Source organism: Ovis canadensis, chromosome 1 (genome assembly GCF_042477335.2).
Source record: "Ovis canadensis isolate MfBH-ARS-UI-01 breed Bighorn chromosome 1, ARS-UI_OviCan_v2, whole genome shotgun sequence".
Classification (NCBI taxonomy): Eukaryota; Metazoa; Chordata; class Mammalia; order Artiodactyla; family Bovidae; genus Ovis; species Ovis canadensis.
Genome location: NC_091245.1, coordinates 68,954,856 through 69,099,034, shown reverse-complemented (window position 1 = coordinate 69,099,034; position 144,179 = coordinate 68,954,856). Strand labels below are relative to the sequence as shown.

Here is a 144,179-nt window from a genome sequence, read left to right as displayed (position 1 = left end):
TAGACCATTCTAGAGGGGGAAGTGGCAATCCTCTTTGGTATTTTTGCCTGGCAAATTCCATGGACAGAGGAGCCTATAGGGCTATAGTCCATGAGGCTGCAAAGAGTTGGACAACTGAGCGTGCATACACCACATATTTTTTGCCCATTTTTCAGTAGGGCTATGTGTCTTTTGTTTATTGATTGGCTAGAGTTCTTTTTTTTTTTTTTTTTTTCAATATAATGGCTGCTGCTGCTGCTAAATCGCTTCAGTTGTGTCCGACTCTGTGTGACCCCACAGATGGCAGCCCATCAGGCTCCCCTGTCCCTGGGATTCTCCAGGCAAGAACACTGGAGTGGGTTGCCATTTCCTTCTCCAATGCAGGAAAGTGAAAAACGAAAGTGAAGTCACTCAGTTGCGCCTGACTCTTTGCGACCCAATGGACTGCAGCCCACCAGGCTCCTCCATCCATGGGATTTTCCAGGCAAGAGTACTGGAGTGGGGTGTCATTGCCTTCTCTGATATAATGGCTAGAGTTCTTTATATTCTATAGATATAATTGCATAGTGGTGGTAGTGATAGTGGTGTATGTGTGTATGTGTGTGTAGACAGAATAATTTCTTCTATGACTAGCTATTTAACTTTCATTTAGTTACTCTTTTCCTTTATAGCTTCTGAATTTTGTTTCTTATTTAAGAAGTTCATTCTGTCCCCATACTTTTTAGATTTTATATTTTCTTATAATACTTTTTAGTTTTGTTAAAATATATTTAGATATTTAAGTCAAATGGAATTGATTTTTCTATGAAATGTAAGTGAAAAATCTACTTTGCCAAAAGAACAATTTACCTAGCACCATTTATCAAACAGTTTATTTGATTTTTAAGAATTAAGTTCTTTTTAAAGGTTTGTATATGTATATCTAATTTATTCAATGGGATGATATACTAACAGTTTTTGATTATGTTCTAATTTTTTTGTGAGATATCCTCTAATGTTAGTACTAAGTACTTTCAACCATTTAACTAAATGTATTTTGGAAAGATAATGGCTCTGGGTTATTCTGTCTCTGATAGTTACATCTGTGTACCTGGGGTAAGTTACTTCCCCTTTTCTTCTACCTCTGATTAGCTCCAAATATACCTCTTTGGGGCACTTATTCTCAGTTGTTAGTTATTGTGTAATTAGTCTGTCTCCTCCCATTAAACCATAAGTCCCATGACTAGGTACTTCTTTGATTTTGGTTTATTCTTGAATTCCCAGTTCTTAGCTGAGGGCTCAGCACATAGTAGATGCTCAAAAATAATTTTTTTGGTAAATATATACAGGCATACATTAATGAATAACTGAATGTCATTTAACCTCTTTGGACCACTAATCTGTCCATCTATAAAATGAAGAAATCATAGCAGATGAATTCATTCATCCATTCAAAAACTTTCTATGTGACCACTGAAAAATCTGTAGTTCCCTTCAGAGAGGCAAAATACAATGGAAAAATATACCTAGAACATGTATTATATTTGTTTATATCTATCCATTTATCTCTATCCTTTCTATATGTAAAATTTCTTTTTACTATAAATGTTAATTATCATTGGGCTATTATTAAATTCTCTTTAATGTTGAATAAATTATTAAATATGAAAAATAATTTAATCCTAATAAATTCTACTCTAAGTAGCATTATCATAGTTGATTTTTTTGAAATGTGTCCATTTATATTTTAAGAAGTGTTATAGATTTATGAATGTAGTTGGGTTAGCTTTATATCTTTTTCTTTTTATTTACAGTGAACTCTTCATGTTTTCTTTGTAAATGAAGCTGATAACATGAATATAACAGATATAAAGTGTTTATATTTGTTGTGTCTCATTTATTTCTTTCTCATTCTGCAGTTCTGTAATTGGAGCTGCAGAGTGTTACATTTTATTTTCTGCAGGCTGCTGCTTGCTCTTTTTCTTTAGTGTACCTTAGTGAAAATGGGTTTTGCTTCCTCAAATAGAAAAATTTTAAAGAAAAACTGTTTTTCACTCTTCATAAGGAAGATTCACTGTTGTTGCTGTTTCATTTATTAAAGCTGCCTTTTCCATCCAGTATTTTTCAATATATTAACAGACAGCAGTATTTCTTAAAATCTTCCAGTATTTGGTATTTGAGTGACATTCATTAATTTATGTAAACTATCTGGTTTGGATAATTATATTCATTTCATGATAATTTACTTTAGCAATAAAATTCAGCAAGAAAAGACTTAAACAATGATCTATAAAAACAGCAAATGTTCACCTGTTATTCTTCATGTATTAAAATGCTATCATAAATAATTTTTCCAGAATTTTCTAATGATCTTTCAATAACTAAAACTATTCAGCACTTGAGCACTTATTTTCTGTAAGATTATATATGTAGTACTGATGATGATGGACAAATTAAATGACCCTTTCTTATAAGTATCCTAAACAAGCAGAAAAGGACAGCTGAGAATGATTTTGACCCATTCACCTCTGCAACCTACTCACAGCACTCTCTCTGAATCTCTTTCTCCCGTAGTAAACTACCAGTGTCAGCACATTCTGAATAGCTCAGAGCATTTCCTTGAGAGCAGCCCCTCACCTGCCTATGACAGCTTTATTCACCTGTAACTAGTAGCTATAGGAGAAATCCATTTTCCTTTAAGATTATAGTACTAATAAATAGTACACTATTTGAGAAAAGGGGGAAAGTGTTGATTATTTTTTGATAATAAAAATGGTGTTCATAGATATCTAAATACTATGTTCAAGAATTGGAAGACTAAATATTGTTGAGATGGCAATTCTCTCCAAACTGATCTATAGATTCAATGCAAAGCAATCCTTAACAAAATCTCAGGAGGCATTTCTTTTTTAGTAGAAATTGAAGCTGACCCTAAATTTATGTGAAAATGCAAAGAAACTAGAATAGCTAAAACAATTTTGAAAAATAAAAAACACAGACCTTCACACCTTATTTCAGGATGATACTATTGAAGCTATAGTAATCATAACAATATGGTTTCAGCATAAGGATAGTCATACAGATCAATGCAACAAAATAGAAAGTCACAATTAGACATAGGTTAACTATTTTTTACAAAGGTGCTGAACTAAATCATTAGGAAAGAAAAAAATTTTTTTTCAAATAATGGTTCTAGTATAATTGGACATCTTTATGCAAATAAAACAAAATTTTGATTCTTACCTCACTCATACACAAAACTTAACTCAAAATATATCAGTCTATAATATATAATAGACCTAAATATAAGAGCTAAAACTTTGAAATTTTTAGAAGAAAACGTGGGAAAAAATTTGTAACCTTGGGTAAGCAATAATTTCTTAGATATGACACAAAAAGCACAAATAATAAAATTTTAAAATGGATAAATTTCAAGTAATCCAAGTTAAACATTTTTGCTTTTCTCAGGGCACCATTTAAAAATTAAAAAGACAAGCCATAGACTGAGAGAAATTATTTGTAAGACATATGTTTCATAAAGGAGTTGTATCCAAAATACATAAAGAACTCTTATAACTCGACAGCAAAGATAATTCAAAAAAACATGGGCAAAAGATTTGAATAATCACTTCACTCAAGATGTACAGACTGAATAAACATATGAAAAGATGCCCAGAACCATTAGTCATATTGCTGCTGCTGCTGCTAAGTCGCTTCAGTTGTGTCTGACTCTGTGCGACCCCACAGACGGCAGCCCAACAGGCTCTTCCGTCCCTGGGATTCTCCAGGCAAGAACACTGGAGTGGGTTGCCATTTCCTTCTCCAATGCATGAAAGTGAAAATTGAAAGTGAAGTCGTTCAGTTGTGTCTGACGTTTAGCGACCCCATGGACTGCAACCCACCAGACTCCTCGGTCCATGGGATTTTCCAGGCAAGAGTACTGGAGTGGGGTGCCATTTCCTTCTCTGATTAGTCATATTAGATAAGTGCAAATTAATATCACAGTGATACACTGCTACACACTCACTAGAATGGCTAAAGTAGAAAACTGACAATACCAACTGTTGAAAAGGATTTGAAAAAATTGGAGCCATCACACACTACTTTGGAACAATTTAGCAGTTTCTTTAAAGTTACCATATAGTTGGTCTCTGGGCCACAAGTGCAGAGGAAGCACTTGAGAAGGAGCAGCCAAGGATGTCGTCTGTGTGGATCACAGCAGCGGTGGGACTTACCCTCCCTTGGCAGACCGAGTTGGTAAAAAATGCTCTGGGATGATCCTTCTTTGTTGCAAGGAGCCTTCATGCCTCTCATTCTCATCTTCAGATGACTGGCACTGCTGAGGTGTCCTCTCTTCTTGAAGAGCATATTCTTGCAGCTGATGCCTCTGCTGATCTTGAAGAGACTGGGCATATCTTACATATTTGTGATGATACTGCCCATGTACATGGACTAAGAAATGTTCAAGCAAAAGAAATGGTAGGGTTTTATTCAGGTTAAAGGGTATGTCTCTGAACTTGGAAGCTGATAATATTGGTGTTGTTGTGTTTGGAAATGATAAGCTAATTAAGGAAGGAGATACTGTGATGAGAACTGGAGCTACTGTAGATGTTCCAGTTGGTGAGAAGCTGTTGGATCCTGCAGTAGATGCCCTTGGTAATGCCACTGATGGAAGGGGTCCAGTGGGTTCCAAGGTCCAAAGGCAAATTGGCCTGAAAGCCCCTAGGATCATTCCTTAGGTCTCTGTGTAGGAACCAATGCAAACTGGCATTAAGGCTGTGGACAGCTTGGTGCTGAATGGTTGCTGTCAGCATGACCTGATTATTGGTGACCGACAGACTGGCAAAACGTTATTGCTATTGACACAATCATTAACTAGAAATGATTCAACAATGGAAATAATGACAAGAAGAAGCTATACTGCATCTACATTGCCATTGGTCAAAAGAGATCCACTGTTGCCCAATTAATAAAGACACTTACAGATGCATATACCATGAAGTACACCATTGTGGTGTCAGCTACTGCTGCAGATGCTGCCCACTTCAGTACCTGGTTTCTTATTTTGGATGTCTCATGGGAGAATATTTTAGCGATCATGGCAAACATGCTTTGATCACTTATGATGACTTATCCAAACAGGCTGTTGCTTATCATCGATGTCTCTGCTGTTCTCCTGACCCACTGTAAGCCTGGTGATGTCTTCTACCTGTACTCCAGTCTGCTAGAGAGCAGCTGAAATGAATGATGCTTTTGGTGGCTGCTCCTTGACCGCTTTACCAGTCACAGAAACACAAACTGGTGATGCGTCTGCTTACATTCCAAGGAATATCATTTTCATCCCTGATGGACAGATCTTCTTGGAAACAGACTGATTCTAGAAAGGTATCCATCCTGCCATTAATGCTGGTTTGTCTATATCCTGCATCAGATCTGCTGCCCAAACCAGGGCCTTGAAATAGGTGGCAGGTACTGTGAAACTGGATTCATCTTCCTCAAACTCACTATAATAGTGATCTTCTTGCTGATGGCTCTCAAATGTCTATCTCCAGCCCAGGCTGTATCCTTGAGCCCCAGATCTGTATGTACAACTGTCGACTTGACATTTCCATATCTCTTCTTAAAGATATCTCAAACTTTGCTCCCTCCAGATTCTGAATGTGTGAGTTCTTACTGCCCCATCTGAAAAAGGAGAAAAACAGAAGGAAGGAAAGAATAACACTATAACCCATGCAGTTGTATAACCTGGAAATCTAATAATCTGGTTCACTCTCCTCCAACTCCCATCTGAGCTCGGAATAAATTAAGAAATAAGAGTGAGGAAAATAGAATTCAATGTGTCAGCTTCCCTACTGATGAAGGCCAGACTGAAGAATGTGGTGTAAGCGTGTGGCAAAAATGAGTTTCCAAACCCCAGCTTTAGGAAGATTTACCAATCCTGTCCCTGATAGCACCAGACCCCTGGAGCCTTCCCCTTAGAAGGACAGGTTCTTTATTAAAAAAACTTGCCCCTCTCCAGACCAAGAGCCCGTGCTCCCTGCAGGCAGTCCAGGCTTAAAGAAAAAAGAGGAAAGGCTGAAACTTGCAAGCCCAGTTACTCATCCAAGCTCATCAATCATGTGAAAGGAGTATGAGATAAGGCAAGAAGAAGCCAGGAAATTTTAAGGAAAATACCTCTTCGTGGAAACCAGAGGAGTAGGGAGGCATCACTCTCCTCAGACATCACTCTCCTCATAGGCTTTGCAATATCAAAGCCTATTGATTTCATGTCCAAAATATCTCTGACAGCATTACCTTCTCTCCATTCCTATTACCACCTCCCTGATTCAAGCTAATATCTCTCAGCTAGATCTCTGCAATAGCCTTCTTACCATTTTAACTACTGGAAACAACTGTTCTCACCTCTTTCCTGTCTGTTCTCCACACATCACCCAAAGTTATTTTCACGAGGCAAATCTGATCATATTTTTTTCTTCCCATCCTTTCTCCTTTCCCTCTTATCCATGGTTTTTGGACCTAGAGTAGGGGGTTGAGAAAGATTTCAATGAGGATGTGACTTCTAAATGAGACCATAAGAATGACTGAGTATAGTTAGATGAAAAAAACAGGGAGCAAAGCACTGCAGGCCCACGGAACAACAAATAGGAAAATGTGAAAGGTAAGCAATAGCCTGGATAGAGTGCACTGGCAAAAGAAAGTTTCAGAATGACTGGAAATAGGAGAGTGATAAGCAGACAGCTTGGTAAAGAGTTTGGAATTTTTCCCAAGGGCAGTGGGAAGGCTTTGAAGGGCTTTAAATAAGGTAATGACATAGGTGGATTTGCATTTTCTGGCTGCTGTGTGGATACTGGATTAGGTGGGAAAGCAATAGATGAAATGTGGGGAGACACTATGAAAGTCATGCTTTATGGTGGTGTCGATGAGGACAGTGAAACAAACAGCCGTCTATCTATATCCAAGAGGCAGAGAGAACAGACTTGGTGATGCGATGATTGAGGGAGAGGGTAGAGTCAGGAATGACGGCCAGGTTTTTCACTTGTAGAGCACTTGAGAGGATGAGAGTACATTTACTGGGAAAGGGAGCACTGGAAGGGGCTTTGGAAAGGAGACAAGCTGGTTTTGGACATTCTAATTTTGAGGTGTTCTTAAGACAACCAAGTGAAGATATTCACTAAATAACTGCAAATATGAAGAAGTTGGAAATGAGAGGAGTGTGTAAGAGAGAGCTGACATGGATATAAAAATTGAGGAGCTATAATTTAGATAGCAATTTAAACCTCAATAAAATTATTGATGATGAATGAGATGCTTAAGGGGAGCAGATGAATTAAAAGCATCTTAGACAATCTTGAGGAACTCCAGCAAACAGTGGTAAAGGAGAAAGACCCCACAAAGGACACTGAGATGGACCTATCAGAGACACTGCAGAAAAACCAGAAGTGTGCAGTGCCACAGAAGTCAAGGGAACTCTGTTTTTAAGATGAAGTACCCTCTTATACTAATGGTCCAATTTCTACCATCTACATCTCAGTTTCTAGAAAGAAACAGATCTAAAATATTTTCATACACTGAGGCTTTTTTGTTCCATCTTCCTAGAATGTTCTTTTTCTGCTTTTAGAAAAAGAAAAAAAAGTTGTGTGTTTTTTTAAACTTTTTTTTTCTTATTATTTCTTAGGGTACCTTTCACAATTTACTAGTCAATTCCTTCTTTGTTTCATCATGACCAGCACAATACCTGGCACACAGTGGGAGTTCAGTGAATGTTAGTTGAATGAATGAATGACTGAATCAATCATATAGATAATATTAAGGATTTCTATCACTTATTGAATATTTACTATTTCTGGACACTTGTGCTATTGCTTGATTTATAATAACTATTTTAAGCCTTACAAAAACCCCATGAAGGTGCATGATTATCCCCATTTCGTAGATGACAAAACTGAGGGTAAGAGAGAGAAGTAACTTCTTCAAAGTCACATAGTTCTTAAGTTGCCAAGCTGCAATTCACAAACAAGCCTGCCTGATTCCAAAGTCCATTCTTTTAACTGCCATCTCTCCCTAGAGAAGTAAACATTCACATTTTACAGACATCTGTGGAGGAGACATTTTCAACTGGCAGCTTTCCCAGTTCATCTCAAATCATAGCACATAATCAACAGCCTGCTCTTGTTCCAAGAATGCTTTATTTTGAGCCCCTACTGAGTCGCCCTCCCTACCTGAAAACCAGTAAGATTTTCTTTCATTCCCTCACCTAAGGCTGCCTGCTTGATTAAACCCTGGCTTCCTAAGCAGGAGGTCTCTCTTGGGATCAATACCCTACTTCTTTTTTCCCCTTCCTTACAGTTCTTATTCTACTTGATTCATAGGAATATCTAAGAATCCTTAGCTTGAAGTGCCCAGAGTGGTTTCCTACATAGCAACTCCTAGTTTTGGACTGTAGTCAACATACTGGAATGTGAGCTTTATGAGGGCAGGGACCTTGTCAATCTTGTTCATAGAATTGTGCCCAGTGTCATGAACAAGTGTGATTTCCAGCATCCAGTGGGAACATGATAGATAAAAGTTGGCTGAATCAGTCTGATGGTGGTGTAGTCCCAAACTTGGCTTTCACAGCAAGATAGACATGCTGTGGTCTGGTGCTTTACAGAGGGTAAAATCACAAACTCATGGATGCCAAGTAACTATCAAAAGCTCAACTGAGAAAAACCGTTTTCATGAAGATCTGCCTGAAGGCTCTGCTGGTCAATGCTTTTAGATACAAAAGGAATCCGTGAGGGGAGACAGAGTGAGTTGGCTTTGGGAGGAGGGGAAATTCTTCACAAGTCACCACAGAAAATTCACAAAGAAATCTGTTTTAAGAATGAATTAAAGTTATTTATATAAGTATTCTCTGATTATTTATCTAAATAATCATGAGGGAGAGCACACATAGTAAGTAATAAGCTCTAAGAATTTCCTGTCTTAACTGTTAGGACTCCAAAAAGCTGGGGGAAATTATGAATTCCAAAACAAATCTTCTTCATTGCAGGGAAGGGGCTTGATCAAATTACAATAAATTCATGGGTCTTCTCTTATTTTCAGTGCGCATTTCAGCAGTTTCTTCTGGCAAGATGCTTGCAGGCAAAATATTAATAATTAGCTAGATGTTACCTTTACCCTTCATTATGAAGACTGACCATTCTGGAATCGCCAGTCAGATTCTTTATCACAGATGACTGCTTGGAGAATAAAATGCATTGACCTGTGATTTGTGGAAATATATTGCACATAATTAGTTTTCCTATAAAAAAATCCATTATTTCCCATGGAATAGAGAGATTAATACTTTATCTCTTGATGGATCTTGCAGGCAGAGTCCCCTTTTTCCATTATGTTACTTTCAAAAATTTCATTGTCACAAGAAATCTTCCCTCGGGGGCTATTACGAGACCATTTTGTTTTTCTGCACAATTCAAAATTTGTTGCTTTTTTGGTACTAGTGCTTATTTGCAACATTTTTTTCTTATTAGTCAGGTTGGCTATCACTGCTCTTTTCCAAAGCCTACTGCCAAGCTCATCAATTTCAATTCCCAACCCTTAGGGATATGTTTTTCCTCTTTTCACTAAAAGAAACATCCATTATGCATTTGTGCATATTTTTTATTTCAAATTTTTGGATCACAACAACAGTAGAGGAAAGAACACACATATATCTTTTTTATACCCTTTTCTCCCCCTTACTATTACTGTTTAGCTGTCTCTCCTGGTAGTGTCCTCACTGACTGAATACTGACAATCATCTTTTGACAGTGTATACTGGCTTCTGGCCCCAAATTGTAATCTCATATGGAATTTCTTACTATTCAAAACAGACTTACAAAAGTAGGAAAAAAACCTCTTACTTTTCTGTCTCCCCTTAAAGCATACATTATGTGATTCCTAACTCAACACTCCTTACATATAAATACACACATGTGTATTTAACTGTTTTGCATCTGGTAGCTCTCTTTTAAGAGGTTAAATAAACGTTACTTCCATTTGATGCAGTAGTGCTACATTCTTTAATACGTAAAGATTTCTTGTGTGTGTTAGTCACTCAGTCACGTTTGACTCTTTGTAACTCCATGGACTGGAGCCCACCAGGCTCTTCTATCCATGGAATTCTCCAGGGAAGAATACTGGAGTGGGTTGCCATTCCCTTCTCCAGAGGATCTTCCCAACCCAGGGATCAAACCTGAGTCTCCTGCATTGCAGGCAGATTCGTTACCACCAGGGAAAAGAATAATAGGTGTGAACATAAATATCTCATGCTGCTGCTGCTAAATCACTTCAGTCTGTGAGCCATAGCCCACCAGGCTCTGCTGTCCATGGGATTCTCCAGGCAAGAATGCTGGAGTGGATTGCCATGCCCGCCTCCTGGGGATCTTTCCAACCCAGGGATTGAACCTGCATCTCTTCTATCTCCTGCATTGGCAGGCAGTTTCCTTACCACAGGTGCCACCTGGGAAGCCAAGTACTAGGTGCTGTGTGCATTTCCTTGGGTTTGGCCCTTGGGTCTCTAGTTATAGATCCTAGAAATTCAGTGTTGGCTTTAACAGCCCACAATACATTCTCAAAAGGAGGAACATAGCATGGGTCCTATAGATCCTAGTTATAAATCCTAGGAATTCAGTGAGTTTTCTCAGCTCACAATACATTCTCAAAAGGAGGAACATAGCGTGTGTCCAGTATGAAAATGAAACATTCAGTGGAGCCATCTTGATGATAGGTGGCCAAATGATCTGTATAAGTTCCAGGAGTGATCTATAATTAGGAAGAGTCTGGTGCCCTGATGTCTACAGGGTGGAGTTTGGAAGAACAAGTTGCTTATTTAGGCATGGAAGCCTGAAAACAAGGACCATATATATTTAGACTACTGTGTGTTCAGTGTCTTAGCATCTCACACCTGAGTCAAAGGGGCTCAAGAGATATTTATTGGATGAATGAATGAATAAATTAAAAAAAAGTCTTGGCGTGTATGGCAAAATGGTGAAGCAGATGCTGTAGAAATCTGAGTGCTCAAAAGATTAAAGAAGCTTCTGGAACATAAGACGTGTTCAAAGAAGTGAGAGGACTGACTCTTCCTTCATTTGTACTGCTGACATGTGCTGGAGAAAATTACATAATGATACAGAAGTGGTGTCACTACAGAGTCTTGGTTTCCAATATCAAGAAAAAACCCCAATACTGCCCAAATGCAAAGGGTCTGGATGATCCACCTTTCACAGCAGCTGCTTCATAATTGCTCCACTATCCGCAAGCCTTCTGTTTACTTCGTTCAGATCAATTTGTACAGAAAGAATGCTGCCAGTTTTAGAGAGAAAATGGATAGCACCTAAGCAAAAGAAATAATTTCATCTGCTTGACTTCACAAGTAGAAACGTGTCAGATAGAAATTTTATTTCTCCCTGTCCAAGCCTAATTCGAGTACACTCCATTCTACCCCTTCAAGGGGCTCACTATTTCCATTATTGTTCTCTTTTAAAAATTTTAAAATGAGTCTTATTGAAACCCTTTTTTTGGAACCATAAACTGTGTGTATTGGGTTGGCCAAAAAGTTTCTTTGGAAAACTTCCCTGATGGTCCAGTGCTTGGGAGTCTGCCTGTCAATGCAGAGGACGCAGGTTCAATCCTTAGTCAGGGAACTGACATCCTGCAGGCCGCAGAGCAGCTGGGCCCTTGCACTGCAGCTAGAAAGTCTGCATGCCACAATTAAGTCCTGATGCAGCCAGATAATTAATTAACTAAAAACAAGCAAGAAAAATCCTTCCATTTTTAAAGTAAAAATAAAAGACACGTTTTTTGTTTTTTAGAAAAAATGTTATTGAACAATTTCATTTGTTCAACATTATTGAACAAAACAATTCACTGTTTTGGTCCACTACTTTCTGCCATTTTTCAGTCAAATTCATAAGTTCATCTTCCCAAAACTTTTTATCTTTTTGAGCAAAGAACAGTTCCAAAGTACCTTTTACAGTTTTCCAGGGAATCGAAATTTTCTCTATTAAGAGAATTTTATAAAGACTAAAATAAATGGACACTTGAAGGTACAATGTCTGGTGAATGGTGGGTCAACCAGAACTTCCCAGCCAAGCTGTTTTTGCCTGGTCATCAGAGAACCATGCGATCTTAAATTCTACTGGTGGAAGATAATGCACTTTCTGTTGACTAATTCCAGATGCTTTTCATCTAGTGATGCCTTTAGCTGATCTAACTGGGAGCAGTACTTGTTGGAGTTAATCATTCGATTTTCCAGAAGGAGCTTCCAATCCCACCACATATCCTTCTTTGGATGAAGACTGGCCTTTGGTGTGATTGCTGGTGGTTCATTTAGCTTGCCCCAAGATCTCTTCTATTCCATACTATTATACAGTATCCACTTTTCATCACCTGGCATGATTTGTTTTAAACACAGCACATTTTCTTTACATTTAAGTAGAGAATCACATGAGGAAATATAGCCAAAAAGGTTTTTTGCTCAATTTACGTGGAATGAAAACATCCAAATGATTAACATAACCAAGCTGGTGCAAATACAGTGCTAGATTTAGATATTTTGAGCGTGTTGGCTATCTCCTGCATGGTATAACATTTTTTCAGTTAATATCTCGATTTGATCACTATCAGTCTCAGCTTGTCTACCCGACTGTGGAGCATCATCCAGCAAGAAGTCTCCAGCATGAAACTTCACAAACTACTTCTGACACATTCAATCAGTCACAGCACCTTCTCAATGCATAAATCCTTTTTTTTTTTTTTGCATTTCAGTTTCACTTTTATCTTTCTTAAAATAATAAAGCATAATATGCCAAAATGTTACTTTATTCTTCCATCTTCAATGTTAAAATGGCTACACAAAAATTCACCAGTTTTGATAAGTACTTTTAAAATGCACACTGATATGACAGCTGTCACAATACAATCTAACAGAATTGTTTCAAATGAAGTCATCTTATGGAGCCATCTTATGGAAAAACTGAATGAACCTTTTGGACAACTCAATATTTAAAGTGTACAGTTTGAGGAGTTTTAACCTATATCTATGACTTTGAAGACATCATTTCAAGATAATGAATATATCCATCACCCCAAACATATCTGTGTGCCCCTCTCTAATCCCCACCTCCACGCCTGTTTTCTTTTTCCTCCACAACAGGCAACCACCAAACTAATCTGTTTGGTTATTTGCCACTGTAGATTAATTTGTATTTTCTAGAGTTTCATATAAAAAGAGTCATACAGTAAATATTCCTCTTGGGGGTTGGCCTTATATATTCACTTACTGATGGATGGTTTTTCCAGTAGTCGTGTATGGATGTGAGAGTTGGACTATAAGGAAAGCTGAGCCCCGAAGAATTGATGCTTTTAAACTGTGGTGTTGGAGAAGACTCTTGAGAGTCCCTTGGACTGCAAGGAGATCCAACCAGTCCATCCTAAAGGAAATCAGTCCGGAATATTCATTGGAAGGACTAATGCTGAAGCTGAAACTCCAATATTTTGACCATCTAATCCAAAGAACTGACTCATTGGAGAAGACCTTGATGCTGGGAAAGGTTGAAGGTGGGAGGAGAAGGGGACAACAGAGGATGAGATGGTTGGATGGCATCACTGACTCAATGGACATGAGTTTGAGTAAACTCCAGGAGTTGGTGATGGACAGGGAGCTGACGTGCTGCAGTCCACGGGATGGCAAAGAGTTGGACATGACTGAGTGACTGAACTGAACTGAACTGATGGATATTTGGATTGTTTCCAGTTTTAGGCTTTTATAAATAAAGCTACTATAAACATTTTTGTACAAGTCTTTGTGTGGGTGTATATTTTTTATCTTGGGTAAATACCCGGAAGTGAAAGGGATAAATCATATTCTTTAACATTTTAAAGAAATGGCCAAGTTTTTTTCAAGGTTGTTGTATCATTTTACACTTCCATAAGCAGTGTATTAGAGTTTCAATTTCTATACAACCTGGCCAGTACTTGGCATGGTCAGTCTTGTTAATTTTAGCCATTCTTACAGGTGTGTATTGATAGCTCACTGTGGTTTTAATTTGCATTTCCCTGGTGGCTAATGATATTTTCTGGTGCTTATTTGACATCGGTGTATCTTCTTTAGGCCTCCCTGGTGGCTCAGATGGTAAAGAATCTGCCTACTATGCATGAGACCTGGGTTTGATCCAGGGATTAGGAAGATCCCCTGGAGAACGGAATGGCAACCCACTCCAGTAATCTTGCCTGGAGAATCCCCATGGACAGAGCAGCCTGATAGGCTAGAGTCCATGAAATCACAAAGAGTTGAACACAACTGAGTGACTAATACTTTCACTTTATCTGCAGTGAATTACCTGTTAATTATTTTGCCCAATTTTCACTAGGTCATTTGTTTAATGGTTGAATTTTGATCATTCTTTATATATTACAGATATAAGTTCTTTATCAATTAAATTATTTTCAAGTAGTTTATCCCAGTCTGTGGGTTGTCTTTTCATTCTCTTAACGGTCTTTTGAAGAATGAAAAAGAATTCTAATTTTGATAAAGTCTATTTTATCAGATTTTTTCTTTTATGAATCATGCTTTTGGTGTCATATTCCAGAAAACTTTGCCTAACTGTAGCTCGTATGTTTTTCTCCTAAAAGTTTTTCAGTTTATATTTTATAATATTTTTGTGATTCATTTTGAGTTAATTTTTATATACTGATCAAAGTTTGATTTTTGCTTATGGATAATCATTTCTTCAGTATCAGTTGTTGAAAATAATATTCTTTCTCTGCTGAATTGTCTTTCACCTTTGCCAAAATTCAACTGACCATACATTCACGGATGTATATCTTGGGTCCTCTATTCTTTTCCATTAATCTATTTGTCTATCATAATGCCACAGTGTCTTGAGTATTATTTTCCATGACAGTTATGTCATAGACTACTTGCCAGCTTACAAATTTGTTTTCTTTGTATCAGGTTCCCATCCATGATCCAGTCAGCTACAGTTGAATGTTAGAGGGAGTTGGCTTGCAAAGTACAAAGCAGGGCTGCTAAGGACCACCTCTCCACATAGCCGAGAGCAGGAAAGTTTTCTTTAACATATGTCATGCTTATACAGGCACCAGAGTCTATCCTGCAAACATTCCATTCTCTCTCTACATCCAGTTTTACTCCTTTTAATAAATTTCTAATACTGTAGATCTTTCTAAAATATAAATCTGATCATACGATTTGATTTGAAAAATCCATCGATGGTTTCCCATTGTCTTTAGGATAAAGTCCAAGTGCTTGTCCCTTGCAATCCAACTCTGCTTCCCTTCCCAGTTTCAATACTTACTACTTTCCACTTTACACTTGTGTGCTATGTGCTTGCCATGTGAATTACTTACAGGTCTTCAGATATGCCATACTCTCTTACTCTTAGACTTTTTTCATGTTGCTTCCTCCGCATAGTATACTTTCTCTCAAGTCTTTCTCCCCAGCTAGCTTTTATAAGTCTTTTAGATCTCAGTTTAGATATAGCATCAATTTAGTTCAATAAATATTTATTAAGTAACTTATATGAGTTAAGAACTCTGTTATGAATAAGGAATATAATATGAACATCTAATACACCCTCATATTGTACATAGTCTAAAGAAGGAGGTGACATTAAGCAATAATTATAGTTGAATCTAACTCTATAGTGATGAGGAAAATAGCATGTAGTAAAATCATATTCCTGATAATGCAAAACCACTATCATAATTCTGGCCATTCATCCTGTCCTCTGCCCCATGTCCATTTTCCAATGTGGTGGGCTAAAGTTCTTGCCTTGGGATGGAAAGAGGCAAGGTAAAAGGGAAGAAGTACAATGCTGCATTCCCAGAATAATTCTTCATTATTCTCCCAACCCAATCTTCCTAGATTAGTCAGCTCAAGTGGCTGCCAAGTAACTGGAATCAGTGGTGTGATCCTAGAATTCCCAGCTTGTCACTGAACCTGGAATCATTCCCAGTATATTTAAACTGAAACAGTTAAGCATCAGTAGTTTGCTCCAAACTCTGAGACCAGGATAGATATTGACCACACAGCCAGACACCTGGAATTCTAGCCAGCAACTAGATAGGCTTACTTCTGTCATTTCATTAACCTCATAATAATATGACCTTATAATCTGTGAAATTGAATTTTGGGGCCCTATTTGCTTAGTTTTAGTGGGTTTTACTATACACATAAGACTAGCATAACAAAAGGAGAGCATGTGTGCTAGATGTGGTGTGAGGTAAGGGAGTGAGGGAAAGCCTCTCAGAGGGATATTTAACTGAAACTTGAAGAATGAGTAGGAGTTAACCCAGGTGGAGTAGGAAGATGGCCCTCAGCAGAGAAAGACTTGTCCAGGAAGCCTTCCTATGTCCTCTACACTAACTTAGATGCTCCTCCTCCGTGTTTCTAAGGCCCTCCTGGTGCTTCTACTACCTAACACTTATCAAACATATAACAATGTCTTTTTCTTTCAGTTCAGTTCAGTTGCTCAGTCATGTCTGACTCTTTGCAACCCCAAGGACTGAAGCACGCCAGGCTTCCCTATCCATTACCAACTCTTGGAGCTTACTTAAAAACTCATGTCTATCAAGTCGGTCATGACATCCAACCATCTCATCCTCTGTCGTCCCTTTCTCCTGCCCTCAACTTTTCCCACCATCAGGGTCTTTTCCAATGAGTCAGTTCTTTGCATCAGGTGGCCAAAGTATTGGAGTTTCAGCTTCAGCATCAGTTCTTCCAACGAATAGTCAGGACTGATTTCCTTAAGGATGGACTGGTTGGATCTCCTTGCAGTCAAAGGGACTCTCAAGAGTATTCTCCAACACCACAGTTCAAAAGCATCAGTTCTTTGGGGCTCAGCTTTCTTTATAGTCCAACTCTCACATCTATATATGACTACTGGAAAAACCATAGTTTTGATTAGATGGACATTTGTTGGCAAAGTAATGTCTCTGTTTTTAAATATGCTGTCTAGGTTTGTCATAGCTTTTTGTCCAAGGAGTAAGCATCTTTTAATTTCATGGCTGCAGTCACCATCTGCAGTGATTTTGGAGCTCCCCAAAATAAAGTCAGCTGCTGTTAGCACTGTTTCCCCATCTATTGGCCATGAAGTGATGGGACCGGATGCCATGATCTTCGTTTTCTGAATGTTGAGCTTTAAGCCAACTTTTTCACTCTCCTCTTTCACTTTCATCAAGAAGCTCTTTAGTTCTTCTTCACTTTCTGCCATAAGGGTGGTGTTATCTGCATATCTGAGGTTATTGATATTTCTCCCAGCAATCTTGATTCCAGCTTGTGCTTCCTCCAGCCCAGCATTTCTCATGATGTACTCTGCATAGAAGTTAAATAAGCAGGGTGACAATATACAGCCTTGATGGACTCCTTTTCCTATTTGGAACCAGTCTGTTGTTCCATGTCCAGTTCTAACTGTTGCTTCCTGACCTGCATATAGGTTTCTCAAGAGACAGGTCAGGTGGTCTGGTATTCCCATCTCTTTCAGAATTTTCCACAGTTTCTTGTGATCCACACAGTCAAAGGCTTTGGCATAGTCAATAAAACAGAAATAGATGTTTTTCTGGAACCCTCTTGCTTTTTCCATGATGCAGCAGATGTTGGCAATTTGATCTCTGGTTCCTCTGCCTTTTCTAAAACCAGCTTGAACATCTGGAAGTTCACGGTCCTCGTATTGCTGAAGCCTGGCTTGGAGAATTTTAAGCCTTTACTAGCGTGTGAGATGAGTGCAATTGTGCTGTAGTTTGAGCATTCTTTGGCATTGCCTTTCTTTGGGATTGGAGCGAAGACTGACCTTTCTTTTCCAGTCTTGTGGCCACTGCTGAGTTTTACAGATTTGCTGGGATATTGAGTGTCAGCACTTGCACAGCACCATCTTTTATGATTTGAAATAGCTCAACTGGTGCTTCCTAAGGCCCTCTTGACTTCATATTCCAGGATATCTGGCTCTACGTGAGTGATCACATCATCATGATTATCTGGGTCGTGAAGATCTTTTTTGTACAGTTCTTCTGTGTATTCTTGCCACCTCTTCTTAATATTTTCTGCTTCTGTTAGGTCTATACCATTTCGTCCTTTACTGAGCCCGTCTTTGCATGAAATGTTCTCTTGGTATCTCTAATTTTCTTGAAGAGATCTCTAGTGTTTCCCATTCTGCTGTTTTCCTCTATTTTTTTTGCATTGATCACTAAGGAAGGCTTTCTTATCTCTCCACGCTATTACTTGGTGCTCTGCATTCAAATGGGTATATCTTTCCTTTTCTCCCATGCTTTTCACTTCTCTTCTTTTCATAGCTATTTGTAAGGCCTCCTCAGACAGCCATTTTGCTTTTTTGCATTTCTTTTTTTGGGGGGATGGTCTTGATCCTTGCCTCCTGTACAACGTCATGAACCTCTGTCCATGGTTCATCAGGCACTCTGTCTATCAGATCTAGTCCCTTAAATCCATTTCTCACTTCTACTGTATAATCGTAAGGGATTTGATTTAGGTCATACCTGAATGGTCTAGTGTTTTTCCCCATTTTCTTCAATTTAAGTCCGAATTTGGCAGTAAGGAGTTCATGATCTGAGCCACAGTTTTCTCCTGGTCTTGTTTTTGCTGACTGTATAGAGCTTCTCCATCTTTGGCTGCAAAGAATATAATCAATCTGATTTTGGTGTTGGCCATCTGGTGATGTCCATGTGTAGAGTCTTCTCTTGTGTTGTTGGAAGAGGGTGTTTACTATGACCAGTGCATTCTCTTGGCAAAACTGCCCTGCTTCATTCTGTACTCAGAGGCCAAATTTGCCTGTTACTCCAGGTGTTTCTTGACTTCCTACTTTTGCATTCCAGTCCCCTATAATGAAAAGGACATCTTTTTTGGTGTTAGTTCTAAAAGGTCTTGTAGGTCTTCATAGAACCATTCAACTTCAGCTTCTTCAGCATTACTGGTCTGGGCATAGACTTGGATTTTTGTGATATTGAATGGTTTGCCTTGGAAACAAATGGAGATCATTCTGTTGTTTTTGAGATTGCATCCAAGTACTGCATTTCTGACTCTCTTGTTGACTATGATGGCTACTCCATTTCTTCTAAGGGATTCTTGCCCACAGTAGTAGATATAATGGTTATCTGAGTTAAATTCACACATTCCAGTCCTTTTTAATTCGCTGATTCCTAGAATGTTGATGTTCACTCTTGCCATCTCCTGTTTGACCACTTCCAATTTGCCTTGATTCATGGACCTACCATTCCAGATTCTTATGCAATATTGCTCTTTATAGCATCGGACTTTGCTTCTATCACCAGTCATATCCACAACTGGGTGTTGTTTTTGCTTTGGCTCCATCCCTTCATTCTTTCTGGAGTTATTTTTCCACTGATCTCCAGTAGCATATTGGGCACCTACTGACCTGGGGAGTTCATCTTTCAGTGTCCTACCTTTTTGTCTTTTCATACTGTTCATGGGGTTCTCAAGGCACTAGGACCTAGTTGCTTATAAATTCCCCTTGTATGAAATAGGAAAGAGCGGTTCAACAAAGATCTTATCTGAGCAAAGGGATCGGAAAAGTTAATACTCTGTGCAGAAGAATTAGGCATAGGCTGATGCAGGCCCACATGTGTAAGAATTGCTTCACAAGGAAAGGCCCTTCGTGGGAAGAAAATGGCATCCTTTCCTGAAGAGCAATTTAGCCCTGTTCTAAGGGACAAGAACTGGTGAGTGGAGAACAGGCTGGAATTTAGCTTCTATGCACCTTGGCTAAGAATTTTTGTGCAGGGCGGAAACTCCACAACTGCACACAGTGACCATGGATTTTTTCACTACATTCTCAGCAATGACTGGTAAAGGGCGTGACACACAACAGGTAAATATTAAAAAGCAGCCCATAAGAATAAAAGCTTAGATTAGGGCCCCTAGTACTGCCTTAGTACCATTGTCTATTCCAGATGTGTATTATCAGCTAATGACTATGGCAAAAAATGGCTGTGTTACATGGGAGGCAGTCATGTCCAGCAGAAGGCTCACCAGTAGCCGCTGAAGATGGTTTGTCATATCAAGGAGTAATGAAGTAGATGGTAGGACCTGTTCCTAGTTTACATGAGAAATTTTCAAGAAAATTTGCAGAGGTTTTAGGGTCCTGCAGTAAAAAGTGTGACAAGGCCAGTGAAGGTTTCTTCTGGGTTACTTTAGAAGGATAGAATGCAATTGTGTATAAACTGTCCTCCAAATGTTCTATATCTCTTGGGAACTTAGCTCAATTATAACAGCCTGTTCAGAGAGTGAATTGAGGAGACTAAACTTTGATACAGATTTGAACTTAGACAGTAAGCTAGTAAGCTAGTAAGCTAGTAAGCTAGTAAGCTAGTAAGCTATACTGCAACAACAACTAAATTTGTGAAAGTTGATTTACCAAAAAAGACAGGGGAATTTCTAGAAAAAAGTCAGGTAATTGTTCTAAGATATCACTCACTGAAAAGTGTGCCATTATTTTTAAGCAAGGAAAAAATGCCAATACAAACTATGATTTTTAAAACATATCTTGATTTCAGAAATGTTATAATAATTTTAAAAAAACGTTACAAACTGATGAAATATAGATTATAAAAGCACATTTTTGTGCTTCTAATACACTGCTATATATCTTTAAGGAAAACATAAATTATTTCCCTGCGAGAGCAAAGTAATGGTTCAAGTTCCCTTGACAGGTACATCTTCATAGCAGAGTACAGTTTGCTATCAAAGTTTCATGATACCATCTGTTAAGATCATTTTCATATGCTCATTGAACAAGTAATTTGGCATTCCTGGAACCCTTCTCTACCGGGGAAAGACTATGTTGACCAATCTGCCGGAGTATTCCATTACACTTGGCAGTCACAACTTTTACTGTAAATTAATATATCACCATGTGATTTATACATTAGTTTTCATAAGTTTCATGCATCTGAGCTCAGTCAATTCTATTCTAGCTGATTCTCAACCTGCAAAGCTAAGAGCTAAACTCTAGAGAAAATGACTCCACAGCATTATCACCATGTGAGGCACTAGTTGAAGCTCTTTCTTTGTCAACTTTAAAACACAAATAGCTCTTTGAGCATATGACTTCTGATTTATTTGACCAGAAGATATTTGAGAGCTGAGTGTGTTCTATTTACCTTCACATCTTCCACAAGGCCCAGTATAATGCCCAGAAACTGAAGGTACCACATGGATATTAGAAGAGAGATGGCTCTACATTTCAGGGCATCTCTCAGGTATGCCTGGAGGCCGGCCACAGTCATTCTACATTGACGGTGATGTATGGCATTCAGAAATGAACCTGAATATGAAATTACAAGAGGTTTTAATGTCTTGGAATAAAAAAGTGAAGAAAAAAATGAAGATGACATTATCATGTTATGGGGACTTTGCAGGAGGCTCAGCGGTAAAGAATCTGCTTGTACTGCAGGTGATACAAGTTTGATCTCTGGGTTGGTAAGATCCCCTGGAGAAGGAAATGGCAACCCACTCCAGTATTCTTGGGAAATCTCATGAACAGAGGAGCCTGGCAGAATCCAGCTCACGAAGTTGCAAAAAGTTGGACATGACTGAGCGACTGAGCACAGCACTATCATGTTCTATTTTCAGACCTGCATTTCTAATTTGAACTTTCAGTTCAGTTTAGTCGCTCAGTTGTGTCTGACTCTTTGCGACCCCATGAATCGCAGCACGCCAGGCCTCCCTGTCCATCACCAACTCCCGGAATTCACTCACTCACGTCCATCGAGTCAGTGATACCATCCAGCCATCTCATCCTCTGTCGTCCCTTTCTCCTCCTGCCCCCAATCCGTCCCAGCATCAGGGTCTTTTCCAATGAGTCAACTCTTCACATGAGGTGGCCAAAGTACTGCAGTTTCAGCTTTAGCATCATTCCTTCCAAAGAAATCCCAGGGCTGATCTCCTTCAGAATGGACTGGTTGGATCTCCTTGCAGTCCAAGGGACTCTCAAGAGTCTTCTCCAACACCACAGTTCAAAAGCATCAATTCTTCAGCGCTCTGCTTTCTTCACAGTCCAACTCTCACATCCATACATGACCACAGGAAAAACCATAGCCTTGACTAGATGGACCTTAGTCAGCAAAGTAATGTCTCTGCTTTTGAATATACTATCTAGGTTGGTCATAACTTTTCTCCCAAGGAGTAAGTGTCTTTTAATTTCATGGCTGTAATCACCATCTGCAGTGATTTTGGAGCCCCCCAAAATAAAGTCTGACACTGTTTGCACTGTTTTCCCATCTATTTCCCATGAAGTGATGGGACCGGATGCCATGATCTTCGTTTTCTGAATGTTGAGCTTTAGGCCAACTTTTTCACTCTCCATTTTCACTTTCATCAAGAGGCTTTTTAGTTTCTCTTCACTTTTTGCCATAAGGGTGGTGTCATCTGCATATCTGAGGTTATTGATATTCCTCCCGGCAATCTTGATTCCAGCTTGTTTTTTCCGTTCCAGCATTTCTCATGATGTACTCTGCATAGAAGTTAAATAAGCAGGGTGACAATATACAGTCTTGACGTACTCCTTTTCCTATTTGGAACCAGTCTGTTGTTCCATGTCCAGTTCTAACTGTTGCTTCCTGACCTGCATACAGATTTCTCAAGAGGCAGGTCAGGTGGTCTGGTATTCCCATATCTCTCAGAATTTTCCAGTTTATTGTGATCCACACAGTCAAAGGCTTTTGTTTCATAAATCTATTTTGTAAAGGTTGCAACGATCATTCTTTTCCTTCTTACATGTTTAGAAAATTTAAGTAAATGATACATGACAGAGATTATAATGTTCATTTACCCGGGTTTGATCCCTCGGTTGGGAAGATCCCCTGGAGAAGAAATGGCAATCCACTCCTGTACTATTGCCTGGAAAATCCCAGGGACAGAGGAGCCTGCTAGGCTACAGTCCATGGGGTCACAAAGAGTCGGACACGACTGAGCGACTTCACTTTCACTTTCACAGTTGACTAGCAATATCAAAGCCCAATTTCTATTTATTACCGTGTAGCTAAAGAAACACATTTGTATAATTACATCTCCCAGTTATTGATTACAAAGGAAATCAACACATAAAACACAATAGTTTGTGTTATTTTATGTTCATTTTCTTTAGTAAAACACATGAGATGTCTGAAATTATGGATGCCCTTTCTGCTTGGATGGATCTCAACCAAATATTCTGAAACATCTGGAATCTCTCACTCTAGAAAAAATAAACAATAAAAGCATTTCTCAATGCTTAATGTGTGTGAAAGTTCGATGTAGAGAGAGCCTTCTTACCAGGAGAACTCTGGCAAGTTAGTTGTCAAGAATCCTTAAGTGGTGGTATCTATAGCTTGAGATTAGTCTAATCACTTCATCTTGTCAGGTTTCCAGAGCTGATCAGACTTGCTATTTCCTCTTTTTCCTTTTCATTTGTTCCTGAGCCCACTACAGTGGACTGAGCCACTCCACCGACCTTGCTTTTACCAAGGTCACCAACGATCTTGGACACCCAATAAATTCCGCTTACTTATGTAACGTCTCTGCTGCATTTACTCAGGACGTGCAGACCCTGCTTTGTGCTTACCAGTCTCATTTCCTCCAGGGCATACAGCTCAACTACACTTCTCAGCCGCTGCCTGCAGTTAAGTGGGGCCACGTGACTAGATGCTGACTAGTGGAAAGTGAGAAGTGATGTGTGCCAATTCTGGGCTTGGCCCTTCAACTTTCTACACTCATTGTTCTCCATGTGTGTTCTCTATCTTTCCAGGGGATCTGGTAGAAGATGCTAAGACCTTAGAGGAGGGCAAAGCCAGATGACAGAATGAACCTAGGTATTTAAATAGCTGCTTTGAGGCTTGCCCTCCCCTTCCTAATAACTTTAGTGGAGTGTGATGAAAATAAGAAATGAAACTTTACTGTGTTAAGCCATTGAGATTTGAGATTATCATAGTAGTAAGCTGTTACCAATACTTCCTTGGCTTCTGTGAAGCTTCTTTAGGCTTCTTGCCTAAATCTCATATCCCTTTATCCCTTCATTTCTTATTTTCTTGGACTGCTCTACTCATTCTTTAAATATTTTTTTAATCTGCATTTCCGTAGCCCACTGTTTTCTTCCTCTACATATGTTCTGTGAACAAGTCCACATACTTTTCTGGTTCACTTCTGATATGCTAGTGAGTTAGAGTAGTAAACATGTTCCCAAATATTAGATATAATTTTTACTAAATATGTGTATACTAAATCTATTTTGTATCATTTTATGAAGTTTTGTTTTAATGATTTTGAAATCTTTATTATCTATTTCCTCATCTCCCCCATTATGTGATAAATTGAAAGTTTATCATATCTTTTTTCTAGTTCTTTTATTGGACTATAAAAGCTCTTAATCTACTTAACTCTTATTTATTGAGTATATGCAAGGAACTGTCTTATTCCTCTCTTGCTGACAGCACCTAGTACAGTGCCTTGCATGGTGCAGGCAATTGGTGAATGTTGACTGAATTGAATAAAATTATTTATTGCATGGGCTTCCTTCGTGGCTCAGACGGAAAGAATCTGCTGGCAATGAGGAAGACCTGGGTTCGATCCCTGGGTTTGCAAAAATACCCTGGAGAAGGACATGGCAACCCACTCCAGTACTCTTGCTTGGAGAATCCGCATGAATTACTGGCGAGCTACAGTCCATGAGGGTCACAAAGAGTCGGACACAACTGAGCAGCTAAGTATGCACACACATTTATTGCATACTTGCTATGTAAAATCTCTTTGCTGGGGCTAGTGTGAGACAAAAATAAATAGATGGCTTGATCTCTGTTTACTCTCTTCATCTCTCTCTATGTCAAACATCCTCCTACTTCCACCCCAATTAGCAAATGTTTCCTAACATTTGCAGTTCCAGAAATGAGACTGCCTCACAATTTTGGTACTAAGAGGTAGGTTCTCTTAGAGTGAGGCCCTAAGATAAATCCAAACTTTGACTTGATTTTATTACTAGGATACTTTTTTTATATTAAAGTAAGTTGGTTTACAATGTTGTGTTAATTTCTGCTATAAATAGTAGACTAATTGATGTTTCATTCTTTTTTCTTTCTGCCTACATTTCAGAAGTATTGGAATGTGGAGAATTAACTGTTTTTATCTACCATGAAACTGCATTTTCTTTTTGCTTAGGTCATTTGAGACCATATGTATCTTTACTTTGTATCTTTTATTGGGTAATTCCATTCACTGGAATAATACATTCATATATTGTGCTGATACTGTCAGGTTTTAACACTAATTACCAATAGCCAATTTTGCTTTTCCTTTCTTCCTTGTTTTCAAGGATTCTGCACCAGGTGTATTCATCTGTGCTTTGTGAATTTTCTCCCGAGATGTTTTCCACATCTTGATTTCATTCTTGACTGCAATTTTTTTAAATGTCTTTTAATATTTTGGCTTAGAGCCACATAACTGATCCTTGGATTTTTCAACTTGCAATTTTCTTTTCTTTTTTGCAATACCTTATTCAAAATGTTTGCCCTTTTCAAGGTTTCTCTAATAGAAAGTTTTTTGACATCTATTTTGTTTATTAAGAATTTCATCAACCATTACTACTTTTACTATTACAATTATTATTATTACTTATGCTACTAATATTATTTCTATAGTATTACAGTTTAGTTGCTTAATTCTAGTATAAACAAAAAGTTTCATTAGTGAGACAAGTTTCTGATCATGGTTGAGTTCTAAGTGACTCTATTTGCTGGTAGTGTGATCTGATGCCCATCAGTCAGTCAGGGGTGTACATTCACAACAGAGTTTTATTGTTGTTGTTGGTAACTGCTTTGGTAGTGATAAATGTCATAAGAATTTCCATAGTACATTATAATTTTATTTATTGTAAGTCCAATAGTAAACTGAGAATGGCCAATTTTAATGGATTCTGCAAATAAAATAACTCACAAGGAAACTCCCCCAAATTGGTCAAAAATACACATTTCATTGCTTACCTATTTGTGTAAATGAAGAATAAAAATTTGTATTTTGAAAGAGTCCAGTCCAAGACTGTGTGACGCTGAGAAAATTACCTAACATCTCTTTGCTTCATTAGGTTTTAATGAAATTAAATGAGTTAGAACAATGCTTGGTCAACAGTAAGCACTCCAAAGTATTAGCTATTATTATTAACTAATTCAGCAAGTATAAATACCTGTTATTTGGAATCTGTTTGCTGATAATGATGATGAAGTCACCATCCTATAGGAAAGAGCATGTTTCTCATTCTCGTCAAATATTTGCAATTACAGTGTATTCCTCTGAATGCCAGTAACATCTAATGAAAGCTTTTTTTTCTTTTTTTTTTTTTTCAAGTGAGAACCCAGAGATTCGGAACAGCCAAAGAACTTAGTAAGGCAGGACTAGTAGATTCCTCAGGGACTTTTGATTCGTGTCAAACATGTTAGCAACTTTTTGTTGGCTCAGTTTAAAAGCAGAGACTAACTCCTCATCAGTGTTTCTCAAAGTGTGGTTTATGAGGCTGTCCTCAAACTCTTGAGGTGGCTACTTGTTTAAAGCTTTTTAGAACTCCCTAGGCTACTAATTGTTTGAAGGGTAACCAGTGTATCAGGTGTTTCTTATGTAACTTTAATTTGGAGACTCACAGCACGTTCAGTAATGCAGGGAGAAAGGATCCTCACAGAATCAAATTGGACCAAAGCCAGGGCACCTTTTAGGGCAGGCCTTCCTACCCTAACTGTGATGCTACGTTTGATGGTCTGCTTGTTCATCAAGCATCTCCCAACAATTGGCCCCCTTAAGATCTAGAAAACTTCTGCCATGACTCTACGGTTGTGACCGGCAATCTTGGGATCTTTAGCTGTTTTCCTCAACAGGAGGAAGAGAAAAGGAATTGTGCCACTCTCGTGATCGTGGAACTCAAACATGGGTCTGTTCCACCTTAAAGGGCCTAGGCTTGCCTAAGTGTTTGGGTCTTGCAGAGTTTGGGCACCACCATATTTGGAGCGTGCCTACTTTGGGGCGGGAACCTCCTTGAGAGTGATTAGGTCAGCGCTGGGGGAGGTGACCTTGTTGGGTTTCTGGCACCCGAGAACAGTAGTGCACTGTTTCTGCTGCCCGCGTTGGTGTAATTGGCCCAGACGCTCCACCAGCGCGAGGCCGCCCAGGAGCTCCTCGCTGGCCGCCCCCGCGGCCCGTAGGTCGGTAAGAGGCGGGAAAGCAGCGCGCCTGCGCCGTGGGAACCGGGGCCCCAGGCGAAAAGCGGGGAGCGGAGGGGGGCCGTTGGAGCCGAGTAGCGTACAGAGCGGCGTGTGACGCGGGGACGCCGCGCGCTCCCAACGTCGCCCCGGTTTGACGCACACGGCACCAAACTGTGAGTTTCAGGGGTTATTTGGTCGGAATCGCCCGGACCCGTGTGGGTTTGGGGCCTCTGGGCTGTGGCGGCGCGGGACTGGGGGTGGCGGAAGAACTTGGGGGACCCGGCCTTCGGCGCTCGGGCCCGGGGAGCTACGCCCTAGGCTGGGTCCCAACCATCCAAAAGGACGCATTTTGCCGCACAGGCTAAGATGGCGGCGGCGGCCGAGGAGGCGGAGTTGGTGCTACACAAGGAGCCCGGGCCCCGGGTTCGGGGAGGCGGCGGCCGCGGGGGGCGGCGGAACCTGAGGTGAGCGGCGGTCGCCGCCGCGGGGCGGGACTCGGTGGAGGTGGGGAGGGGGCACTTTACCACGGCGGCGTCGGAGGATCCGGTAGCGGACACAAAGGGGTTGAGCTGGGCACTAGACTTGGGGGTTTTGTTTAGTCACATGAAGCCGAGCAGCCAGTGAGCAGTAGGGGGAAGGGGGCCGAGATCAGGCGGCTTGGGGAGCCTGGCGGTCGCCATTGCAATGCACTGAGTAACGGGGCGGTCCGAGAGCAGTCACCAACCCCCTCTCCTCGGGGCTGCCCCGTCTCGGCCAGAAGCGTAGGCTCTGGCGTTAACTGTACACACCCCTCCCCTAACGTGGGACCAGGACCGCATAGCCCTCCCCTCCCCGTGTTCTGCAAGATCTTATGCCGCTAGGTGCCTGGGAAGTAACAGCAAGAGGTAAATCGCTCAAAGTGGGTTGCCAGGGGCTTGGTGGGTGTCCAGCTAAAGCTTTTTGCTTCTCCAGGTCTGATTCCCTGGCCTTTGTGTCCCTGGGAGCTTAATCTCTGCCAGAGGAAAGCAGGTGTGCTCCACTTCTCCCGTGAACCTGAAGATGAGTTGTCCCAGACCCTTCTCAGTGATTGGAAACTTAGGTGGTGGAACTAACGGTTTCTTGTTACGAGACTTCCACAGACGACTCTCGTGTTGGGATCCATCCATGGTTTAGCAACATTAGTGGAAAACTTTTCTTGAACTGTTTAAGTAACATTGATACAAATTTAGTTGTTACAGAACTTTCATGTCTAGAGTTAAGATTTTGTGTGGTCCTTGAGAAGTACTCAACGAGAGAAACACAGTTGAGGTCCATGATGGTCCTGTTTCTTATACAAGTTAATAATATCGTCGGCAGAAATAACCAAAACACCATCATCTATTCTGGCCAGTCCTAACTAATGCCAGGCTTGTTGCATCCGGATGATAGATTAGATTTGCCTTAATAGTATATTGCCTCTCTGCAGTAGTTTAGTTACATAGTTTTGGTCCCACAAGAAAAAGAGAATTTCAAAAAATAGACAACTCAAATTTCTCAAAGAAAGGAAACGTGCTGTTTGCCTTCATTCATATATGTAAGTATCCAGGAAACTTGATGGCACCAATATTTACATCCATAGATATTTGTAAGGAAAAATTAGTGTTTATAAAGAAGTTACAGTTTAGTTTAGATATTTAAATAGGTAAAGCATGAAGCCTTGACTAGTATTAATGTACATTGCTAGTATATATTTACATTGCTTTCACAATCGTGGTGGTGGTGAGTTTTTAATTTCTAACAATTTAAAATTATACAGCACCTACATCTACAGCATACTTTGTATATTTGTAATATTCTAAATACAAAATTTGGAAACAACTAATGTTTTGGCCAGGTCACATTAACAAGTTAAATTACTTTATTGAAGGGATAGTTAAACATACTTATATAACTAACTTTAGATCTGTTTGAATTGAAATTTGAACTTTTCAGCATTTCTTAAAACTTTGATTTTCCTTGTTTTATGTTGCCCCCTCTTTTAACTTTTCTCCTAATAGAGAACAATCTTGTATTAATGAGAGATACATTATTATCAGCAAAATTATTATTGAATTATATAGTTTTAGCTTAGAAGGAATCTTAGAGAACAACTAATATTACCCTCACGATATTTTGAGGGCCAAAGATGATTGCATTAAGGGCATAATGGAAAACTGTCTCTCGACTTCCAACTTACTGGTCTTTTCATTGGTCACATTGCTGGGATAAGGAGGTGACCATCTGCAACTAATCATGGTTATAAAACAAAACAAGGGAGTATGTTTGAGAGCACTTGTTATTTAGATACTGTTATACTGATGAGAAATTCTGTGATGGTAATTGAAAATGTGTATTTAAGTCGATATGGTGACGTTTTAAAGTGACTTCCAAACTGAAACAAATTCAGATACAAAATTACAGGCATATCAGATAATTTCAAAGCAATGTTGCTTTTGAATTTTGAGGTTTTCAAAATAATCTTGACTTAGAAACTTAACAAAACAGGTAACTTGATAAACTTCTGGAAAGTTTGAAGTAATTGCAGTTACTACCAGTTATTACATAAGAAATGAGGTAGATGCTAATGCCCTTCATTTTCTAATAGCATTTTAGTTGGATAAATGGACATGCCACTTTGACCACGTTAAAAGCAGCTTAAGACTAACTAGTGTACTGTTGAATAGTGAATCTGTAAGATCTGTTAGGAAATTCAACAAGTAGTAAAATCATTTATGATGGGGTCCCACAGTTACCTTTAACATCTTTGGATATCATGTTTAACAACAACAGGTACATTGTCTTTAGGTTTTAAAGCTTTTATGGATCATTTAAGGCTCATTTAAATTATTGATTCTTCTAGGAAATGATATATTAATTTGCAACACTATGTAAGTGGATTTAAATATACTTTGGTCTTGTGATAATTAGGGATACTTCTGGATTATTTGTAATTATGAAGTGAGTCTGTTGCCCACAAACATCAAACTTTTTGCAGGTTTAATTTGTCATTTGAGTTATAAGAAAGGGAGACTTTTATTGTAGTTGAGTTGAGACTGTACTGGGTAACAGGAGGGGAAAATACAGACTCAAGGACAATTACTTGAAGTGGTGGAGTTACTTGTCATTTAAACAGTTTAAAGAAATTTGTCGTTAGAAGAGATCAGGTTCATCTTTCTTTTACCCCAAATGCATTGCTAGTATATAGGGTGACTTATTTAGGCTCTTCTCAGAATGGGATTCTAAGGGAAAGCAGGGGATCTCATTCTTGTGGAGGTGCTTTCCTCATGACTGCTTTTCAGGCGTATTTTAAGGCAGCTAGCTGTAGCAAGCTGAATCCAGAAATTGGAATGTTGAATTACCTAGCCCTAATTTTATAGAACACTAGTTTTAGCAGTTTTTTTTTAAGTTTTTAATTTGTAGTTTATAAAACATAATAATAAAGGATGGATACTATAATATTTTAGATATTCAAATAAGCTCTTTCTTAACTTTTGTTATTAATCTCTCTGGTATAGTCTGCTTTGTAAATATTAAAATTATGTAGCACTGACTGAAGCAGTTCTAGAAGTAATTAGGTTTATTAGGTTTATTAGGTGGGAATAGCTGCTTTTGGTAGTGCCATTTGCACCATTGAATTTTGAGAGAACTGAGAGTAATCAAATTGAGAATAATCTGATTCTAGCACTAGCTCACCCTGCTGGTTGACTAAAGTATTTCTCTTCTTCCCCCTCGTAAAACAAAATGAAATACCAAGATAAAGATCCCTTGAAATCTCAAAGCCAGAGCACTAAATTCAATTCGTGGTCTTCAGATAGATGGAGTCTACATGAAGAAAGTGTATTCTTCTCTCTAGGGCCTCACTTGCTGTACTGTTTAATTTTTTTCTTAGATCTGCTGAAGCTAAACTGCTAAGTTACTATTTTCTTTGAATTTACTAGGAACTCTTATGTGATTAGAAGGAGTTAGTGTGTTTTTGTTCCGTTCAGTTAAAAATAAAAGGTAGACTACTGAGAAATGTTAGCAGTCCTGTGAGATAACTTTCCAGGAGAAAAGTCCAGGAGGAATTTCCAAGAGGATTTCAAGAGGAAGAGAAGAAGAATTCTAGGCAGCAGCAGCAGTGCATACTTCTCTTAGATGAGGGAAGGTGAGACTATTGAGATTACTGTTTCAAAGCAATTGCCCTTGCATTCTTCCTCTGCCAGTCTTTAGCCCTACCTGTCTGTAAGCTGTAACCTTCCCATTTCATTTGGAATTCTTGGAACTCTGATTTTGTGAGTAACTTTGTGAAAAGTATAGATGAGTGATTTTTTCCTTGAAATTTGATTCCTATTGTGGTATAAGTGAAGTTGGTTAGAGTAATGAATATAAGGTTTTAGATACTAGCCTTTTTAGTATGTATGTCATTCATTGAGGTTGAAAATACAGTTTTATTTATTTTTTTAAATTGAAATGTAGTTGATGTACCATATTATTTTAGTTTCAGGTATACAACATAGTGGTCAACATTTATGGAATGATCACCACAATAAGTCTAGTAACTATCAGACTGCATACAAAGTTATTATAATATTATTGACCACATTTCTTATGCTGTATACTACTTCCCTATGACTTACTTATTTTATAACTAGAAGCTTATGCCTTTTAATTTCCTTCACCTGTTTTGCCCTTGCGCTTCCCCACTCTGACAATCATTCTATTCTCTGTATCTATGAGAAAGTACAGCTTTTAAAAGACTTTGTACAAAGTCAGGAAACTAAATATGTTACGAGTCAAAAGGATAATTTAAAATTTTAAAGTGCCTAATAAAGTGTTGTGATTAAAGCACCGTTTTTAAAGTGTGTTTACCTGTTTTATATCAATTATTTTTCTAATATTTATAAAAGATGAAAAATTTTACCCTTTTTTTTCCAGAGTATTTACCCTTTTACTTGAAAGCATAATTTTTTTTCATCAGTTTCTTGAGGAAGATGTTAAACATAACTAGTACTTTCAAAACACCACAATTATTGGAGAGGGAGATGAATCCTAATTATTGTTGAATAGTTTGTGCAGGATGGCAGGATAAGGTTTAAAAAGAGAAAGTATTGGTGTAAAACTGGTGGGGTTAAGATCTAGCTCTGTGAGCACTAGGCGAGTAGATTGAATAATAATATCTTCATAGAGGTTTGGGTTTATGTTACATATTCATGTAGTAAAGCCCTTAGCTTTCTGGTATGCAATGAATGCTAAATATTAATTATTGAAATAATAATAGTTATTATTACCATTGTTTAATTGTTTTCGCTACAGTAACTTGACTGGAGAAGGAAATGGCAACCCACTCCAGTATTCTTGCCTAGCAAATCCCTTGGACAGAGGAACCTGGCGGGCTGCAGTCCATAGAGTGGTAAAAGAGTTGGACACAACTTAGCGACTAAACAATAGTATCTTCACATTTTCACCTGTCAGTGATCTGAAGCTATATACTTTTCTTAGTGTTCCATTTTGAGGCTTATGTCCTCAAAGGAATATAGTCACCAAAGTGTGGCATCGTCAGTTCTAGCAGCTAAAGCTATAACCAGCGTTAATATTTCAGGAAATTGTTTTCTTTTATGACTATCAAGTGATGAAAAAAATAATAATGCATTTGGGAATGAGTGCATTTTAGTTCTTCCCAGCCAGTGTGTTGGTTTACTTTGTTACAGCATCCTCAGTTTCTTCACTCCCCTTTAAATTTTGACCATGAGGATGGTGTTGAGTATTAGTAGAGAGAAGGGCGAGAGTGGCTATGTATATTTGTATGTAAAGTACGTATAAACCCCAGATGAGAGTGAGGAGTGGCTTAAGCAGAAGCAGCATTAAGAAGAATGTTACCTTCTCACTGCTTAGTCTGGCTTAGTCAGGGGAATTTCCTCAAATAGCATTTCCTTTTGCTGTTTTCCTCTCCACACTTTTTGTTTTATACGTGTCTGTGCTGGTTTAGTCTTAAACTTGTTTCCTAATCTTTAAGTTTTTCTTATACCACCTGCTTCCCCTGCTACCAATACAAATTTTAAACTTTAAAGAAAATTGTAAAAGGCAGCTAGTAAAAGTACTTTTTAAGTTCACATGAGGAGAGGTGTGAGTATGAAATATTAGAAATTTAGTATTTAAAAAATACTTTCAACAGTTTGGAAAAGGAAGACAGGGGAAGTCACCCATAATCTTGTCACCACTACATAATCATTTGTATTAAAGGAAAGGAAGATGAGACTGACATTAGTTAAGCATCTATTATTATTCCTTGTAATAATGCTACTTTATGATATATATATTTATATTATATATTCCCATTTCATATGCAGGGAAACAAACTCAGATTTAGGTCATATAGACAGTAAACAGTGGAGCAGCCAAGTTTGAATGTAGGTATATTTTGGCTACAAATGAGACCTTTCTGTTCTGCCTTCCTATCCTTTCATTCTGTATATCTGCCATTTTACCTTATTATATAATTTGTAAGTTTTGTTTCCTACTTATGAAACTTAACATTATGAAAGCATTTTTCTGCCTACCCTCATTTCAGTTGGTGTCTTATTGCTCACATTGTTTATTCATACCCCCAAATAAAGATTCTTTGTCTTGGGTGCTGGACGTTGATACAATGATATCGGTCAAAATGGAAGCTGCTTTTTTCTTTAGTGAGTGACTAAGATGAAAAATAATCTAGCTTAATTAGAACTAATACTCTGGGATTAGAAATTCTATGAGTTTAATAGTACTGTCTGTCTGGTGAGACATTTAACACAAAATGGATATGTATAAAATGTAAGTAACATTTTAACAGTTTATAGCCAAATGAAAACAGAACTTTTAAATTATTTTTATACTCTGAAGTGTCTTAAGCTTCCTTGTTAAAAATCTTTAAAATTGATATTAAAATTAAATAGGCACTTAAATCAACACAATGCTAGTTGATTTTAGTATATAATATGTATATAATATTTAGTATATATAATCTTTAGTATATAAAAAGAGAATGGGCTTAATATTGAATTCTTGCACTCACTGGGTGGATGCCAAATAAATCTATAATCTATAAATAGGTTGTATAGGTCAGTACTGGCAGTTAGAAATATGTTGAGCCACAGTGTGATTTAAATTTTTTATAGCCACATTAAAAGATTAAAAAATAAGTAAAATTAACATTTTGGACTCATTTTATTTAACCCCATATATCCAAATACTGTCATTTCAACATGTACACATTATTGAGATACTTTACATTCTTTTTTTTCACACCAAGTCTTCAAAATCCAGTGTGTTACCTACTAAAAGGACGTCCCAGTTCAGACCAACCAGAATCAAGTGCTCATTAGTCGTGTTTTGGACAGTGCAGATATAGATAGTAAGTTCTATACAAGTACCGAGAAAGGATAAAGTACAAACTGAACTGTGTATTACGGATAGTTGAGAAAAGAGTATGTTGGGGAAAGAACATTCCTGTAAAGAAGTGATGGGAATTAAAAGAGGAGACATTATTAGAAACCAGATAATAGGGTGGCTTGAATCCAGCTTAGGGAATTTGGTTTCTCTGTGTGTTAGATAAATGTTGGAGGTTGCCTAATCCCATGTTTTGCACAGGAGCAGTTAATGAATATTGAATTATTATTTAAGTGAATTAATATGAAGCAGAGTTTAAGAAAAGTGCTGGCAGAATACTAACAAAGCCTTGTGGGTCTTATAGTGGGAAAGAGTTGCGTTTAGGGACTATTTGTGTTCTGCAATTAGAAATATGGAGAAAAGATGAGAATTGAGAAAAGGTTTTTAGATTTTACCATTACTGGTGACTTGTTTTTAAATGTTTTACTTATATACAATTTACATATATTTAAGTGCACAAATCTTATGAATACAAGTAAATGAAATTCCACAAATAAATACACCCAGTAACTTCAACCTAGATCAAGGTACAGAACGTTTTCTGCACTGAAAAAGGTGCCTTGTGCCCTTCCTATTAATTCTCCCTCGAAGAAGTAACTACTTTTCTGACCGCCATCATCAGAAATAGGTTTGGCTTGTTTTCAAACTTGCTAATGGCATATTCGTCCTTTCCCAGTGTAGTGAGAGTTGATGCCTGAATCTGTTTCTTTACTATTATTGGCATTGTTGGATGAATTTGGAGATAAATTAGATGATAGGTAGTTTGTACTGTAGGCCTTTTTTTTCCCAGTGTGATATATATCAACATCAGAGATGTTTTTTAGTTTTCATTAATAGTAACCCTTGAGAGGTTTTATAACAAAATTTGTTTAGAATGCAGAGATTTGAATTACCTCCATAGGTAACATAGTTGTCTGGCTTGCGTTCATTACAGTAGCCTCTAGGCATACAGCCAAGAAGTAGGTAGAAGAGGTCTTGGATTGCCTCCTTATATAGCTGTTTTTTGGAACCTCTTTATTAGTAGCTTCTAGGCATTACGTAAGTTAGCTTTCAGGCATTTCAGGTTGCTTAATAAGATATTTCTGATTGTGATTATAGGGGTAGAAATAAATTTTTGTACTTTCATTTACAGGCAAGTATCCAATCTCAACCAGAAAGATTTTGCCATTTAAGTGTAAAGAATGAGAATGCTACCTTAAGAGAGTTGCACAAAAGTTTGAATGTTAAAATCTATGAAGGACACTTTGTAAATTGATCTGCAATGGAATTATTGATCATGGTTTTTATTTGTGCTTCAATAATTTTTTTGAATGGGATTAATGGTTACAGCATTGATTTTCATGACTGTTGAGCACTGTAAACCTTATTGTAGTGTAACAATTGGTGCTTTTGGGAGAAAGATTTTTTTCTGAAACATGTATTCTTATAATAAAGTTATAAAAAGTACATAACAATGAAAATATGTATCTTCACATTCTAGTATGCTGAGTTTTGAGGAATAGATGTATTTTGTAAATTGTGCAGATGTGGACATGAAAATACTTCCTCATTAATGTTTGGATTATGATTGTTTTTGAGGTTATGAATGAAAGTATTTCTATGAAGTTTTGTTGTTTGGAATTTGTACCAAGTTTGCTTAATAATTTCTTGCTCGAAGAATTTTGTTATCTTGAAGAAATAAAACTCATCTGTGAACTTTTATTATGTAGGTTTTGTATTTGTGAAGTACAGAGGTCAAAATTGATTAGACATTGAAAAATATATTATCTTTAAAATACTAAGAATTTATATAATAGCTTTTGGGGGCTAGATTTAGAATATTACAAACAAAATAATTAGCATGCTATTATAGCTTTAAAACCTGACTTTCTGTGTGTAGAAAAACAATATTTAAGGAAAAGTTCTGTGTTTGTGTTTTGAAAAAATGAATATTATATTTGAATTTGGTTTTGGGAGATGTAATTTTTTTGTGTTCAGAAAAACATTTTAACTGTGGTTGTATTTCTCCCAGCCTTCTCTTGTTTTAACTGGGTTAATTATTGTATAAAATTCATTTAGTATCACGCTAGGATAAGAATGCAGATATATAAAGCAAATGATGTGGTTCCTGCTCCAGAGAGGTCATTATCTAAGATACAACTTGAAGAGTGCTTAATAATGAAATATTTGAATTACTGGATTTACACATGCTGATATCAACACTTTGTAGTAAGACTGTGAAAGCTTCCTGGGAAAAGTACTTTTTAACCTAGATTTTGAATAAGTGATATTTATAGATTGGTGGAGAAGGAAGGGAGTATCAGCTAGGGTGAAGATTTGTTAAAAAGCACAGAGATGGGAATTGTGGAATGCAAGTATTTTCCTTGTTTGACGTAGAGACTGTTTTAAATGAATGTGATAAAAAGTAAAGCTTATAAGGTATAAGCTTATAAGCTATAAGATAAAATTCGCCTTATATTAAAAAACTTAGGAGTTTTTTTTTTTTTAACTTACGAGCTTTGAAAAAAAAACTTTGACAACTAAGACCAAGATAGTTATGCTATAGTGGTATTTTTTTTTAATTGTTAGTACTGTCAACTGTAGAAATATTTGAGATGAATAGTAAGAGATTGTAATTGTATTGTTGAGTTTTGAGTTATAATAGTACCTTTAAGGCATGCCTTAAGAGATATTCTAATTGGAATAGGAGTTGGTGTGAAAACAGAAGATAATAAAAATTAATAATCTGGACTACCAATGTTTACATTTTTTAGAAATAGATATTGTTTTAAAATTTGGAAGCAGTTGTGAATGCACTGCTCCTATTGGGGGAATCCTTAAAATGTAGTTCCCGCTGGGCAATAGTAGTTTCTGGTATTTAAGATGTGAGATGTTTGTCTTTGCTGGAGTTTTTAAGAGTTCTTGAATTGAACGTATACTGTTGTTTTAGAAGGGGCATCCCCAGTGGCTCAGTGGTAAAGTATCCGCCTGCCAGTGTAGGAGATGCAAGAGACGTGGGTTTGATCCCTAGGTGGGAAAGATCTTCTGGAGGAGGGCATGGCAACCCACTCCAGTATTATTGCCTAGAAAATTCCATTGTCAGAGAAGTCTGGCGGGCTACTGTCCAGGGGGTTGGAAAGAGTTGGACACAATTGAACATGCTTGCATTGTCTTACAATGAGTATGATTATTAGAAAATATGAATTAGAAAATATGAAAAATAGAATTAGAAAATATGAAAAATATAAAATAATATAGTTTAAAAAGTATATTTCTGCCTCTTTTAGAGTTAGTAAATAGAACAGAGTTTATAGAGTTAATAGAGTCTTGGAGTTTTAAGATAGTATGTTAGTCTTATAACAAGTTTATATTTTAACCATTCTCATAGTTAATATAAGCTTAACTTTAGTTAGTAAAGAAGTTACTGTGGTTTCTGGCACCATGGTAAAGTAGGGAGGTACATTTGACTTCATCCAAGTTACCTGTTGAGACAAATCAGCTAAAGCAAAGGACAATAGTTTGTCCCCTACTGTCAGTGCGAGAAAGCATTTTTATCTGTATCGCTGAGATTGGAGTTTCTGTGTAGACAGAGTGGTAAAGGATGACAGCAGAACTGTCTACTGTTCCATGAATATTGGATGATCTAGTGGTTTGGGAATAGGAAACTTGCCTGAAAACCTTGCCCTGAACCTCATTCTTGAATAGTTCCCTATTTATACTCTTTGTGGCTGCAAACTTACTGGAAATAGACCCATCCTTACCTGTGTTCTCTGCCATAGGCCTCTGCATGCTCATAAGCAGTGAAAAATTACAACATAAACAAGGAGAGCCAGCAGTTTAAACAGGATGGAAACTAGGAAACCAAATTGATTATTCCATATATATTGATCCTACTGAAACAGCTCATACAGGAGGGAGGTAGAAATGGAGATAGAGGTATCTGTCTGGCTGTGGTGGAATCACAGACTTACACTACGGCAGTTAATGTCTTAATGGTGGCATTGCCATTAGAGTGATACAAATGGTATCCTAAGTAGATGTCCTTTGGTGTGATATTGCTTGCCTGACTATCTCCTGGCTTATCTCCTTTTCCACACCTTATTTCCCAGCTTTCTGTTAAGTTTGGTTACCCAGTACCCTTCTAACAGCTTTTTCTTAATTTAATTGGAATAGATTTCTTTCCCACTCTCCTCCCCTTTATAAATTGAATTAAAAATATTTATGTGGTTTTATAAGAGTTTTATCTAAGTAAAAATAGCAAATGTTTGAAATAAATGGCAAAAATAATACTAGACATTCGTATCAAGCAAAGGCTAAAACTTTTCTAGTCCATAACCTTTGAATGAGAAAAAGAGAATTTTTTTTAATTAATTAAAAATTAGACCACTAAACAATAGTAGGCTTGAGCATTTGTGTGATAAACTCAAATAGCATTGAAACATGAAGTGTTTTTAGAGAAATTGGTAACATCAGTCTTTTTCAGGAGATTTTAATTTACCTCTCAGAATTTAATAGATCAAGTAAACAAAAATTAAGGCTATGAAGATTTGGATAGCAATATGCTTTATCTAACAGGTATATGTCAAACTTTGTTCCCAGTAAATACACATTTTTTCCAATTTATGTGAATTAAATTTTTTTTTTAATGTATTGGGCTTCAAAGAGAATTTGAAATTTTAAATAAGAGAAATTGTATAAGTCAATATATTTTGACTACATTATAGAAAAGCTAGTTGTTAAAGCTAAAATGATTTCAACTATTTGGGTGATTAAAACTGTATCCTATTCAAACTTGAGCCTAAATTTCATACTATTTAAAAAGGAGCAACAGTGAAGAAGACATGCCACATCAAAACTGGTGAGATGAATCTTTTAAAACATGGTGGATTAAACATTTATTTTGAAATCAACCCCCTTGTAGAATTATAATAATTTTTTTTTAAAGCATAGGGTATCAAGGAAAAAACTGGAAAGTTGGTCACAGAAGTAAAACTCTGGAAGCTGGAAAGCAGCAACTTTGTACCACTAACAAAACTCAACTTTCTACTTCTGGTGGGAAAGGCCTAGAATGGTCTAGAATAGTGCTGTTGAACCCTGTGGTGCTTCAGGAATTAGTAGCTGCAGGTACCTTAAAAGAATTGTCTAAGAGTTAATAACAAATTAACAACCCTCATGGTGCCAAGAAGATATTTCTTACCTTTATCAAAGTTTCCTCTCTGATACTCCGTTCTTGAACAGTAGGCAAGCTCAGGTTAAGAGTGTCATACTCAGAAACAGAATTGAGAAGAATTTTACATGTTAAACTAGGAATCATCGAGCTTCTTTCCTCCTGGTTCTGAAAATACTAGACATCAAGCTTCTGCCCCCAAAGGTAAGATTGGAAGAGTCATTCTACTATAGCAAACTGATGAGGAAAAGAGACCAACAGATAATAACAGATGGGGATCCACCAGGGAAATCATCAGACTGATCATCTCACATTGACACTACCTATTAACAGAGAATTTCAAGGCAACTTAAAAAAAAAAAACCTTTTGCATTCTAGTTTACCACAGGATATTGGCTATAGTTCTGTGTGCTACATAGTATATAGGACCCTATTGATGTACTCCATACATAGTAGCCTGCCTCTGCCAACCCCAAACTCAACCTATTCCTCCTTTCCCTGCTGCAACCTGTAAATTTTTTTTTCTTTTAATGTTTCTGGGACTGTTTCTATTTTATAAGCGAGTTCATTTGTATCGTATTTTAGATTCCACATATAAGTGATGGTATCAATCTTTCTGTGTCAGACTTCATTTATAATAGTATGATAATCTCTGGGTTCATTGACTAGACAACTTTTAGGTTTTTTATTTTAGACCTTTTTTCATTTTAAAATATGAGATTAAGGATGACTAAAAAGAGGAAGTAGGTAGAAACTTTATTATAATAGTTTTAAAACTTAAGTTTTAAAAGAAAATGTCTTTAAAAAGTTACTGATAATTTTGAAAATAAGGGGATAATTATATCTTTGAAATGAGAAACGATATTATGAAGAGTCAATCCTTAGAAAACAAGCTTTTAGACATTTAGAATATGAAATACTTAACAGAAGAGTTAGAAATTTAGGATGTTAAATTTCTAGTAGAAGGTTGGAAGGTAAAATTGAGAAGAGCTTTCACAAAGCAGGACAAAAGAGTTGCGAGTTGTAAGAGAAAATAAAGCTAGAGGATCACTCTTGGCAAGTTCAACGTATGAAAAATCAGAATTATAGAATGGGAGGAAATGGATGGAGGAAGTTATTTAAGAATAATTCCACAAAAGTCTTGAGTTTCCACATTAAAAGGATTCATAGCATGCACAGCATAGTGACTTGGGGAAAAAAAAAAAAAACCATGATAGAATTTCAGGCATCAGAAACAAAGGGAAATTCCTAAAAGCTTTTGTTTATGGACAATATAAAAGAGATTAGGACTCAGTATCTTTGGAAAAATAATAATGAAATAATGCCTCAGAGTTGTAAAGGAAAAGTTATTTCCAAACTACTAATACTGTACCTTCCCAAAGCTGTCAAATGTGGGAGTAAATACATAGAACATATGAGGTTGTTAGAATATTTACTTCAAATGCATCTCTCTCTCAGTAATTTACTAGAGGACCCGGGCTCTATCAGAATGATTCGGTGAATCAAAAAGAGGAGGGATCCAGGAAATAAGATTTAGCACAGGAAAATGATGATAGTGCAGGGAGATGCAAGGAAGGTGGCTGTGCAGCAGGTCTGAAGAAGAATTAGTTCATCAGGAGGACAAAAGGATCTAGATGATATATCTTCAAGAAACACACACAAGAAAAAAGATTTTTGTGAGTTTATTTGTAAGGGATATTTATTTGTAATTTTGTTTTCCTGTGTTTGAGAAGGATCGGTGTCAATTCTTTGAATGTTTGGTTTAAAGGTAGCTGTCACCAGAGAAGCCATCTGGTCCTTGCTTTCTTAGTGGGAAGTTTTTTCATCACTTAATCCCTTGTTATTTGGGATGTCCAGTGTCTTCTTGAATCAGTTCTGGCAGTTAGCTTTTTTTACCCCCAGAAATTCATCCATTTCATGTGGGTTACTTTATGCCTTCCCATTCAGTTCTTTGTACCCTTCCCTTACAATCCTTTGTATTTCTTGTTATAAAGCCAGTATTAAAACTGGCCTTTCATTCTTTATTGTAATACAGGCATACTTTGAGATGGTTAGGTTTGGTTCCAGATCACCACAATAAAGCAAGTAACATGAATTTTTTGGTTTCACAGTGCATATACAAGTTATGTTTATACTGAAGTGAATTAAGTGTGTGACAGCATTATATCTTAGAAACAGTATGCTGCCGCCGGCTGCTAAGTCGCTTCAGTCATGTCCGACTCTGTGTGACCCCATAGATGGCAGCCCACCAGGCTCCCCTGTCCCTGGGATTCTCCAGACAAGAACACTGGAGTGGGTTGCCGTTTCCTTCTCCAATGCATGAAAGTGAAAAGTGAAAGTGAAGTCACTCAGTCATGTCCGACTCTTAGTGACCCAATGGACTGCAGCCTACCAGGTTCCTCCGTCCATGGGATTTCCCAGGCAAGAGTACAGGAGTGGGGTGCCATTGCCTTCTCCATAGAAACAGTATACATACTTTAAAAAACTTTACTATTAACCATTATCATTCATCAAGTCGCAGCCTTTCTGCCAGTTGAGTGTCTTGCCTCAGTGTTGATGGTCTTGCTTCAGTTTGATCAGGGAGGTTGGTTGCTGAAGGCTGGAGTGGTTGTGGAAGTTCTTAAAATAACAGTGAAGCTTGCCGCATTGATTGACTCTTCCTTTCACTTAAACACTTAGAGGCCATTTTAGGATTATTAACTGACCTAATTTCAATATTGTTGTGTCTCAGGGAATGGGAAGACCTGAGGGGAGAGAGATACGAGAACAGTCAGTGGAGCCACCAGAATACACAGTATTAAGTTCACCGTCTTACATGAGCATGGTTTCTGGTGCCCCCAGACAATTATGATAGTAACATTAAAGATGACTGATCAAAGATAGCAAAAAATAATAGTGGAAAAAGTTTGAAATATTGCAAGAATTACAAAGTGTGACACAGAGACACAGTAAGCAAACGCTGTTGGAAAAATGGTGCTGATAGACTTGTTTCATGCAGGGTCACTATAAACCTTCAGCTTGTTAAAAAAAAAAAAGGCAGTAGCTGTGAAGCGCAATAAAATAGGGTGTGGTGATGGGTGGTTTAGCTTGTTTAATTTGTCTTTTTTTTTTTTTTTTTGATCAAGCCCTACCTGAAGGTTTGTCAATTTCGTTGGTATTTTTAAAAATCCAACTTTTGATTTCATTGTTTTTATTTTTAAAAATTCTCTTTCATTTCTGCTGTAATCTTTATTATTTCCTTTCTTCTGTTTGCTTTGGGTTTAATTTGCTCTTTTTCTGGTTTCTTCAGAAGGATGGTTAGATTATTGATATCTCCTTTTAAAGTAGATGTATATAGCTATAAATTTCCCTTTAATCACTGCTGCTACTTCGTCTCATCAGTTTTAGTGTGTTGTGTTTTTGTTTTCATCTCAACATATTTTATAGTTTCTCATGTGATTTCTTTGATCTAAGGAATATTTAGGAATCTGTTGCTTAATTTCCATGTATTTGTTAATTTTCCAAATTTTCTTCTGTTACTGATGTCTAGTTTCATTCCGTTGTGGTTGGAGAATATACTATGTATGATCTGATTCCTTTTAAATGTGTTGTTTTATGGCTTAACATACGGTCTGTATACTGGAGAATGTTCCATGTACGCTTGAGAAAAAAGTGTTTTCTGCTTTCTTTGAGTATTCTGTAGTTACCTGTTAGATCTGGTTAGTTTATAGTGTTTAAGTCCCGTTTTCTTATTGGTCTCCTATCTGGTTCTTTCTGTTGCTGAAAGTGAGGCACAGAAGTCTCTCTGTTTTTGTTTTAGTCTGTTGTCTAGTTCTCCTTTCAATTCTGTAAGTTTCTTCTTCATATATTTTGTGGCTTTGTTAGGAGTATATATATATTACAGTATATATATATATATACATATACAGTATATATATATATATATTACATTTTATATATATATTACAGTATATATATACATATACAGCATATATATATATTACAGTTTATCCATAATTTTTGATGAATTGAACCTTTTTTCTTATAAAATGTTCTTTGTCTTTAGTAATGATTTTTTCCCCTTCCTGTCTTGTGTCTGAAAAGAATATAACTACTAGAGTAGCTGTCTTTTGGTTACTGTTTGCACTGGATATCTTTTTCTGTCCTTTCACTTTTAAATTCTTTGAATCTTGTCTCCTTTTAAAAATTAATTTACTTTTGGCTTTACTGGGTCTTCCTTCTTTTGTGTGGGCTTTCTTTATTTGTGGTGAGTGGGGACTGCTCTTTGTTGTGTTGCAAGGGCTTCTCATTGTGGTGGCTTCTCTTGTGGAACACAGGCTCTCGGCTCACGGGCTTCAGTAGTTGCTGCATATGGGCTCAATAGTTGTGGTATGCAGGCTCAGGGCACAGGGGCTTCAGTAGTTGTGGTGTGCAGGCTTGGTAGTTGCAGCTGCCGGGCTCTATTAGTTGTGGCACTGGGCTTAGTTGCTCCACAACATATGGAATCTTCCTGGCCCAGGGATTGAACTGTGCGGTCTGCATTGGCAGGTGGATTCTTATCCACTGTACCACCAAGGAAGTTCCTAAAATATGTCCCTTGTAAGCAGCATATAGTTGGATTGTGTTCTTTTACCCATTCTACCAAATGTCTGCTTTTTGATTGGAATACCCAATTAATTTGCATTTAATTCCAATAATGTAGAATTTATATCTTCCATTTTGCTATTTGTTTTCTATATGTCTTAAAATTTTCTCCTGGCTTTCTTCTATTGTTGCTTTTCATTGTGCCATGCAAATTGTTTTTCCATGGCTTTTAACTCCAACAGGAGAAAAAAGTCACAATTTTTAAAATTAGACTTTTATATTATCAAGTTATCTTTACCATGCTTTTTTTAAAATTTGTTTTTATTTGAAGGATAATTGCTTTACAATATTGTGTTGGTTTCTGTCATACATCAACATGAATCAGCCATAGGTATCATATGTCCCCTCTCTTGTGAACTTCTCTCCTACCTGCCACCCCATCCCACCCCTCTAAGTTGTCACAGAGCCTTGGTTTGAGTTCCCTGAGTCATATAGCAAATTCCCACTGGTTATCTATTTTACATATGGTAGTATATATATTTCCATGCTACTCTCTCCATTTGTCCCATTCTCTCCTTCCCTGCCCCCCATGTCCATAAGTCTGTTCTCTATGTCTGGATCTCCATTGCTGCGCTGTAAATAGGTTCATCAGTACCATCTTTCTAGGTTCCATATATATGTATTAGTATATGATACTTGTTTTTCTCTTTCTGACTTACTTAACTCTGTATAATAGGCTCTAAGTTTATCCACCTCATTAGCACTGACTCAGATGCATTCCTTTTTATGGGTGAGTTATAGTCCATTGGCACCCCACTCCAGTACTCTTGCCTGGAAAATCCCATGGACGGAGGAGCCTGGTAGGCTGCACTCCATGGAGTTGCTAAGAGTCGGACACAACTGAGCAACTTCACTTTCACGGACATGACTGAGCGACTTCACTTTCACTTTTCACTTTCATGCATTGGAGAAGGAAATGGCAACCCACTCCAGTGTTCTTGCCTGGAGAATTTCAGGGATGGGGGAGCCTGGTGGGGTTCCGTCTATGGGGTCGCAGAGTCAGACACGACTGAAGCAACTTAGCAGCAGCAGCAGCATAGTCCATTTTGTGTGTATGTGTGTATACATATATATATATGTATATAAACCAGCTTCTTTATCCATTCATCTATTGATGGACATCTAGGTTGCTTCCATGCCCTAGCTATTGTGAATAATGCTGCAGTGAACATTGGGTACCATGCTCATTAATTCTTCATGTGTATTCAAGTTACTCACCATTGTCCTTTGATTCTAGCCTGAAGTATACTCTTTAGTATTTCTTGTACAACACATCTGCTGCTGAAACCTTGTAGTAAATTTTTCATTTTCATGATTGTATTTTTCGGCTTTTATTTTGTTCTTTTTCATGATTTCTATCTCCCTATTCATATTTTCTGCTTGTGAGACATCCATCTTATATTTTGCTTTAGTTCTTTTGACATAGATTTCCTTTAGTAGTTCTTAGAACATGTTTAAAATGGCTGATTTATAGCTTTGTTCACTAAGTCCAATGTCTGCGTTTCCTCAGAGACAGTTTCACTTGCCTTTTTTTCATGTCTATGAGCCATACATTTTTAAAATGTCATTTTTTTGTTGCTGTTGAAGGCTACATTTTAAATAATATGGCAGCTGTGATGATTAGATACTCTTTCTTTCCCAGCATTTGTTTTTGTTACTGTTTGTTGCTGTTAGCTAGTTTAGTGATTTTTCAGAACTAATTCTGTAAAATATATATTCTTTGCCTTGTGTGGCTACTGAAATGTCTCTACTCAGTTAGCTTAGTGGTCAGCTGATAATTGGACAGTGCCTGAGACGAGTACGTTTTCCAGTTTTGTTTAGAGGCTCTGTGTGTATGTTTGTTGGGGCACAGCTTTAGCAGTTAACCAGGAAATTTATTACTTAGCTTTACCCTTTGTTTCCTGATTGTGCAGAGCTTCTAGGTTAGCCATTGGTGTGCACTTAGGGCTTTCTCAGGCCCTTCCTGATTATGTGCGCAACCTGCAGCTTGTATGTGGCTCTGGGCATACATTTGACCATGTAGATTGTCAGGAATATTTTAGAGCTTTTCTAACCCCCATTTTTTCTTTTTAAACTTCTTGGTTAGTCTATTGTTGGTCTCATCTGTTATCCTGTGCCTCAGTCAGCTATAACATGGTACAATTGCTTGCAGTTGTTTTTGCAAATGGCTTTGGGGAAAAGGCTTTTTTTTTGCACTGAGTACACTTTTTGGATAGCTTTGGGAGTGGGGTCTTCCAGGAAACCACCAGACATGTCAAATAATGAACAGTTCTCTGAGGATGCAGTAGTCAAGGAACTGTCGCCCTTTTCTGCCCCTCTTGGGTGACTACCAGGCTGCTGGCTTTCACCAGACTTGTGGACTGTTGGGTTTCAAGTCTACTGTGTTGGGAGGATGGGAATAGGGCAGAATCAGTGCTGCTGAGTTTGCTGGTCTCATTAAGATTAGCCATCTTTCTTGAATAAGCTCTTCCCAGATTGCTGCAAGCCTTTGGTTAATTTCTAGTGTTAGGAAAATGTTGACTGTTTTTGTCAGTTTTCTTTTTCGTGTTATGGAGATGATTTTCGAATGTCCTTATTTTGATATTTTTACTGATGTCTTACTGCAGAATTTTCAAGGTACTTTTATATTTTAGATATGAGTGTTTTGTCAGGTAGGTGATTTGTACACATTTTCTCCAAATCTGTCACTAGCTTTTTAATCCTCTGCATAGAATCTCTCACCAACTAAAAGATTTTGTTTTGATGAAGTCTAATTTATCAGATTTTAATTCTAAGGATCATGCATTTGTTATTTCTAAGAACACTTTTCTATCTTTAGAGCCTGATGATTTTTTTCTGTCTTCAAGATTAACACTATTATATTTTACGTGTAAACCTATAATCTGCTTTGAAATAAACACTGATATAGAGTGTCAGATTTGAGTCAGTGTTTTTTTTTTTCCTCTCCACATATATCCAGTTGTTCCAGCACCATTTGTTGTAAAGACTTTTTTTCTTATTGAATCACTGTTGCAGTTTTGTCAAGAAATCAGTTAGCCATCTTCAAGTAGGACTGTGGTATAATTTGGAGGAGGTTACAGAGGGATGGATATAAGAAGATAAAAATCATTTTCTTATATAGGAAAATAATAAGATCCAAAATGAAAAATCAAGATATGAATGTATTTAGAAATTGGGGTGGGATTTCACTGGTTCTGTTTTTCATAACATGCTTTATTTGATTTTTAAAATATGTATTTGTATATATTTGATTAAAATAAAAACAAAATACTGGAGGATAATGCTAACACCTTACTTAGGGGAACGTCCAAAGCCTTAAATGTCTATATTTTCAGTTTTGAAACATTTTTTACTGTGAAAAGAATGCTCAGAATAGTACATGGAAAAAAGGTCCAACTTAAGTATTCAAAAGTACATGTGTGCTTAATCACCCCTGTCAAAAATTAAAACATTGCCAGATCCTCTACTTTCCTTCTCTGCTGGGGAACTACCTTCCTATGTTTTCTGATACTAACTTTTTTGCCTCACGTTTTTGCCATCAAAAAACACATTTTTGACATTTTTTTCTGTTAATGAAATTTGTACAAGCAGATTCTGGCTTTTCCAGCTTTATGAGTTTTAGTCCTATTGTTGCATATGACTGTAGCTGATTAATTTTCATTGCTGTACAGTATACTAATACTCCATAGTTCATTCTGTTTTTGGTGGAAATTTGACTTGTTTCCATTTTTAGACAGTTGTAAATAATGCTATGCATTTACTTGTACATGTCTCCTAGTACACACATGCACACCTGTATGTTTAGTAAATATCTAGGAATTTAATAGCTTGGTTTTAGAGTGGAGAACCCTATGGACAAAGGAGCCTGGTGGGCTGTAGTCCATAGAGTCACGAAGAGTCAGACATGACTGAAGTGACTAAGCACACAGCGTATATTTACGTTCTGTTTCAGAAGCTATTCACCATTTTTTTTCTAAAGTGTTTGTAGCAGTTTCTAATCATCAGCAGAGTTCCTTTTGTACTGTATCTTCTGCAGCATATTATATTGTTAATATTTAATATTAGTCATACTAGAGGGTATGGTGCACTGTCTCTTAGTGGTTTTACTTTCTATTTCCCTGATTGCAAATGTGATTGAATACCTTTTTAATATGTTTCTGATAAGATTTCATAATTACTTTGTGTGTATTTCAAAAGAATGTGTAATCTTCAGTTTTTTGAGTGCAGTATTTATGTGTTTGTTAAGTCATTTTGTTAATCATGTTGTTCAAAACTTTTACATCCCTACCAGGTTAATTTCTGCATAATGGGTCTATTAGAGAGAAGTGTTAAAATCTTCTACTGTGGTTATGGATTTGCTTTGCTGTCCATTTTTGGTTTATATATTGGAGTCTGTATGGTTGGGGAACATAAATCTAGAATTGTTTCATGTTTCTGATGAGTTAAAACTTTTATCATTGTTGATTCTTACTATCTTTGGAGATACTTTTTGCTTTGAAGCCTACTTTTATTGCTAATAACATAGCTACACAAACTTTCTTATAGTTAATGTTTGTGTGGTTTGTTTTCTCCCTGCAACCATTTATTTAAAATTTTTCTGCCCCTTTATGTTTTACAGCTGTTTTATGTATACACCACATCATTGTTGTTTTACTTTCAGTCCCATCTAACACTTAGTCTTTTAATTATAACATAAGAATTCATTCATATTTCATAAATTAATGGTTATTAGGATTTAAATTATCTTATTATGTGCTTTCTATTTATTGTGACTGTTGTATTATTTTTCTCAAGAATGCTGTCTTTTTTTTGTTCACTATTTTTATTACTTGTTCCTTTCCCCATTTTTTTTAAAAACTATTTTGTCTGCTAGCCACAAATCTAATTTTTGTTTATTGGAAAATACCTGTTTTTCATTTTTGAAGAATAGCATCACTGAACATGAAGATGTTCCAGTATCCACTTTTTTTCTGGTGATAAGTCAGCCATTAGTTACATTGTCATTTCTCATATATAACCAGTCACTTTTTTCTGGCTGCACTCAAGGTATTTTTTTGGCCTTTAGTAGATTGACTATGTATGATATATATGTAGAAGTGATTCTTTATATTCATCATACTTGGGTTTGTTGAAATTCTTGGATCTACAAGGTAATATTTTATGCCAAATTTGAGATGTTTTTGTTCATTATTTCTTTAGGAAAAATTATTGTGTACCTTTTTTACTCTTCTTGCTCTCTTTCTGTTACATCTTATTGTACATACATGTTGAATTGAGTTTCATCTGTTTTGAACTGCCTGATAGTATCCTACTGGTCTCTGAGACTCTTAATTTTTCTTCAGTAGTTTTAACTCTGTGTTTTTTGGATTGAATAGTTTCATTGGTCTATCTTCAAGCTCACCAATTCTTTCTTCTTCCACCTCTAATCACCTCCTTATGGTGAATTTTTATTTTAGTTATCTTTTTTATCAGCTTTTTCTTTCTTATAGTCTCTGTCAACTCTTTGAATGTGTGTTCTTTTAATTCTCATACTTAAAATAGCTGCTTGGAGTTCTTTATATGCTAAGACTTAGATTCTATATTCAGAGTACTCAGAATTGTATCTCTTAACACCCCTTTTTTCCTGAATATGGATCACTGTTTCCTGTTTCTTTGCAAATCATGTAGTTTTTGCCTGAAAACTGAACTTTATAATTATGTTTTAGTGACTGGACTCTTAATGTTCTTAGAATTCTTGGGTGAAGTTTATAGACAGATTTTGAAGCTTGCTATGGTTTACATATTTCTAGAGATTCCCAACTGTTCTGCTGGACTTGGATTCTGTCCTCTGACATTTCAACCTTGTAGGGCTTCAGCTTCTGCTGCCAAAACTGTGCACAGTGGCATGTACCCTGTTGAAAAAACATTATACTCACAGTAAAGCTCTGTTCAAGTGTAAGCTTTCTCTCCAGCCTCTGTCAACTTTTCCCCCTCGACTTCTTCAGTTTTCCTCTGTGCATACATAGTTTTATCAGTCATTCAGTGATTTAGGCAAAGTTTATCCTGATAATTTTTGTTACATTTCTCTTTTGGTTCTCTCACTGCCATGCTTTCTCCATTTAAATTTCCAGTTGCTTTTCCATGCCTCAATTCTGAGCCCTGAGATGATGTTATCTTTCTCCAGAGATAATTTTTATTTGCTCATGCTACTTCTGGAGTCTCTAACATTCTGGGATTACCTTAATTACGTGTTAAGGATTGAGGTTGTTTTTTTTTTTTTTCTTAATCTGGCTACTTAGATGTCTTCAGGTGAGACTGCAGTGTATGCAAGAACATTTTTTTTTACTTCTGGTTCACTAGAGTATAATCCTTTAGGAACTCAACTCACAGAGTGGGCAACATTTAGTTTGGTTTTAACCAGTTCCGAACCTTGTGATCTCCGTTTGATCCCACTAGCCCTAGAGCAATGTCAGAAATAGTGATCAGTTTCTCAACTGCATCACCTGACTAGCAAATAAGCCCAAGTTAAAAGCATCCTTAGGTGCCAGGTGTGTATCTCTAGGTCTGCATCTTGTCTTGGATCTTGGCCTGATCATTCTTTACTGTTGTATTAGCTTTTTGATGCCACCAAACTGTCAGTTTTTAATATTTTTCTGTTTTTTTCTAGTAGGTGTCAGTGAGTCAATTGATAAATAGTACCTATTCTGCTGTTATTGCAACTATTTGAATTGACATGTTTGAATCAGTGGATGTAAATGATAGGATAATGTCTCCATCCCTTGGCGATTTTTGATTTTTTTCTCCATCCCTTTGATTTTTTCCTGTGGTGAATTCATTCCTAAGTGTGTTACCTCCATGAGGTGACAAAGATGGGCACTACCTGCTGTAATCTACATCATTGTCATAGCCATTATTTCCGCTGAAGAGTATACCTTTCCCAGTTGTCCTTGCAGGTATCATAAGAAGGATTCCAAATTTCCCATTCTGGCTACGTTGCCATCCATGATATAATAATGGTGGCTAGGAGCAAAAGGCACTCTGATCAGTCTAGGTATCATTTGTTCCTCCCTTGATCCAGGAGCTTAAGAGGAAGATACCATTAGCATAAATAGGAAAAAGAATGTTGGACAAAGAAGCAGATTGTTCCGTAACAGTTTTTATAGATTTATAGCATATCCTGAAAGATTTGATTGTATTTTTGGATCCAGTAAAACTACCTTGCGACACAATTTCATGAGAGATTGTAGTTGACTGATAACTTGTTAAAATTATTTTGCTCAGTTGTGTATCTCTGAGACTGACAAACTGTGACAGATATTTTCTAGAGTCACTGTTAGTAAAAGAATAAAAGACTTTTATGCCTTCTTTTCCCATTGTTTTCAAAAGTTGAGAGACCTACATCAGTTGTTAATCTGCAGTGACTCCTTCTAGGGATAAGAATAATATGGTATCTTTAAAATAGGGTTGCTGTATCAGTTGGCTATTGCTTTGTAATAAATTACTCTAGAACTTGACATAAAACAAACATTTATTGTTAGAGTAAGTCTATGAATCAGGCAGTATTTCTCATCTTGGTAGGGCTCGTTTAAGTCTGCATTCAGAATCAGGTCAGGAGAACGATTCTGCCTCTGTTGGATGGGGGTTCTCTAGGATGGACTGTTGTGGGACATCTGGGCTTTCCTCTTGTCCTCTAGCAGGTTAGAGTGGGTTTGTTCTCATGGTAGTGGCAGGATTGCAAGAGAGCAGTGACATACATGGCCTCTTGAAGCCTAGCTCAGAACTGGCAAACTGTGACATTTGCTACATTCTGTTGATCTTCCTTAAAAGGTCAAGCCTGGAGTAAACAGGGCTATGAAAAGATCTCTTGGTAGTGTTAGTTGCTCAGTCATGTCTGACTCTCTTTGTGACCCCATGGACTGTAGTCCACCAGGCTCCTCTCTCCATAGAATTCTCCAGGCAAGAATATTGGAGTGGGTATCCATTCCCTTCTCCAGGGGATTTTCCTGACCCAGGGATTGAACCCAAGTCTTTTGCACTGCAGACAGATTCTTTACAGGCAGTCTGAGTGACCAAGGAAACCCATCTCTTGGTAGGGGAAACGGCAGAGTCTCATTGCCAAGTGCATTATTCATGTACTTCATGAATAATGAATGGGATGGTACAGAATTGGGGTTATTTTTGCAGACAGACGTTTGATTCATGCTGTAGAATTTTTGATGTTACTTTGTTCTAGATTGCTCCCCGTTATATTTCAGTAGGAATTGTGTTTAAGAGTAGAAGTTGTGACAAGTGTAAATTAAGCACATTGATCTGTCCAGTAGTCAAGATGACTTATACTTGTTTCATGGAATGTGTCTGATGGGCTTTTGTAAGCATGTTCATGGATTGAGTTATCAGTTGCAGGTAATTGAAATGCCTGTTGTAGTACCAGTTGTAAGTATTAATACTTAAATGATTATACTGTTACTCTTTTAATTATAAATGACAGTTTCTTGTGTGTTTATTATTATTCTAACCTTAATTTGACTTTATTTTGCCCTGCATATTATTCTTTGCATATTGTGATATTTTAAACAGATTTATTGAAGTACAATTGATATATACTAAATCACACAGGTTTAAAATGTGCACTTTGAATAGATTTGATATCTGTATATACCCATGAAGTCATCACAAGATAATAAACATATCCTTTATCTTTTGAAGTTTCCTTGTGCTCCTTTGTAATCTTTTGCTATTTATTGCTTCTTCCCTAATGCACAATGACTGATCTGCTTTCTGTCACTTGATACATTGGTCTGAATTTTCTAGAATTTTATGTGGATGAAGCTGTGCATTGTGAGATCTTTTTGTTGCTTTTTTCGACTCAGCATGATTATTTTCACATACATCTGTGTTGCATATGTCATTAGTTAAATTCTACTTTGTTCATTGTATATAACTTAAGGCTTTATATGTTGTTGGATATTTTCCCCTCAGCTTTTGGCTGTTATAAATAAAGATGATCATTTGTGTGTAAGCCTTTGTGTGAGCATATGCTTTGTTTCTTTGGGTAAACACCTACTAAATGTTTGATATTTTAAGATATGGTGATACTGTTTTTACAAAGTGATTGTACCATTTTATCTTCCTGCGTGTATGTACTAGCATTTCAGTTGTGTAGTGATAACTCGTGGTTTTAACTTACATTTCCATATTGACAAATGACACTAAGCATGTTTTCATGTACTTATTTTTCATTCGTGTGTCTTTGATGAAGTGCTGCTTCAGATCTTCTGCCTGTTTTATAATTTAGTTGTTTTTTTGTTATAATTGCGGTTTTAAAAACAGATTTATTTATTGGTGGATATAATTGACACATTTAAAGTGTATAGTATAATAAGTTTATATACACACACACATAACATACACTCAGGAAGTCATCACTACAACCAAGATAATGAATATATTTATCCCCAAAGTTTCCTCTTGCCACTTCGTAATTCTTTATCTATTCAGCTGCATCCCCCTTTTGGGTATGATCTAGATCTGTAGAATTTTGTATTGTGAAACTGAAAGTCTACCATTAAAACACAATTTTTTATCCCCTCCCCCAATCCTTAACCCTTGGCCGCCACCTTTCTGCTCTTTTGTTCTGTTACCTTGACTATGTTAAATACCTCATATGAGTGAAATCATACAATATTTATTTTGTAATTGGCTTATTTCACTTAGCATAATGTCCTCAATTCATCCAATTATGTGGCATGTAACAAGATTTTCTTCATTTTAAAGACTACTTAATATTGCATTGTATGTGTATACCACATTTCCTTTATTCATTCATCTGCTGCTGAGCATTGAGTTTGCATCTATCTCTTGAATAATGCTACAGGACACATGAGTATATAAATATCTCTTTGAGATCCTGTTGTACTTTGAGTTATTTTGGTATATACCCAAAACTAAGATTACTGGGTCGTATGCTAATTCTGTTTTTAATTTTTTGAGATACTGCTTTACTATTTTCTATAATTGTACCATTTTACATTCCCCCCTACATTAGACAAGAGTTGCAGTTCTCTGTATCCTTTCCAGCTATTACTATTTTCTGTTCTTTTGGTAGTGGCCATTTTATTGAGATATGAAATATCTCATCGTGGTTTTAATTTACATTTTTCTTACGCTTAGCAGCGTTGAACATCTTTTCATATATTCTTTGGACACTTGTATATTTGTCTACTCAGATTGTTTCAGTTCAGTTCAGTCACTCAGTCGTGTCTGACTCTTTGCGACCCCATGAATCGCAGCACGCCAGGCCTCCCTGTCCATCACCAACTCCTGGAGTTCACTCAGACTCATGTCCATCGAGTCCGTGATGCCATCCAGCCATCTCATCCTCTGTCATCCCCTTCTCCTCCTGCCCCCAATCCCTCCCAGCATCAGGGTCTTTTCCAATGAGTCAACTCTTCGCATGAGGTGGCCAAAGTACTGGAGTTTCAGCTTTAGCGTCGTTCCTTCCAAAGAACACATAGGGCTGATCTTTAGAATGGACTGGTTGGATCTCCTTGCAGTCCAAGGGACTCTCAAGAGTCTTCTCCAGCACCACAGTTCAAAAGCATCAATTCTTTGGCGCTCAGCTTTCTTCACAGTCCAATTCTCACATCCATATATGACGACTGGAAAAACCATAGCCTTGACTAGACAGACCTTAGTTCGCAAAGTAATGTCTCTGCTTTTGAATATGCTGTCTAGATTGGTCATAACTTTCCTTCCAAGGAGTAAGCATCTTTTAATTTCATGGCTGCAGTCACCATCTGCAGTGATTTTGGAGCCCGAAAAGATAGTCTGACACTGTTTCCACTGTTTCCCCATCTATTTCCCATGAAGGGATGGGACCAGATACCATGATCTTAGTTTTCTGAATGTTGAGCTTTAAGCCAACTTTTCACTCTCTTCGTTCACTTTCATCAAGAGGCTTTTCAGTTCTCTTCACTTTCTGCCATAAGGGTGGTGTCATCTGCATATCTGAGGTTATTGATATTTCTCCCGGCATGTTGATTCCGGCTTGTGCTTCTTCCGGTCCAGCATTTCTCATGATATACTCTTCATATAAGTTAAATAATCAGGGTGACAGTATACAGCCTTGACGTACTCCTTTTCCTATTTGGAACCAGTCTTTTGTCCCATGTCCAGTTCTAACTGTTGCTTCCTGACCTGCATACAGGTTTCTCAAGAGGCAGGTCAGGTGGTCTGGTATTTTGATCTCTTGAAAAATTTTCCACAGTTTCTTGTGATCCACACAGTCAAAGGCTTTGGCATAGTCAATAAAGCAGAAGTAGATGTTTTTCTTTACCTCTCTTGCCTTTTCAATGATCCAGCGGATGTTGGCAATTTGATCTCTGGTTCCTCTGCCTTTACTAAAACCAGCTTGAACATCTGGAAGTTCATGGTTCACGTATTGCTGAAGCCTGGCTTGGAAAATTTTGAGCATTACTTTGTTAGCGTGTGAGATGAGTGCAATTGTGCGGTAGTTTGAGCATTATTTGGCATTTCCTTTCTTTGGGATTGGAATGAAAACTGACTTTTCCAGTCCTGTGGTCATTGCCGAGTTTTCCAAATGTGCTGGCATATTGAGTGCAGCACTTTCACAGCATCATCAGATCTTTTACCTGTTTTTAAATAGGATTGTTTTTGTATTTCTGTTGAGTTGTAAATGTTACTTACGTATTTTGGATATTTGACCCCTTACCAAAAATATGATTTGTAAAAATTTTTTCTCATTCTGTAGATTGCCTGTTTACTGTGTTGGTTGATTCCTTTGATGAAGAGGAATTTTTAATTTTGAGGTAGTCTGCCTTGTCTATTTTTGCTTTTGTTGTCTCTGCTTTTGGTGTCATATTCAAGAAATCAAACTCAGTGTCATGAAACTTTTGGCCTTTTTCTTCTCAGGATTTTAGCTGTCATGTTTAGGTCTTTGTTCTAAGTTTATTTTTTAATGTTGTGTTAGGTAAAGATCCAACTTCATTCTTTTACATGTTTTGATCCAATTTCCCAGCATTATTTGTTGAAGAGACGTCCTTTCCCTGTTGTGTACTGTTAACATCATTATCAAAAATCATTTTTCCACAGATGCATGGGTTTACTTCTGGACTCACTCTTCTCTTTCTTTGGTTTGTATGTCTGACTTTATGTCAGTCCCACACTGTCTTGCTTACTGTTGCTTTGTAATATGTTTTGAAATGAGGAAGTGTTAGACTTAATATGTAGAAACACAACTGATATTTGTGTGTTGTTTTTATATCCTGCAAAGTTGCTGAGACCATTTACTAGCTTTAACATTTTTAATTAATCTTTAGGATTTTCTATGAATAAGATCATGTCATCAGCAAATGGGTGAATTTACTTCCTTATTTCTAACTTGTGTGCCTTTTATTTTAATTTTTTCCTGTCTAATTGCTCTGGTTTGTACCTCCAGTACTGTGTTGAATAGAAGTCCCCACTCCAGTACTCTTGCCTGGAAAATCCCATGGAGAGAGGAGCCTGGTAGGCTGCGGTCCATGGGGTCGTGAAGAGTAGGACACGACTGAGTGACTTCCCTTTCACTTTTCACTTTCATGCATTGGAGAAGGAAATGGCAACCCACTCCAGTATTCTTGCCTGGAGAGTCCCAGGGACGGTGGAGCCTGGTGGGCTGCCGTCTATGGGGTCACACAGAGTCAGACATGACTGAAGTGACTTAGCAGCAGCAGCAGCAAGTGTAGGCATCCTTACCACCTTTTTGCTCTCAAAGAAAAAGCTTTCAATCTTTCGTTAGAGTATGATGTTAACAGTGGACTTTTCTCATGTGACTTTTACTATGTTGAAGTGGTTTCCTTCTGTTAATAGTTTATTATGTGTTCCTACATGAAATGATTTTGAGTTTTGTTAAATGGTTTTTTCTATCAGTTGAGATGGTCACATGGTTTCTGTCCTTCCTTCTATTAATGTGATGCATTTTATCATTGATTTTTGTCTCTTGAACCATCCTTGCCTTCCAGGAGTAAATCCAATTTGGTCATGGTGAATATCATTCAGTTTGCTGGTGTTTTGTTGAGTTTTGCAAATACTCGTATATGTCTGTAGTTTTCTTGTTGTGTCTTTGTCTTTGGTATCAGCATACTGCTGATCTCATTACTCTTAATGAGAATGAGTTTGCATATGTTCTTTTGTGTTCAGTTTTTTAGAAGAGTTTGAGGAGAATTCTTGCTTAAATAGTTGGTAGAATTACTCAGTGAAATCATATGGTTCTTTATTGAGAGGGTTTTGATTATTGCTTCAGTCTCCTTACCTAGTTATAGATCTGTTCAGGTTTTTTAGTGCTTCATGATTTGGTCATCATAGATTGTATGTTTATTGGTATATAATTGTTCATAGTAATCTGATAATTCTTCGGCATTCGTTGTAATGTCCCCTCTTTTATTTATGATTTTGTTTGAATAATCTCTCTTATTTTCTTAGTCTAAATAAGAATTGTCAGTTTTGTTGATTAAAAAAAACTCATTTTTTACTAACTTTTCCTTCTCTTATTTAAGTATAAAGTTAAGCCAGTGATGTAAGATCTTCTTTTTTTAATGTGAGCATATAAACTCTCCTCTTAGTACTGCTGTCACTGTATCCCATTAGTTTTGGTATGTTGTGTTTTCAGAATATTTTCTAAATTCCCTTGTGATTTATTCTTCAACCCATTGGTTGTTTAAGAGTTAGTTGTTGCATTTGCTGTATTTATGGATCTTCTTATTTTCCTTTTGCTGTTGATTTTTAGTTTCATTCCATTGTGGTGAGAGAAGATAGTTGGCATGAATTTAGTCTAAAATTTGGTAAGACTTGTTTTGTGGCCTACTTTACATATATTTTTGCTGTTATTTGCATTTGGGGTTTCATTCTGAAGCTGTTTCTAATTTGTCAGTGTTTAATTTTCTGAAATATGTTTCTGTACACTGAAAATACTTGAGAAATGAGACATTACTTATTAGAAATTTTAGATTTATAGAAAATTTGAATAGAAAGTATAGAGTTCTCTCTCACTCTACCTTTCCTCCCCTGTGGACACTTTGTTTTCTGTATTGTTAACAACTTACCTTAATATGGTACAATCATTATTATTAACAACTTATCTTAATATGGTACAATTGTTACAATTAGTGAACCAATATTGTTACATCATTATTAACTAGAGATCATAGTTTATTTAGATTTTCTTAGTTCTTACCTAATGTTATTTTTCTCTTCCAGGATCCCATTCAGGATACTGCATTACATTTAGTTGTCATTTCTCATTAGACTTTTTAAGACTGTATTTTTTATGACTTTGACAGTTTTGAGGAATATTGGTTAGGTATATTATAGGATTTTCTGCTATCAGAATTTGTCTGATGTTTTTGTCATGATTAGAGTGGGATTGTGGGTTTTAGGGAGGATATATTTGACATTTTAGTTTGCAGCTTTCTCTTAAAATGTACTTTATGAGATAAAACCAGTTCTATCAGTTACTTAAGTGTTTTTTCTGTATCTCCTTCCAGTATTCACCTAAAGAATATCCTAATTATATTATACTTTAGGTATGGATTTAAAGGGAACTTTCTGTCTAGTATTAGTCACTCATCCCTGTCTGACTCTTTGTGACCTCATGGACTATAGCCCACCGGCTCCCCTGTCCATGGAATTCTCCAGGCAAGAATACTGGAGTGGGTTGCCATGACCTTGTCTAGGGGATCTTCCCAACCCAGGGATCATATGCAGGTTTTCTGCATTGCATGCAGATTCTTTACCATTTGAACCACCAGGGAAGCCTACTTCCTATCAAACTTCCTTATAAGATACTCCCTTTAAATAAGATAGTGTTTATAATGGCTGGGTTTGTCTCTTTGAGGAACAAATACAATTAAAAGTGAGTTTTTCCCAGACTTTGAAATATGACTGTGAACAGAGCAAGATAAAGAAATTAAACTGTTAAACTGTTAAAGAATCAGCCTGCCAATGTAAGAGACCTGGGTTCAATCCCTGGGTTGGAAAGATCCCCTTGGAGAAGGGAATGACTATCCATTCCAGTATTCTTGCCTGGATAATCCCATGGACAGAGGATCCTGGTGGGCTACAGTCCATGGGATTGGAAAGTGTCAGACACGACTGAGTGACTAGCACACAAATTCAGAAAATTAGTTATTGTGTGTAATATTTATTTATCCTTTTGTGAAAACATGCCTATCTTTTTGTGTTAGTTGGCTAGGGCTACTATAATAAAAGACCACAGACTAGGTGGCTTAAACTTCAGAAGTTTATTGTCTCACAACTCTAGAGGCTGAAAGTCCAAGATTTGATCGTTAGGTTTGGTTTCCCCTGAGGCCTCTCTCCTTGCAGATGTCAGTCTTCTCACTATGTCTTCACAGGGCCTTTCCTCTGGGCCTATATCCCTGGTATCTCTCTCTTGTTAATTAATGTAAGAACAACAGTCATACTGGGTTAGGGCCCCATCCTTATGACCCTACCCTTACAGGCCCTGTCTCCAAATATAAATTATATTAGGAGTTAGAGCTTCAACCTACAAATTTTATAGGGACATAGTCCAGTCTGTAACAAGTTTTATATAGTGCTTCTGATTTTATCTCCCAGAGAACTTGCCATCTTCAGTAAGTTTATTTTCTAGGCTGCTCTCAAAAATCACCACAAACTATATTGCTTGAAATAACAGAAATTTAATTCTGTCACAGTTCTGAAAGCCAGAAGTCTGAAATGGGCAGAAGTCAAGGTGTCATCAGTGATGTTCTCTGTGTAGGAGAATCTGTTCCTTTCCTTGTCCCAATTCCTGGCTGTGGCTGCAGTCATCAAGGCCAGTGTTTTCTGATCTCTCTGCTCTGACTTCACCTTCTCTGTGTGTTGTAAAATTTTCCCATGTCTCGTACTTATAAGTGATTGCATTTAGGGCCCATGTAGATAATCCAGGATAGTCTCTCCATCTCAAAATCTGTAATGTAAATCACACCTACAAAGACTTTTTTTTGCCTCTTGCCATATAAAATAAACTTCACAGACTTGAGGGAGTAGGACGTGGATATCTTTTGTAGAACCATTTTTTAGCCTATCATACTGAGCATCTCATAGTAGACTTCTGATGTTCAGTTTGATTTATGGTTTAGTTTGTAATAGGTCTCTATACAGTTTTGGGTGGGTGAAGGCTGGTGGCAGTGGTGGCAGAATATTTTCATCTCTTCTAAACATTATGTGAGAAACTGGAGGTCTGTGTTCTCAGTGGGTGGTCCAAGAAGTATCAGCATCAGCATGACCTTAGGAACTTCAGAAATCCAAAATGGTCAGCTGGACTTCCCTTGTGGCTCAGCTGGTAAAGAATCTGCCTGCAATGCAGGGTTCAATTCCTGTTTTGGGAAGATTCCCCTTGAGAAGGGAAAGGCTACCCCACTCCAGTATTCTGGCCTGGAGAGTTCCTTGGACTGTATAGGGTCTATGGGGTCACAAAGAGTTGGTCGGACAGGACTGAGTGATTTTCACTTTCACAATCTTAGACTTGCTAAATCAGGAACTCTGAGAGTAGAGCCTAGCCATGTTTGCATAATAAGCCTTCTGGGTGATTCCCATGTACATTTAAGTTTGAGAACCACTTTTCTAGACTGTAGACATTATTAATGTTAAAACCATATTCACCTTCCTCTCCAATGTTTTTTCTGCTTAATGGTAACACTTAAATTAGTTTAGCATTATCATCCACAAACTGTTTTCTGTAGAGATAGAAACATGTAGTACCAAATCTTAGTACTGTTCCTCAGTGAAATTAATTCATTTACTCAGTAAAAGGTTGCACCAGGCTCATTCTTGTCGGTTGTATGTTTACTTAGATGTAGTCATTTTATAAAGTAATGTTACTGACATCCAGAAATGATAGGAATTTTTTCTCTTGTCTTTAAACATGTGAATTAAATTCATTAGACTGAATTTTATTTTCCTACCTTCTGTATCCTATGTACATGTGGGGATACAATGTAAAATTTCTAATCTTCCATTTTGCCTGCACTACATTGTTAGGCTTTTATTATGTGCTATCCAGTGAAAGTGCTGAAGTGAGATAAATTAATTATTTTGGTCAATGTGTCCACAGTGTAGCTCAGAAAACCCACAAGTAAACAGTTTATATAGAGGTATCACTAGTTGCTATTTGAGAAATCACTAGTTGTAATTGAGAAACACAGCTTTACATAGTTGAAGAAATTAAAGAAGGATCTGCCAGGGTGACTAAACTAAATATTGAGAAACTAGTATAAGGGTGTTAGCAAGGTTAAGGAAAAATAAAAAGTAAGTATAGTTCACCATGCGAAAGGCTGAGAGAGCTTAGGGGCTCTTCTGGGAGGTGAAGGGGCTTTGTAGAAACATGAAGTGAGGAAGAGAGTAAAGATTAGAGAGAGAGATGAGACTGAGGTAACTGATAAGAACTTGAGCCATAGATGTGGTTCTTCAGGGTAGCCATTGGAAAATGATTACTCATAGCATTTGGGAAGGATAAATTGAGTGCATAGTGACTCTAGAAATACAACAGTTACAGTAATCTAGGTGAGTAATCTAGTATTCTGTCGTGGTGACAGAATAAAAATTCAGAAGAGTAACAAGCTGATTTTCAAGAAGGGCAAAAGCTGAAGTGTAGAATTCAGAGTAGGAGTTTTAGAATTTGTGGAGTGTGATAAAATTAGGGGTAGGTAGATTTTTGACAAGTAAATTTTCAGTGGCGTGTTAGACTAAAGGTCACATTATACTGGATTGAAGGTTAAATTGAGGAAGCAAGAGAGTATCAATATTCACTATTTTCTACAATAATCTTCCCTGGCATTTAGTAAATGTTTAATCAATATTAGCCATTATTATGGCTACTATTAATATGTACTTTTATGACCACTGTTTTTTAAACTTTTTGGTGTATTTTTGGCATGTATGTAATATTAGATAAGCATTGACATAGAAATGTGTGTTTTATTCAGAAATATTTTAATTATTATTTGCCATACTATTAATAATAGAAACAAGAGCACTAAGAGGATTGTTTCTCATTTGAATAGATAATTATTCCTCAAGTAAAGGTAGCTGGCAATAGTTTCTTGAAAGTTACTGTAATTATTTATGGTTTTTAATTTAAAAAATAGTATATCATAGATAAAATTATTCATACCTGAAGCAGAAAAACTAAATGATTGCCTTTACATGTATTCTTTCAGGTTTGATTTAATTTCGAATGAGAGTGTTCTTGCAGCGAGATGTTAATAAGACAAAATCTAGGTAAGTAGAAGATGACTTTGTTAAATATTACAAATCAAAATAGGAATAATACAAAAATTTATGTTTAAAAAGCATAACCTCCAAATCCAAGGCAATGAGTCTTTAAATAAAATTTTGAAATACAAAGAAACAGCGTTTTGATGCACTTGGTCCATTTGATTTGATGGAAGTAAAAACAGTCAAAAACAGCTGTCAAATAGTAGAACTACATTCTTAATTTTCCTCTTTTTATGTTGTGATTAACTGAAGTATGTGGTTTCCAGTGACCCTTAAACATGTTCAAAAATCAAGTTGATATTTGGTTTAGCTACTTGGAATCCAGCTCAATAAGAGATTTGCTTAGATTTCTTCAGTGTTCCCTTCTTAAACTTCGTGAGTCATCTTTGCTTTTGTAAAATTTACTTTCTTATTTCCATTAACAGAACACTTCCACAGTTATTTAAATTTGTCAGATTATGACTTTTTACATTAATGTAATGTTCAGAGTTATAAATGATTGTTTTAATATTTTTTGTATTTCTACTGAATGACTTATTTAGCATTCATATTTATTTTAATTTTTTAAGACTGTTGACTTTAGAAAATTGAATTGTGATCAGGTACTTTGGGTCTGATATGTGAAAGATTGCTTTTTTAATAATATAAATTAAGATGTTAAAAGGATACATTTACTAATCTGTTGGTAAGTGAACATGGCTTCAGTATATAAACAGATGAAAAAGAATACTTTGATTACATTAAAATTAACTCAGGTCTTTCTGAATCTAACTAGATGTTCCAGCTGTCAAAACCTTGCTGATCTCAGTGGTTTAAAAAAAAGCCTAGGATGAGAAGTGCTGTAGTTGACTAATGTGCAGTTAAATAGTGTATTCTCAATTAGTGGTTTAGTCATAATTTGAAGGGACGTTTCCATTTTATTAGTATTATGATGTAATAATAGTGGTAATTTGGAAAATACTTACTATATTAAGTGCTTCTCATGCCTTATTAGTCTTTACAGTACATCTTAAAGGTAGATACTGATGTCTAGAAAGTTTTTCTTTTTGGTTAATAGTGAACTATTTCCTTTTTTTTTTTAAGAAACTATTTTCACAGCATTTATTATAAGGAACACTTGCCTATATATCTTTCTGAAGCTAGTTGAATACAGTGTCTATTAGGGTGTTTATTCTGATTTCTTACAAGTTAGATATTGCTTATGGGATGACACTGGTTTTAACTAACTCTGGTTTTGTGTGTGCTCAGTTGCTCAGTCATGTTGACTCTTTGTGGTTCCATGGACTGTAGCCCATCAGGCTCCTCTGTTCATGGAATTTTCCAGCAAGATTATTGGAGTAGGTTGCCATTTCCTCCTCCAGAGGATCTTCCTCACGCAGGCACTGAATCCAGGTCTCCTGTGTCTCCTATATTGGCAGGCAGATTCTTTACTACTGCACCACCATTTTATTCCAGCACAATTACATATGCATTTTCTTTTTTGTTAAGGTATAATTTACATTTTAAAATTATTTTAAAATTTACATTTTAAAATTTAATTATAATCTAAATTACATTTTAGATTATGTATGGTAAAATGTGGAAAATTTAAAGTGTAGAGCTAAATACATTTTTTACATGTATAAACACTGTGTAATTTCAGATGTAGAACACTGTTATTGTCTCATAAAGTTCCTCATGCTCTTTCCTTTCCAGTCCAGTAGCCTTTCCCCCAAGGTGAGCATATTTCTAAATTCTGTCAGTATAGCCTAATTTTGCCTGTTTTTGAACTTTATGTACATAGAATTATATAATATATACTCCTATATCTGGCTGTTTTCATTCAACACAAATGTTTCATCCATGTTGTTGTGTTAGTAGTTTATTATTTTTTATTGCTAAGTAATATTCTATTGTGTTAACATAAATTTAGGTTTTCTCTATAATTTTGTTTCTTGTATTCTCCATGTTTCTGACCTCACTTGCCAACTTCTACATTGCTTTCTTTCCACTAGTTGTCTCCTCCTTTGTCCCCTATCACCTGCACAGTAAAATGTAAACTCATAACATGTTATATAATTATCTCATTGCAGCTATTCTAGAATTATCTGAATTCTAAGCATGATGTTTGTATTCTTAGTTTTAGTTCCATGTATATGTTGTCATTGTTCCCCCACCCTCTTGTCTCCCCAACTGTCAATATATTTTCTCCTGGTTGTCAGCTTATCTCTTGAAATAGTTCATCTCAAGCATCGCATCATCTTGTCATTTGAGCCAGACCTGTCCATTCCACAGTACTCTGTTTTCTTTACTAGACTGTGACTTCTTTGAGGGTCAAGACCATCCCCATGGAAAAGAAATGCAAAAAAGGAAAATGGCTGTCTGAGGGGGCCTTACAAATAGCTGTGAAAAGAGAAGTGAAAAGCAAAGGAGAAAAGAAAAGATATAAGCATCTGAATGCAGAGTTCCAAAGAATAGCAAGGAGAGATAAGAAAGCCTTCCTCAGCAATCAATGCAAAGAAATAGAGGCAAACAACAGAATGGGAAAGACTAGAGATCTCTTCAAGAAAATTAGAGATACCAAGGGAACATTTCATGCAAATATGGGCTTAATAAAGGACAGAAATGGTATGGACCTAACAAACAGAAGATACTAAAAAGAGGTGGCAAGAATACACAGAAGAACTGTACAAAAAAGAGCTTCATGACCCAGATAATCACGATGGTGTGATCACTCACCTAGAGCCAGACATCCTGGAATGTGAAGTCAAATGGGCCTTAGAAAGCATCACTACGAACAAAGCTAGTGGAGGTGATGGAATTCCAGTTGAGTTGTTTCAAATCCTGAAAGATGATGCTGTGAAAGTGCTGCACTCAATATGCCAGCAAATTTGGAAAACTCAGCAGTGGCCACAAGACTGGAAAAGTTCAGTTTTCATTCCAGTCCCAAAGAAAGGCAATGCCAAAGAATGCTCAAACTACCACACAATTGCACTCATCTCACACGATGGTAAATTAATGTTCAAAATTTTCCAAGCCAGGCTTCAGCAATATGTGAACCATGAGCTTCCAAATGTTCAAGGTGGATTTAGAAAAGGCAGAGGAGCCAGAGATCAAATTGCCAACATCCACTGGATAATCAAAAAAGCAAGAGAGGTAAAGAAAAACATCTATTTCTGCTTTATTGGCTATGCCAAAGCCTTTGATTGTGTGAATCACAGTAAACTGTGGAAAATTCTGAAAGAGATGGGAATACCAGACCACCTAACCTGCCTCTAGAGAAACCTATATGCAGGTCAGGAAGCAACAGTTAGAACTGGACATGGAACAATAGACTAGTTCCAAATAGGAAAAGGAGTACGTCAAGGCTGTATACTGTCACCCTGATTATTTAACTTATATGCAGAGTACATCATGAGAAACGCTGGGCTGGAGGAAGCACAAGGTGGAATCAAGATTGCCAGGAGAAATATCAATAACCTCAGATATGCAGATGATAACCACCCTTATGGCAGAAAGTGAAGAGGAACTAAAGAGCCTCTTGAAAGTGAAAGAAGAGAGTGAAAAGTTGGCTTAAAGCTCAACATTCAGAAAACTAAGATCATGGCATCTGGTCCCATCCCTTCATGGGAAATAGATGGGGAAACAGTGGAAACAGTGTCAGACTATCTTTTCGGGCTCCAAAATCACTGCAGATGGTGACTGCAGCCATGAAATTAAAAGACGCTTACTCCTTGGAAGGAAAGTTATGACCAACCTAGACAGCATATTGAAAAGCAGAGACATTACTTTGCCAACAAAGGTCCATCTAGTCAAGGCTATAGTTTTTCCAGTGGTCATGTATGGATGTGAGAGTTGGACTGTGAAGAAAGCTGAGCGCTGAAGAATTGATGCTTTTGAACTGTGGTGCTGGAGAAGACTCTTGAGAGTCCCTTGGACTGCAAGGAGATCCAACCAGTCCATTCTAAAGGAGACCAGCCCTGGGTGTTCTTTGGAAGGACTGATGTTGAAGCTGAAACTCCAATACTTTGGCCACCTCATGCGAAGAGTTGACTCATTGGAAAAGGCTCTGATGCTGGGAGGGATTGGGGGCAGAGGAGAAGGGGATGACAGAGGATGAGATGGCTGGATGGCATCACCGACTCTATGGACATGAGTTTGAGTAAACGCCAGGCGTTGGTGATGGACAGGGAGGCCTGGCATGCTGTGATTCATGGGGTCGCATAGAGTCGGACACGACTGAGCGACTGAACTGAACTGAATTGAACCATCTATATTTTATTTATCTTAGTAGCACAGTGTCAGAATGCTGTGTGAACTTAGTGATTTGTTACACACAGAACAGCCAGTAGATTTCTCTCTCTAACAAATAAGGGTTCAGAGTACTGGCTGGAATGGGATGAAGGCATTGCACTTCAGTTGCTGTTAGACTGTAAGAAGGAGTCAATGAAGGCAATCTGAAGATAGGCATTTTGGAAAGAGAAGTGAAATATCCTCCTAGTCTTCTTTCAGTTCAGTTGGAATAAAATGGCTAATAATGTTCTTAGTCGAGATGTTAAGGAATATTGAGTGTCATTGTTCATTTCTTTCCAAATAAAGGCATTAATACATGTTATGGAAATTGGAGTGTTTTCTACTAATATTTTCTTTGTAAGTTTCTACTAGATAGACTAATACAAAAAGAAGATTAGAAATCCTGATCACATCTTTAAGAAGTGAAGAAAAGTTTTCCTCATGTTCCTGAGGGTAAAAAGCTACTGGAGAGGAGGAAAAAAATTGAATCATAGTCTGGAATTGTAATAACATTATTGATTCCTGTGGCTTAGGAAGCTTGTTATTTGCTGAGAAGTATTTTTAAAGATTTTGTCTTATCATTATATTTGGTAATTTATATAAACATTTTACTTTGTTAAATAAAACTTTAAAAAAATTTAAAGCATTTTGCATTAGTTTTCTTAATTGAGGTTTGAAATTGGGCTAGTTGGGTTGGCTATCATAGTCACCTGGGGGGTTATTATGCCTGAAGTTTTATTGCCTTCTAGCAAGTCCAAAGGAAGGAGAGGTTCTCCCCCACTGGGATCAATTTGTTGCTTTCTCTTTCTGCAGCTTCTGCCATTAAGCTTGAACACAGGGTTGGGTCAATACCCCATCTCATGCTGTTCCTCAGTCTTCTTACCTGTAAGGATTTTTCTTAGACATAGATTCTTATTGAATATAGAACCTTGACTGTTTCTTTTATTTCACCCTGAATGTGAAGTATGTTTAGTTTTGTTATTGATAAAAGTTTACTCTTGAGATTGCTTGATGTATGTGTCTCTAGAGGTTTTAGACCAGCTTTTCTTCTCAGAGGCTGATAGATATCCCTCAGGTTCAGACTCTTCCTTTTCATTTTGTACTTCAATATTTAACACAGTCAGATAGTGCTAAGCTTTTTCATTTTGCATAATTCTTGAATCCAGAGATTTAAAGTTCTTTATGAATGTCTTATATTAGCTTTATTTCTGTAACTAACCTTTCTGTGCTTCCTTTCTTTAGTAGCACTGTAGATGTGCTTCCCAGTGTTGTACTGTGAAAAAGAAAACTTTTTAGTTAATAAAATTGTTTCTCATTCTAAATAAGATTGCACAATATACATCAGACCTTTTCCAGATAAATTGCTAAGTAACATTTAGTATTTTCAGAGCTTTATTTTGTATCTAAAAACCATATTTGCTTATATGTGTGAGCAGATAGTACAGAAATGCTTAAAAGAAGGAGTTAAACTCTCCTCTCACTCAGCACCATACTCCCCATAAATGGCTGGTATGTATTCTGCATTGTTTCCTGACTGTTTACTGATACCTCGTGGACATTTTTTCATATATGTGTTACATGAGCTATTTTATTGAGGGTCTTACAAATCACTTTAAGGAATTTGGATTATCAGACTCCTTTCAAGGAGTTTTAAGTATGAGGTATGAGGAAGGGCTGTGGTCAGATCTGGGTTTTTGAAATGTGAAGAATTAAAATAGAGAACAAATTAGTGAGAAACTAGATTGGAATCACAATGACTAGTTTGTAGGGGGAGGCTGCTCTCCTGTTAGAGTGGTGGTAATGGAATAGATTTTGAGAGAGATTTAGATGAGAAAATAAGTCAACTTTGGTGTTTAGTTGTAATGAAATTTTGGTGCTAGGAGAGTAAGGAAAGAGTTGAGGATATTATCTTATGTTTCTCGCCTGGCAGTAGTACAATATTCACAGATAGGAACTGTGGAGACAAAGCAGGTTTATAGAGAATAAGAGTGAAATTTTAGCTATATTGAGCTTGAAGAGCACTAAGTAGCTCGAGACATGTGAGTGGAAATGTCATGTAGCAGTTAGTTACAAGTGGCCTGTAACTTAAAGAGATCTGAGAGTCATCAGCATTAAGTTTTCATAATATCTCACAAATTAACTTTTTATTTTGATATCTCTTTGTAAGATAGCTCTGCAAAGCATCTTTGTATGTGAAATAATTCAGTTGACCTAAAATTTTTTGAAAATGACTTGCTCTGTATAAATTTATGAGCTGGTATTTTTATTAGAGATTCTGGTCTGTGCTTATTCTTAATTAAACAAGATTTAATATCATTAATGAACAGTTAATCATACTGTTGATTGCAGTAGTCTTACCAAAGATACTTGAACAGCCTAAGGATATATTAAACATGTTGAATCTTGGGTTTCCATTAATAGTGTCTAATACATAAATGTGAATTCTGATATTTGATAATGTAAGTATTTTCCTGCCTGTGTAACAGTTTAGGTTAAAATGGTCATGAAGTCTTTAGGTTAATTGTGATTCAGCAAATTGTTAAAAAAAAAGGTATATGTCACAGTAGAACTTTGCCTACTTCATTCACCATTGTATACTCACCGTCTGGAGCAGCTCTTAGCACAGAGGAACTCAATAAATGTTTGCTGAATAATCAACTAGTGTTTGTATGTAAAATTCTTAGTCCAGACGTTAAGGAAGACTCCCTTTAACATATCTCATAGGGTAGATCTAACAGTGATAAACTTTCTCAGCTTTTAATCTTGAACTGTCTTACCTCCTCTTTCAATTTTGAAGTATAATTTTTCTAGGGATAGCATTCTTGATTGACAAGTATTTTCTTTTACCACTTCATAAATATCGTGTCATTGCTTTCTGGCCTCCATAGTTTCTGATGAGGAATTACCTTCTAATTTTAATATAGACCCTCTTGTATATGACCGCTGCCCCTCCATGCTGCTTTTATTATTCATTCCTTGTCTTTGGATTTTGACAGTATTATATTACTATGACTTTCTCTTGATCTCTGTATTTATCCTGTTTGGATTTTGTTGAGTTTCTTGTTTGATTAAATTCATTGCTTCTCAGGTTTTGTATGTTTATGGCCATTAATTTTTGAAATATTCTTTTTTGCCTCTTGTCTCATTTACTTCTGTCTCTCATTATAAATGTGTTGATACACTTGGTAATGTCCATGGGTCTCTCAACTGCAGTTCATTTCTCTTTATTCTTTTTTCTACTTCTCAGACTGCATAATTTCAGTTGACCTACTTTCACATTCACTGTATGTTTCTTCTGCTTGCTCAAATCTACTTGTGAAAGCCCACTAGTGAATTTTTCAATTTAATTATTGTTCAGCCCTAGAATTTTGGTTTATATTTCTTTTTTTTTTTTTTTTTGCTGCAAAGAACTTTATTGTTTCTATTTGGTCCAAGGCTGGAGAGGGCTCCAGGGTGTTAAAATGTTGCCTACTGGCTGCAGAGAGGGCCTTCAAGCAGCCCTGATATGAGGGAAGCTCCTCAGAGGCCACTGGGCTGTAGAGGCTTCTAGTCATGCTTGAGGGTGAGCCTTTCGAAGAGATAGTCACCCAACCCAGCCTGGGGACCAGCCAGCCTGCAGAGGTTGGTCAAGGGGTCACCCATCTTCTTGATGAGTTTCACCTCCTCTTCTAGGAAGTGGTTCTCCAGGAAGTCACAGATGTGGGGGTTTGCACGGGCAGAACCCAGGCCACACAGATACAAAAGGGCCTAGTTCAGGTTCTTTTCTATGAGAAGGGCAGCTTCCATAGCGTCCTGGGTTTTACCCCACTTATCTTGAGATGGCTTCTGCAAGTCGAGAAAGAGGGTGCAACTGCCATGCTGGTTTTACCTTTTCAAGAGATGCTCCATGCACTCCCGCTTCTCCTTGGCCAATTTGTGAAAAATGTGGCCCACACCCTTCAGAGCCATATCTTCTCAGTCGAAATAGAAGCCCAGAGAGAAGTAATTGTAGGAGGCTCACAGATGCATGTTGACCAGGCAGTTGAAGGCAGACTCCATCTCAGTGTAATAATTCTGATGAATCTGGGAACTCATGGTTGATGGGTAATGAGTTAAGCTCAAAAAGTGGTGGCTGGTCATGGTGATCACAGACAGCTTCTGAAGGTTACACATGGAAAAACAGAGGGTGGTCAGAGGCTGGAGCACAGGAGCATCCCTGGGTCTCTCTGTCCAAGCACTATTGAAATGAGACAGATCCACAGGACTGCCGAGTGCACTTCCTGTTTAGTTCCTTTTTATAAGTATTTATTCTATTTATTTCCCTTTATTGACATGCTCTATATTGACACACTGTTCTCCTGGTTTCCTTTAGTTCTTTCACCATGATTTCTTTGATCTTTTTGAGCATGTTTACAACTGCCAATTTAAAAACTTTGTCCAATAAGTTCCTTCATAAACAATTTCTATGGATTTTTTTCGCTCTGAATGGGACATACTTTCTTGTTTCTTTAACATGCCTTGTAATTTTTTTCTTGAAAGTTAGACTTTTAAAATAACATAATGTGGTAGCTCTAGAAATCAGGTTCCTTTCTCTCATGGCTTCTTGCTGTGATTTAATTTGGTGTATATCATTTCTCTAAAATTTTCAACTGTATTTTTGTCATGTGTCTCTGAAGTCACTGTTCCTTTAGTTTGCGGTCACTTGCTGGTCCAACAAAAATTTCCTTAAAATGCCTGGAACCAAGAAAAGGGAAAAAAATAAAATAGAGAAACAAAATGTAAGAAGATAAAACTTTTTCAAGTCATTGCAGATTGACTTTATATTTAGATACTTCTCCAATTCTTTGCCAGGTTACTTATAACTCTGCATTAGCCTTCACTTCCTGTTCCCATTGAGCTTGAAAACTAGCTAGAGGTGGAAGCTTAGGGGTTTTTCATGTCTTTTCTGAACTAGCATTCTTCTCTAGGCATTGGCATGAGTTTCTGGATTCCCAGTTTTATCCACAGACTTTTCACAGCTCTCTTCACCAATGTATTTCTTTTCAGCTTTTCCTCCCAATCTTTTAACATCCTCTGATTTGCTGCTTTTCTGTTTTGAGGCATTTTTGAGTTAGATGAAACAAAGATAGACATTTCTTCAGTTTTTTATCCAACCCTTAGACTGGCCAAAGCAAATTATACATCCTCTTTTGGAACAATGTCTGCTCTATTCTTTGGAGAACCAAGTCCTCAGAACAGTAATGCTGAGTAATGTCTTTTTGACTTTTGCTGTGCAAGAGGTTGGAGCTAAGCTATGTTTAAATGTCACAAAGCTCTCCTACCATTTTTTTAAAGTCATTTTTATTCTAAATTTTAAATTTATAATTGATTTTAATTTTAAATTAAAATCCTAATTTAAAAATCAGTTGATCAGTTGAACTGACTCACAAGAAATAAATATCATGAGTTTGAGGAGCCATTATTTTATCTTTGTCATCCTAAAGATAGATATTTGGGAGCATTTTTTTTTTTAATGTAATAGAATTCTGGATATGTCTCTGAGCTAGAAGAGGATGTACTGCAAGTTCATAGAGCTAACTTACAGTATCAGATATGCTCCATCTGTGCTTGTGAGCTCAGTTGTGTCCGACTCTGCGACCCCATGGACTGTAACCCACCAGGCTCCTCTGTTCATGGGATTTTCCAGGGAAGAATACTGGAGTGGTTTGCCATTTCGTTCTCCATCTCCTACCATTTTAAAATTGGTTTTTCTTGATTCAGCATTCACTTTATTGCTTCAATCCATTTATTGTTTTCCAGAGTTTGGAAAAAATTGTTTCTGACAGTTTAGGGTTTTTATTTTATTTTTTATCCTTCTGATCTTTCTTTGAAAGGACAGGCCCTTGAATTTCTTTACTGTATTTGTCAGAGTTGAATTTCCTTACTGTATTCATCAGAATTCTCCAGAGAAACAGAACCAGTAGAGAGAGAGAGAGAGAATGTGTGTGTGTATATGGAAAGAGATTTATTTCAAGAAATTAGCTCATTTGAAAATGAGGCTGGAAGTCCAGAGTCTATAAGGTAGGCTAGCAGACTGGACACCTAGGGAAGCGCTAATATTACGATTCAAATCTGAAGACTTTCAGGCTAAAGACTCGGGAAAGAGCAGATATTGGAGCTCAAGTCTAAAGGCCATGTGCTATAGAATTCCCTAGTGCTCAAGGGAAGTCAGTTTTTCATTCTATCCAGGCCTTGACCTGATTAGATGCTGCTGCTGCTGCCAAGTCACTTCAGTCGTGTCTGACTCTGTGCGACCCCATAGACGGCAGGCCACCAGGCTCCCCCGTCAGACCCACTCATATTATGAAAGACAATCTGTTCAGAGTATAGCAATTTAAATATGAATTTCATATATAAAACGTTCACTGAAATTTCCTGAATGATGTTTGACCACATATTTGGACACTGTGGCCCAGCCAAGTTGACATAGAATTAGCCATCACTCCATTTTAACTAACATCCTGCAATTGATTTGTGTGTGTTTTATCTTGTATTCTGTGACCTCACTATTCTCACTTCTTAGATCCACAAGTTTTTTTTTTGTCTACTTCTTGGAATTTTTTGTGTAGGCATTGAGGTGTTATGTGCCATTGTATATGCTTTTTTTCCTTTTCTTGCCTTTTTGCAGTGGTTAGAACTCCAGTAGATATGTAGAATTAGAGTGGTGAGATTGGACATTTTTGGTTTAGAAGATTTTAGAAGGAAAGCCTTTAGGCTTTGTACCATTAAGTATATGTTAGCTGTAGGTGTTCTTTGATGCTCTTTTTCAAATTGAAGTAGTTTCCCTTTATTCCACATGCTGAAAATTCTTACCATGAATGAGTGTCAGGTTTTCAGTTGATATGCTCATGTTATTTAAAATAAATTTCCAATTTGGAAGTCTCCAGTGTTATTTAAACTAATTTTCCAGTTTGGAAGTCTCCAGTGAAATCTTCTTGGCCTAGAGGTTTCTTTTTGGGGAATTTTACAATTTAAATGCAATGCCCATAATAGCTGTTGGGCTATTTTAAATTAATTTCATATTGAATGAGTTATGGTATGTTGGTTTTTCAAGATATTGGACTTATTTCATCAAATTGTTAAAGTTAGTTTTGTAAAGTTCTTCATCAGTTCAGTTCAGTCATTCAGTCGTGTTTGACTCTTTGTGACCCCATGAACTGCAGCACTCCAGGCCTCCCTGTCCGTCACCAACTCCCAGAGTCCACCCAAACCCATGTCCATTGAGTCGGTGATGCCATCCAGCCATCTCATCCTCTGTCGTCCCCTTCTCCTCCTGCCCCCAATCCCTCCCAGCATCAGAGTCTTTTCCAATGAGTCAGCTCTTCGCGTGATGTGGCCAAAGTATTGCAGTTTCAGCTTCAACATCAGTCCTTCCAATGAACACCCAGGACTGATCTCCTTTCGGATGGACTGGATGGATCTCCTTGCAGACCAAGGGACTCTCAAGAGTCTTCTTCATCACCACAGTTCAAAAGCACCAATTCTTCTGCGCTCAGCCCTCTTTATAGTCCAATTCTCACATCCATACATGACAACTGGAAAAACCATAGCCTTGACTAGACGGACCTTTGTTGACAAAGCAATGTCTCTGCTTTTTAATATGCTGGTATGCCCTTATTAATTGCTATAGTGTCTGTAGGGTATATGGTGTTATCTCCTGTTTCATTATTAAATTGATCATTTTTGTCTTTTAAAAATCTTTATCATTCTTGCTGGAAGTTTGTTAATTTTATTGATTTTTTTCGTATAACTAGCTTTTTGTTTCAGTGATTTTTCTATTTTCAGTTTTATTTATTTCTGCTGTTATATTTATTATTTCCTTCTTTTTGCTTGCTTTGGATTTATATTTCTGTCCTTTTTCTTTTAAAATTTAGCAGTTCATGGTATAAATTTAAATATCTCTGTCAGCATTGCTTTAGCTGCATCTCATATTTTGGCAAGTTCTATTTTCATTAAGTTCTTTTTAAGTTTTTTTTTGAGAATTTTTGAGCCATGGATTATTTAGAAGTATTTTGTTTAGTTTTCAGTTATTTGGGATTTTCCCTTTTATTTTTCTGGAACTAGTTTCTAGTTTAATTACCAGTCCTTTAAGTTTGTTGAGGTTTATTTTATTGCTGAAGATATTGTCTATTTTCATAAATGTTTCATAGCCAATTGGATAAAATATGTATTTCTCTGTTGCTTGGTAGTGTTTTAAGTATGTCAGTTAGATCCTACTGGTTGATTGTGTTCAGAGTTTTTTTATTCTTGCTGATTTTCTTTTTAGTGGTTGTATCAGTTGTGGGCAAAGAGTGTTAAAGTCTCTACAACCATTATGGATTGTCTCTTTCCTGTCTATCAGTTTTTGTTTAGTGTATTTCAAGGTTCTGTTGTTTGGTATATACACATTTAGGATCATTGTCTTCCTGGTGGGTTGATCATTTTATTATTATTTAGTGTTTTCTTGATCACTGGTAATTTTCTTTGTTCTGATAATATTTTACCAGCTATTAATGTTTGCATGGCATATCTTTTTCCATTCTTTTATTTTCAGCCTACTTATGTCATTGAATTTCAAATGAGTTTCTTGTAAGCTGCATATAGTAGGGTTGTGGTTCTTTTAATCTGTCATCTTCTTTCTTTTGGCTGATATATTTAGATTATTTACATGTGAAGTAATTTTTGATATGTTTTCTCAAGTTGTTCTTTCTTTTCTTGCCTTATGGTTTACATAAGTACAGTTTTTTAGGGATTCCTTTTTGTTTTCCTGTGCGCAGTACATTTTTGATGTCTCTCTGTGCGTCCTAATCTTTCTTCATAAAGACACCACCAGAGTAAATTAGGAGTCACCCTTGTTACCTCTTTTAAACTTACTTACCTCTTTAAAAGTCTTGTCTCCAAGTACAGCTAAATTCTGAGATATTGGGGCTTAAGGCTTCAGTATATGATGGAGGAAGGTGGGGTGGAGACATAATTTAGTCTATAACAGTAAGTTCCAAATGTTCTGTTTTATAACTGAATTAAAGAGTTAAGTGAAATTACTTGGATTTTTTAAACGAATTTTTAACCATTCTTCTAGAGTGTAATAACAAGATGTAAGGCATCAAGTCAGATATGTACCTTGCAGTTATCTCTGGTAGATAGGTATGCATCTGTGTCATCTGAGAGGTATATTAAAGGACTTAGAACAAAGTACTTTAATCTGCGAGAGAGTTGTAGTCTTTTATATCATTTATGATATAAATTTGTTTTAAAAATGCATTTTGACCTATTACCATTTATGATATTGTCATAAGGAAACAGTAAATATTTGTACTATATGCCAGATTTATACAATTCAATCCAGAGATAGTTACTATTTAGGCATTACTTTGCTGACTAAGATCCGTCTAGTCAAGGCTATGGTTTTTCCTGTGGTCATGTATGGATGTGAGAGTTGGAGTGTGAAGATGGCTGAGCGCCAAAGAATTGATGCTTTTGAACTGTGGTGATGGAGAAGACTCTTGAGAGTCCCTTGGACTGCAAGGAGATCCAACCAGTCCATCCTAAAGGAGATCAGCCCTGGGATTTCTTTGGAAGGAATGATGCTAAAGCTGAAACGCCAGTACTTTGGCCACCTCATGCTAAGAGTTGACTCATTGGAAAAGACCCTGATGCTGGGAGGGATTGGGGGCAGGAGGAGAAGGGGACGACAGAGGATGAGATGGCTGGATGGCATCACTGACTTGATGGACGTGAGTCTGGGTGAACTCCGGGAGCTGGTGATGGACAGGGAGGCCTGGCGTGCTACGATTCATGGGGTTACAAAGAGTCAGACACGACTGAGCAACTGAACTGAACTGAGGCCCTGAAAGCTAATGATAGGGCAGTATATGTTGTGGAGATTTATATTATTCATGTTTAGTTGAAACGGTAGAATTGTTAGTAGAAATATTCAGTAAGGGTTTTATCTTTTGTGTACACAATGATGGCCAGGGAGAGTCTACCTAGAAACATGCAATATGACTAGAGAAGACAATTGAAGTTAATAAAAAGAAAATTTGCTTTAACTTCCAAAATTGATTGCTGAAACTTTATTGTTCACGTACAGTTAGCTTGCTTTGTCTGTATCCCTTTATTAGTATTCACGCACCTTCTCGTTTAAAAACACAGCATATATAACAGAAGACGTGATGCACATTCTCTTGCCTCAGTTCAGTGGGGGCTATACCATAATCAATAGAATATTTGAAAGACATTAGTGCTCTGAAAGGATCAGTTCTTCAAAAGCATATGATAAAGGAACTTGACATAGAGTGTTTGAGGAAAACTTCCTAGAGCAAGTGATATTTAGAGCTTTGATCTGAAAGAAGATTATGAGCTAAGGTTAATTAAATTTATGTGCTTGGTGAGGGAGAGCAGAGAATTCAAGACCAAAGAAACTGCATCTGCAGAGGTCCTGTGATGAGATGGGAGATACTGGGAAATTTGAGAGGGCCAGTGTGGTTGAATCCCGAAGAACTGTTAGGAGGAGAGTGTGTGACAGAACTGGAAACAGGCAGGACCCAGTGTAGCCATTTTAGCTGATTTGGGACTATGTCCTGGTAGAGGGGAAAATGTCATGTTCCACAGAAGAGTAATAAGCTTGAAAAGATCATTTTGCCTATATGTGTGAAGAATTAGTTGGAAATGAACCAACAAGTCCAATTAGAAGGCACAGATGCATTAATTTTGTAAAATTCTGCTTATGGTAGACCACAAAGTGGTCACTTCAAGGACTGTTTTAGATGCCAGGGAACATTAGCCTCTACCCTCAGTGGGGAAGAGGAAACAGATAGTCAAATAACTATATAATTTTTCAGGTATTTGTAAGTATGGTGATGTACGTATGAAGAAGTATAAAGTGAAAGTCGTTCAGTCATGGCCGACTGTGTGACCCCATAGACAATACCTGGAATTCTCCAGGCCAGAATGCTAGAGTGGGTAGCCTTTCCCTTCTCCAGGGGATCTTTCCAACCCAGGGATCAAACCCAGTTCTCCCACATTGCAGTCGGATTCTTTACGAGACACAAGGGAAGCCCAAGAATACTGAAACGGGCAGCCCAGGAATCAAACCGGGGTCTCCTGCATTTCAGGCAGATTCTTTACCAACTGATCTATCAGGAAAGCCCTAAGTATTGTGAAGAAAAGTAAAATTAGATAAGGGGATAAAGAGTGACTAAGAGTGCTGTATTATTAAGGATGATCTAAGAAGAACTGAGAAGGAGATGACTGGAACTGAAGAAATGGATTTACACATAGATTTGGAGGAAGAACTTCAGGCAGAGAACATTAAGTGCTAAGTGCAGAGTATGTTGGGCCGGTCAGGGAATAATAAAAAGGCCAGTGTAGGTGAGGTACAGTGAGAAAATGAAGTGTTTGGGAGATGTGGTCTAGGACTAAGTGCATTATTATTGGGTTGGACAAAAACTATGTAAACACTTATCACTTTGATATTTTAAACATTAACTTTATACTAAAATTTAGTTATTTCTTTTGCTAGTAATAGTTCGTGAAATTAAAATAGTATTATTAAAATTCTGGACTTAATTCCAGTGTGTGGGGAGGGGATTTCCCCATACCACCGAGCATTTCTCCAGACACCAGTTATTGTTCTACAATTCAATTCAGTCCTGACACTATCTACCCAGAGATAGCATCAGATTCTACAGTAAGAGTTTAGTCCTACAGGACTACTCTCCCTCTGCCCAGTACACACACACACACACACTTCAGAGGCCAGCTGCAAGCCCAGGTTGTCATCTCCGCTGCGGACTGTTTGGTTACAGGTTGGAGGTTATCCCGATTCTGTCCTTGGACTTCAGGTGCTAGTTGCAAGTCCAGGTTTTACCTGTTCTCCTGGCCAACTGGCTCTAAATCAGAGCTTCTCAGGACCCCCTCTTTCGGTTTCAGTTAATTTGTTATAGAGTGGCTCACAGAATTTAGGAAATCTATTTACTCTCTAGATTACTAGATTATTATAAAAGAATACAAGTCAGAAATAACCAGATGGAAAAGATGCATAGAGGAAGGTATGTGGGAAAGGGGCACAGAGCTTCCATGCTTTAGCTGCTCCGCTCTCAGCACCTCCATGTGTGCAACAGCCCGGAAGCTCTCTTTACCTCATCCTTTTGGGTATTTACGGAATCTGCATCACATAGGCATGATTGATTAAATCATTCACTGTTATTTTGGATCCATCTTTCAGCCCCGACTCCCTTACCTGGAGGCGAGGGAGTTTGTACTTAAAGTCCAGAGTCACAGGGTAGCAGATTATGAAACCTTCAGGTCTTTTACTGGGTGCGTTTTTGTTAGTTTCTAGAGCAATATAAGTCTCTTAAGAAAATATGGAATTAAAAAACAAGCAACATACACCTGAAACTAACACAACATTGTAAATCAACTCTACTCCAATAAAAATTTTTAAGAAGCAACAACAAGGGAAGTCTGCAGCCCTATATTCACAGTTCCTTACTTTCTGTGAAAAATACAAGTTTGAAAGTGTAAGACCATTGCAGTAATACATACAACTTTTTTCTTAAAAGATTGACCTGTTTTGTTTTTAAACTTTAATATTAAGGTATTTCACAGTCTTATTTACTTTATTAACATTGATTTTTCCATACCAGTATTATATTCCAGTATAACATTTTCTATTGCTTCACAGTGGTGTTTTGAAAAAAGAATTGGCTACCACTTGGTGGCACTACTTGGCTTAAAATTGAATCAGATTGTGTGCTGTATGCAGTTTCACTTAAATCATTAAATTCAGAGGGGCTCTATTTGATACTAAGCAACTTAATATTATGAATGTTTAATTCTTATTTTGTAAATAAAATAATAATTGGTGTTGTAAAACTACATTTTATTAAAATGTTGTATGGATATAAAAACAACCCAAGTCTTAGTTTGATGGTGAGGGAAGCATGCAAATTTTTGATAGAAACCTCCTTTAGCTCAGGCATTATTTATATTCTGCCTTAAACCTCTATGTATTTAAATGTTATAAAAATATATATTTTAATATTAAAAAAACAAACATCTTCAACTTTCCTTTAATATTAATATTTTCCAAGACATGTATTTTATTTTGTCATATGTAAAGCTAAGAAATTAGATTTTTTTAGGTGATCAAAATAAATGACACATACAGGAAAACAAACTTACATATATTTTGTCTCCCTTCAACATACTAAAAACTCATGCAGTCCTTTTTAATGTATTTTATTTGTTTTATTTAATTAGGCAAAGGATCTTTGTGTAAGATACGGAAGGTTATGATGTCTCCAAACATGATTTTTACTCTTAAATAATTGATATGTAGTACTGTAATAGCTAAAATATTTGTGTAATTATTGTTTTGTGGGTTGCATGTACAGCATATAAAAGATAAAGCCCCACGTCTTTTATATTTTGGCCACATGTGCGTCTTGCTAGATCTTAGTTCCCTGACTAGGGTTCAGACCCCTGCTCCTCTCAGTGAAAGTGGCAGGTCTTAACCACTGGACCGCCAGGGAATTCCTCCCCACCCTCCATGTCTTTTTAAAAATTGAAATGTAATACATAAAGGAAACTGTACAAAGTTTACAGCTGAATGAATCATCACAAAATAAACACTATGACCACTATAGATTCAAGAAATTGAATACTGCCTGCAGCCTCCTACGCTTCGTTTCCCAAGCACTCTCCCTTTCCTATTCCTTGGAGTAACCACTACCTGGCTTCAAAAAATAAAACTTTTTAAAAACCTGTTTTTGGAGTTTTATAAAAATAAAATTATATAGTAATTATGTTGTTTCTGTTATGTTTGGGAGATTCATGTATGTTATCAGATATATATGGCTGTAGCTCCCTCATACTGTCCAATCACCATCTTTTTTGCTGTTGGACATTTGGATTAGATAATGCTGTCATGAACATTCTTAACAAATGTTTCTTGAGGTACATGTGCAACATTTATGTGGGGTATGTACCAGTAGTATATACCAGTAGAATAGCTGGGTCATTTGTGTGTATATGTTCAAATTTAGAAGATAATATAAGGATTGTTTTCAGAGTCATTGTTCCTACCTATCCCATCAACAGAATATGAACGTTCCTATTTCTCTGTAGTCTCATCAACACTTAGCATTAATAGCCTCTTTAATTTTAGTTCTTTTGTAGGATGCATTTCTGTGATTCTAAGTGAGATTGAGTACTTTTTTCTTAAATTTATTGGCTGCTTGGACATCTTCCTTTTTATTATTGTTACTATTGAGTTCTCTATATTACTGATTTATATGAATTACATATTCTATGACTATGAGTGCCTCTTTTTCCTGTTGGAGTTTCTGTTCTGTTCCTTCTGTTTTTAGGAGGTTTTCTTTTTTATATATGCTAGATAGATACAAATCCTTTGTTAGAAAGATATATCCATTTTCCTGATTTTCACCCTCTTAATGTTACCTTTTAATGAAAAGTGACAGTGAAGTCACTCAGTCGTGTCCGACTCTTTGTGACCCCGTGGACTGTAGCCTGCCAGGCTCCTCCCTCCATGGGATTCTCCAGGCAAGAGTATTGGAGTGGGTTGCCATTTCCTTCTCCAGGGGATCTTCCTGACCCAGGGATCGAACCTGGGTCTCCTGCATTCCAGGCAGACGCTTTAACCTCTGAGCCCCCAGGGAAGCCCTTTCCTTTAATGAAAGGAAGGTCTTAATTTTAATATAGTCCACTTTATCATTGTCTTCATGTATAGTCACTGTTCCTTGTGTCTAATTAAGATGACTTTCTGTGCTCCAAGAATATGAAGATATTATCTTATATTATCTTCTAGAACTGGTTCTCAATAGAGACAATTCCCCCCACCCTGATCCCACACCTTCCATGCCCTGGGTAGGATATTTGGCTGTGTTTAGATACTTTAGTTTTCATAGCTGAGTGGGTGGAGTATTCCAGGCATCTAGTGGGTTGGCAACTAAACATTCTGCAATCCACAGAATACTATATATTCTACACAGTTAACTTAGCCCCAGTGTCTGTAGTCCCGAGGTTGAGGGACATTGTCCTAGAGGCTTTATTATTTTGCTTCCTACTACTACCTAGAACTGATTATTGTATATTATTTTGTATATTGTTTATGATGCACTTAGATTTATCTGATACCTGGAATTCATTCTGAGTATTATCTGAGGTATAGAGGTCATCTTTTCTTTTTTTCGTATGGATATATATTTTATGCAGCACCATTTGTTGAAAAGACTGTTTCCTAGCTGCTCTGCAATCCTACCTTTCTCGTGGATCAAATGACCATATATGTATGAGTCTGTTTCTGGGCTCTTTTTTCATTTTCATTTGGTCTACTTTATCTACCCTTGCACCAAAGCTATGCTGTTTGAATTTGCATAGCATTATAACAAGTCTTTATGTTCAGTAAGACAAGTTTTCCTACCTTGTTCTTCTTGGCACTTTGGAGTTCCATATACATTTTTGCTGTCAGTTTTACAGAAATAATAATAATCAGTTTTACAGAAATTGAATTGAGAAAGAGTTGGCATCTTTATGTTACTAAATCTTCCAATCCGTGAATGTCATATAATTCTTTCATTTATTAGGTCATTGAGTTTCAAACCCTGTGTTCTTAAGATCCGTTTAAACTCTAAAAAATTTTTTTAATGTGATTGTATCAGTGTTTCTCAGCTTCGGCACAGTTAACATTTAGGGCCAGGTAATGGGTTTGTTTTGGAGAGCAAGAATGTCCCTTTAAATGCTAACATAAATAATACAATTTTGTGAAAAATACACATTCTAAAATAAAATTTAGTGAGAAAGGTACATTTTTTAATTTCAAATTGCTTTCTTGTCTAGCTTAATCAAAGACAGTGGATTTTCATACGTGCTTCTGCTTTAATCTGTTGGGTTATCAGAAGTCTGTTATATATAGACTCTGGAAAACTGTTGTACACCCGTGAGAGAATGAGAGTGAAAAAGTAAAGTAACGTCTTTAGTATTATGAAAATAGTTATGATTTTGAGAATCTCCTGATAGAAATACTCAGGGGTCCACAGAGCATGCTTTTGGGAGCTGCTGCCCTAGAGATTGCAACTTGCATCCTTGACCTAAGAGTCTAATTAAATTACCTTATATCTTTCCGGATAATGTGAGGAATTCCATTACTCACCCTGTCACCTCTTGCTCTTATTTGCTATGATATTCATCTGTGTTCAACTGCATATATATTTTAAGCACATGAGACTGTATCATTTTAGATTTTAGCTTTTAAATCTAGTTTAGATTTACCTGTCTGCAGTCATTTCCCTTTTTTGAACACTCCCTTTAGTATATACTTTGATGTAGACTTCTGCTGGGAAATTCTCATTTTTGTTTTCTGGTCATATTCTGTATTTCACTTTCACTTTTGAATGATAATTTTTTTTTCTTTACTGGTTAGAATGCTAGGTTCAGAGAAGGCAGTGGCACCCCACTCCAGTACTCTTGCCTGGAAAATCCCATGGACGGAGGAGCCTGGTGGGCTGCAGTCCATGGGGTGGCGAAGAGTCGGATGCGACTGAGCAACTTCACTTTCACTTTTCACTTTCATGCATTGGAGAAGGAAATGGCAACCCACTCCATGTTCTTGCTTGGAGAATCCCAGGGACGGAGGAGCCTGGTGGGCTACTGTGTATGGGGTCTCACAGAGTTGGACACGACTGAAACGACTTAGCAGCAGCAGCAGCAGCAGCAGAATACTAGGTTGGTAATTATTTTCTTTTAACTAGGCTATTATCCCTTTGTGTTATGGTTTCTGTTATTTCTATGGAGAAATTAGTTGCTAGTCTCATCAATACCTTCCAACCAAAAGGACCAGCAAAGAAAACCTGTAGTTGAACATGGTTTTTGTTTGTTGAAGTGAGATATTCCTCATACTAAAGGGAATTTTGGGCTGTCTTTTTAAGAGGGTATAAGAAACTATTATAGGATTGGACTTTGGTTGGGTAATTATAGAGAAGATCTAAGGAGATAGAAGTTTGCTCTAAATTAGATCTTGTCAGAACATGGGCACATATTATGACTGCTGCTGCTGCTAAGTTGCTTCAGTCGTGTCCAACTCTTCGCGACCCCATGGACTGCAGCCTACCAGGCTCCTCCATCCATGAGATTTTCCAGGCAAGAGTACTGGAGTGGGTTGCCGTTGCCTTCTCCGATTATGACTGCTATCTTTTTAAAAATTCAGGTGAAATTTACATAATATATAATTAATCATTTTAAGTGCACAATTCAGTGGTATTTAGTATATTCACAGTGTTATGTAATCACCAGCTCTCTCATTTTAAAGGTGTTTCAACACCCTGTACTCGTTAAGTAATCATTTCCAATTTCCTCCTTCCAGTATCACTACGTACTTTTTACTTTCTGTCTCTATGGATTTGCCTATTCTCACTATTTGAAATGAAAGGAATCGCAGAATGATTCTTGCTGTCTGGCTTATTTCACTTAGCATATTTTCAGGGTTCATCCAAGTTGTAGTATGCACTGTTTCTTTTTTTGACTGTTATGAATAGTGATGCTATAAACGTGCATGTACAGTTTTCTTTGTGTATGTAAATTTCACTTCTCCTGGATATATATCTTGGAGTTGAATAGCTGGGTTATGTGGTGATTCTGTGTTAACCTTTTTTTAAGAACCCAGATGGTTTTCCACAACAGGTGCACTGTGTCATTTCTCACCAGCAGTGTATAAGGTCTCTGTTTCTCCACAGTCACATCAACACTTGTTGTTTTCTAGTTTTTTTTTTTTTTTTTTAATTAAGCTGTCTATTCTGATATGTGTGTCTCTCAGTCGTGTCCAACTCTTTGCAACCCCATGGTCTGTGCAGGGGATTTTCCAGGCAAGAATACTGGTGTAAGTTGCCATTTCCTTTTCCAGGGGATCTTCCTGACCCAGTGATTGGACCCGGGTCTCCTGCATTGCAGGCAGATTCTTTACCATCTGAGCTACAAGGAAAACCCTATGGGTGTAAAGTAGTATCTTACTGTGGTTTTCATTTTTGTTTTCTTCATGACCAAGATGGTGAACATCTTAGTCTTGTAAGCCATTTGTTTGTCTTCATTTGACGAATGTCTGTATAACGTCCTGTGCCCATTTTAAAAATTGTTTTTTTTCTCTTTGTTGTTGAGCTGTTTGTATGCTCTGGACATTAAACCCTTATCAAATATATCTTGATAATATGCATTGCACAAAAAAAGTTTTGATGAAGTCCAAATTACCTATTGTTTTTTCCACGTGTTCATCGTGCTTTTGGTGCCACATCTAAGAATTCATTGCCAAATACAACATCATGAAGATCCATACCTTATGCCTTATTCTAAGAACATAATAGTTTTAGTTCTTATGTTTATATAGTTGTTCTGTTTTGATTTAGTTTTTGTTTACAAAATGAGGCAGTGGTTCAGCGTCTTCTTTTTTTTTGATGAAAACTGATCATCCAGTTTTCCCAGGACCAAATGTTGAAGGACTATTCTTTCTCCCTGTGTGATCTTTCCACCTTTGTTAAGAATCGATTGGCCACAGATGTTTGGGCTTATTTCTGGATTCTCAAATGTATTCCATTGGTGTGTTATGTCTACCCTTATTCCGGTGCCATGCTGATTACTTTAGCTGTGTTAATAAATTTTAAAATTATTGTGAGTCCTCTTACTTTATTTCTTTTTCAATATTGTTTTTGCTCTTTAGGGCCCTTCACAGTTTAATATGAATTTTAAGATCAGCTTATCTATTTCTATTTTGAAAAACCATTAGAATTTTTATAGAGATTGCATTAAGTCTGTAGATCACTTTGGAAAGTATTGCCATATTAACAATGTTTTATTTCCTAATCCATGAATATAGGATGGCTTTCCATTTATTTAGGCCTTCTTTAATTTCTTTCAGCAATACTTTGTAATTTTTCAATGTATTGAGACTTTCACCTTCTTGGTTACATTTATTCCTAGATATTTTACTTTGAATGTTTTTGTAAATAGTATTGTTTTCTTAATTTCCTTTTTAGATCATACATTGCTGGCATAGGGAAACACAGTTGATTTATATTTGTTTATCTTATACCTACAAGTTTGCTGAATTTCTGTAATATGTTAACTCTAGTAAGTTTGTGTGTGTGCCTGTGTAATCTGGATTGTCTATACAGGCATAACTTGTTTTATTACATTTTGCTTTATTGTGTTTACAGATACTGTGTATTTTTTACGAATTGAAGGTTTGTGGCAACCTTGTGTTGAGCAAGTCTGTTGCCACCAGTTTACCAAGAGCATTTGCTCATTTGATGCCACTGTTACATTTTGGTAATTTTTGGAATATTTCTAACTATCCAACAGCATTACATGCTGCAGAGAAATGGTTCATGAAAGGCTGAAGCTACCTCAGCCTTTAGCAGCCACCTCTCTGATCAGTCAGCCCCAATCAATACTGAGGTAAAGACCATCTACCAGGAAAAAGGTTACAGTTTGCTAAAGGCTGAGATGATGGTTACCTTTTTTTTTTTAGTAATAATGTTATTTAATTAAGGTATATTTCATTGCTTTCTTTGATACATAACACTGTGTTACATTTAATTGACTGTAATTGACTCTTGAAAAGCCAGGGGATTGGTGTGCTGATCATCTGCACAGTTGAAAATCCAAGTTTAACTTATAGTTGGACCTCCATAGCCAAGGTTCCTTTTCTACAGATTCAACCAACCTTGAATTATGTAGTATTGTGGCGTTTACTAGTAAATAGTAGTATTAACTATTGAAAAAAATTTGCATGCAGGTGAAATCTGTGCAGTTCAAACCCATGTTGTTCAGGGGTCAGCTATATAGTGTAATGATAACTTTTATATTTACTGGGAAACCAAATATTTGTCTCTCTCTGTTATAATATTCCCTTTTAAGCAGTGGTCTGGAACTGAACACCAAACATCTCCAGGGCATTCCTGTGTGTAGAATCATGTCATCTGCAGATAGGTGGTTTTACTTCTTTCCAATTAGGATGCCTTTTACTTGTTTTACTTGCATAATTGCTATGCCTAGAACTTCTAGTACAATGTTGAATAGCTAAGGTAAAAGCAGGCAGCCTTGTCTTAGGAGGAAAACTCTGTCTTTCACCATTGATGAGTAGGTTAGCTGTGAGTTTTTCATGGATACCTTTTACCATTTTAAGGAAATAGAGTTCTAGTCTAGTTTGCTGAGTGTGAAACAGTGAAACAGTGTTGGATTTTGTCAAGTGATCTTTCTGCATCTGTTGAGCTGATTGTTTAGTTTTATTCCTTTCTTCTATTAATATATAACATTGATCACTTCACTTATATTGAACCACCTTTGCATTCGTGGAGTAATTCCACTCAATTATGATATACAGTCATCTTCGTGGTTTTTCTGGGATTTTATCTTCTTCCTTCAGAGATATAATCCTCTGCCTTTGCATTCTGATTAATTTTCTATGATTGTGGTATTTGTTCTGGAGACTGCAGGATTGTAATTCTTGTTTCTTCTGTCTGCACTCCGGTGGATAAAGCTTGTGCAAGCTTCCTGATGGGAGGGACTAGCATGGGAAAAACTGGGTCTTGCTCTGGTGGGTAGGGCCATGCTTAGTAAGACTTTAATCCAGTTGTCTGCTGAGGAGAGGAACTGCAGTTCAGTTCAGTCTCTCAGTCATGTCCAACTCTTTGAGACTGCAGCACACCAGGCTTCCTTGTCCATCACCAGTTCCTGGAGCCTACACAAACTCCTGTCCATCGTGTTGGTGATGCCATCCAACCATCTCATCCTCTGTTGTCCCCTTCTCCTCCTGCCTTCAATCTTTCCCAGCATCAGAGTTTTTTTCCAATGAGTTGGTTCTTCGTATCAGGTGGCCAAAATACTGGAGTTTCAGCTTCAGCATCAGTCCTTCCAGTGAATATTCAGGACTGATTTCCTTTGGGATGGACTGGTTTGATCTCCTTGCTGTCCAAGGGACTCTCAAGAGTCTTCTGTAACACCACAGTTCCAAAGCATCAATTCTTTGGCATTCAGCTTTCTTTATAGTCCAGCTCTCACATCCATACATGACTACTGGAAAAACTAGACTGCACCACCTCCTTATTAATTGTTTGGCCTGATGTGACCCAGCCCTGGAGTCTACAGGATCCACGGTAGGGCTAATGGTGACTTCCAGGTGGGCTCACGCCAAGGGGCACCTCCCAGGACTGTTTCTGTCAGTGCTCCCATCCCCATGGCAAACCACTGCCAATTCATGCCTCTGCATTAGATCCTGCAACACTAGCAGGTAGATCTGTTTCAGTCTTCTGTGGAGACACTGCTCTTTAACCTTGGATCCTGGTGCACAGAAGATTTTGTTTGTGCCCTCCTAGAGTGAAGTGTCTGTTTCCCCCTGTCCTGTGTAAGTCCTGCAATCAAATCCCGCTGCTCGTCAAAGTCAGATTTCCTGGGGATGCCTAGTCACTTTGCCGGATCCCCAGACAGGGAAGCCTGACGTGGGCTCAGAAGCCTCACAACAGTGGGAGAACTTCTTTGGTACTATTGTTCTCCAGTTTGTGGGTCTCCCACCCAGCAGGTATAGATTTCATTTTATCATGATTGTGCCCCTTCTACCATCTCGTTGCAGCTTCTCCTTGTCTTTGGATGTAGGGTGTCTTTTTTTGGTGGATTTCAATCATCCTCCTTTTGATAATTGTTCAACAGCTAGTTGCTGTTTTGTACTCTTGCAGAGGAAATGAGCAAATGTCTTCTATAATCGTTTTAATGTGCTGTTGGATTCAGCTTGGTAGTATTTTGTTGTGGATTTCTTGCATCTGTCTTCATAAGGGTCTGTCATTTTTGCTAGATATTTTTGTCTGGTTTTGGTTTTCGGATAAAGCCAGCCTCATAGAATGTGTTAGTAGGTAGAGATATTCGCTCTTCTATTTTTGTAAAAGTTCGTGAAATATTGATGTTAATTCTCTAAATGATAGAAGTTACCAGTGAAAGTATTTAATCTTAGACTTTTTCTTTTGGGGAAGTTGATTACTGATTAAATCTCATTAGTTCAGTTCAGTTGAGTCGCTCAGTCGTGTCTGATTCTGCGAACCCATGAATCGCAGCATGCCAGGCCTCCCTGTCCATCACCAACTCCTGGAGTCTACTCAAACTCATGTCCATTGAGTGGGTGATACCATCCAGCCATCTCATCCTCTGTCGTCCCCTTCTCCTCCTGCCCCCAATCCCTCCCAGCATCAGGGTCTTTTTCAATGAGTCAACTGTTTGCATGAGGTGGCCAAAGTATTGGAGTTTCAGCTTCAGCATCAGTCCTTCCAATGAACACCCAGGACTGATCTCCTTTAGGATGGACTGGTTGGACCTCCTTGCAGTCCAAGGGATTCTCAAGAGTCTTCTCCAACACCACAGTTCAAAAGCATCAATTCTTCAGCACTCAGCTTTCTTCACAGTCCAACTCTCATATCCATACATGACCACTGGAAAAACCATAGCCTTGACTAGACGGACCTTTGTTGGCAAAGTAATGTCTCTGCTTTTTAATATGCTGCCTGCTGGTGCTGCTGCTAAGTCGCTTCAGTCGTGTCTGACTCTGCGCGACCCCACAGACAGTAGCCCACCAGGCTCCCCCGTCCCTGGGATTCTCAAGGAAAGAACCCTGGAGTGGCTTGCCATTTCCTTCTCCAGTGCATGAAAGTGAAAAGAGAAAGTGAAGTCGCTCAGTCGTGTCCGACTCTTAGCAACCTCATGGACTGCAGCCCATCAGGTTCCTCTGTCCATGGGATTTTCCAGGCAAGAGTACTGGAGTGGGGTGCCATTGCCTTCTCTGAATATGCTGTCTAGGTTGGTCATAAGTTTCCTTCCAAGGAGTCAGCATCTTTTAATTCCATGGCTACAATCACTGTCTGCAGTGATTTTGGAGCCCCCAAAATAAAAGTCAGCCACTGTTTCCACTGTTTCCCCATCTGTTTGCCATAAAGTGATAGGACCTGATGCTATGATCTCAGTTTTCTGAATGTTGAGCTTTAAGCCAACTTTTTCACTCTCCTTTTTCACTTTCATCAAGAGGCTCTTTAGTTCTTCATTTTCCGCCATAATTTATGTACATAGTCTTACTTAATCCTCACAATCCTACAGAAGGTTTCACTCTTATTTTATTGATAAAGCAACATGAAGTTGAAGGAAAGTGGAGTAATTTTGTCTGAAGGCTAAACACTGTAAAGCTGGTTTTCAAACTGAGGCAGATCTGCCTCAAAAGAGTGATTGTCTCAGCACCACAGTATAAAATTTAGCTAAAACCCTCTCTTTTCTGTGAGACTTTTCTTAGCCATGCTATTTTATAGAACCTTCTAGTTCCTTTGAACTGTAGACTGTATAATCAAATTATGCACTGGGGAAATAATGTATTGCTGTTTATTGATAGAAACAGTTTTTTATATGTATGTGTTCCATATAATCTTCCTCAAATAACAGTGCAGTTAAAAAAAAAAACAACTATCAGCAATACTGATAGTTTTGATTAGTTAGTGTAAGGAATAAATAGAATTTTCCCTGAAATACCTCAAAATCTGTTTCAGTCACCTTTCATAAAACAGTAGTGTACTATTGATAATATTTTGGTTTAATGGTTTGGATAAATTGGAAATTATGCATTCTGTCTCTGATGGTTCAAAATTACTACCCTGACCATGACTTAAGTCTTTTTCCATATGAATAAACCTGATTCAGTCTTCACCAGGAACTGAATCTGGCCACGGCAGTGAAGGTGCCAAGTCCTAACCACTAGCCCACCAGGAAATTCCCAGGAATTTCTTTTAAATCATAATTGTTTGAAAATATTTCTATGTTTGATCATTAATAAGCCTTACATTTTCTAAATATAATGTAGTGTTTTCTGTAACATTTTGGTGAAATTTTATAGTTAACTTAAATTCACAGTAAATAAATGCTTCTGGTATTATAATGAAAACTCCAAAATTGAATATATAATAAGCAAGAACTTGTTAGCAACTCAGATACAAAATCAGTAAAAACATACTCTGGCTGGTTTGTGTATATTTGCCTTCACAAAATGGCCCCCCACTCCAGTACTCTTGCCTGGAAAATCCCATGGATGGAGGAGCCTGGTAGGCTACAGTCCATGGGGGTTGCTGAGTCAGACATGACTGAGTGACTTCACTTCCACTTTTCATTTTCATGCATTGGAGAAGGAAATGGCAACCCACTCCAGTGTTCTTGCCTGGAGAATCCCAGGGACGGGGGAGCCTGGTGGGCTGCCGTCTATCGGGTCGCACAGAGTTGGACACGACTGCAGCGACTTAGCAGCAGCAGCAGCAGCCTTCACAAAAATACATTCTTTTCTTTTCTTTTTTAAAGATAGTGATATAAGAGAGACCAGGGCAAGTTTAAAGCATGAAGCTGGGCACTCAAAGCTAGTGCTTTGGGATAAGACAGCCCAGAGGGATAGGATGGGGGTGGGTGGGAGGGGGTTTAGGATGGGGGAGACACATGTATACCTGTAGCTGATTCCTGTTGATGTATGGCAAAAACCATCACAATATTGTGAAGTAATTATCCTCCAATTAAAATAATTTTTAAAATATTTGAAGAAAATAGAGGTGCATACCTTGTTTTAAGGAAAGCAAATTTCTTATATTTGGATTTTTTACCATCCTGAATGAAGATAATTATAGAGTAGTGGTTACCTTGGAATCTTTTTCTCAGAAGATAATTGGAATCTTGAAGGCTGATTTTATTTATTTGCCTTTGGCTGTACTGGGTCTTCATTGCTGTGTGTAGGCTTTCTGTAATTGTGGTGAGGGAGGGCTACTCTCTAGATGCTTTGTATGAGCTTCTTATTGTGGTGGCTTCTCATGCTGCGGCAGGCTTCCCTGGTGGCTCAGACAGTAAAGCGTCTGTCTACCATGCGGGAGACCCAGGTTTAATTCCTGGGTCGGGAAGATCCCCTGGAGAAGGAAATGGCAATCCACTCCAGCACTCTTGCCTGGAAAATCCCATGGACGGAGGAGCCTGATAAGCTACAGCCCATGGGGTCGCAAAGAGTTGGACACGACTGAGCCACTTCACTTCACTTCACTTCACTTCTCTTGCTGCGGAGCATAGGCTCTAGGGCGCCTGGGCTTCAGTAGTTGTGGCGCACTGACCTAGTTGCCCTATGGCATGTGGAATCTTCCTGGATCAGGGATCAAACCTGTGTCCCCTGCATTGAAAGGCACATTCTTAACTACTGGACCACCAGAGAAGTCCCTTGAGGCTGATTTCGGAGGAAAGAAAAATGATGTTGAGTAAATCGTAAATTCAGTAATTCATGTCTAATAAAAATATAATTTTACAGAAAATAAAACTTCTAGTTTTGTTTCATTTTTCTAGTTCTCAATGAAAGTGTGATACTTCCCCATCTAAATATATGTAAATTTGATTTATTTAATAGAGTTTAAATGTATTATAATATAGGTGAAAGGTTAAGTACTTATTGCAGAATTGTTTTATGGTCTGAACTTCCCTTTCAATAAAAATTAAATTGTAACTCAGGGAAACAATTTATTCTCCAGATGTGCAAATGTTCCTGTTTACTTCCCATTAGACCTTAAATAATTTTGTGCTTCTTAAATATGATTAATTAATATATTACTGCCAAATGAATTAATGGAACTTTTATCATGAGAGTTTTACTTTAACCATTAAAATCTACAATTTTTTAAAATATACATACAGTTGAGTATGTATGTGAAGCTTTGAATTTGAAAGAGTTACCAAAATTGTTTGAATATTACTAAGTTGCTTCAGTCATGTCCAACTTTTTGTGATCCTATGGACTGTAGCCCACCAGGCTCCTCTGTCCAAAGGATTCTCCAGGCAGGAATACTGGAGTGGGTTGCCATTTCCTTCTCCAGTTTGAGCATTAGAAATAAACTAACGTAACATTTCTTGTGTTCCAGGCAGTATTTTAAGGTACAGATTATTTCTTCAACTGTTGTAAGGAATTCTTTCAAAGCCACAGTTGTTTGCATTTGCAGTCATGTCACTAACTTTGTTGTGCTTACTTCAGTGGACATTAATCCTGTAGAATCGTATGTGGCTGGACTAGAAGTTTCAACAGCAGCCCTTAGAACATTCTTTTTTATTTGTGTCGTTATCCTTATTTTTTTTGGTTGCACTGGGTCTTCGTTGCTGCATGCAGACTTTCCTCTAGCGTCAGTGAGTGGGGCTCTTCTTAGTTGCAGTGTGGAGGGTTCTCATTGCAGTGGCTTCTTGTTGCAGAGCACAGGCTCTAGGCTCAGGAGTTTAGTAGTTGCAGCATGCAGGCTCAGTAGTTCTGGAGCACTAGAGTGCACAGACTTCAGAGTTTTGGCATGCAGGCTCAGTAGGTTGTGGGTTTGGGGCTCTAGAGCACGGCCTAAGTAGTTGTGGTGCACGGGCCTACTTGTTCTGCATCATGTGGATCTTCTTGGACCAGGGATTGAACCCATGTCCCCTGCACTGGTAGGTGGATTCCTATCCGTTGTATCACCATGGAAGTCCAGAAGATTCTTAATTTTTGAGTTTTGAACAAATTCCTAGCTTTTTCTAATAACCACTAAACAAAAAGACATCTGACATTGATTATGATTCTGTCCTCAAAATTTTTCTTTCTCATATTCCTTGTGTCTTGCTGATTGTTGTCAAATGTGTAGGCACAGTAATTTTTTAATGGTAAATTTCTCTTTGCCCTTGAATTCTTTTCTGAAGCATTCCATATGCATCTATAATACTAATCTTACCACTTTGGGTAATTTTTTATTATCTGTATTTTCACTTCTTATAATTGTATATCTGTCTTCCTAGGATTTCTAACACTTGTACTTCTTTTTTTTTTTTTCTTTTTTTTTAATTTTAGTTTTTTATTTTTTAAATTTTAAAATCTTTAATTATTAAATGCATTCCCAAACATGAACCCCCCTCCCACCTCCCAACCCATAACATCTCTCTGGGTCATCCCCATGCACCAGCCCCAAGCATGCTGCATCTCGCGTCAGACACAGACTGGCAATTCAATTCACATGATAGTATACATGTTAGAATGTCATTCTCCCAAATCATCCCAAACAAATGGGATCTAATTAAAATTAAAAGCTTCTGCACAACAAAGGAAACTATAAGCAAGGTGAAAAGACAGCCTTCTGAATGGGAGAAAATAATAGCAAATGAAGCAACTGACAAACAACTAATCTCAAAAATATACAAGCAACTTATGCAGCTCAATTCCAGAAAAATAAACGACCCAATCAAAAAATGGGCCAAAGAACTAAATAGACATTTCTCCAAAGAAGACATACGGATGGCTAACAAACACATGAAAAGATGCTCAACATCACTCATTATTAGAGAAATGCAAATCAAAACCACAATGAGGTACCACTTCACACCAGTCAGAATGGCTGTGATCCAAAAATCTGCAAGCAATAAATGCTGGAGAGGGTGTGGAGAAAAGGGAACCCTCCTACACTGCTGGTGGGAATGCAAACTAGTACAGCCACTATGGAGAACAGTGTGGAGATTCCTTAAAAAATTGCAAATAGAACTACCTTATGACCCAGCAATCCCACTGCTGGGCATACACACCGAGGAAACCAGAATTGAAAGAGACACTTGTACTTCTTTTGTACTTATTGGATATGGTGGGTTTATAAAATATCTCAAAGTTAAGCAGAAATAGGAAGTTCATCATAGACTGAAGAATACTGAAGGACCCAAAGTAAAATGATTTATGGCAGTTTAACTCTTTTGGTGGAGGACAGAGTTGACACATTATCTAGTAGTGTGGCATTGATGCATTTTTGACTCCTGTTAACTATTAATATAAAACTGTGGTCAGAAGTTTGATTGGTTTGAAAGTCATATGAAGGAACTTACTCATTTTAATTTTTAAAAAGACATGACTTGTTCTTTGTTGGAGCTATATGAATATGTGTGTCCTTTACCCTGTCAAAACTGAGATGATCACTTACTTGTTCTAACTATATATGAAAGCCCAAACAACATGGCGGTCAGTCATTTTGTGCTGAATATGACTTAATGCTCTCCTTTGGTTGTAGCTGCAGTTTATTACCTTGCCTCTTCCAGTTGCAGAATTCCTCATTACAGAATTAATCTTTTGTTTGTGAATGTGCATTTTTTTCTACTACTGTTGCTTCTCATTATTATATGATTTTACCAGGTTGTTAAAGTTACACCTTTGTGGGCCCTCTTCTTTTATCCTCCTTGCATAAACCTGCTTTAGTTTGCCATATAGCAGCTTCTTGAGATGTGTCAAACTATGTATAATATTTAGTGTACTTTGCTTTAGGAATTGGTTTGTATTGTTAGGTGTTTATGGCTTAGTACCTTACTATTTGTAACATCTTCCTATTAAATAATGAGGATAATACATGGTATCAGGAACATAACTCCTCAATAAGTTCAGTGTAATTTTGTGTTAGGTGGTAGAATTAGATCATTAGTTTGTCATGGCAGTGCCACATGCTGTTGTCAAGAAAGCATTATGTATCCAGTATTTTTTATTTTTGGTGGGGTCAGTAGAAAATACCTCTGTAAGTGGAGTTTTCATGATGCATATAGCTCTGTGACCTCAATATGCTAGTCATTTAATGCCATAATTCATTGTTGAAGAATCAGCTTATCAACATATTGCAAGTTAACTTATTTCAGGTAATTTTGAGTTTAGAGAATATTTTTAAAGTTCAGTAGGAGAAGGCAAGGGCACCCCACTCCAGTACTCTTGCCTGGAAAATCCCATGGACGGAGAGCTTGGTAGGCTGCAGTCCCTGGGGTCACGAAGAGTTGGACACAACTGAGCGACTTCACTTTCAGTTTTCACTTCCCTGCATTGGAGAAGGAGATGGCAACCCACTCCAGTGTTCTTACCTGGAGAATCCCAGGGACAGGGGAGCCTGGTGGGCTGCTGTCTATGGGGTCACACAGAGTTGGACATAATTGAAGTGACTTAGCAGCAGCAGTATATATTTAACTTTTGTTTTTAGCTCATTATTCAAATAATGTAAAGTGTTAATAGTGTAATAACCAAACATTAAACATTGTACATATAAGAAAGGACCGTAGGAAACATCTTGTCCAATCTCCAATGCCATATTTCCTTCTACAGTGTTCTGACAAATAGTCCAGCCTGCTGAGTCACTCAATTCACTCTTAACAGCCCTTTGAAATGCTGAATGGTTCCTGTTTCTACTTCTTAATCTTGAGATAAAACCACATCTTTATGATTCAAGCATATTGATTATATATTATTCCTTCTATATGGCAAACCTTAAAACATTTGAAGATTGTTAATTGTATTGGCAAATTGGTTAAACATACCAAGTTTTCTCTTCATTCATTATGTTATATGCTGGATACCCTTATTGTTCACTATTTTTTTAAGAGTTTCCTGTCAATGTGACATCCCGCTTAGGATACTACCTGGATGATATGGTTATATATAGTACACTCTGTCTTCACTTGATTGTACACTAGGTGAGACGGGTGTATATATATATATATATATATAGTGTATAGTATATCTAGGCTTAAATACTGAAGTAATTTTAGGTCTAATGTTTCAGTTCACTTGAGATTTGTTTTGCAGTTAGAATGACAGTCGACCCAACCTCATGTATGTCTAATTGAAGTTGTCATGTGTTCTCAAGGATAATTTCAGTGAACATGGGATTTGTAAAAACCTGACAGATCCTAACTGTAACTCAGCTAATGGGCAACATTACAATTTATTTATAGTTATGCAATATAGTTATTAATGAACTAATGTAGAAATGAGGGCAAACTGTACTGTATTTTGTGAGAAATCATACTTCATGACAAAGGTTGGCATTATGTAATAAGTACCCACAAAATATTAACCTACTTACAATAAATACAATTAATAATGTACATAAAAGAATGAAATTAAGCTAATTTTCTATCAAAAAAAGAATTATTCATGAACAGAAAGTGGACAGCATAGATTTGATGACAGGAAGGTTGTATCTAATCTGAATTACTGAGTGACCTAGGAAGCTTGCTCAGAGGGATTACAGAATAATTATGTTAATATGCAATTATCACATCATTTCTTCTGTAGTAACCTCAAGATGTAGTGTAGTGAGGGTGTTATAGCAAGTGCTGATAGTTTGCAAAAATACTGATGTTTGAGATTTCTGAGACAATAAGTCTAGCTTGAGGCATATAAGTGATGATCTGTCATCTTGAAGACAGATCTGACCTTTGTACTTTTTTTTTTTAATGCTCTTAGTAGTATATAACTACAGGCAGTTATAGCTGTAGAACTCATTATGATTTCCTAGAACCTGAAATGTGTTTTATGTAGATTTTAAATTCCATTTGCAGCTTTTCATTAAGTGTGTGAATTTTTTAAATAGCAGTTTACAATTCAGTTAAAAGAAAAATTCTGTAGTTGTATGATTACATGGAGGAGGACACAGTGATAGTATTTAAACATTTAATTAAAAGATTCTAATTGATACAGCAATTTCATTGAAATTTAGAGAGGCCAAACAATATAACATTAATTTATTTATTTTAATTTAGTAGTTTCTCTTTCTTAAACTTAATGAATAATGCCTACCTTCAGATATGTCCCTTCTTTTGTTATGTTGACATAAGCTGGTATTTGTAACTCTGTTATATGTATTTAACTATATAGAGATTGTTGAAAAATCTGTTTGAGAGTGTGTGAAATTAGTTTATAGGTCAAAAAATGTTTTCTTGCCTGGATTCTCCTCCATAAATGTCCTGAATGTAGGGAAATAATTTATGATGTCAAAATTCTGGATCAGTGCAACACATATTGATGATTCATTATTCTTTTTTGTATCTCAATGCAATAGCTTTGAGTTTTGAATGCTGTTAAGAAAAAATGTGTCTTGAATGTATCTTTTCATTTCTAGAAATATATTCTGAAAGTTAAGCCAGGAAAATTTTTTATGGCTGCTAAAATACTAGCTTACTTATTCAGTTTCTTATAGCATATTTTTAGACTGATTTTTAGATTTTAATATTAATATACTAATAAAATTTTTTTCTGAAAAAGAATGACTCCTCTGTTTTTGAGCAGAGATAGTCTATTGGAGACAAGTAAGGTGCATTTCACTATGTAAAGGAAAACTTTGTTAAAGACCTCATTTTATATTTTCACAATATTTAATTTTATCTTTTCTTTTACTACATGTATTTTGTATGTTAAAAAATTTATTATACATATATACTCTGTTTTTGAGCAAAACACTTTGATATCTTCCAATTTATGGAAGCTCTTATAAAGCCATTCTAGTAATGAGAATGCAATCTCCAAGCCGACATGATATTCTCATAGTTTGTCACCCTGCTGTTCAGGGGGTACCAATGAAGTTGCCTTAAATGGGAAGCGTCTGTTCCATCTCTGAACCTCTAACACCAGAACAGATGGGTGGAACATGGAACATGGAAGGTTTTACCTCTGAGGTGGTAACAGTGAAGCCACTCATTAACACTGAATTTACCACTTTGTTAGCAACGTTGCTTCCTGTTGAGAAAAGCTAATATAGGCTTTCAGATTGACTGAGCATATATTTGTCTACCTCTGTGATTATAATAAGTTGGAATAGAAAGTAAGTGTCTTACAGGCTAATTTTTTTTTTTAATTTGTTGTCCATTTCTGATTTATGTGGTTGTTCCTATTTGGGTGTTTTACTTTTTCTACTTAATAATAAGAAACATCATTAATGAGTAGTAGTATAACATCATGATTTGCTTTCCTTTTCATTGACATTTGCACACTCCTTCCTAACACATGTTTATGTGCTGCCCATTTTTAACTTCTGTGTATGTGATGTAGAAACTCCTGCTGGGTGCTGCATTAGCACCATTTTGGAGTGATATCATTGAATATGATCTTATTTGAAGTCTGTTTTTATTACTGTGGAAATCTGCCAATCTCAGAACAGAATGCTAAGACCTATGAAGGTCAGAAAAATAATTGTTGGTATAAGTGATAATGCCAAAGAAAGATATTTGTAGTATTTGTTGTATTAAAGAACATATCTTGTGGAAAGTGTAAGGTCATATTTATAAGAGGTGCTTTAAGTTGTGAAATAAGAAAATACTTAGAAGTAGTTCTTTTATCCTTTAACTAGATTTAATGTTTTACAAAATATATACTTGGTACCATAAAATAAATTAGAAATAATAAACTTCATTGAAAATGTTTTCATTTCTAAATAGCAATTAAAGCTCCTGCTGTTGTAAATAAAATTACTCATTATACAAATAAGAATACTATAAAAGAAAAATGATAGACTTTATTCTTTATGTGAGAGCAGGAACTGAACCCCTATTACTAGAGCAGTGTGTGGCACATAGTAGGGGCTCAATAAATATTTGTAGCATTAATAAATTATACTTAATACTAGGTACAAAAGGAAAAGAAATATGGAATATTATGCCAGTACTTCAAATAATTAAATATGTGAGGTTGCCAAATAGCAGGTTTGTAAATTGCACTTAATTATTAGATGTTTTGAAAGCCTTGCTATAACTGCTGAGTTAAGAAATCAGAAACTTGATGGAATTTCCAATATTTGAATGAGATACCCAAATTTCATAGGAAGAAAACTAGTTTTCAGAAACTTTTGATTTTGCAGTTGTGTTTTTATTCATTTACCATATTAGTGCTTTATTCAACAAATATTCCTGAGCACCTATGCCAAGTATCTTGTTAGGTTCTAAGAGTTCACTATCCCTACCCTCAAAGAGCTTACATTCTTCCAAGGTAATGCCTGTATAGTGTGGCCATTTCTAAGAGCAAAATAAGAACAGAGTACAAGGAAATTCTTAATAGTAGGACCAGTATTTATAGCCATGGAATGTTTGTCTTCCAAACTTTCATAAGTCTTCTTTCAAAATATTCTGCTGTCCTCTCATAACAGTTAAATATATTATCAAAAATGTTTAGTACCTGTGGCTGATTCTTGCTGATGTATGACAGAAAACCACAAAATTCTGTAAAGCAATTATCCTTCAATTAGAAAAAAAATTTTTTAATGCCTAGAAAATATTTTATCTAAATTTTATATGAAATAAACTGAAGAATTTACCATACATTTATGATGTTTTCTGGAGAAGGAAATGGCAACCCACTCTAGTACTCTTGCCTTGAAAATCCCATAGACGGAGGAGCTTGGTGCAGGCTACTATCCATGGGGTCGCAAAGAATCGGGCATGACTGAGCGACTTCATTTCACTTCATGATGTTTTCAGATTAGAGTAAAAACGTTTAGATCATTGCAGTAGACTGTCAGATCATAAAATGGGATAACTTCCTGTTAGGGAATGCCTTGAACTTGGGGACTCAAGTTATGAAAGTTTAAAGAAACATAAAACGTCTTGATTTTAACTTTATAAATTTAGAACGAAGGATAATTTACATAAGGATAGAATGAAACCCAGTGAATGAAGTGTTTTTTAAATTACCAAAATTTTAGGAGAATGTGAAATACTGAGGGCAGAATAGTCTTATTTTAAATTAAAAAATACAGTTTCATACATTAGTCATTGTTGTTGATAGCACATAAGTACATTCAAGTAAGCTTCTTTACTGATTGGTGTTTTGTTACCTTCCTCTGGAAATGGAATTTTAAGTGACAGAAGTTTTACTTTTGTGTAATATGTAACACTTTACATTATTCTCTAGTGTAGAGTGTCCATCCACAATAAATTTACTTAAGATAATTTTCTTTTTAGTAACAATCTCACGTATAAGATTTTAGATTTTTTTTCAGTCTGTAGCATATTCATTTATATTGTGTATGTCTGTGTGTGTGTTTATGTTGCTTTGCTCTACACATTTTGTATATATACAGTTTGGGGGGTGTTTTTGCCTAATACAAAGGAAAAATTAACCTCTGCAACACTAAAAATCTTTCAGTTTCTTAAAGTGTTTCTTCATTCTTGAAAAATTATTACGGTCTTAATATAATGGGTAGAATTAAGCTAATAAAAATGTATACTTTCAACTCTCCATGCGTTCTAAGGATAATCTTTCTTTCATGCAAATCTAAAATTTTTTTTTCCATTTTCTAGACTAAATGTGTTAAATGGGCTTACCAACAATATGGATGATTTGAAGATAAACACCGATGTTACTGGTGCTAAAGAAGAACTCCTAGATGACAGCAGTTTTATATCAGACAAAGAGAGTGGAGTTCATAAACCAAAAGATTGTCAAGCATCATTTCAGAAAAACAATACATTCACTTTGCCTGAAGAACTGTCAAAGGACAAATCTGAAAAAGCCTTAAGTGGAGGCCAGTCTACTCTGTTTATACATGCTGGTGCTCCTACTGTTTCTAGTGAAAACTTTATCTTGCCTAAGGGAGCTGCTGTTAATGGACCAGTTTCACACTCCTCCTTAACTAAGACTTCCAATATGAATAAAGGCAGTGTTTCATTAACCACTGGACAGCCTGTGGATCAGCCCACAACAGAATCTTGTTCAGGTTTGAAGGTGGCAGCCGATCTTCAGCTGTCTACACCACAGAAAGCAAGTCAACATCAAGTTTTATTTTTATTATCAGATGTAGCACATGCTAAGAATCCAACCCATTCCATTAAAAAACTACCTACCTCTGCTTCAATTGGTTGTGACATTCAGAATTCAGTAGGGAGTGGTATAAAGTCAGATAGCACTTTAATAAATCAAGTAGAGGTGGGTGAGGATAGTGAAGATTTATTGGTAAAAAATGATTGTGTCAGTACATTAACAGGAATTTCCTCAGGTACAAATGAATTTAGGTCAGACAATGATACAAACTGGGATCCCCAAAAAGAGTTCATTCAGTTTCTTATAACTAATGATGACACAGTAGATAAAGCTCCAGTTCACTCTAAAGTAGGTCTGGAAAAAAAGAGAAAGCGAAAAATGGATGTAAGCAAGATAACTCGTTATACCGAAGATTGCTTTAGTGATTCTAACTGTGTACCCAATAAGTCAAAAATGCTAGAAGTAGACTTTATGGAACAGAATGAAGACGTGCAAGCAATAGACTCACGGACATATGCATTATCACAAGTGAAACCTGAATCAGCTGATGAAGACTTGGAATCTGTGGATACTTTTCAACATCTAATTTTTAATTCAGATAAGTGTGGAGAAGACAGTTCACCTGTTCATACTAGCACTTTTCTTTCAAATACCTTAAAAAAGAAATGTGAAGAAAGTGATTCTGAGTCACCTGTTCCTTTCAGCACCGAAGAGCCATCATTCTACCCCTGTACAAAGTGCAATGTGAATTTTCGGGAGAAAAAGCATCTCCACAGGCATATGATGTATCATTTAGATGGGAATAGCCACTTTCGTCATCTTAATGTCCCAAGGCCATATGCTTGTAGAGAATGTGGACGGACATTTCGAGATCGTAACTCACTGCTAAAGCATATGATTATTCACCAAGAAAGAAGACAGAAATTGATGGAGGAAATACGTGAACTGAAAGAACTTCAGGATGAAGGAAGAAGTGCACGATTACAATGCCCTCAGTGTGTGTTTGGTACCAATTGCCCTAAAACATTTGTGCAGCATGCTAAAACCCATGAAAAAGATAAAAGATACTACTGCTGTGAAGAGTGTAACTTTATGGCAGTGACAGAAAATGAGCTGGAATGCCATCGAGGAATTGCCCATGGAGCAGTGGTAAAATGCCCTATTGTCAGTTCTGATGTAGTCCAGAGAAAAACACACAAAAAAACATTCATGAAAGACCCCATTATAGGATCATCCAAAAAATCGGCTACCTATATGTGTAAGATGTGTCCTTTTACTACTTCAGTCAGGAGTATTTTTAAAAAACACATGGAGTACTTGCATTCATCATCATGCATTGATTCATTTGGCAGTCCTCTTGGGCTTGATAAAAGAAAAAGTGACATAATTGAAGAACCTATAGACACTGATAGTCCTAAACCATTAACTAAACAACAGTCAACAACATTTCCAAAGAATTCTGCTTTAAAACAAGATGTAAAGCGAACATTTGGATCATCCTCACAATCAAGTAATTTTTCAAAATTCCATAAACGGCCACACAGAATACAAAAGGCTCGGAAAAGCATCGCCCAGTCAGGTGTAAATGTGTGCAATCAAAACAGTTCTCCTCACAAGACTGTTATGATTAAAAGCAGCATTGACCAAAAACCTAAGTATTTCCATCAAACAGCAAAAGAAAAATCTAATGCCAAGGCAAATAGCAACTATTTATATAGACATAAATATGAAAACTACAGAATGATCAAAAAATCAGGTGAATCATATCCTCTGCATTTCAAAAAAGAGGAAGCTAGTTCATTAAATTCTTTACGTTTGTTTTCATCAAGTAATTCTCACAACAATAGTTTTATTTCAGACCCTCATAACTCTGACACCAAAAGGCCAGAAAGCTTCAAAGACCACAGGCGTGTAGCTGTAAAGAGAGTAGTTAAGGAATCTAAGAAGGAAAGTTCCGTTGGAGGAGAAGACTTGGATAGCTATCCAGATTTCTTGCATAAGATGACCGTTGTTGTTTTGCAAAAACTTAATTCTACCGAAAAGAAAGATAGCTATGAAACAGAAGATGAAAGTTCCTGGGACAATGTTGAGCTAGGTGACTACACTACACAGACTATAGAAGATGAAACTTATCATGATATTAATCAAGAACATGTAAACTTATTCCCTCTATTTAAAAGCAAGGTGGAAGGTCAACAGTCTGGAGAAAATGCTTCACTTAGTTATGATCAGAATGATGGCTTTTATTTTGAATATTATGAAGATGGTGGAACTAATAACTTTTTGCATGAGATTCATGATTCTCAGCATTTAGAAAATGCAGAAACTGCATTGTCAAAGCATAGTTCTGTTTTTCACTGGACTGATTTGTCTCTCGAGAAGAAATCGTGTCCTTACTGCCCAGCAACATTTGAAACAGGTGTTGGGTTGTCAAATCATGTCAGGGGACATCTTCACAGAGCAGGATTAAGCTATGAAGCCCGCCATGTTGTATCACCAGAACAAATAGCCACAAGTGACAAAATGCAACATTTCAAAAGAACTGGCACAGGAACACCTGTGAAGCGAGTTAGAAAAGGTAAGTTTTCACGTGGATAATTTGGGCTAGTATGTCCATATTCGAATTCAAAGGATTTGAACGTTTTGCACAAATTTGGCCTTCATTAGAATCACATAATTTCATATTTCAGAGTTAATTTGTTTTGAGGAGTTCAATTTACTAAAAAAATTCTGATATTACTCTTAAAAAATTTTTTTTAGCTATAGAGAAGTCTGAAACCACTTCTGAACACACTTGTCAGCTCTGTGGTGGTTGGTTTGATACTAAAATTGGATTATCAAATCATGTTAGAGGCCACCTGAAAAGACTTGGAAAGACCAAGTGGGATGCTCACAAATCTCCAATCTGTGTTCTGAATGAGATGATGCAAAATGAAGAAAAATATGAGAAAATCTTAAAGGCATTGAACAGTCGTCGTATTATTCCTCGACCATTTGTAGCTCAGAAACTTGCATCAAGTGATGACTTTCTATCTCAAAATGTTATACCTCTTGAAGCATACCGTAATGGCCTAAAGACTGAAGCTTTATCAGTGTCTGCATCAGAGGAAGAAGGGCTGAGTTTCTTAAATGAATATGATGAAACTAAACCAGAACTGCCCAGTGGAAAAAAGAATCAGTCTCTTACACTGATAGAACTGCTTAAAAATAAAAGGATGGGAGAAGAAAAGAATTCTTCTGTTTCTCCTCAAAAGATCCATAATCAAACTGCAAGAAAGAGGTTTGTTCAGAAATGTGTTCTTCCACTAAATGAAGATAGTCCATTGATGTATCAACCACAAAAAATGGACTTCACTATGCACTCAGGTAAGAGGACATTTATGACTATCTTACATAATTTAAACACAATTATGTTTACCTTAGTGGAACATGTATAGAAAATACTTTTTCAGAATCCTTTATTTAAGCTGCTTTTTTGCAGAACAAAGATTGGTTACACTGTTATTTCTGTATACATCATCAGTTGATGTTCATCAGCATTGGAGTCTCTGTGCCTCATTTCTTGGTCACAGTGCAAGGTGAGAACAAAAGCAAAAACACACAAAAAACTGATCTATAAAAATAAAATTTGTCATGGATGGGTGATGGTTCTTTGGATGGGAGGTTGACATTGTTCAGAAGCATAGTGTTACTGAAAAGGCTGTCATATTTTTGCCAGTGCTCCAGAGTGAATTTGTTTTCAAGATTGTAGTTGTCCAGGTTTTCCTCCTGTGTAGGTCAAACAAACAGAATGGATTGGTGTTTGTCGTGTGTTGCCATTAACCCAAAGAAACTTCCTCCCTCTCTAATTCCTCATTGTATTGTGAGATAGTTTGGTTTTGGAGGACTGTTGTGAGTATAAAACATTTATTTGGGATTTCAGATTTTACAACATGTTCTATTTGAACAGAACAGATGGTTTAACCTAATGGTTGTGCACCCATAGTTTTTCCTTTTCAAAGAAATATTTTGTATGAGTTGGCAAATGATGTGGCAGATAAAGTTGCCAAGCTTTATTTGGTATTGCTAAGTCTGGTTTTAGACTAGAGAAATGTTGTGTCTGTGTAGGTTTCTTTTGGATGTTAAGAATGCTGAAGAATAGTTTAGATGATACCATAATTTTAGCCCTAGGTTGAAGGTAAAAGTAACTCGTCAGTGAATTAATAATGAATAAAATTACTGTAATGTTGGTTTGTTTACTTTGGGCAGACATTGGGATATTCTAAATATTTGTAATGCAGATTTGATTTGAGGAAAGATTGTCTTGTATTGTAAGTGGTCTGAAAAACAATTTATCTTGTATGGGCTTCTGGTTAATAGGGATCTTTCTTTTGTACAAAGAGAGTCTTTCAAAGCTAATATTTCAACATTTTTCAGAGGGATAAAATGTAAGCAAGATGTGGCAGTTATGTTGGCCAAGGTGTAGTACACTTCAGAGAGGGGAAAGTGTATCTGTGGCTATCACAATAATGTTGAAAAAAAACAGTTGAAATGTGTTGGGGGTGTGAGGGCTGTCTGAGAAGATAGGAGTTTCTTATTGTTTCAACATGTTTTCTTTACTGTGATGACTGAGATGTTAGCATGTTGATCATTTATTTAGCACAAAGATTTTAGGAAAAAACTTCAGATCATTAACTTTCATTATTGATTGCGCATTCAGAGTAATGAACATAAAATGCCCTGAATAAAATGTTGTGTCTAACAGCTGTTCAGTGGTGTGTTTTACCACCTTTTCTCCCAGACTTCATCAGAAAGCCTAATTTAGTATTGAGCCTTTTACGGTTTTGTGGGTAAAACACTTTAATTACCACTTTGTCAACTAGACTTCTTAATTTTTTTTTATTGATAATGTTGTAAACTTTGAAACTTCTCAACAGAACTGTGCTATTCAAATCACAGGATTGTATTTTAGGTTTAGGAAATGATCTGCGTAACACAGAAATCTGCAAGAAAGTGATAATAGGTATTAAATCCAAAGATACTCAAGGGTTCAAGACAACTCCTCTTCTCCCTTTCCAAAAGAGCATGGGTTGCCTCTAAATACTAACTACAAACTAATAATAGTTAACTTAATTTCCCCTCCATATCTTAAGCTAATTCAATGAACGTTTTTTAAAACCATCTTTATTGTGGTACTTTTCTTCACGCTTTTACCTAAGAAAATTTCACTTTTTGAAGTGAGAACTGGATTATAGTTTTCTTTTGAATGATAGGTATGCCTGTGAAGCTTAGAACATGTGTGCATTGCAATACGACGTTTACAAGTGCTGTTAGCCTGTCCAACCACTTACGCGCTTATGCACGAAAGAAGAGTGCTGGACTTTTGACTGGTACAGGTATGTTTGAACAGATAACACAGCAAGTCTGTTTGATACAATACACTTTTTTTTTCCTCACCAGACTGGTGCTAGTTCAGATGATATTTATAGCTTTCTTTTGTAAGCAGCAGTTGAGTCTGAACACATTAAATTTCAGCAACTTGTAAACTATTGGATATAATTTTAATTAAGTTATTCTTTTTCATTTAGCTCTTATTGCCTTGATTTGAGGAAAAAGGAACCCAATAGAGGTGTGGAAACTTTTGAGTCTACATTATTTTTATTGATTTTTAAATTATACTATTTTTACGTTTATTTTTGTTAGTAGATTCTAGTAAGACACCTCTCTTTGGTAAAAAAGGATTCTAGCTTAGGGAAATGCTTTATTTGGCAAGGAAATTATAGTGAAATTTCAGATATGTAGCTAGATTAGAAAAATAAGCAAATGAACAAGTCTTCATTAGTCTATAGATCAACTTTTTGAAGGGGCTAGCCTTAATAGTGGCCTGTGTTTATGACTGAATAGATTTTTCATTTAATGCCCCTAAGCTATATTTAGCATTAATAAATATAGCTATGCACATAAATGTTACTGTGCACATTTCTGTGTTATTTTTGGTTGGTTAGCCCAACCTTGCAGATACCTTTTCATATGGCTAGCTTGTGAAAATTTTATTAGCTTACTCATATGTAATACTGCTTCTTAAATCCTATGGAATGCCTTGCTCATTTTGTTTGTAGCCTTTCAAGCAACCTTGCTTTAGCAAACTCCATCTCTCTGATATCTTAAAATACTCTCTTTTCTAAATAGATCTGCATAAATCCTTTTGCCTAAAAATCTCTTTCCAGTCTGTTTCTCTTGCTCTTTTAGATCACTGCCTTCTGCTTTCTTCTAGTTGTTTATCCAGCTTTTTTATTCTTCCTCATGTCTTCCTATGGCTTACATTCAGTATGTTCTTGCCACCAAAGAAGCACTTGTAGTCACATTAGTGTCTTTCTTCTGCTTCTTTGCTTTATCCTGACTTAATATATCACTGACTTGGGGTGACTACTGACCATTTATATTAAAAGGAGGGAAGTAGAGTGAGCTTTACTTTACTGGATTAGTCCTCCTACTGTGACATTTTAGTTACTTCTAGCTTCATCAGTCTTGAAAGGTGATTGCAGACATTAGAGGCAGGGGATAGTGAAAATAAGAGGCTGTAGAAGTAGGAAATCATTATTGTTATCATAGCCACTAATTTATATTGAACACTTCTATGCATTAGACACTATGCTGCATGCAACTTACGTGCATAACATTTAATCTCCACAACCACCATTTTAGTTGTACGTGTTATAATCTGTATTTTATAGGAAACTAGAGCTTTAGAGAACTTAAACAAGTTGTCCAAAACTTACACAGCTAATAGCAGACTTGAAATTTCAATCAAGGCTGTGTTATCCCGAGGCCTTTGTTTTTAATCACTGTTACTTATCACATACAGAGTGACAGCAATGGAAAATCCTAAAAGCGAAGTTGGGTTCAAGGTGAGGACCGTTCTGGTGAAGATTCTACTTAGAAAGAGCAAGGAAAGTAGTTCCCTGATGGCCTAGTGGTTAGGAGTCTGGGCTTCACAGCCATGACTCAGGTTCAGTTCTTGGTTGAAGAATTGAGATCCTGCAAGCTGCATGGTGTGATCATGAAGTAAAGGAAAAAAAGAAAGAAAGAGAGAACATGCAGTCTAATTCAGGCCTAGCCCAAGAAATGAGTTAGGCCTGCATTAGATTTCAGAAGACTTTAGAAACTGTTCCATTCTATTTGGGCACATTACTAAATATCCACTTGAGGGGGGGGAAGGGATCTCTCCTGTCTAGATTTTGTAGTCCATTAAAAAATGCCTTTATCTCATCTGAAAATCCTTCAGAATATAGTATTAATTGCTAATAAATAACTGATCATAACCTTCCATTGACCAAGGGTGCATTCTCATGAACACTTTATCATCTGAAAAATTTCATTAGTTGGGAAAAAAGTAATACAAGATGAATGGGGATATATTTTTGTGGGCATCAAGAAAGGGGATGCTATGTTGAAATGTTATTAAATACTAACCAAAATATCTATCAGAAGTGTTAAAAATATAAAAGTGTGTATTAGGCAGTCCTAGGCCAAAGAGAAGGGAAATGAAAAGATGAAGAAAAGGTGGTATTTTCCACAGCCCCCATCCACTTTTAAGAAATATAAAAATCGCATGGTACCTTGGAAGTTCTGAAACATTTCCCCTGCTTTTAAAAATCGTGACCAGTAGAGCTACATGGAAGATGTTTTTGCTGCTTATTCATGCCAGTAAGAAGTTTTTATCAGCTTTATTAATGTTTTTTGTTTTCTAAGTGGAGAATTCTGTATTACATTTATAAACTCCACATACCTATTCTCTTCTTCCATATCATTTTCACTGGTATAAAATAATGGTCCCAGCCTATTATCCTGGAGGGTTCCACTGAGTTATTGTAAGGCATTCCTCAATTCGTATGAGTAAAAGGCATTATTTTTTAAGAATACGTAGATGCTGTTTTGAGGAATAAACTACAGAATCTTTTTTTTTTTAATTTACCTTAATTCATGTGTATCACAAAACTGAAACAATGTAAAGGGAAAATAAGTAGAACTTAAATCTCTATTCTCCTAGTCCAAACAGATTTGATTGATGTGTATTTTTAATTATGTGGCCTACTTTGGAAGAAAAACCGTAGATCCTTGATGAGATGATCAAGGCATGCTTTGATTCCTATAGTAGAATAAACTCCCAAGCCTTCTTAGAAGCCACCAGCTCCTGGCCTTGTCTCTGGGAACTGGTGGCTTTTTGAGAAAGAGAAATATTCCAGCTATCCTGAAGAGAATGAAAAGGATGCTCCTCTGTTCTCAAATATTTATTTACTGATGACTCAAATACTTCTAATGTGATAGTTCTCTATTCTTTTGGGGAGGTGGTTATTGACATTTTTGAAACTTCACTATGACCCCCATCCCAGAAACATGTACTTTATCATCCATAGATAAAATATTTTCTATATGTAGGCTTTATATATAGATGATAACCATTGAAGGTTTTCATCCATGGGCACTTCCTCTGGTAAAAGCTAAGAAAGAGGAGATGCCAACTAAAAATGAAGTGGAAAGAATACAGAACTGGGGAAATCTGGAGCCCTAAGAAATCTTTGTGTGTATGTGTGTGTGTGTGTGTGTGTAACAGTTACAAGATGCCAGAATTATGCAACATCAACTCTTCAATGATCACAGATATAAATCCTAATTTAAGTAAAAGGAAATAATGAAGAAGGTAGGAAAGTTTGGAAATTAAGGACATGAAAGAGATAGGCATACTTGGAACAGAGGAGTTCAGTTGTCAAAAAAGGGTGAACTTCACAGATTTAAATTTTGCCCAGATTTATCATCCACTGGGCAGGTTCAAATAAATTGTTAATGATTTCCATGTGCCTTCAGTTGTGGATAATCATCCATGAAGCTGTTTTACTGTTTTTTAGTGGATTTTTGTCTAAAGAGGCTATTTCTAAAGGGTTACTTTATATCCTACATTACTGTAAATTCAAGATGTACTTCTTATTTAAGAATTTTTTTCCAGTTAATTAGACTATACTATTATTGGTAGACTTCTTTTTCAGGTTTTGTTCTCTATAGATTGTTTTACATGTCCGTACAGATTTTTTTCCTGGTTGATTCTTTGTATAGTCTAATAAGAACATTATTAATTTTCATTAAAGATTAGAAATTTCATGCAGTTTACTTTAAATGGTTTTGGACTTTTACTTTATTGGCTTTTGTGTTTAATATTCTTATAATTAGTTAAATGGTATTTTTTATACTGGCAGTATTTGAAACAGTATATTTACTAAGCTACTAACAGAGTGACTGAGTAATAGTGCCTCTTTCACTCTCATAAGTGTACTGGATTGCACAATAAATTATAGGGTCACTCTGGTTATTAAAATTTTTTAATATTTGAAATTATTCAAGATAAAGTGAATTGTGTCAACTTAATTTAGAAATAAAAATTTTTGAGGTCAAAGTAAAAGTGAATTTTTGACAGATAAATAAAGGAAAATAATTGGAGTTAATGTAGAGAGAATGTTGTGAAAGGAAATATACCTAAGATGAATGCATGTTTGTATGATGCTTTTCTGTGGTAACAGCAATCTGTCATCTCCTAAAAAGAAGAAAACATAACAGTGGTACTCAGTATTTTTATTGGAATTCCATTTTACATCTTGACCCTGTATATTTATACATATATACACTTGTTCACTGATTCACTCATCTGGATTGAGTATGATGTACTCTGATGTTTTCTGTTGTATTCTTTCGCATTAAAAATTAATACTGGTCATGACCCAGTGAATTGATTTCTACCCGGTGAGAAGCCACTACCCACAGACTGAAAACACTTCCCTTAAGTGTCTTGTTTGGAAACTAATACTGATGAGAATCAACAATAATAATAGTTTGGAAATCATAACACTCACTTGTGGCAGCAGGTGAATTTTCTTTACTCATATTCAAATGTTTATCTGTAGGTCATGTTTTTAAATCTTCTCACTTTAGCATTTAAAGTATTAATAAATTGGGAATTTCTAGATACTTAAAATTAATGCAAGAAAAATAGTTTTACATATGCAGATATTTGGGAGGAAAGCTTCATTTCATTATCTTCAGAATACTTCCCATGATAACATTTTGAAAATAAAGCATAATTGTTGCTTTTCTACAACAACAGACTCATCATTATAATTAAAGAATCACTTTTCCAATGAGAAAAAATAACTTGAATTTGTACTCAGTCCTTTCAGTCAATACCACTAATGTAATGTATCTACATTCTTTTTTAGTAAAGTCACTTTTATTTTTCATGCCATCCACGTTTAAGCAAACCAGTGGATCATATGTTACTTTATGTTCTGTAGGAGTTCAAGTTCTCTAGTCTAGGCCTCCTTTCAAGGGGAGCTGGGAATTAAGTTGGGTTTGCTTTTCCTTGCTGGCTTTACTAATTGTTTCATTGTTAGATAGAGCCTCAAAAAGAAAGAAAAAGAAAAGATAGCTCATGCTGGTATATTTCTTATAATGTTTAATATGGGTAAGAAAAATAAAATCAGCAGTCATATTCATTCAGGAAAAATTTTAGTCATTGACTATTGCACCAGGACTGTGCTAACTCTGAAGCTATAAAGAACTTGCACTCCAGCTGCAGAAACTTAATGATAGTGATCTGGTAGGACGAGGACAAATAACACTGTTACAGAAGGCCTTGTAAGGTTTCAGCTAGACCCTGAGTGTGAAGGCTGAGTAGCTTGAGGAAGAAGAGATGAAGGGTAGGACATTCCAGGTAGAGCGAACAACATAGTATGGGATAAAGGGATGGAATTTGGAATTCAGGAGTTTTCCTTTTGGGAGAATTAGTTATAGGTGTTTGGGAAGATGATAATGCCAGAAAGGTGGAGTTTGGTACTTTGAGTGCTTGCTAAAAATGTTAAGAAGTCACTGAAGGATATTTTAAATAAGGAAATGACATGTACCAATTTATGTTTTAAAAAGGTGTTCCTCATGACACTGAAAGGGTTTCTGTAATTTCCTGGCTATAATTTATCTCTGTGGTACTACTCTTCACTAAGGGTATATATCTGTATATTTGTCTGCGCAGTAATGTATGATTTATTTAGGATTAGCTACATAGTAAATTGTTCAAGTTGAGTAAATTTTCTAGGTAATGGAAGACTAATGTCAAAGTTGATTTCATCCTAACCACTTTGCGATGGTAGTGTTTTTAAACTGTTATTCTTATTTTGGCCTGGGTATAATTTAATTATTTAAGTATTTAGAGTCACCTTAACGAATGCTAATTGTTCCATATGCCAGCAAAAGTTAGGCTATTTGCCCACAATACGAAAAGGTGATTGGCTGATTTATTCACTAATTCAATTCACATTTTCTTCAAGGTGGTTTGTGTACTATGCTAAGTACTAAAGAGATAAATTGGATGTTACAGTATGATATAAGCAAAACACATCTTAAGTGCCAAGTTATAAGTGTACATGAAATACTTGAGGAAGTTCAGATGAAGAAGTTCTTTCAACCAGACTAGGGCCAAGCAAGGCTTTTGGAAATAGCGTCTGATTTGGACCTTGAAAGACTGTTAATTGAAATGGTAATGGGAGTCGGGGAAGGGAAGGAGCATACCTGCGAAGAAGCAACTTGGAACTGTGTGAGACGTTTATTGAAAATACTGAGAAGCAGGAGAAAAGGGAATAGAGTTGGACAGGTAAAGGACATAGAGTACTATTAATAGAATGCTAACCCATAGTGTTGAAATTAGTTTTGTTGAGCAGCCAGTAAAGACTTTTTAAAGTGAATTTGTGTGAAACTTTTGAAACTCCTTTTTAAATAAAAATTAAAGGATTTGGTGGAGAAGTGGAGAAATTGTAGATGAGTTCATTCAAGAGTCCTGATTCAGGATAATGGCAGTTGGAATATAAAGGAGGAATAAAAATAAAAATAAGATTGTGGAATTTAATTAAGTAGAATTTGGCAGATTATTTAGAGGTAGAAGAATAAGGGGAAAGATGGAGATGGCTCAGAGTTTTAAGCTTTGTTATTGAGAAGATGGTTATACCAGCATACAGTTAATGAATCTGCTACTGTGGTGTGTGGTAAGAGAAGGATAACCTTCATTACTCCTCTGGCCATCATTTATCTAGCAACACCTCATTATCTAGCTGTCTACTGTTAACAAAGCAAACAATCACACTTAACTGAATCAGTACATTTGTTTTTAGGAGAATGGAGCCTAAGAGTTTTGTATTATTATAGCATAAAATGGGAGCCTGGTGGGCTGCCGTCTATGGGGTTGCACAGAATCACACACGACTGAGGCAACTTAGCAGCAGCATAAAATATTTCTATTTTATGATGCCTGCTTTTTTACTGGTCATAGGTTATACAGTTTAGGAATTCTGTTTGACTGATAATCTTTTTTGACTAATATCTTGTTTTTCATAAAAGTCCTAACTAGTCTCCTAACATTCCTATCAGTTCTGTGGCTTACTCATTTTCTGAGTTTTGATTTTTCTTAACAGTTGACTTAATCTGGATCTGACAGTTTTTGTGTTTGAATTTTTTAACTTGTCTGATATCTTTATAACCTCAGTGCTCATGTTATGTTTGCTATGATTTCTATTCTAACATAAATCTCTTGAATGCTGTTTATAATATGAATATAAGTTAAAATGTAGTAGATTTTATAGTAACACTGTATGTTCCTGGCCAGACCTAAACTGTAGATAAATCTACTTTAAGTGGCTTTGTGGAAATAGTAAAATAATACACAGAGTTTCTCTTTTGGAGGTTAGAGCAAGAGGATGGCTTGTTGAGACTGGTGGTCCCTCACTAAAGTAAAAAGTGGAAAAGTGAGATTTACTGTTTCTTTGCTGTGTCTAAAGTTTGAGGAATAAGGTTAATTCTTGCTGTCCAGCACTTAAAGTGTGTTTAATTGTGGCCTTGGCTAAAAGTTAGCTAAACCAGAAATTACCTAGTCAACACTGTTTGATAATAGTTTAGATTTTGGCTGGAGTGTAAAAAATACTTCAAAATGATAAAAAGCTAAAAGATCTATTGAGATTGTGGATTTGTGACATTTTTATTTACTATTATAATGATTCTGAACTCTATGTTGAACATGATTATAGTAAAAATAATTTAACAAAGTTTTCAATAAGGTCATTTCCTTACTTAACTAAATTTTACAGGAACAATCACTTAATTACTTCCAATAAATATGAAATGATAATTTGGAAATACTGACACTTTTAGAGACCAGGGAATGGGATTGTATTCAAGTGATTCTAAACGTGATTTAGAACAGATTTGTAATTATGTATTTTAATGTTTATTCCAATTTTAGGTATGTCTTAGTCTTAGATAAGAGATGGATATTTAGTGCCTATTGTGTTTAGTAAAACAGCATGCAAATCCAACCTACCTTAAGGAGCAATTTTAAGGTTTTTTTCTTATCTTTTACCACAGAGAGGTAAAATAGATTTGCTTTCCTGTTTACTCTTAACTAAACAATAAACAATTTGTACCTGGGGTATTATTAGCTTTTAGCTTTTTGCAACCTAGAAAGACTAGTCTGCCTGTAATTTCTGTCTATAAAAATGTGTGATAAAGTTTCATATTTATGTTTAGCTTTCCCCTTTGCACTAATAATACTCAAATATTATTTTACTAGTCATTCCCTCTACTTTGAAATAGCAGAGGTTTTTAGATACTGAATATATATACTTTTTCTAGTCCCAAGTAGATAACTTCTCTGAACCAAGCACATAAGGCTGTTGCTACCATTAATATTAATACAGCCTCCTACTTTGTAGGGCAAACTCAAGCCACCTGAATCCTCTAGACTGATACTAAGCCATAAACTTGAAGGAAAGGAAATCTGTTTTTCAAATATTTTTCTCTTCATCCTCTTCCAAGTAAAATGTTCAATCATGTAGTACCGAATTAACTTTGCCATAACTGCTCTGTGATCCTAGGTTAGTTACTGTTTTTCACTATTGAGAATAGAAACTTTAAAAATTAATGAAAGTAACTTAGGGCACTAAAAATAAATCCAGTTTTAGAGTGAAAATATCAAGGGAAAATAATGGTGAAAATATACTTCTGAGGTTGCTAGTTGTGAATTATATATGTTTAATTCCAGTTGGAAGGGGAGCATTGCTTTCATAACAGTGAACTACTTAAACTTCTTTGTATGTACATTTTGGGAATAATGACTGGTTTGTTTATGGCACTGGTTTAGTTATGGTTTGTTTTTGGTAGGTAGGGCCAAAGAGTTGGTATTGGCAGTAGGGAAGTCCTTTCCATTTTTAATGGGCTACAGAGAGTAGGGTTTAACAGTTTTTCTCTTAATAGGTTTTTTTTTTTTTTAAATGGGCCAAGAGATCAAGAGGTGGAACTGAGGTCAGACTTTCTCATTTGGGGTAGTTGCTACTCAGGATCTAGAACTGGCTACATAATTTGCAAGATACAGTGAAAAATGAAATTATAGTACCTCATGTTCAGAAATTATTAGGAATATCCAGACTGTAACAACAGAACATTAAACCATGTGGGATGCTGTGTGACTGCACAAGTTGTACACCCATGAAGTCTGGGTCTTGTAAGTACTTTTTGCAAAGAGAAAAGTATACACTGAAGAAAAAAGAATTTAGGTTCTCAACAAATTATTTCCCCAAACCCACATCCCTATTTTATACAAGCTAACACTTTTCTCTTCACCCCCTTAGTTGGGGCCGAGGGGAAGAAAATGCTGTTTGCACAGTCTTTTGTGTGCTTGGGGCTTATGGGCCTTGAAGGATAATGGCAGCAACTAGAATTGAGTTTGTTTATCTATCTCACTCCTCTGCACCTCTTGGAACATAAATATCTTCTTCCCACATCACCACTGGCATTACCTCCATCATCAGCTTGTTAATGGTGCTAGGAATGTTGACTTATCTGTTCATGTGATTTTAATCCCTGCTGTTATCCTGAATGAGCTCATAGCTACCATTGGCCTGCCCACCTTATATAGGTCAACTAGATGGAGAAGAAATTTTCTCTAGAAGGAATGTATATATACATATATGTGTGTGTGTGTGTACACACACACTCTAGAATGCCTCTTATTCTGGATGTGTGTAACGTGGCCCTTGTATTAGGTTTGACTTTACCCTCAATATGGCAACAATCAGGTAGGAACAAGACAGATGAAATAGGGCTTTTGACTAAATGGGTGGGGAAGGATGATAGCAGATAACAATATTTTGGTGATTAATAATTTAATTTAGTTACAATGTTAGTTCTTTACCATAGAAGCTTCAGATGTTTCTAAGAAAAAAACTTCATTCTTTGAGGTCATTTGTGTAGTGAATTAAAAAGAAAATGAAATTCACTGAAGCAATTATGTATATAATGGGCAGAAAGGTGGAAGTGGCAAAAGGACTTACATTAGAACCCAAAGTAAATTACTTTTCTTCTGTGTATAAAGCTAATGTCTCAGAAAGCAGGCTTGAATTTATCATATTATTTATTGATTTGCTTTCCACTGATCCAATTCAGTTCTTTAGACACAACTGTTGTATTTTGTAGTATAGCAGTTGGATGTTCTGTTTGAGGGCTCATAGTCTGTTGTATTTCTGTCTCATTCCTATCTATCAAAACAGATAGCTGTTTTACTGAAAGGTGTATTCTAAAAAATATTTATATGACCTTGCAGCTCAACTCAATTTATTCTTCTTACAAGTAAAATATTACTACCAGTAGCAATGTGGATCCTTTATAAATCAGATAACTGCAAAGGTTTTTTTTTACAGTCTAATGGTTAAAATTGATCACTTCAAACATTATCTGCCACCCTAAATAGGAAGATTTGAGTGATTGGGTTTATTCATTTCTGAAGAAGCAGTTATATTCAAGGAGAAAGAAATTAAGAATTTCCAAAACTAATTTAATTTAATTTAACTAATTTTGTAAATTTCAAGTATGCAAACAATGCTAGATTTAAAATACTTTGAAACAGAAAAACGGTATATGTCTGGTTTGGTTTTTGACAGTAACAAATAAGGGCAAATAAAATTGTAAAGAAAGCCTTTTATTAATATAACTATCTATTTGGCAGATTATTCATATAAATAACTTAAATAAACTTTTAGTTTGTCAGAAATATTGATGAGCCCCATTATACTAAAACTGACTTCTGTTAGTGATGTTGTTTTTAATGTTCTAATGATTTCTGGTACAGTCCAGAATGAAATGGCTTTTCCCTTGAGGTAATAAAATCTGTTTTCAGAACATTTGTGTAATGGTCTTGTTTGTACATCATCTTTTTCATTTAGTGGAACATTTTGTGTTAATCATCTTTTTAATGTAGAGATTACCATATAGATATTCCCTTTTGTGTGCATATTTATAATATGTTAAATATTCTTACACATTTTTCTAAAATTTTGGGCAGTATTGTAGGGGTGACAGTTGGATGTTGTTATTAGAAAAAAAATATTCCTGTTAAATATATTCATATTTTATGTTCTAACATAAATGGCATTTCAGGGGATAAGAAATTTCAAAGTGATGATGGAGATATTAAGATAATAGAGATATTTAGGTGTAATTACCAGAGGCCCCTGGTTTTTAACATTTTAACTTTATGGAAAAGTTTCCAAGGATTCTCAATACTTGTTATTCCCTAAACTTACTTAGAAAACTCTTAAGTACTAGAGATTCTCAATCATATGCTGACAGAGTTGTCCTACTTTCCAAACTCATAATACCTTCAAATATTAATTACAACAAAAACTATGGTATTTTCATTTAAAATTTAGATCTGATCATTCATAAGACAGCTTAAACTTCAGAGTTTCTAGAATTCATATAATATCAAAAGTCAGAAAAACTCTTGTTTCCCTCTGTTAAAGTAAAAAACATTTCTACACCTCTGAGTAAATATTTCCAGTTCCTTTTTTTTTAAAGTATCACAGCATCTAAATGTGATTTAAATGTTTTATAACTGACTGGTATATCATTCTTTTACAGACTTCCCCATCACCCTCTGTCCCTCTCCCTCAATTTGCTTTACACACCTAACGTTATGGCACTCTGTGAACAAATATTTAAAGGATGGTTACAATATATTTTATTTGTATCCTACAGTAATTTATTTACATTTTAGAAGAAATTTGAATACAATGTGGCAATTTTGACAACCCAGGAAGCTCATCAAAGATTCTGTATGTAATCTCATCAAAGATTCTGTCTGTAATCTCATGATACACCAAATGGTTCCCTTATTCCATGTAACAGAGACAGGGATTGCGTGTGGTTTACCTTATAGATAAGAAAAGAGGAGCTGACATCCAGTAGCACTTAACCCTTTTTGAGTTCCTTAAACTCTTGTAGTGTATGAATTTCTTTGAAATTCACCTAAATTCAAATTGCTCACCGAGGCAACTAGAAAGAAGAATGTGCTGATTAGAGAGTATGTGTTACCTCATTCTTTCTACTGGTTGTGAAGAACCTAGTTTCTACATACACGTTAGACTGGCAAGTGAAGAAAAGTGTGACTGCTAGCAACATGTTCACTTAACCAAATGATGCAGAAGTGTTCTGCAGGAACTACAGTATATATTACACAGTGGCAGAACAAATTTCTATTCATATGCTGTTTAAATGTCAAAGGTTAAATTACTGGGTTTTTCTTTATTTTTCGTTGCACAAGTATTCATTGAGTTCCTACCATGTGCCAGGCTCTTGTATGAGCTAACTAATGAGAACCTTGTAAGATTTTTCTGTTCCAGATTTTGGTTGTTTAGCTTTGAAGCAGCCATTCTTAAATACATAACTTGAATTCCTGTAGTTCTTTACTTATTAGATTCTTCTTCTGAGGATAAACAGAGAAAGACTTTTAAAGAGGCAAGTGATAGGAAGCAAAAGACAGTGGCTTCAATGAGATTTAGGCTTCTCATGGTTTTTAATTTTCTATATGACATTTCTGTTAGCATTGCCACTTGACTACTGTAAGAAACAGTAGTCTGTTTACTGGTTTTTTAATATTAGCATCTGTTCTTTTGGAACCTGGACTTTGAAAACTCATTTCACACAATCATTGAATAGCCAATTCCTATTCTCTCTTCCCTAGAATTTTTCCAGGGCATTTCACATGACAGGTTAACAGAAGAAAATTCATTTGGACAACTCTTCTGTTACATTTGTTTCCCTTCCCCCTTGGGCCCCTAGAGATAAATTCTTACCATCTCTTCCTGCTAATTGACCAGCAGCACCCTGGAATACTATCATCACTTTGTCCAAAGGAATGGTGTAGTTGTATTTAAAGAATAAAATGTTATGTCCCATCTGTTCCTACCTATGAAAAAAATCTCTTTTCTTTATTAAATTAGATTTTTTTAAATAAATGATTAAAGGAGAAGTCAAGTAACAAATTTCAAGAACAGTTAGCACTAGAATTTTGATGCACTTTAACGTAAAAATCTTTTTTTTCCCTTTTTAATCACTTTTTTAAAATAGAAAATAATGTAACAAATAGTCATCATTTAATTTGTGGTCCATTTGTTAACTTATGTGAGATAATCTGGATCTATTTTTCTAGTAAAATAGAACATATGCTTGTATATACAATACAGATTCAGTTTAAAAGTGAAAGTTGAGCATTCTTTGTCCTTTCAAATGTAGGGCTAGCTTATAATTTTAAGAGCTATTTATTATTGTAAAATTCAAGATGAATTGCATTGAACTTTTTACTAAGTTTTCAAAGTATGTGAAATCTGATTAATGGAGAAGTAATCAAATGCAAACTTGATGATCTTATATAAGACATTATAGTTTTCCTGGAAGTAAGATTTAACCAGATGTTAAAATAATGTATATACGATTGTAAGAGAAAAGATTGCCATTGCTGTGGTAATTGACCACTTTCGTAATTTCAAGTTGTTTTAGTTTTATCTTCTCAGTTCTGATTTGGTATGGTTAAGCATTGTTTGAAAAATGAGTACAAGAAGAGTATATGCTGATAGTATTACTGCTGTTAGAGAACCAGCTGCAAGTTAGTGCATGCTTCAGGGAATACGAATGAATGCAGACATTTTCTAACTTGATTTAGATGGTCTAACCTCCCAAGAAGTATCTGTATGTATGTGTACTTAGAATATGTAAGAAATGTTAAGTCTTTTTCTTCCCCTTTTTAGCCTTAGATTGTAAGCAAAAGAAATCAAGGTCAAGATCCGGAAGCAAGAAGAAACTTTTATCATTACCTCATGGTGCTGACGAGGTTTACATTCTCCGATGCAGGTATATGTCTGTATTACCTAATCTGCTCAGTTTCTTCAGATTTTGCTTTGAGACATACTAGTTATTTTGTTTGAGATTTTTAATTTTTGACTGAAGGTACAGTCTCAAAAATCAAGTTACAAATGAACTTTCAGAGACAGACTTAAAACCTTATATGGCTCATAATATGCTGTACTTCAGCAGCTAATCAAGTTTTTTATATTAGCGAAGGGCCTCTATGATATTGTGATTTGTAAAAGTGGCTTTTTTTGTTGTTGTGTTTTATTCGTATTCTTTGTTTCCTTTAATTTGATGTTTTTCACATTGTCTTGACTTCCTGCTTATTGGAAGTATATTTTCTCTCCACTCGTACTTCTGAGTGTAGATATACAGACTCATTCCCACTTCCTTCCATACTCATCCTCATGCAATTTAAGGAATTCTAAATTGAAGAGTGCATTTTTGAAAAAAAGAAATAGTGCATTTTGAAATTAAGATGTGTAGGTGTTAAGACCTTTTAATTAATTTTCATAGCAATGTTCCCATCTCTGCAGGTATTACTAGAGTTAGTAAGAATTGGCAGTTTTGATATTACATTTAATCATTTTGACCTCACAGGTATTTAGAAGCTGTTGTCTAGTACTATCTTCAGTATAAAGTTTGCCCTTTGTGTTCATGAATTTTATGGGAGTTGGGTTTTTTGGAAGGGGGGAATTGGTTTTAAATAAAGGGAATCGATTATGTTAAGAGAACTGTTAAATAAAGGGAATTGGTCATGTTAAAAGAACTGTTATCAACTTCTTCTATAGGTTTTGTGGCCTGGTCTTTCGTGGACCATTGTCTGTTCAGGAAGACTGGATTAAGCACTTACAACGACACATTGTAAACGCTAATCTTCCACGGACTGGAGCTGGCATGGTGGAAGTCACATCACTACTCAAAAAGCCTGCCTCCATTACAGAAACTTCATTTTCTCTACTAATGGCAGAAGCAGCTTCATAGAACAAGAAAACCGTTTAAATAGCAAATTTGAATTGGATGTAAATTTGAAATTCTTTGTCTTTTTTTTTCAAAGCCACATTAAATTATCCATTTATAAATACTAAAGCAGGAAAATGGGGAAAAGTGAATGAGAGTGACATCAGAGCAAATTGAGTACTTCAAACAGTAAGTAGTCTCTATATTTTATATAGGATGGAAGAAGTGTTTCTAAGGTTTACTACATTTAGTCAATTAACTGTGTTCACTCAATGAAAGACCAGTACATGTAAGCAGTTATTAATAAACTGTTGCACATGGATACTTAAAGACAGACTAATTGGAAAATTATGTTTTCTGCAGTGTTACCAGAATCAAGGTTCTGTTTATTCCCCACAAGACTTGCATTGAAAAATAAGATATTATATTTTGTTTGTATATATTTAGTGTTTTGTATAATACCAGGAACTGCTAACTAAATTTACTCAACTTAGGGCATTAAATATCATGTACTTCATAGTTTGAGACTGTTCACTCAAATAGGGCAGAGTACTATTCTATCTAGACGTGTAAGTGTTTTTTTTAAATCACATGGAACGGTTTTTTTTTTTATAAAAAGTGGAGGGAGATTTGTTTAAACAAGTATTTCTAAAAGAAATATGTACATAGTCCTGGAAATTATTTGTGGTAAGGAAATATTCTTTACTCCAGTTGCATTTCTCAGACAATAAAGTGGTGCATCCATGCTACCTCCTACTTTGTCAACAAAGATGCTATTTACCCTTTACATTTTTGTATCATAATAGATTTTAAAAAAATCTAATATTCTTTATTGCAAGACATCCTTTTGTTAACAGATTTGTTTCTTTTTAATGTTTTACCTAAAATTTGACATGCTTACAGGACAGGTTTGCCTCTTTATTTAACGTTGTAGAAATGTAATTAATAAACAATGCTCACTACACGGTTTAGAATAGGCTTTCTCATTTATAGTCTCTTCCAAATTTGATCAGTTAACAAAACTTAATACACCAATTGAAATATTTCTACATATGATGAGAATGTTTACAATTTAAATTTTAGAACTTGTTTTGGATGTGATTATATGTACGAAAATCGTGTAACACTATGCTCATGCTAAGAACCGACATAATGGAATTACTGAAATAAATGTGCTGTGAGGAATGGAAAATATGGTGCAGATGTCTTGGTCATGATAAATTGTGATTCTCCTTTTAAATTCCTTCCAAAAACAGATTAGTTCTTTTAATCTGAAATCAGATTCCTTTACAAATAACAGTTTTTGTATGCAAGCACCATTTCATTTTATTTCATGTAGTATGGCTAATACTATAGTTGAAACAAGGATATGCATTGATACTTTTCTTTGTATGTAAATAAAGTTAAAAGCAGTTAAAATAAGGAGTATTTTGGTAGAGTATATATACATACCTCACTGCCAGTGAAATTGCTTTCCTATGATATATCTCCTTACCAGAAAAATCTCTAAATAAAAAAAGACTTAAGAAAATTATAATGTCTATAGTGTGAAACATTCTTACTTTTATCACTGGTAGAAATTGTCCACTTGAGTTTGTGTTTCATTTGATTTATGTTGTTTATACATAGCTGGTTACTTTATTCACATACTTGATATGTAAAATTAGGAAATTGAACTAAATGAATCATTCCCAACCAATGGTCTCCTGATCCCTGGAGTATATAGTATATAGGAAAAAGTATTTGTATAAAATTATTTTCATTTTGCCAAAGATGTAATAGAAACTGTGTGTGTCTCTATAATGATGAGTCTAACTAAAACATCAAATTTCTTAACTTTTGACTGAAAACATACCAAGTCTGTGTTTACCAGTATTCTTATATTAGGTTTCATTGATATAAACATATTCTATATTCAAATAGAATATATTTTTAAAATTGGAAGTCATACTACTGCATAATAAGTAGTGTTCAGAAATTAAGTGGTAAAAAAAGAATCCTGGCAGGAAGACTAGCAATCACCAGAGCTCCTTTCAACTCTAATTTTTATAGTTCTTCTGTTTGATTTTATTATTAAACCAGCTGTCAAGTTGTAGGAATACAAGTAGAATAGGTGTTTGACCACAGATTTCATAAGCAAACTTAAATTTTTTACATTAAACTATTTTTAAAACAATGTTTCTTCAGGATGTAAGAAAGAAATAAATTATCAAATATAGTAATTCAAATTGGAAACAGTAAGCCAGAGGGATTCCTGAAAAGTAAATTAAACAAAGAACATTTCTCATAATAAAGATACTTGGGTTACAAAAAATTTTTTAATTTCTTGGGGAGCACAGTTCATCTTTCATTTGGCAACTAGAAAGTTAATAATATATTTTCGTTTGGCTTCCACTAAAAAATTATAAAATGTTGTTTTAAATTATATGATTGACTTTCATGTTAAAACATGTCCTATTTCAGTATTCAGTATTGCCAATTGTCTTTTACAGTTATTTGATCATTGCCTAAGATATTTGAGCTTCTTTTTCTTTTTTAAATAGTATTGATTTATGTAATAGCATTAAAACAAAAAAAGTTAACCTCTTCAAATTAGTATTTTCCGCTATGCTTCTTTAGAATAGATTAGAACCATGGCATAGCTATTATCTCTATTTTAGATTTCAATTTAATTAGATTTTTTTAAGGACATACCTATAACCTCTCAGGGACTGTACAGTTAAAACATACTGATCCAAAATATAGCTTTGATTTTTTTTTCTTCACTAAGAAAGTGTAATATTTGCTCATTTTAGAAATATTTAGAAAATGAAAAAATTAAAAATGGGTAAAATCACTTGTGGTACTACTACTCAAACACATGTATTGGGTTGACCAAAAAGATCATTTGGATTTTTCCATAAGATCTTACAGAAAGCCAGAACAAACTTTTTGGCCGATCTGATACTTTTAACAGCTTGTTAATGTTTCTTTCTCTTGTCTTATTGTTTCAGTGTAGTTATAAATGTAATTATTATAATGTATTCCCCTCAGTATCCCATTTTCCCAAGTTTATTTGAATATAAGTGCTGCATTGTTATAGACTAATCTTTGATACTTGATCTTGAGCATTTTCTACCACCAACAACCAGTTCTTTGATTCTCCAGACAATAGTTGGGTGTCCAACAGTTTAAATCAATTCTGACATTAATTACCTGGAGTTAATGTCAGACTCCATGGGTTAAAGGGGTCAGTCCCAAAAGACTGCTCACACTTCAGATGCCAGTCACAAATATCAGGTCACCTATACTTGAGATGACTGGCTATAAATCAAAGATTGCCATGACTGACTCTTCAGGTTTGATAATTTGCTAGAATGGCTCACAGAACTCAAAAAAGACTTGACATTACCAGTTTATTATAAAGAACATAACTCAGGAACAGTGAAATGGAAGAGATGCATAGGGCAAGGTATGCTAGGAAGGAAGGTGGCATGGAGCATCTATCTCTGCACTTTCTGGGTGTACCACCCTTCCAGCACCTTGATGTGTTCACCAACCCAGTAGCTCATCCCTTAGGGGGTTATTATGGAGGTTTCATTGTTAGGCTTTATTGATTAAATAATTGGCCATTGGTGATTAACTTACTCTCTAGCTCCTTTCCTCTCCCTGATGGTTTCGGGAGGTGGTGGGACAGAAAACCCCAACCCTCTAATCATCATGCCTTGGTCTTTCTGGTGACCCACACCCATTCTGAAGATATCTGGGGGCCCCCAGCCACCTCTCATGTCATTACCATTTAAAAGACACTTTGATCACCCTGGAGATCTTGAGAGTTTTAGGAGATATGTGCCAGGAACCAGGGACAAAGACCAAATATTTATTTTTATATCACACTAGATGTAACACTTCTAGGAGACAAAAGCTAGTCAACATCAATAATATTTCAAACCATGAACTATAATTAGCATTCACTCCTGGTATGGAAGGTAGCTATCCAATTTATTTCAACAATGGGAATTTGGTGGTTTCTTTTTTTGAGGGCCAGTTACTGATGTTTAGTCAATAGCTCGTAACTGATTTCTTGGTTCTTCAGCCTATATTATAGACATAGGTACAACATTGTTCTTTCTTGATTACTTTGATGACAAATAATTGAATATTTTTAATTGCTTAGGTAGACAACAGTCATAAGTAAAAGTTAATTGATACCTCATTCTTAAATCAAAAGTCAAGATGAACAGAGTGGTTATACTCTAATGTTACAGAGTTTTTAAATGTTATTAAAGTTTTAGACAAAGTTTTATACATTCTCCACATTAAAAGTTTGTCATTTCTATTCTAGTTTTTCTGTTTTATAGACTATTCCTTTTTAAAAAAACACGAACTCATTGTCATGCTGTGTAGAAATTAACCATTTATTTATTCTCTTAGCTGTAGATCCATAAGCATTTTCATACCACTAAGTATTATTCCTAAGTATGCTTTAAATTTTTACATAATGTACCATCGTACCACATATTATTGCACCTCCATTGTTGATCATTTGTGTTGTCTCTAGGATTTGGGTATTATAAAGAGTGCTTCTGATCAACATTCCTATAGTGCATTGTACACTATACAGATCCAAAATTATTTTTATGATGAATTTCTAGTAGTAGAATTGGTAGATTAAAGAGTTGGATATGGCTCATACATTTGAGGTTTTATATATGAATGGTCCAAATTGTTGTACAGAAGGGCCATATAACTTTATGCTCCTACGTGCAGCTTATGAGTATGGCTTACAATTCCTCTTGTCCTTGCCATTGTAGTCTTTAAAACTTTGCTTATTTTGGTAAAAAGTAGTATCTTGTTCATCTTTAAGTGACAAATGAAAACGAAGTGAATTTTTTATCACAAAGGCATTAACTTTCTGATTTAAAATAAGAATACATGTGAATATGATCTACTAGATGATGTGTTTAAAATTACTTCAACTCTGATTTTATAATAGACCAGTGGTATAATAGGGAGTATAAGCACCCTTATACTCCATAGTCTTTGAAGAGATCTTTGATTATTATTTATTCCAAAAACTTGTTTGTGTATCAATATGCGTTCTTCTGTGAGTTCCACAGCACTTCTCAGAGACTCAAATTGGGCCATGACCACCACAGCCACCACCACCACCCCCTCACCCCACCTCCAGAAGTAAGGAATAGCTGCTTTGAAAGTATCATGTGTTGCCATATCAACTGTCAGGTGGTTTATATTTTTATTACAATTGAGGCAAATTCCCAAAAATCTTCTGACATAGATTTTTTTTAATATGGTAGAAAGAAGAGATAGTGTGAAGTTTTGCCTCTTCTGAACAAATTGGTAAAACAGATAATTATTTGTTTTTTAAAACTAGTATTTGATTTCTTAAAGATATACATCTAGAGAATTAGTTCTTTCTTAAACTATTAAGGTCATCCTCTGAAATTTTATTTTTCTATTGATTGGCAGATTTCAGCAAATACTTTCAGTAAGGAGCTTTAAGATAATGTTTAGTCCCATTTATAACTTAAAACTTTAAAAATTTTTTAAATTTCATTTATAAAGTCAGTATATTGGTTCTGTTTTGAGAATCTTGGTACCTGATTTAAAACTTTCTTAAGTACATAAATATATTTTATAAATACAATAAACTTAATAAATATGCAGAACCTTAAATTCTCTTGAATATTTCAATGCCTCGTATGACTTGCAAGTCAAAGTTGACTACTCAACTACACAAAGTAAAATCTGGAAAGTTGAACTATAAATCTAATAGGCCAGGTTTTCTTTTTTTTAATATAAATTTATTTATTTTAATTGGAGGCTAATTACTTTACAATATTGTAGTGGTATTGCTATACATTGACATGTCTTGCCAGATTACTTTTTGATGTAAAGTTCTAAGCATATGACCATTTAAAGAAATACAGATTCTTTACCACAGAGCCACCTGGAAAGCCATTTTAATCACTACAAGAACAGAATGTAGAACATTGCCAGCACTCCCAATTCTCAGCCCCAATTAAATTCACCCCCTCCCATTCCCGTTTTTCTGACCTTTCTAATATACAAGTTGATCTTCTAGGAATACATATAGTTTAGTTTTGCATGTTTTTTTTCTTTTACAGAAGTGGAATTAATACCATATGTATTCTTTTGTGACTCGTTCCCTTTGGTTAATGTTATCTTTGGAATTCATCTTTATTTTTCCCATAGCTGTAGTTTATTCATTTTGTTGTTGTATATTATTACATATCTATATATGACACCATTTAATTATTCATTTTATTATTGATAAACATTAAGGTTGTCTTTGCATGTTTTTTAACTTTTAAAAGCTGTGAAGCTATGAACATTCTTGTCTGTCTTTTAAACATCTGCAAGTTTCTCTAGGGTGGTATATGCCAAAGAGTAGAGTTTTTCGATCATAGAGTATATGCCTCTTAGACAAAGCTGGACTGTTTTCCAAGATGACTGTACACATATATACTCTCATGTGGAATTCGTAAGAGTTCTCATTCCTCCCTGTCTTCAATGATACAATTGTCAGACTTAAATTTTTGCCAGTTGGTGAGTGTTAATGATGTTTCATTGTGAATTTAATTTACGTTCCCCTAATTTCTATCAGATTGAATAATAACCTTTTTTATGTTTGTTTATTTTTCCTCTTTTGAGAAATAAATTGACAAATTGCCCATTTTTTTCTGTTGGAGTATCTGTATTGTTTCATATTGATACTTAGGAATTCCATTAATTCTTAGGTTATTAGGTGTTGTAGGTATCTTCTACTTTGTCAGTCTGTTTTTCCACTTGCAATTATAGTGACTGTGGTGAGCAGTTCTTATAATTAGATACATCCTTTTGAATGTTCCTGTTTATCTAAAGATGCCTGTGTTCTCTTAATTCTTGAAGGATATTTTTATTGGCTATAGAATTCTATCTGAAGTGGCAGTTATTTCCCCCTGCATATTGAAGTTATCATCCACTATTTTCTGCCTCATTCTTGCAAGTTCATCTGTTACTCATTTTAAAATAACCTGTCCTATATTTTTTTAGCTGCTTTCAAGATCTTTATCTTTAGTGTTCTAAAGTTTTTACTATGAAATGTCCTGTTGGGAATGCCTTTTGTTATTGTCAAGTTTGGGAACTCCGCTGGGCTTCTGGAAATTTCCTAGACCTTGTCTATAAACTTATTTTTCCTGCCTCACTTTCTAGCTCCCTTGTTCTTCTGGAACTCCAGTTAATGTGTGTTAAATCCTGCTCACTGCATCCTCTGGATTTTTTATCTTCTCTTCCCTATTTTCTATCTTTATATTTTGGTGTTATATTCTAGATCATTTCTTTTAACTTATCTTCCAGCTTACTGATTTTCTCAGTTACTGTTAAATCTCATCCACTGAGATCTTAATTTTGGTTATGATTTTTTTTCAGAATTTCTGTTGGTTTTTTTCAGATGTGCTTTTCTATTGTTTCTAGTATCCTACTTGGATATTTTATCTTTGAATATGGTCTACATGATTGCTTTTATATCCTGCCTCTGATAATTCCAGAATATAAAATAATTATGGATCCAAGTTTATTGATAGTTGCCTTTTCTATTTCTTGTTCATGGTGTCTTGTTTTCTTGTGTGCCTTTATGTTTAACGACATGGTAAACATTATATTTGGAAACTATTATAGAACTATGTTGAAGTCTGGTATTGTCCCTCATAGAGTTTTCATTTACTTCTGTCAGGTGCCTCGAGATACTGCCAGCTTAGAACACCTTAGTCCAGGTTCAAGGTTTGCATTTCTCTGGTCTATCCAGATGACCCAAAGTCAGATTGTAAGAGCTGTGTCATGGGAAGGTTATAGAAAGGTTTGCATACTGCTGGTTTTACCTTTTACCCTGTGAATATAGTTTTATTTTCCTAGCCCAAGGCCATTGAATGTGTGACTTATTTTCCTAACTCTCTCTTCCATATAGGATGTGTCTTCAGGGCAGGAATAAAAAGTTTCATTATTGGGTAATACTCTTTGACTTTTCTTGTCTCCTCTTTGAGTTTGGCTTGGTAATACTTTTTTATCTCAACACTTCTTTAATGCTTATATGATTTTTTTTTTAATTTAACTTTTTTAGTTGACACCAGTGAGAGAGAATTTATCCCGATTATTTAGTCTACCAATATAGGAATCAGAATATAAATACATTTTGAGTGCAGGTATTTTATAGGTTTTGTTCACTTCTGCTTTTTTAGAAGAATCCTGATACATATTATGCATCCAGTCAATATTCATTAAGTGAGTAAGCTATTATTTTAAAGAAAATTGAAATTTCTTAAGGGGTACGTTTCCCCTTTTTTCCTCTTAAAATTTGGCTATTCTTAAGAGTTTTTCTTTTCCAGATGTATTTTAGAATTAGTTCATCAAATTCTATTTGAACCCTGAGATTTTACCTAGAACTGCACTGAGTTTATTTTTAATTAATTTTTATTAGAGTATAGTTGATTTACAATGTTGTGTTTCTGCTGTACAACAAAATGAATCAGTTATACATATACATATATCTACTCATTTTTAGATTCTATTCACATATAGGTCATTACAGAGTACTGAGTAGAGTTCCCTGTGCTGTACAATAGGTTTTTATTAGTTATCTATTTTATATATAGTAGGGTATATATGTTAATTGCAGTCTCTCAGTTTATCCTTCTCCCCTCCTTTCCCCCTTGTAGAAAGAATTTGTGGAAATGGGAAAATATGAGACTTCCTTTTTAAGAACATGGTATATTTTCCCAGTTATCTTCATTTTTTTATGTCTTACAGTAGTCTTACCATTTCTTTGTAAAGAATTGTATGTTAAAGATTTTATTTCTATATATTTGTTTTTGTTGCTACTGTGAATGGATTTTTCTCACATTTTTCTTATTGAAATTGCTGTTGTAAAGGGAAATTATTGATTCTGTGTATAGCAGTCTTATTTATATCTTTCCATATTACTCAACTCTGTTACATATCTCTAATTCCTTTTAATTAGTTCTCTTGAAATTTCTAAGTTGCTAGTTGTAATACCTGCAAATTGTGACATTTGTCTCTTGCTTTCAAATATTTATCCTTTGTCAAGGATTTCCAGTACAATGCATGAATGGTGATAGCTGGCATTCTCTCGTATTCTTGATTGTAACTGGAGTACTTTTCTTTTATCGGTAAATATAATTTTCCTGGAAGTTTCTTGTAGACACAGTTTATTGAGTTAAAAACAATTTGTTTATTATTGGATAAGAGTTTTTATATGGCGTTGTTTGTGTTTTTGGCTGTGCCACATGACTTGTGGGGTCTTAGTTCCCTGATCAGGGATTCAACCCAGGCCAAGGCAATGAAAGCAACTGAGTCATATTCACTGGACCACCAGGGAATTCCTGTGTGTCTGTGTTTTTTATTTTATAAAAAATGGACTTTTGTTCTTGACAAATTGTTTCTTCTTTGTTGAGATGTAGAAAATCATGTGATTTTTTTTCTTTAATTTATTGATGTCAATAAAATTTATCAATAGGCTTTTAAACATTGGAACATCCTTAAATTTCTCCTTAGTCATGACATGTTGCTTAATACTAGGAACTTGATTTGCTTTTATGTCATTGAAGAATTTTTTGTGTGTGTATTAGTGATATTAGCCTTTACTTTTCTTCTGCTGTATTTTTCTGGATTTGATATCCAAGTTACGTTAACCTCATAAAATGAGTTGGGAAGTTTAAAAAAGTTTAAATTTGCCTATGCTCTGAAAGAGTTTTAATAACAGACAATATTGATTTCTTAAGAATTTGATAGTACTTATTCATAAACTCATATGAGCTGTTAACTTTTGAGAGAGAGATATTTTGACTCCTTTTACTGTTTTGTGTATAATCAAAGGTTGTTAGGTTTTTTCTCTCCCTTTGAGCCAATTTTAGTTATGTTTTTCTTAGAGGAGTATACATTTCTTACAGATTTTCTAAAAATTTGGAATAGTTTGTACATAGTATATTTCTTGCAGAGCTTCCCTGGTGGCTCAGCAGTAAAGAATTTGTCTGCCAATGCAGGAAAAGCAAGTTCGATCCTTGCATCAGGAAAATACATTACAGAAGGAAATAGCAATCCACTCCAGTATTGTTGCCTAGAAGATCTCATAGACAGGGGAGCCTGGTGGGCTGTAGTTCATGGGGTCATGAAGAGTCGGACACAACTTAGCAACTAAACAACAACAACAACATTTCTTACAAGTTATTTTATTTAGTCCCCATATCTGTCATCATTTACTCATATTCCTAACATTTGCTCTTCTTTTTTGCTATGTAGTATAGCTTGTGAGATCTTAGTTCCCTGACTAGTAAATGAAACAAGGCCACAGCAGTGAAAGCACCAAGTCCTAACACTGGACCTCCAGGGAATTTCCAGTGTTTACTTCTACTTTATCGTTTTTCTTTAATTAGACTTGCCGAAGGTTTTTTATCTATCTACCTATCTCTGTATTTCTCTGTATATAAAGTTATCCCTGTTGTTTATTATTGTACATTTAAACTTTGATTTTCTTTTTAACCAGTTTCTCTTGTGTCTGAAAATAATGTATATAATACCTGGCCTTTGGGGTACAGAATTTTTTACATATATATTTTTATCATGATTTAACTTCTTTAGGGCAGATATTACAACTTCAAAATCTGTCTTGTGTGTCTCTTACTTTTTCTTTTACATTTTTCATCCTCTTGTTTTTTTACACTGTGCCCTGGGAGAATTCCTTAGCTCCTTCTTCCAATACACTGGCTATAAAGCTATGTTCATTCTGCTACTTGGCCTATCTGTTGAGTTGTTTTAAGGTTTGGTGTCTTGGTGTGTTTGTTTTTATGCTTATTTTTTCTAAGATCTCTATTTGTTCTTAAAGGCCTATTTGTCTCATGGTTGTGATTTCCCCTTTGCCTTCTAAGGATATTAATTGTACACGTTTTTAAGACTTTTCACCCTATTGATTGTTTTCTTAGGGATTTAGTTCTGTCTGTTGAATTTGATGCCCTTTTGTGGTGTTGGTTTCCCTCAGATATTTAGTAATTCTTTGCTTGTTTGCTCACTTACATTTCACGTTTCTTGTTAGTCTTTCAGCAAATGTCTATAAATTCAGCCTGTTTCTAGTGATCTATAGATAAAGACTATGACCAGTATCAAGTCTTCTAGAAGTGTAAACTTTGTTTCTTTTTTGGTATTGTAGAGCAATATCTTGCCTCTCCCTTAAAAGGATCCCAACATCTGGAGTCCTTGCCACCTTTTGTAACTGTCTTCCCATGCATAGTCTGGCTTAAGATTTCCTCCTTCAGTCAGATTCCATTTACCTTCTGGTATTTTTTCCAGGAATTACACATAATTTATGATTAATCAAAATATACTTTCTTCTTTTCCAGTACTTTAAATTTTTTCATTATGTCAGTTTTTAGGAAATAGAGGATACTGTGATATATATTTGATCCAAACTTCAGAAGTTAATCCATAAATTATTGCATATATAACTTTCTTGATTCCCCTAGATCTCTTCTCCAGTAATTTTTTATCACTGGTAAACTTTTCAGTATAATACAGTTTGGAAGAGAGAGTTCTACATGAAAATCTTTTTTCGATTGATAGAAGAGTTCATGCAAATTGGACTGGAATGTTACTTCCCTAATGAAATCATGTTACAAGACGTGGTACTTCTCCTTCAGAAAACTGTTCTTTTTAGCTCCCTCAAATCTTTCTCTTCTGTGTATAATGAGTAAGTCAATTCTCCCAGAAAAGGGGAACAGTGCTTTCTATTCACTGCAGCCACTAGATATATATATATATACTTCATGAAGATAAATGGAAATAGATAAGGAATGAAAACATTTTTTAGAAGTTAATTTAAGACATAGATGATTAAAATGAGTAAATTTTTTATGTGTGGTTAACATTTTATATTCTGCTTTTTAATTTTTTATTTGATTGTTATAAGGGGGTGACATTTATTGTTACTCATTTCTCTTTGCTCAAAGTGACCAAGCTGTTGGGGTATTTGAAATACCTGTTGGGGCCATTTCAGAACTGGAGCATTATTTACCAAAGGTGAAAGATATTCTGTGGACATGGTTTTTCAAGACCTGTGCTATTATTTTATATAGTATTTCCAAGACTTTTGGAAGATCATAGATCATGAGACCACTTCACACCCAGAAGGCCAATACAAAAAGGAATTAAGGCTATTTACTGAGAAGATGGGAAAAACTTATGTTCTTGCATATGTAATTCTGAACATATATTTTCTCTATTAGACATCAGGTACTGTTGTATTTCCTCTTCTCACACAACAGGCGATGCTTTCTCCATGGGCCTAAAGCCAGCAAGGCTGTGTGAATTGGTAGTTAGGAGCTCTAGTAGAGTGCACAGTCTGCTACGTGACAGAGAGTACACAAATGAGTGCCTCACGTCATTCCTGGTAAAATCAAAGGGCTCTAAATGGTAATATTGGCACAACAGTAAGTTTTATTTTATCCTCATGACCCATTTTCTGGATGGTCTACTGAATTAAAAAGCATAAACAAAATGCAGTATATACTAAAGAAATGAATAGATTCAGTCAGGGCTCACCTTATAAAAGATCTTCCAATAAATTTCATATTTTATCTAACTCTTCAGAGGAAGGAAAGGTCTGATCCTCTTTGTTCTTCATTGCTACTTCTAGACTTTTCTCTCTCTCTCAAAAATCCCAAGCTGTGAAGCTCACGCTATCAGACTGTACTACTCACTCCTCCTCCCTGTCGCAGTTACCAATCCCCCAGTATGCCATAGTCTTGAAGGCTTTTAGCTGCAGGTCAGTCTCTGCAACACTCTCACTGTCCATGAGAAGGTGACATTAGAGCAAATTGCTGAAGAAGATGAGGGAGGTAGGGAAAGTGTATGGACTGAGGGAGAAACAGGTGCAAAGACTGAATGAGAGCACGTTCAGTGTGCTGCAGGAACACAGGAAGGCCAGTTATACTTGGACAAAAGCACGTGGGAAGTAGGAGATAACGTTAGAGAAATAATGGAGATTTGGGGTCATGTAGGACCCTTCTGTGCCACGATTAGGCATGTAAGATCATAAGATCTATGTAACGGGTTATCCTTTGCTATTTCAGTCTCACACTTGCATGATCATGCCGTAAACTTTTCTATGTCCATAACAGCAGTCCTGTTTTTTTCCTATTTCAGTATTCCTGAAAGTGAAGTGAAAGTCTTTCAGTTGTGTCTGACTCATTGTGACCCCATGGACTATACAGTCCATGGAATTCTCTAGGCCGGAATACTAGAGTGGGTAGCCTTTCCCTTCTCCAGGGGATCTTCTCAACCCAGGGATTGAACCCAGGTCTCCCACATTGCAGGCTGATTCTTTACCACCTGAGCCACAGGGGAAGCCCAAGAATACTGGAGTGGATAGCCTATCCCTTCTCCAGTGTATTTTCCCAACCCAGGAATCGAACTGGGGTCTCCTGCATTGCAGGCGGATTCTTTACCAACTGCCTGCAATTGGTATCAGTATTCCTACTCTCTGAATTACCATTTCTTGCCTTCCAATTTTATTCTCTCATGAACTCTGACTCTGTAATACCTCAGCCCCACCAAGGCCTAAAATCTGATGTTACCACCTTTTTATTTGATTCTCAGTCTCTCCATCTACTACCCCTCGTTACCCCTTACTGCTTACCCAAATTTTATTCCTCAATCAAGATCACTCTTACAATCACTCATCCCTTGTCCCTCTCTTATTTTGTATATTCTCTTGGCAAAATCCCAACCCTAATTAAACCAACTTTCCACACTTCATGTTTTTTTCTCCCTATCTTTAAAAAAACCCTCTTTTGGCTACTAGCCATTTCTACTTTTCCCTTCAAAGCAAAACTCCTTCTCAGAGCCAGATATAATAATCATGATAACATTTATAATAATAGATAACATTTATCATGCACTTGCTATGTGCCAGGCAGTGTTCCAAATATTTTACATATTTTAATCTTATTTTATTGTCATAGTAAAGTAGAAAATGAAGTAGAGAATATCATCTTTTACAATGAAAAGAAAGCATGAAGAGCTTCCTTTCCCAACAGCTGGCAAGTAGTGAAGCTAGAATTGAGTTCCAGGCAGTCTGGCATCAGAGCCTGTGCTCTTTAACTATTAAGGCCAAACCAAAGTATATTCTAAATCCCAGTTGTCAGACACGTTAGCATCATACTCCAGTTTCCAAGAATGACTACAACCCACCTGAGTCTTCATTATTCTTGAGTGGTGCTGGGCTGTGGTGTTTTAAGGTAGAGTTTTTCATGTAACCTTAAGTTTAAAGTTAATTGTTTTTAGGCTGAGGACTCTCACTCTCTTGTGATTTTGAGGCTTTAACCCTTTTTAAAATTTCTTTTTGCTTTGCATTTCTCTTTTACACTGCACCCAAGTTTGTTGATAAAGGGCTCAAGGCTGCCTCTCTCTGGTAGAAGTTCATAGTATGCCAGACAGGAACCAGAGTTGGTTCAGAGAAAGGGAGCTGTAGAAAAGACTTTCTGATCCTGATTTCTTTGTTTGAGTTGTCCTCTCTGCAGAACTTCATGCTCAGATAATCCCTTGTAATCCATTATTTATTTGTTACGTCTTATGTCATCTTTGAGAGGGAAGAATTTAGGTAAACATTTAGTATGGGTATTTTGTAAATAACTACTGATTTAGAAATTTTTAAATACTAAAGCCTCAAAACCAGTTAAGTTTTTAAGTTAAGAGCAAAGGAACATCAGAAACACTCTGGTTGACTAACCTCATTCTCCTTGACAGAAATGGCCAAAGTCACATGCCCTTTGCTAAACAGTTACTGGCAAGGGGAAGCCATCCTTATGATTGACTTTTCCCTTTTTTCCTGGGTGATACAGGTTGCAGAGTCAGCCACAGTCCCTAGGGAGAAAATGCAGTCATTTTCCAAGTGATGTCTATTCACTGTGGAAGTTTTATTTCTTAGAAAACATAAAGCTGAATAATTTGGCCACACTGGCCTAAACTTACTGAACAAACCCCGTTGATCTTTAGGGATAATATCTGAAACATTTACCTCTTTGTTTCTAAAGAAAATGTATAACTTGATAGAGATTTGACTTAGAAGTATTAAATACTGTATGCTTTGGGGTGAGTTGATCTTTTATACTAGACATCTGTCTTAGAGCTTTGTCCTAATCACTTTTAGTAAATAAAGTGTTTTGGCCCAAGCTTTGACTTGATACAGCTTGATCATAGATACAACTGTGATGAGACTCCAGTTGTATCTCTGTTGGCTGCTGCCACTTCTTAATATAAGAAAGGTCTTTTATGTGTGTTAAATGTAAATACTAATCCTTATAACAGGTCTTTCATGTTGATGCCAATACTGTGGATGAGGATAAAATCATATTTATACTAAGAAATACTCCAAATGAATTATGGATTGAGTAAAATCCATAGAAAAAATAATAAGAGGTTTGACGAGGCTGAACAGGTCAGAGTCTAATTTCTGAAAGTGAAGATCAGAGAATAAAACTAGCATTAGGGAGTGTAAGGAAGGAGACTTTGTTTAGAGCAGTTTCAAACTCAATCCAGTGAATATGCTTAAAGAGCCAACAAGAAAAAAAAAAAAGCAAAAAACTTTGCTTCCTTACAGACTGAGGGAAAGAGAGGTATTCTGGGGGTGGGAGGGAGACTGTTAAAACTGATGCAAGAAGAAAGAGAACTTAAGTTTCAAGAGTAGCTCTGTTTCTCCACATTTCCACTAATTTTCACATAATTCTCTGATTCTGTAACACTATTAGAAACACTCAGATGACAAATATAACTTCAGTTGATGTTTACTTTTACTGAATAAATACAGTTTTCCCTTAACCAGAAGAAAGAACAGTACTGTGAAGACAGAGGGCCTTTCTCTATAGCCTAACTAAAAGAAAATGGATGGTATTTCTCACTGTGGCCAGTGGATGATGGTGAAATGACAATGATGACAATGTCGAAGGCATATTTGAAGTCAGTGGTTGGAAGAAGGAAGTTGGGAGTAGTGGAAAAAGTACAAATCAAGTATTGTAACTTGATTTTTAGACCTGAGTTGTTCACTGCTTTAGCAAACACAAAACCTTGAATTCATATTGTTTTTAGTCACTAGATTGGACTATATGATCTCTTGTCCTTCTACCTCTAAAATTTTGTAGTTATAACAGAAAGTATCCATGCTAACACTAATTAAATACCCTGAACAGTATCAAGAATATGAAAAATAGCTTATAGAGCATAGTGTCCTTTTAATTAACTTTATGCTGAACTGTAATAGATTTATGTAATGATTCCCACCCCCCCACCCCCCGGAACCTCTGTACCTCAGAAAGGTTTGCAGAGTTCATTTTGGCAAAGATAAAAGGCAGAACTGATAACGTATCATATCGCCACATGGAGGCTAGCAATTAGACATAAAGCCAGACAAAAATCACAAGGAGAGCCATGAATAAAAGAGAATCTTAATGTGATTTAAATACCGTGACTGAGTTGCATTCAGTGTCAGCCTGGTCACCAAGTCCAAATGTGACATTATCTTCTATAGAGATGTAGTCTAGCAAAAGACTTCTGTATCCACCATCTGGCCCCTGACTCAGTGAGCACATTTCACTGAATGACACATAGCCCGGTGGGATGCACCAAATTTACTTAAACATGAGCATATCCTCTTCTCATAACAAAGGCTGGACATGACCCTAATTTTGCATTCTGTAAACAATGTTGTGGAAATTATTAAAACAAGTCTTCTGGGTAGGCCTATAAACATATACTGATTTTGATTACTTTGTCAAAGCCACAATTTCACGAAGTACAAACCAGTTTAAATAGAGAAGCCAATTAGATGTGTCTTTCAAATTCATTCTCTATATGGTAAACTATCAAGTGAAAAAGAATCAGTTGTGACTAGGTAATCTGATCCTCCAATACAAGAGTTTGAGCAGAAAGTTCCAAAACTTAGAGTTTCTGTTCTTTGTCGCAAGCTTCTGGGAAGTGTGCCAAATGAGCACCACTCAAGAAAAATTGCTCAAAATTTTTGACTTTTTAGTTTATATTTTCAACTTCAGTTTCAGGCATGTTCCAGAATAAAGATAATCAGATCCAGTTTTTTCAGTCTCTGAGAGTTTACTGGGCTTCTTTTAGTCTGTATTACTTTGGAAATATTTCACATTTCAGGAGAAACAATATGATTTGCCTACAGAAAGTATTTTTCCTTAAAGTACATCTTTGGCATTCCTCAGACTGCTAAATTTTTTTTTTAACTGACTCTTGGGAGGGAAGGAGACTATATTATAGCCTCTTTTGTTATTTAAAAAGCACCCCAATTCTACGGATCCCTAGTTAATACTGAAGACTTTTTGATGGTATGTGGCATCCTCTCTGACAAAGATAAATGCGAAAGCAAGAGCATTATGGGGAAATTGGAACTAAAAATAACTAAAAGTAACCATTTTTTCCTCACAAAATTATATAAAACTATACAGAGTTGGCCAAAAAATTCACTTAGATTTTTCTGTAACATCTTACAGGAAAAACCAAATGAACTTTTTGGCTACCCCAGTACAACCCTTTGTTGGAATAATATGAGAAAACTTTACTTAGGAACTGAGATGTAATTAATAGATATAACAGGAAATAAAATAGCATTATTTAGACACAAGAAATTCAAAGGAGGAGGAAAAGCCTATCTTTATAAATGAGGGGCAAAAATTTTAAATGATGTAAGAAAGAAGAAATATTAATACAAAGTTCATGTAAACTTAATTATAAACTACTGTGGAAATAGAGCATGTGACTAATAAGGTAAGAAATAATGTAAAATCCTGGGAAAGCCTCCTTAAGCTAGACCTCTTCAGGGCTACAGCACTGATAATGTTTCATGTTTCAAGAATTGACCTGAAGGCAGTGAGGTGTTGAAGGTGGCAGAAAAGGCTCATAATGTTACATTTCAAATGTCTATAGTCTCTTAGACTTCCTAGTCTGGTAAACAGTGAACTTAGGCTAGGGAAAATAATCCTTAATTCATAAACTCATTTAAAAGAGCACCAGGCTGGGTAATAGCAGTGTTAACATTTTTAAAGAATGAAACCTGTTCAGACAGTCTGATACTGGACTGTAAGCTTCTGTCTTGAATGTAAACCACATCTGAATATTAAAGATCACTCTAGGGAAGATGGTGATGAGCTAGCTGCTCTTTTTCTCCCCTGAGTTCTAAATAATAAGAGATGAGCATAAGCTTCAGCGTGAAGGATTTGGGCAGAGAATAAGAAAGAATATTGATCATTGAAGGTGGGGTACTGAAGGAATCTTTTTCTGTGTAAGTCTCTTCAAAAGTTACTACTTGGCTTAAAAAAAAAAAGTTATTACCATCTGCTGTCTATCCCCAAATACTGTTTGTGATGTAAGTAGCCTGGTGGAAAGAGATGTGATGAATTAATGCAAGAAGTAGGAAGTCTCCGAACTGGAGACTTTCTCAACACAAATACCAAATAACATAAGATGAAAGCATAAAAATAAAAAACCACACAAATGAGATATAGACTTCCCAGGTAGCCCTAGTGGTAAAGAACCCACTTGGCAATGCAGGGGATACAAGAGATGTGTTTTTGATCTCCAGGTTGGGAAGATCCCCTGGAAAAGAGAATGGCAACCCACTCCAGTATTCTTGCCTGGAGAATTTCATGGAAAGAAACCTGGCGGGCTACAGTCCATGAGGTCGCAGAGTCGGACACGACTGAGCGACTAACATTTTCATAGATATACATGATAACAGCATTTAGCTAATTAAGCTCTCTGGAAACATTCTGCTTTTGGAAAGCATAGGAGTTTGCATTTTTAGGTTTGTCATTTAACACAATTTTGAACTGAGTCAGAGTCTCATTAGCAACTATGATCTGTATACAGTTTGTGGAACAGCCTTCTAGAGAAAGTTTTCAAACAAACATTTGGCATCAACAGAATATTTTTAATCAAACTGTCAGTGTTATTCATAGTACAGTCTTCAACTTCCAGAAGATTGTCTGTCTTAAAGACTCAGAATCCTAGGGCAATAGACCGATGCCAAGTGAATTACACTGAGGGCTTGGGTCCTGGGCATATAAAATCCTGAGAACTAGGTTGCCCTGACTGAGATTGAACTGTTTCTGCTGGAATAGATACAGAAAGATATCTGTGGTTTTTTAGATTAGAATTTTGTAACAAACAACTCATTAAAAATCATATATACCCCCTGTGCCTATAGAATCACAGATTCAACATAAGAATAACGTGTTCAAAAAGTTTTAGCCCTGTGCAGTGGTGTGCTAGATAAAATATCTGGTTTTCCTCACAAGGAGTGTGTGTGTTGCTAGGGAAGGCAGGAGTACACAGGTGTCTGATTTGTAGCATTTGCCAATTTCTATAATGTAAATGTCCCACCATAGCCAATTGCCAGCTACCAGATTGACATCAGTGTCAGCAAAATTGGGAAGAGATGTGCAGAATCATTGCTCATTGCTCCATCAGACCTGTGATCCTATGTCAAATGCATGTAGAGCACAGAAGTTGAGAAGCATCAGTTTGTGCCATTTAATGACAGCCATCATTGTCATTATCAAGTAGAACTTTCCCCTTCCACCTTGTGACAAATGCCTAAAAGCAGACCTAGCATATGGCTTCTCCTCCATATGAGAGCTGTGACTTGAGTCCTAAAGACTTTCATATTTAACAGAAGATTTCCCCATAATGCTCTTTGTAGTAATATTACCCAGTTCCTTATATGTTCTGGCTTTTATCATCAGAAAATGAAATGTTTACAAGTCAACAGAACTAATGCTTAGGAGCAGTAAGTGCTCCTCCAGATCAGAAAAATAGTTTTGAGGCATGTTTTATTTTGGATTTTAATATTTTGAGTGTTAAAAAGGCTGATAACACACCGAGAAACACTGCTTACCATTTGATAGAAAAACTGACTGGAAACAAACATTTGACAGCAGTCTCCATTTGCTTATTTTTGAAAAAGTAGAACTATATTAAAATATTAATATTGATATTTATTAATATCAGTTATATTAAAATATCAGTTCATGGCCCACCTCCTATCTTTATTCCCAGACTGTCCATATCTTTGTAACCCCAGGATATATGCATCTCTTATCTTCAATCTCTCTGTAAAAGATTTCTTGTAAAACAAAAGGGCACTAGCTTCCCCAGTGCCAAAATGCCCAAATGGCTTGGGTTCCTACCCATAAAATATATTCACACTTACTTATAAATTCTGCACTGTGTATTTAAAAAGCAGAAACTATTTGGCAAATTGCCAAAAACTTCCCCTGAATATTAGGGGAGAAAGCAGATGGATTCTTAGGACACAGTAGTTCCAGTCATGACACGGTTAATAAATTAGTGGTAATGTTCATAATAACACATTGCCACTTACAATGAATGAACTTTTGCATGTATGTACCTCCCAGTACATAATGCTGAATAACATTAGTAACATAAAATGTCATTTTCCAGTCTCAGGGCCCCTACCAGTGATTAACATGTATGTATTCAGTAAGTAGGTGATAGGTGCTTTTTGTGGTGAGGCATTATGGAGTCTGTCAAGATGAATTAAGATTATTATTATTATTGTTATTTGACTCACAGTGGCCAAGATTTGGAAATGCTCACACATATTTAGACTATGAAATTCTTAGCTCCTTTCATTTATCACTGGGAGAGAATTTAAGTTTAAATAAGTCATTACCATGGTCCTAATAAGACTTTTCTTCTTGGATTTGGTTGGTTGGTGGTTTTTCATTTTTGGCTGGTTGTTTTTTAGTGTATATAATAACTCAGTCCCAGTTGATAAACACATCCCTAAGTCAACAAATTTGATATACCACATGTCTAAGGTCATACTCAGGGTTTATTTCTTCACTGAATTTTTCCCCAACAGTAACAGTTAATGACAGTGTGACATAGTCATCTTAATTGCTATGAGTTAGCACAGCTCCCCTCCATTGCTGTGGGTTAATAATGAGTTGGATTCATTGATTCTGGTATAGCTGACATCACATGTCACTGACAGTGTGACATTGTAGAAAAGGATTAGGAAAAGGAGAGGGAGGAAGCAAAAGAAAAGCAAACTTCAATCAACACATTAAGACATTCTAATGCAATATTTCAGTCTGTGCCCAAGGAAAATGGGCCAAATGAAAAAATTACAGAGCACCTCTTAATCATTTGCTGTAACATTAGGTATTTTTTCTCCTCTGATATTAAAATAAACGGTAGAAGTGAGTCATGAATTACATTATTTTGAAGCCTCACAGTAAAGCTTTCTGTAAATCTTACAGTCAGACCTCCTGCTCAGTCCACTCTGTGGTACTAGAAAATAGCTAAGGTAACTTTGACATCTCAGGTTGTAAGCTCCACATATGAATGAAAAGTTATTGAGGAAACCATAGTGCTCCTTAATCTTCTAACTGGGGCTGATGATGGGCTCCCTGACTCAAGTGACAGTGTTACCAATGAACTTTGAAACATGATGAAGCAGTGACTCTCCCTGGGGACAAGGGATGTACTGACAACCTAGGTGTTCCTCTGGGATATCTGTACTCTCCAGATCTTCAGAGGATGTTGTTAGGAAGTGAAAAGCTCTTTAAAGGAATCAGATGTACCCAGAAATCTGCTCAGTGTCATGGTTTCACAGCCCAAAATATCCTCACTAGAGTTTTTCCAAGAAAAATCCTTTCCCCTGATTTCTGGGATGCATGGTCAGGCTTGGGCCTCTGCTAGGATGTGTAGGTATAGATACATGATTTTCAAACATGTGTTTAGTCGTATCTGTCTCCATCACGACCCCATGGACTGTAGCGCACCAGGCTCTCTCTGGCTAAATGCAAGTGCGTTTAGCCACCAGGGTAGCCCAGTCTCTAGGGAGAACCAAATCTGGAGCCCCTGTTGTGAATTTCTCTCTTCTGTGTTAACAAACAGAAGCCAGAGCAAATGGCATGGTTTGTGTATAGAACCACCAGATGGCAGTGTGTGGAGAATGAAAGGGCATTTATATCCTCTGCAGGATGGATGCTAGTTTAAGTCTTTCCTGGTTTCTTAAGGACTTTCTTAAACATCTCAGCCCAGTGATCAAGAAGGAAAAGGAAAAATAATTGCTTACTTTTAGTGGTGGAAATTACCTTTGTAAGCTTGTAGTGTTGTGGTTTGATGACATTTCTGAAACTACCAGAAACCCATTTATAATTAAATTACATGGGGTAAGGAAGGGGAAGAGACAGAGAGATCCTAATAAAAATTAAATACTAAAGTGGGGTGAACCAGGAGGAAGCATCAGAAGGTAGAAATATGGAAGAAAATTGTTTCTACCAAATACTAATGTAACCCATTTATCTAAGAAGAGAAGATCACTTCTTATTCATGGTGTAATCAGGTGGAGCCATACAAAAATTATGCTACTCAGGATCT

At 36.2% G+C, this 144,179-nt stretch overlaps 1 protein-coding gene and 1 pseudogene across 27 annotated transcripts; both read left to right on the top strand.

Annotated features, from left to right (window-relative positions):
• The first annotated feature begins 4,155 nt into the window (after positions 1–4,155).
• On the top strand, positions 4,156–5,468 carry LOC138434437 (ATP synthase subunit alpha, mitochondrial pseudogene; annotated as a pseudogene).
• A 21,511-nt stretch (positions 5,469–26,979) lies between these two features.
• On the top strand, positions 26,980–123,222 carry ZNF644 (zinc finger protein 644). Of its 27 annotated transcripts, XM_069597523.1 has the most exons (9): positions 27,079–27,356; positions 27,544–27,647; positions 28,135–28,735; positions 31,167–31,324; positions 62,566–62,626; positions 101,027–104,064; positions 104,247–104,852; positions 120,632–120,734; positions 121,523–123,222. In XM_069597523.1, exons 5-9 carry the CDS (start codon positions 62,583–62,585, stop codon positions 121,713–121,715), a joined length of 3,984 nt encoding a protein of 1,327 aa, XP_069453624.1. In that variant the 5' UTR covers positions 27,079–27,356; positions 27,544–27,647; positions 28,135–28,735; positions 31,167–31,324; positions 62,566–62,582; the 3' UTR covers positions 121,716–123,222. The 27 variants fall into 27 exon arrangements, with proteins under 27 accessions (XP_069453638.1, XP_069453615.1, XP_069453691.1 ...); XM_069597537.1 differs by lacking the exon at positions 31,167–31,324 and having other exon boundaries at positions 26,980–27,183; positions 28,135–28,191; XM_069597514.1 differs by lacking the exon at positions 31,167–31,324 and having other exon boundaries at positions 26,980–27,183.
• The last annotated feature ends 20,957 nt before the right edge of the window (positions 123,223–144,179 follow it).

What these genes read in the sequence shown, in the direction of transcription:
- ZNF644 (XM_069597537.1), top strand. Translation starts at nt 62,583, where the DNA reads ATGAGAGTGTTCTTGCAGCGAGATGTTAATAAGACAAAATCTAG. An exon ending in GTTAATAAGACAAAATCTAG is followed by an intron (nt 62,627 to 101,026) that starts GTAAGTAGAAGA and finishes TCCATTTTCTAG; the next exon opens with ACTAAATGTGTTAAATGGGC. An exon ending in GGACTTCACTATGCACTCAG is followed by an intron (nt 104,853 to 120,631) that starts GTAAGAGGACAT and finishes TCCCCTTTTTAG; the next exon opens with CCTTAGATTGTAAGCAAAAG.